The sequence below is a fragment of the Osmerus mordax genome, chromosome 9 (genome assembly GCF_038355195.1).
Source record: "Osmerus mordax isolate fOsmMor3 chromosome 9, fOsmMor3.pri, whole genome shotgun sequence".
NCBI lineage: Eukaryota > Metazoa > Chordata > Actinopteri > Osmeriformes > Osmeridae > Osmerus > Osmerus mordax.
The window spans coordinates 11,471,110-11,615,288 of NC_090058.1; the positions used below are offsets into that span (position 1 = coordinate 11,471,110).

The window sequence follows — 144,179 nt, forward strand, 5'->3', positions numbered from 1 at the left end:
AATTGCTTTCATGAGCTTACTAAATAAATACTTTAAAACTATTTTCTTAATAAGTGGGAAATAAATTAATAAATGGGGAAATGCAAAAAATGTCTGGCTTCAGATAAAAAATAAAGCATATCTTGGAGAGCATGGAGTGTTATTGCAACAGTCAACCTCAACTCCCACTAATCACTAAAGCTGTCATTTGGCTGAACAATTTCCTTTTGGCAGTCTCAAGCATGAGGTTGCAAAGTAATTGAATTTGAAGGGTAATTCAAGTTTTAAAAAGTGCAAGCAGTTGTCATGTGAACAGCCCCCCCCCCACACACACACAACTTCCACCCCATCCCCTTTTCCTTTCATCTTTGTAATTTCATTGCACTCTAGGACAGAGTAACAAGGTTTTCATCACTGAAATGAGACATCAGAGGTTCTAAGTATCACATTTTCATCATATGCCATGTAAAGTAAATCAAAAGCCTTGTTTAATTTGTCTTTGCAATTAAATTTGCCGTTGTGAGAGGAGAACACAATGAAGGATGGTTCATGGTCGGAAGGCATTTGAACTCTGGATGCATAACTCTGTGTGTGTTGTGATAAGCACTGAGTGTACCAGGGTGAACCGCACACAGTTAATGAGATGGAACGCAAACCAGAGGAATTATTTATTTGGCTAAAATAGGCTTAACAGAAACTGAAATTCTTCCTCTATCAAATAAATGTTAAGGGAGTCCTTCACCTGTCCTTCGACCAGCTAGTTCTGCCATTTTGTATTTGTAAAATGTTTTTGTAAGTTTACACATATATATCAGCTCTGGAAAAAAAAAATAAGAGCCCACTTTTTCTTTCCTTTCCAAATAATTAAATAAGGAATGTTTTGAGTGAGGAACAGAAAGGTTCAATTTGCAGTGGCCTCATTGTGAACCCTTCTGCTCCTCACTCAAAATGTTCTTTCTCAATGTTTTTGGAAAGGAAATGAAAAGGTTTATTGGTGTCATCTCAATTGTATCATGACTGCATGATATTGCAACCCAAACCCTCTATAGCGTGTGTGTCTGCATGTCTAGAAAAGTGAAACCCTCCCTCCTGCACAGGTCTGGAAGTTGAGCGAACAACCTAATGGAAATTCAGACATGCAAGCTTACTTTCAAATGTTGGCGTCAAATAATCAAATACAGCAAAATGGTGTGTGAGAAGAACAAGGCAAAAAGTACATTTAATAACATTTACGAGGTGTAGTTGCTGCTGGGTACCGTTATGGTTAAGCTACCAGAAGTGGGCTTGTCTAATTAACTGATATGGATGCTACAAGAAATTTACATTACGTTTAGTCATTTAGCAGACGCTCTTATCCAGAGCGAATTACAGTAGTTACAGAGACATTCTCCCCGAGGCAAGTAGGGTGAGATTTGTCACGGCCAGGAATCAAACCGGCAACCTTCAGATTAGTAGCCCTCTTCCCTAACTGCTCAGCCACCTGACTCCCGAAATGAATGTTCAAGTGTCAATGTTTGTTAGGGAAACGTGTCTTTTTGGATTTCATAAATAACTATATAGACTCTACCACTCTACAACCTGGGCCTGCATATTTTAATCTTTAGATTAGAATTTTGCATCTTCACATATTTTATATGTATTATTATAAAAAATATATATTTCAGCAAGGTAATTACATAGCTAGCTGGCAGTGGTGAATTTCCCTGGTGATCTTCAGCAAATTAATTAAGTACTTTGGAATCTTGTTCAGACGTATTAAATTGTTCTTTTGTTCTTTAAATATTTTTTGGTTTGGCCTTCGGGGTTTCCGTAAACATAATTCAAAAAACCATAATGGAATTGTTGCTACAACATAAGACACAATGTCAGCAGGGAAATAGAGGAATAAACTAACCGTGTCTATCATAGTCCAATCCTCTTTTTTGGGGCTCGGTGATCATTTTACAAATTTATGAAAGAAAATGTATTTAGGAAACTTGGATAAAGTTAGGGCTCAAAACTATAAACTGATGATTTATTTCACTCTATCTCACATTCAAGTTCTCAGTACTATGGCATGGGAATAATGACTGAATGGGACAGGAGACTGGAGATTCCACGTTAATACACAGGTTCAGCGATTACGTGTAAAACCACGGTATAATTGTCGACAATAGCATCAGTCAGACTCACTGTTATTGCGAGGAACAGTATCTGCTACAATATCCCCCTGTTGGTTGTTTTGTCAAATTTCACCCACAAAAATACAATTTGGGAAGCAAAGGAGCTATTACGAAAAACTGTCTTAACGCATTGACCCAAGTCAGTGTTAGGCATCAAATGAATAGACTGCCTATTTGATTTCCTCCTTGCAGACACACACACATATTCAGATTTCTACAGACCACACCACATGCCATTTCCCATTGTGATTACAGTGGTTTTTCATCATCACGAAACCATTATGGGATTAAAAGAGTCTGATTGCAAAATGCTAATCTCTGAATAATACAAAGGGCCGCACGTAAACATGGAAGGGGGGAAATTAGATCAAAACCCGTCAAGGGATAACATGAAGGGGGACAGTGATGGAGAAAACAGTGAGTGAGAAATGGAGAGAACCTGCGGAGAAGAAGAGATCCAGACTGAAATAGAGGGAGATATAAAGAGTAACAGGGTGAGAGGGAGGAGTGAGTGAAAGAATGAAAGGGTAGACAGAGATAACGGGGGGGGGGATGACTGACCGAAAAGGGTGGGTGAGAGAGTAACACAGAAATGAGTGTGGTGAGGGAGTGATGTATTAGGGGAAGAATTGAGTCATAGAGCCATGGACAGACAATGTAGGTTACAGGAACCATTAGCACAGTGATTATCTGGAGTATTGCACTGCCTTTCGATTCAGCCTATACATCACCACAGTTTCACTAACTTCATACAAACCCTTTATTTGTCAAAGCACTGCCGTTTCTGGTTCGAAATATGTCCAGTTATATTGATGACATAGGAAAATGATGTATCTTTTAAGACTATTGAATATTTTGTGGAGCCAAGTGTGTCCTCCCTGTCAATTCTGCTTTTCAATGTCCCTATGTTTTTGGGTTAAGAGAAAGCTGCGCAATGCTTTTCAGCTGTAACTTAGCACATATAATTATGTAATGTGTTTTGTTACATAACGGGTTGCAGACATTTCATTTGGAAATGTGCTTGTGCTACAAAGGAGACAGATGGGGGATAGGGGAAGGGTGTAAAAGTGATGTGCTTCTAATGTAAATATCCTACGTTGATGAAATCTTAGCAAAGTGCAACCCTTTTTGTTCTTCTAGGCATAACACTAAAACTTGTCTCAACCACACACGTGAAATATAAAACCGTAACACTACCAGTACTATAGAATCTATGACTGTAAACATACCAGCAGAATGATTAAGTTTCCCTGGCACTGAAATGTACAATTAGAAAAAAAGGTGCATTTCTATGGAAGTGTAGGGTTAGCGGAAAGTGTTAAAATATTAACATTTTCCAAAGTGCAAAATCGGCCAGTACTAATGAGGAATGATAGTGTTGCTCCTCGAATCAGATTAGCGAGCTTACTAACCCTTAGTACATTCCAATATAGGGGCTTTACATCTGAAACATGTTACTGACATCCAAAGTACACTTTATACCAGCTATGTCACAGCATATCTGTTGATCAGATGTTAGATAATGTAATAATGTGATAATGTAATAAAGTAATTTGATTGTATCCACTAAACAAGTCAGGGGAGATGTGGCTTTCGGAATGTAGTAAGAGTGTTTGGTCAACAGCTGCCAAATAATTGTGTGCATCACAAAGCAAAGAGAAAGCCTGATTGAAAAAGAAAAAAAAGTATTTCAGTGCACTGTAAACACCAATGAATGGAAAAAAACATGGTAAGCACACCCAACCTGAATAAAATGGGAAGAAAAGCTTGAAAATTGGTTCAATTTTGGCTCTGATCATAACACTTATAGTGGAATAGGATGGCAAATGATCGAGGAGAGGAAATAGACATCCGGTAACAAATTGACAATTGTTCCTGTCTATCTGTGCCCTCTTTTAAGACCCTGGATGGCAGTAAAAATAGTTGGAAAGGTTACAGCTTTACCTTTCAGTCCTCCAATATTTTTCCACAACATGCTCATACGCTCATATTTTATGTTTATGTACACATTAGGATTATTATGCAGGTGATTTGGTTAATGTTGAAATGAGTCCTGAATGTCACCCATATTTGCATGTTTACATTGCACATTGGATGCTGTTCAACTGGTCTGATCACTCCAGATCGAAAGCCAGGTTGCTGAAAGGCATGTTACACTGTTCTATTCTGATGCTTAAGATCTGGTGGACCTTCGTCATTGTTACTTCCATGCACTGGGTCAGTGCACTGACAGTGACCAGGTTTCTACACCCAATGACGTGAACTGTTAGGATGATTGATCTGCTGGCTAGATTCCCGGTCATGCCAACTGACGTTGTGTATTGGGCAAGGCACTTCACCCTACTTGCCTCGGGGGAATGTCCCTGTACTTACTGTAAGTCGCTCTGGATAAGAGCGTCTGCTAAATGACTAAATGTAAATGTAGTTCTTTTGTGTGTACAGTATAAAATCAAATAAATCTGGGAAGCGTTGTAGACAAATCGTGTACCTGATTCAAACAAATGGTGTGTGTGTGTAATCCTTCGCATATCAAGCGTGAGCATGTGTTCATTGTGTATTTTTAATGGTGTGACCTATTGTGTTCGACACCTTGTGGACATGCATATCTGAAGGACGGTGTCCATGGAAACCCCGAGACCCTATAAACAACCAGGGTTCCATCTTCACCCCACATCCCATCGCAGACTGGCTGTTTGACGATGGGGTTACTGAACTGTCAAACATTACAGTCATTACAGCTCTAACGTCATTAGTGCTTGCCACTGTAACGCTGGCCAGATTAGCCCAGAGTCGCAGACTCAAGATATCACCACCGTTGTTGCCAGCAAGGCGTCCCGCCGCGTCACCACTGTACCCTGTCAGCTTTCCCTTTCCTTAACATTCGGCAGGTGGCCGCAAATCGCCTGCACAAGGAGCTGATGAATTGTATTCACTTAGGAAGCCCAACTGAATAAGACAGGCACACATAGAAGGACACACCGATAAAGGCACACTGACGACTCCCGCACTAGAGCTCATCCTTTACTTATCTTCCTCTGCAGTGAGACATCCCTGCTTATCTGCAGGGAGACACACTCGGTTCATGACAGCTGACGGTTTATTAGTGTCACCAGTGTTTTAGTTTTTCACATCCGACGGCTCCGTTGTCAATGTATGCAGCCATAGATTCAATTTGCGACAACTTTTTGCATCTTATAGTTATCAACTTAGACATTGCTCAATTTGGAATTCTGGGCATACGCCTTGAGAACTGTTGGTTCGAAACATAATTGTACACATACAGCACAATCACCACCGTTATATTGACATACACATAGACAGCTGACCTATTTCAAAATAGTTTGTAACACAGTAATGGTGCATGAATAAACGGTCATTAATGCTTTAACTAATGCATGAATAATCATAAGTTAATTCATAACTCAGAAGGAACTAAGCCATGCATTGATGTTCAACACATCAACAGAAAAAGAGCCACACGATTTTCTGTTAATTTGTCGTTCAGATTTTGGTGCTCTGATATTTGCATGCACAGTGCAACTTACCCCTCCTTCATCCGCTTTCTCTGAGTTAGTAGTCACTGTAGAACTGTCCCACAGAACTAACATATGAGTGTGAAATGGTGTGTCATAGCTAATCTCGCTTTTGAGGTTTTGTTTTTTAGTTTGAGAGGCTGCGCATGAAGTGCTAAGTTTGTAAAAGGGTTGAGTTGTTAGGGCAAGGAGGTAGCTCACAAGAAGCTAGCTCACAGGAAGTTGAGACCCCTTATCTCACCAGGACTTATCTCTCGCTCTCATTTTCAGCCACAGTTTTTTGACAAAGCTTCACCCCCGTGATTGAAATTGAAAGGTTAAGAGGAACAAGCACATGGGAGAGTGTTTCTCTCTAACACTGCGGTGGAAGTGAAGTTGTAGGGGTAGCTTTTAATGTTTTAAGGGCATGTAAAATTGTCTCACCAACTGGGATTCACTGGTAGCGTAGACTTGTGATGAAAATGAAAGTTGCACACATGTCCTGCTTTGCTTTCTTTTCTCTCTGTCGATTTCTTCTTTCTTTCCCTCATTTCCAGTCTTTCTTTCAGTTAGTTTGATGGTTCTTTGTGGCTCCCTTTCATCTTTTGCCAAATTACACAATGAAATATCCGTGGGGTTATGTTTAGTTTGGTTTCCTCCCTTGTACAGCAATTTGCACGGCACATAAAGGAGGAACACTCTTTTTGTGACTGAAAACATAATTATCCTAAACTTTTGGTCAACACACTTCCTTCACTATTCACAATTTTTGTTTAGAAAATGAAGGTTTACTGTGTGTTTGAAATCAGCCATGTCGATATCTTAATAAACCAAAAGGAAAAAAATCCCAAACCATTGTACAAAATAACTATCAATTGGTCAGTTTTAACATACTAAATTTGGTTTTAACCAAACAGTATTTTGTAACTCTTATTTATTTGCCAAAATCCAGATTGTGTGGGTGTACGGTTATGAAAATGTTAAATGCAGTTGTCTTATCAAGATTTAAGCTGTTTAACCATGCCCTAACTTTGACCCTAACATGATCCCAACAAACACATATCCCTCAGTGTGTTTAAAAAACAGAGATGAGGTGTAGAACAACAGACCCCCCCCCCCCCCACCTCCAACAGATAACATTCAAATGTGCCCCACTTAATTTTGAGGAAGTAGTATTCATTCGGCTGTTCATGTCACATCGGTCGATCTTATCAAACGATTTTTTTCCGCATATCGGGCCCCACTTGTTGTGCAGTGCGCAATTTGACTGTCAAAATCAATGTGGCTTAAATAGATACCCTGATCTCCCTGCAATCTCCAAAGCACCAATCTCTCTCTCACCAAACACACATACCACCATCATCCCCACAGCCTCATTTTCAATCAATTTCATCTCCCCCCGTATAAAAAGAAAGTCCCTTCGATGTTAACCACCTACCAAGTTCCTATGATCGAAGACCGCTTGACTTCTCTAAGGGCAAAAAATTCCATTACCATGTAAAACTGTTTCTCTATACCCGTTGTACCCCTATCTTCTGCTTTATTGATATTCAATTCTACTCATGTGGTGATCTCCTGGTTTGCTTGTAAAGCCTACCCTTAAGTTGATGTTGTTGAGTGAGAGGTTTGCTGTGGTCTTGTTACAGCCATGGGATTTTAAACACGATCTGGACCCAAATACAAATACCGTGACATTGATAAAGCTACCTGCAGTCCATTCAGAAGGGAATGGTATTAAGTGGTAGAAAAGCTTATTGACTTGGAAAAGTTAAGTATGCCTTAAGATAAACAAAGAAGTTTGTATGTATTTTATTTTCGATGTGTGATTAAAAATAACGTCACCAACAATAACTAGATTGACAGTTCATCTGTATCGTTTTAGCCAGTACAGTTTTATTTTATTTTCCCGATGTGTGATAAAAAATAACGTCACCAACAATAACTAGATTGACAGTTCATCTGTATCGTTTTAGCCAGTACAGTTGCAACTAAAATTATACATTAGTCGTTCATATTTGGTTCAGATAACCCTGACAAGACACATTCAGAAAAGGTTTGTGGAACTGTACATTATCTTCTTTTAAATGCTGATACGACTTGGATGGGGAGCAGTGGCGTATGACTGCAAGGGGACAAACCAGGGAAAAGTGAGATTCACTCCCACACATGTAAACACACACACTCCATAAGCACAAGCACACAAGCATACAAACTGAGTGGAAACAGAGAGGAAAAGTGCTCGATGACAGGTCCATCATTATGGTTTGTTGCCTGAATGAAACATGACTATCTTAGTAGGCAGTCGCCAAGAGGGCTCCACAGGCTAAGTCTGTCATGCTACACCATCATGCTGTGTAATTGTGTGTTTGTGTGAAAGTGTATATGTTTATCTGTGAATACATGTGTATGTCTGTACAACCATTCTGTGTGCACACGTTCTCTTGCATGGTCATGGCCCCAGTATCTAGAGCTACGTGCATCTAAGTCGTACATTAAAGGAGGCTCCTAAATGACAATAATAAGGATTAATAATATGGATGACTAATACTATTAATAGATAGACCATACAATAAGTGGTGTACAAACCTCATAGAATGATGAAGACCCAGTATTTGGAAACATTTTAATTACACAAAAACAGCATTATCGAGTTATTTAAGCATTTAACCATCCGATGGATGGGTCATTGGATAATGGAAACCAGAGCCTGCAAAACAAATAAGCCCAGTATGGTTATGACCCCAACAACCAAATAATGACCAGGAATGGGCCTGCATTAGCCAAGACAGAGCGCACATAAGCATCAATTAATAGAATAATGAAAAACTCATGATTAATTGACAGTGACATTATTTTCAGGCTTGCTGTCAGTTTTTGTTTTGTAGCAGTGAGTGTACAGTATACTGTAGATGGGTCTTCATCGCATTAACACCCAGTAATGTTTTTGTGCTGGTCAGTGTTTGACAATCATATAGTTATTTTTACCATTTATAAACTGTGATGTCTTTTATTTTATTATTTCATTATCTGAATATAGTGAGATATTTTAACTGGATCCAGTGCTCTCTTCTTGTTGCTTCCTGTCGTTGTTTTGTTTATCAAATAATGCGATGGTTAAGAAAGACTAAATTGTGGCTCAATTGATTAACTATACCTTTACAGCCAACCAACAACCCATTTATAATTAAGGGCTTATAGGAGAAGTTTTAATGAGAAATATTATCATCCGTGATCTGATTTTTTGTGTATAAAAAAGCTAATTTCACTTGCTCATTTGTATTTTCTTGTGGTTTATTAATGTATATCAAGGGCCTTGCATGACACAATGATAATCAGATTTAATTTGATTCATCTACACCTGCTGTTCTGTTGGCATTAGTTTAAAGAGGACATTCAAATCATTAAATAATTCCTATGGTGCTAGATGAAGATGTAGCTTGTGAATGGACAATGTGCTTAAATTGAATTGGATATTGATTGTGTTCATTGCAAAGGATTACATTGATGTAATATTCAATGAACTTGTGCCTGTGTAAGGCCACACAATACTTTTGATAGTGAACATTTGACACATTTATTTTGACCTTGTCAGACTTTCCTCAAATCCAATGAGTTATTGTGCAAGATAGATGCAATTGTATGGTACTGTACATTACTCACTGTCACACACCACATTCATTACACTGTGCCATTTGGTTGTCTGTTGCTTCAAAAACAAATCAAATTTTGAAGTTTGGAGGGTGAATCAGTGATCAGAGAACAACAAGGAGAAGAAGAATATGCTCTCATTTTCCGGCACTCACTGTATTGGTTAGGAATACCAATGAATGGCAGAATTATATTTGTGTATGCCTCAATAAAAGTACTGTGTAAAAATGTGCTATTGAAAGTTTGTTGAAACAACTAGGGTGGTCTGTACAAATAAGCCTTCCTAAGCTGCAGTAGGGCTGGTTAGAGAAGAGGAGGACAGTGGAGACACTGGGAAGACTCTGGAATGAATAAAAAATATAACCATCAGACCTTTCTGGTTGTGTGTGCCCGTGAGAAGGAAAAGGGGCGTGTCCTGCGCAGGTGTAGAGGGGGGAGGTGTGGGTGTGGTGTGTGTAGGACTTCATCCACACGGTACGTTGTAATACCTACATGGATGCAGCAGATATTGGCATGTGTGCATCCGTCTCTGTCTTTTTTTTTTTTTAACCAATGAGTAACTTTTGACAGTTATCTTGGGGCCACATCCCAGATAACCATCTTGAAGCCACAGCTCCTTTCTTTTTCCTCTTCCTGATCTTTTAATGGTTCATCAGCGCTGCAGAGGGTGCAATAATATCCGTGACGGCACTTTCAAAAGACCCCACTCACCTTTTCCCCCTATCTGATTTACATCAGATGTTCTTTTAGAACTTTATACAAATCACCACGTGAAACTTAAATGGATCATGTCGGCCGTGTTTCCAACCGCGTGCACACACGCATGCGTGACAGCACACGCGCGCACACACACATGCACACGCACACACGCACACACACAAAACATAAAGAAATATGCATTTATAGCATTTGTGAGAACTAAAAGCAATGTCCATAGGATGTTCTTAGAATATATATCAAAAACCATATGGAAAGAATTGAAATAGTTGAAAAACCCTCACAGGACAGGAATGTCTCTGCAAATAGATCTGGTGATATGCTATGGATTACTTTACTGAACTCTACTCATGTTCAAATCTTCTCTCGAGTCTTAAAACTGTGCTTTATGTGAGAGGAAGATTGGCCTTGTTTAAGTAAACATGTTTTCTTCTTTTCATTCAATGAATCATTCTTTTGCCATTATGTATATAATGGATATAATATAGAGCTGGGGATGTTGGGATTTTTTCTTCAAGTTTTATTGCTACGGAAGCAGCTTGGCTACGTTTCTTTAGGTTTAAATCAGTGCACTCATTCAATTGTTCTCAACTCCAACCAACACCCAATGAATATGTTCCCCATCAAACAGCCTTTGCCAACAAATACAAAAGTAACAAGACTATCATCACTAGCATTTGTGACACTGGCTGTTCTTGCACAACTGCAAATCAAGTCACCTACAATATTACAAGGACATGAAATTATGTATATGGAGTGGTTCATTAAAATTGTTAGATTAATTAAAACTCTCTGCATAGGATATATAATGGTGCTACCGCGTACGGCTAGACTTCAGTTGGTTCAACTTCAAAAGTACTTCTTTCGTTAAAAAAATACTGGGATTAAATACAAGTCACATGAGAGATGCACTTCAAAATCAGTATTAGTATATCCATATAAGTTATTTGATTATACAGGTGGTAAAAATAAGCAGAAACACTGCTGTTTGGCTTGGTTTGATTAACATTTGAATAATTTGGTATGATTATCCATAAGAGTGGTTCAAATGTGTTTGAAAAGCAATGTTTTAATTGCTAGAATGTTTTAATTCCAAGAAGTTAATTTGTTGAAAAAGAGTGATCATGTTTTATGCAAACGACAGTCTGGTCTTTTAAAAGTGTTTGTTGCGCAACAGCAGATGGTTATACTGAGAAATAGCTGTGCTGCCTTAATGGGATGCATCTAGTAGAATATTGGGCAAACATTAAAGTAGCTTGTTGTTCCTATCTGATATACTAGGTTGAGAAAAGACCACAAATGTAATATATAATGAAGTAAACATAAATACACAACATTCAGACTTACATGAGTGGATGGGATGAATGGGCAGGGCCAGGAGGGCAAGAGAGGAGGAGGAAGTGAAAGGGAGCGAGACAGTGAGCAAGAGAGAGAGAGAGAGGGAGAGATCATCCATTGGTCGGTTGCCTGGAGCCAAACTGAAATCAGCATGATTTGCTTAATAAAATTAGGGATTATGGTGAACTCCACAAAGGCAGGAGGTGGTCTAGGGGAAGGCATTCGTCTCCGGACTAGCCAGCCAGTCTTTAGTCAGTCACTTCCACATAAGAGCTGGACCTGATGTGTAGAGGGGGTGCTCACACCTTCCTTGACCACACACACACACGTACACTGCTGGCTCAATTTGCACCTCTCACGCTAAGCTTAGAGTACAGTCCACACCACCTGTCGGCTAATTCTGGAGAGACACGGCCTGCGAGACCCTATCACGATCAAGGGAAGAGCAAATACAAGGAGCGGGAATGCAGCACGAGACAAAGCAAGATGTAGGGAACCAATCTAAAATGCAGGAGGAGGACGAGGAGTTGGACAGAGGTCCCCATGAGAGCACTGAGGGACCTCCGCTAGCCTCTCCTTCACAAAGCATGGAGCACCAGGAGGAAGAAGAAGGCCTTCCGGCTCTGACCCCCTATCCGTACAGTGAGGGACTGTGCCACTCTGGGCATCTCATTCTAGCTCTGATCATGCTGCTCCTGTGTCTCCTTGGCAGCTGGGCGGTGGTCCATCTGACCCTGGGGATCCACGGCAGAACGCCGTTCCGAATCTCGGCCAGCTACGACCAGCACAGTGACCAGAATGCAGATGCCACTAGGACCGCTACCATCGAACCAAGCTTTACCACGAACTGCACTGTGGGTAAGTGAGCACTCAATCTGGCGGTTACTCTTGTGTTGTTTGTCTGTGTGTGTGGGTGTGTGTGAGAGAAAGAGAGAGAAAGAGAGAGAAAGAGAGAGAAAGAGAGAGAGAGAGAGTGAGAGAGAGTGAGGGTTCGAAGCTGGGATTGTTGTGAATTTTATGTGACTTGGCCAACTGTGTTGAATTCATGGAAAGTTCCTTTTTATACATTTCAGTCGAGTCACATCTAAAAGGCTGATTTTGGTGAAAGACCCATATATATTTTTCCAAGATTTGATAGTGGAGAAAACTGTATGTTTTTGAATGTCTAACAGTATCATTGGGTCAAGTATGGGAGTCAGGTGGCTGAGCGGTTAAAGAATCGGGCTAGTAATCAGAAGGTCGCTGGTTCAATTCCCGGCCGTGCAAAATGACGTTGTGTCCTTGGGCAAGGCACTTCACCCTACTTGCCTCGGGGGATTGTCCCTGTAATTACTGTAAGTTGCTCTGGATAAGAGCGTCTGCTAAATGACTAAATGTCAGTATGTTGTTCTTCCAACTTCACACATGGAAACATCTGAGGAAAGTTGGTAGCAGCTGTGGAAACACTTTATAAAAAGGTTAGAGGATTTTGTACGCAGAAATGTTACTAAACTGAAAAATGTACAGCAGCATTTTACGATTTAAACTTGATAACCGTCTGTTGAAATGAAATACTTGGATTGCGTGCCACCAAGATAGTATCCGTCTATGTAAAGCTCAAGATCCAAGCAGAAATTGAATTAATACCTCTGATTCAATTTCCTCTCAGTTTGTGGTAGAAACGTAGGGAATCACTTCCAATACATGTTGAGGACATGTATATAAAAAATAATTTATATCAAACATATTTCATGAAGTGATAGACCTAGAGGTTTGATCATTACTTGATAGTCACATCAGAATAATATTTTGTGCGGAAGCATGAGATCCATTATAGTTATCTTGAGAATATGAAAAATTGTTCTACCACTGATTGGAAAATGTACATTAATTTATTCATCATACATTAGTTTCCATAATAAATTTCCAACTTTAAGTACAATGAAACTAAATATCCTACATTAAACCAATGTCTACATTTGTTGACGTCAGTTCAGTCTATGTCAAAAGGTTTGTTACAAGCAACTTAAAAAACAAACAATATAAACAAAAACAAAAAGCAAGAGTAGTTTTTATTTTATATTTATTTTGCCTCTGAAAACTAAAATCTTGAGGCTCTAATTATTCAATTGGATAGCAGAGGTGTTTCTTGTTTTGGGTTCAGATCAGAGAATGGTCAAAGTGCCTTGCAATCAGCTACACTTAACTGAATCCATTGGGTTAGCATAATTGAATGATCAGGCATGCAAACATGTGAACACACTCACTGATGTGAGGGAAAGTCAGAGCGGTATCTTTATTTTGGCTCACAGAATTCCAACTGCAATGGTAGAGTGCCTTTGACCTAACAGTACAGACATGCAACTTCAATCACAGACACAACGGCATACACCAGAAATATAAACCAGAAATATATACCTTTTTCCTCTTGGTCCCTATCTCTCTCTTTCTCTCACTCTCTCACATACATACAATATACACGCCTGAACACAAACACACTCTAACACCGATGTGCCTACAAATTGAGACTAAAGTTATACCACTCACAGTCACCCCCTGCACTTTTATAAATACACGCACACACAAATACACACCCCAACGACTTTATATAACAATACCTATTATAAGGCTAAGAACAGACCTGACTGCTGTTGCTCATGCAAATACAGGATGAGACAGACTCGAATTGTTCTAATGTCATCTGACTAGATGTTCCTGCCCCCAAGGCCAACCAATCACTTGTTGGTTGAGGAAACGGACACACATGTACTGTTCTATTCTGAAGCACCACCTAGTACACTGAGTACCCACCCTCAGACAAACACACAGATTTAATGCCAACCTGTCTCTACAAACCTTCTCGTTCCACACGGTGATTTTCAGAAACGGTAATGGTTCACAGTGTCTTTCCTTCGCGCATGCATATAAAGAAACACACACACGCAGGCACGCACACACACTTCTGTCCCTAGAGCACCTGTCGCAAGGAGGGGCTCACATTACCTGCAGCAGAGCTGTGCTGTTCGATAAGGCAGGGACTCTCAAACTCAATCACTCCGAGAGATTGTTTGTTTGCCTTATTTGTTCCAGTCACTGCTCTGGTAATGAGTTAATTAGTGCCATTAATTATCCTTATTTCCAAACCAATAGAGGTTTAAGCTCATCGTTGTATTTGTGTTTGATTTGGGTCCAATGTCTTTTGATTTCATTGGTTACATCACATTACGTTTATTGACTTGATGAAATATTGATGTTTTAGGCAAGGACGTAGGTTTCATTATACATGGGTGGGACATGTCCCATCCACTGTTTGAAAACGGCAAATCTATCCCATCCCCCAGACACACACACACACACACACACACACATCCTCAGTTATTTTAAGAAATCTGCCCCACCCACATTTGAAAATAAACCTACGCCGCTGATTTTAGAACTTCAACGATGTATGCATGTGATCATTTGTTGTAAGTATTTTGCCTGTTGCATGTATTATAGGGAATTATTTTGGGCGCAGAACAAATCCACTATGACGAGAGAAAACGAGAGGAAGAACATTTCTCATCTGATCTTATCCACCCAATAGTCTTTTAGGTTTTAGCCAAATAACCTGCTGTGTTGAGTGGAACTTAAGGATTTTTGAAGCTCTTCCGGCATGTTAACACGCCAATAGGAAAGCTATCATATTTTATTAGTATTCGATCCAAACGTTTTGATGGCCTCTGGCAAAATTCATTCCTGATCAACTATACTCAAAATGGAAAAAAAAACATGTTCCCCACTGGCAATCTGCCGGGCATGTTTAGGTTTGATACAGTCCATACTTTGCATGCAAAGGTCTTTCTGTTTTTGTGGTGCTTCCTTGCTTTCCAGAACACTTATTACTCAAGCCAGTGAGTTGAATGGAGAGGCATATGGTCCAACTCGGTGACAGCTTGTTGAACAAGGGAGAATGCCCTTGCATTTTATATATTTGACTATACTCTTCCACTAATTTACTTATCTGTCAAGGGGCCAACAAGCAATCTTATTCATTCTCCAAAAAGTTGCAGTGCAGTGTATCTGCCTTCAAATCAATGTGTCTTTGACAACTCTGAATGTTGTGGTTTTCATCTTTCTAATAACCAAAACCAGGTCCTCTTGCCAAAATGTGCCCCAAAAAGTGTTCAAATACTAACAAGAGACCCAAATCTCAATTATCCAACTCAAACACTACTGTAGAAAAACATCACTGGAATATGCAGACCAAGACACAGTATCGCTTAAAAAAAATAAAGGAGGTGTTTGTGTACTTTTTAAGGAAGTATGTTGTACATATATTCCCAATAATACAGGGAGTGATGGGTCTGTCACTAGAGCAATATCAAGCATGCATACTTTGGCTAAGGAATTGTCAGAAAATTCAGTTTTGATGATTCAAAAGGAGTCTGGTTGATTGACAGGTCTTGGGAAATGTTTGGTAAATGGAAGGCAGTCCTTTTGTCTGTATTGTGTGGGGTAGGTGTTATTTTGTTGTTACTGTAATTTTTGGGTTGTTGTCTGTTTCCCTGTGTAAGGAAGATTGTAGAAAGATATCAAACATTTTCCCACTTTATTACCACCCTGTTGTATAGTACCTAACTAGTACCTAACTTGAATGAGCTCTGTGACAAATCGGTCATAATTTCAAGGGGAAATTAATTTTATATAAAATATTTAGACTACAAAGGGTAGGAGCAGAGTATTCCTACGCCTTTAACACAGTAAGCATAAAGACAGCTTTTCCACTGTTAGCATGCTCTAATTTCTAACTTCCTTGGAGTTGTCTTGTGATTCCTCAGAGTTTTCCTCATGTTGCTCTGTACTTTTAGCAGCAAGACTCAGCCAACACTGACGAGGAAGCAGGAGAAGCCTCTGGTGGGAATTGATTCCATGACTTTCGGTTCCCTGGCCCATTTCCCTAACCATTACGCCATGCTAGCATGAGTCCCTAATGGGGCGTTACTGCAAGTCTATAGTCAGTGATTAGGTACACAGTGGCGTGAGGGTGTCGCTGGGCCCATCAATCATTCCACACTCCAGAGTGCCTGGATGTGAAATGAGTTTGGAGAGAGGGCTGGTGGAGTGGACAGAGAAGCAGTTATATTGGGATGGATGGAAGCAACTGCGGTTAAGAAATCCTGACATAAAGTGCATTGTTGACACAGGTAGGGGCATATTTTTGGCCACGAAGGTGTGATTTGCCTTACTTTGTTGCCGACTGTATGTTAGTCTGCCTTGGCTGAACTTGTGGAGGTACAATACATCAGCCACTGGATTAGAATGGACACTCACAGACCTCTCTACACTCACAGACCTCCGTCTACACTCACAGACCTGCGTCTACACTCACAGACCTGCGTCTACACTCACAGACCTCTGTCTACACTCACAGACCTCTGTCTAAACTCACAGACCTCTGTCTACACTCACAGACCTCTGTCTACACTCACAGACCTGCGTCTACACTCACAGACCTCTGTCTACACTCACAGACCTCTGTCTAAACTCACAGACCTCCGTCTACACTCACAGACCTGCGTCTACACTCACAGACCTGCGTCTACACTCACAGACCTCCGTCTACACTCACAGACCTCTGTCTACAATGATTATTTACTACACGGCCACAATTTGTTTTTGTTTATTATTTCACAAGCAGATATTGACTTTCTAAGAGTGTTCATCCGCCAAATAATGGATTGCGACACTTTATGAGATCAAGTGAAGTATAAAATTGTAACTAGGGGTGACAGGCATGGCATTTGTAGAATCTAGTGACTGGAATGTCAGGAATGTATCACTATTCTCCGTCATGGGCCCTGTGAATGCTCCTGTAGGTCCATTGGCTATATCCCCACACTTATAAATCAGTAAAATAGAGATACTGATCATCAGCTTCACTGGGTAATGTTTTTAAACATCTACAAATTTCTGTTGCTTTACAACATTCTTTATTGGTCTCACGTCTAAAGTGTTATGTTCTCTCTGTTTAGTCCAAGGACTAGATTGAGAGAGAAAAACTGAAAAACTGGAAGCACGAATCAGCCCTGGCCATAGTAAGCACAACGATTGTAACCGTAAGTCTGAAACACTCCCCCAGTATATTACGGCTTCCCTTAGCTTCGTTTTCTGATATCTCTTCGATTTTGGCTCTTAGGCGTTCATCCAAACAGCCCAATAAAACAATTGCCTTCTTTTACCAGTACAAACAAGTTTCCCATTTGAAGGGATGCAAGCAGTCGTTTTATTTGATGATACTGAGGAAATCTTAAATGGCCTTGGGCAGAGATGGGGAGAGCACAAGTGAGCATTCATACTAGACGGCGAAGCCAAATAGAGCAGATGTGTAGTTTAACACAGTGTTGGGGAGAGGTGTGATTTATGAATTAAATGGAGCGTCGATAGAGGGAAAACTGACTCCAAGCCTTAACCTTGAGCTCAGTGTTTTTTCAATGAGGTACCACAGGTACTAAGGTACTACATCTGAAACTGTTTCTTTGCATCTACGTTATAATATTGTAGGCTTTACTTATATTCATCACCACTTTTTAGACTAATTGGACACATTACGGTAATAGAAAATGTTGATGTAAGTCTTGCATGTTTGGTTTTTAAGTATACAAGGTATGGTACGGAAATGTCATGATATCTATGCGTTCATTTGTTTATAGTTCCATTTTATATTAATCACAATATGCTGTAAATTCTAAATAAATGCTAAATCAAGGATTTAGTATATTCCCATTCCCACTTAAAATAGTGTTACTGCTCCTAGTGAGGTGTAAGTCCTTTTCTTACCCAATTGTTCATAAAGTTTTATACAGTCAGACACAAGGATACGAGCACATCATGTCAATGTTGTTATCTTAAATTAATATAGAAATCCATTACTTTCCAAATATAATCGTTACAATAATTTGATCCATCCGCGAGTCAGGTGGCTGAGTGGTGAGGGAATCGGGCTAGTAATCCGAAGGTTGCCAGTTCGATGCCTGGTCAAGCCAACTGACGTTTTGTCCTTGGGCAAGGCACTTCACCCTACTTGCCTCAGGGGAATGTCCCTGTACTTACTGTAAGTCGCTCTGGATAAGAGCGTCTGCTAAATGACTAAATGTAAATGTAAATTTTGTAAGGCATGTGCTTCCATCACCTCCAGCACGTGATTTTTATTTATTTTTATAACAACCCATTTTTTTTGTGGGAAATCTTGCTGTGCGTCTGATGATTTCATTTGAAACAAAGCTCCCCCGCAACCCAACCAAAGAAGAAGCTACATCAAGGAAGTGGGTTGGGCAGAGGAATCAAAGCAACTCTTTGTAGCGCAAAGGAATTTACAAAACCACACAGCCCGCCCTTCACACTTCCACCACTCTGGGACCACTTTGATGTTGAGCCATTCCGAACAATTTGGTAGCTACCATCTCCCATCTTTATCCTCTTACTACTGTCATCCACACTCAACATTACAGAACAAGGATTGTGTTCAGCCTCTCAAGTCTGTATATGCACACACACACTTACAAACACGCTTACACACACACACATTATGAAGTAAGTTTGAAATATTTACTGCCCAGTGCCCAGTAGGCAGTCATCAGCTACAGCAGGATGTTTTAGGCAATAACACTTTCTAAGGTGAGAAAAGTCTGGTTGCTCACAGAGCCCCTGCCCTTGGTATGGTCCCATATCGTTAGATGTGCTTTATATTTCTGTCAACGTGTACACTGTCCAGGGTATGAAACCAGTCATGCGTTATGCATGTGAGCATTATGTTTATTTTAGGAACATGACATATGGTGGACACGATGAGAATGAAAAAGTGTGGGCAAAACTGAGATAACGGAAGTCTTTTGAGCATACTAATGATCAATTTACACTGTTGAACCACAAGTTATTCAATGGTGCAAATGACCCTTCTTTACTTGATATATTTTTTTTTTCACACAATTAATTGCTATAATATTCAGCAACGCCTCATTTCATACAATGTAGAACAGTGTTGCAGAAAAGAGAATTTTTTTTTCCATAACACACCAATCTTGCGCCAGCACCGCCCTCTCCAACGGAAGAGCCTGACAGAGACTGATAGTGATTGGGCGCAACTCTGACCAATCGAGCGTGGCTCAGCACAGTTAATTGAATTCTTGAGCGAACGCCTCCTGTCCTGTTGAGTGTCCTGAGGGAACCAAGGCAGCATCCATTTCAGGGATCTTGCTGTCAGTAAATCTCTGTGCATATCTCCCCATTCGGCCGCAACCTTGCTTGCCAGATAGCGCCTCACACCCTTGTGACCCTGTGAGATGACCCCTTTCCACCACCCCCACATTCTCTATGTGGAATAGTCCTGTCCCGTATGATGGAAGCTGAAGACAAACCAGGTGCAAGCAATCAGAATGGAGACACATGCTGTGGGTAACACAAAGATCCATCTTATTGCAGATTCATCTGCAATAAGACGGATGGAGGATGAATGGTTCAGTGGCAAAAAATCTACATACCGTACATGTACAATATATAATCTACATACGTCTCTATATAAGTGATCCTTCAATATTATTACAGTCATAATATAGAATGATGGTTATTTCAGAAAAGATACTTGGTTGATGTGTCCAAACTTTTGACTGGTACTGTAGGTGATAGATATCTCACTGGCGGGTCACTTATTCTTAGGCCAATTCTGAAAAATTTGATGAGAATTAGAGTGATTGGGGAATCTATCAGCAAATACTTCATCCGCTACATTTACAGAGATTTCAGGCTCAGTTCATCTGGAACAAGGTTGACGGAAGTTGATACCTTTATATACAGTTTGGGAATATTATTTATGTACAGTAAACACATCCATTGATTTCCTTAGACTTCAACTCTTACAATCTCATGACACTCAGGTGACTATTGTGCTAGACAACAGAAAACATTACTCATGAGGTTCGGACATGATTTCTATGGCCTCAGACAGTTTGCAGTGTCAACCTGAACTGCAACAAAGAGTGATCGGTTGCTCTGTCTGTATTCAAATCAACGAGTAGGAAGTACAGTTGTATTTAAATTATCTCATGATGTTTAATTAATGGGTTTCTAGTTCTGTTATGAACATCGTTTTATGGTATTATTGTGCAGTGAGGAGGAGCGATAATGGAATCTCCGGAAGGAAAATAAAATAAGACAAGAGGAAAAGGTTCCAGATCATTGGGGTTGAAGCACATTGTGTTCCCACAACAAGTACATCAAGTAATCTGAGCATCTGAACTGAACACACTCATTGTTGTTCTATCGCTGTATTTGTATAAAACCATATTTAGTTTGATGCATTGGTAAGCACACTATAATGATTCCAGTAGCAAGCTTTTAGGCTTATGTTTTGGGGGAAAAGGGATTTGTGTTTAGTCTGAAAGGGAAACAATGTCTGAGTGGAAACAGGAATCACAATTGGCTTGAATTACCACTGTGTAGTATTTTGACTCATCCCAAAGAACAATAACTGCTGTGTGCTCACACTAACGCAATACTAACTGCCTCCGCTGCGTGTCGGACGGTTCACACCTATGCATCGTCTAATGGAAACCTCGTCGGGCATTAACCCTTATTTGAAAGTGTTTTGTATAAAAGTAATAAATAAATGCTGCTTAACCAATACATTTACACACACTCAAGCAATGCATCATGAGGTTAAATCAATGCTACAGCAACCTCTTACCATCCCCTCTTAGCCTGTGTGCCAGCCAAACTTAGCCCGCCCACAAAAAAATTGGGTCGGGAAGTTGGGTCTCGGGTTGCTCGGTTGGGGGAAAACTATGTCCAAACGAGCTGTTCGGACCAATCAAATTGTCAGGACGGGCTTTATACGATGATGGACAGATGATCAACATTAACGTAAAATCAACCACGTCACCAAAGAGCGCTTGGGTTGAATTTGTTTTCAAAAAATAACATACTACGTTGCTCTGATTGGTTGTAGGTCTATCCAATTTTTTTTACGGGTTCGGTTGAAACACGCCCCATACTCACAGCCCAACGGAGCGATATCAGACTCATATTCTGACTAGAATTATGAGTATGACAACGTCAGGCTAATCCCCTCTATCATCCATCACAACAATCCTTTACAATTATGTTGGCCTGTCCTAGAGGCCATTGTAGCTATTACAGTAATTTAGGCAGAATTAGTAACAAGTATACTTGCCAGGGGTGGCCATTTGACCATTTTTCAGGAAGGCTTCTCAGCCACAGCACTCTGGACCTTGTCCCCTCTCTTTCTCCTGACGTAACATACATCATACCCGGTAAAACCAAACTTTGCCTGGCCACCGTGGATAACAAAACTCTACTCCATCCATTAACACTTTTGTTTTCCACACAATAACCAGTCTTAATCTCTGCAAAACAGTACAAAGACAACGCACTTAGCATGACCTGTCACGCAAAATGTTAGAGATGTATTTTGACTCTATTCTATTAAACAAGGCTGGGAAATGGGGAGCATTGATCACCATGGTGATGGTGTCTTGATCTAATGCGTTTTACTCTAGGAAGCTTGTTCTAATCCTGTCAGTCATTTAATGGATCTGGTGACTGTGAATGTATGAAAAATGAATGCATCTACAAAAGATTGATGAAACAATGATGTTAGTACTCAACATGCAGAGAGTCCCTGTTTACATTTTTCACTATATTATGTAAAGTGTGGTGGAAAGATGTGCAGGCCAACTGTGACTATACAAATATAAAAAAATAACATCATAAATGCTTCTGGCACAAGTCACTCATATGCACTGTGCTGACAAATGGCATACAGTAGGCCTTGGCCTACTTGTTGGTGTGAAAATTAAACTCCCTTTAGCGTTAGCATTTCTAGTGGGAAGTATGGGGCCTATTTATACTATTTATACTACATATTTATACTGCAGATGGAACTTTGCAGTGCACATATAGCCCACCATATTTCCTGAATACATCCCATCTAATGAGTGCTGTAAATTTGCTATAGATTTCCATTCACAGTACAATGTTCATCATCTGGGTAGTTTTGAATGCAATGGCTATAATCTCCCATACTTTCCTCTAGCGAATCAGCTAATGATTAGCAGTTTAGCTAAAGTCCAAGAATTATTTGCATCCTACACTCTCACGATGTGGAAAAACAAGCTACATGTTTAAACCCTTGGAGTGTACTGTACATTTATTTATACTTTGTTGTATAGGCTATAATAGATACAAGGATAAAATGATTGATACATTATAGGCTTCATGAAACATTGTGAGTGGGGGTGACCTGATTCAATTCTGGCCAGGGCCTTTTACTGCATCTCTCTCTCTCTCTCTCTCTCTCTCTCTCTCTCTCTCTCTCTCTCTCTCTCTCTCTCTCTCTCTCTGTGCCATTCTTGTCACTCTCTCACTATCTTTGTCAAATAAAGAAAGGCCTAAATAATATATCTTAAATAAAATAAAAACATTATGGATGCTGTTGTTGCTCAACATTAATTCAGTCAGGCAGAAGGTAGTTATTTATGACATAATGTTTTATTGAGCAATGCGATACATATCTTGTTTAGACAGTGATTCTACTCAGGCTGGACTCCAGAAGGAATCGGATGGGCGGGTATTTGGTTTCCACTAGGGGGCATTTTTTACATAGAAACTCTTCTATCTAACGAGCTCAAAACACTACAGAATCAAACTCCCAAAACCAATAACTCAACAGACAAGCCGCCTAATACAAATCAAGTGCAAACAACAGGACACGTACTTCTCAGAGGTAGCATCAACTTTTTCTCTGTTTTTGTCTTAGGAAATTGGAAAAATATGATCTCCATCTGTTTGGACTAGATTTTGTTCTCTTTATCACAATCAGTTTGAATGACAAACTCGCAGCACGTGTAATTCATATATTTTTTATTACATCCCCGGTCTTCTGCGATTTGCATAGATATTCACATTTCCCTTGGTACATCTCAATGCTCCTCCGAGCCGATGATATCAGGTGACATCATGAGTTTTATCACCAATCCGATCCCACTGTGCCACCTGAATCTAGGCCATTGTTTGCCACTTCATGTTCCTTGTACAACTATCATGTTATGTGCCATATGCAAAACCAGGCCAATTATGTCGTCGTGGCTCAGTTGATTTATGATGAGTTGGAGTAGGCGGGACACGATTAGAGATTATTCTTGTGTTATCCTTTGTCAGGGGCTGTTTTGAAAAATATGGACAACTCCTACCATTTATATTGAGATACCAATGTGATACTGTCTATTTAAATACTCTGCTTGGACATCATATTTGGTGCTCTCTTGTGGTAAGCATTTGGTTATCATATGTATAATGAAATGGGATGATTTGATGGCTCTGATTAATATTATTAGTCATGTCTCAAATTTTTTATAACAGGCCATAGTTTTGAATTAGGTTGTAGGCTCGTGATCGAAATTCATTGTTTTTTTAGGTGAATGGATCACCATGAGATTTGTGATTTCAGTCGACGCAGTCCTCTTTAAGTGTCGATCTCTCTTTCTTTTTCTCTCTTTCTCTTTCTTTCTTTCTCTCTCTCTATATCTCTCACCCTCTCCCTCTCTGCAGATTCCTCCCCAACTGCGACCATTGCGCTGCAGGGCCAGTACCAATGCCACCAGGGAAAGGAGATCCCCCTGGGCCGACTGTGCGACTTCAGGACGGACTGCCCACATGGCGATGATGAGGGGGACGCGTGCCGTGAGTACACCTCCCCACTGAATTCCAAACTCAAGCTTGGGGCTGGAGCCCCCCCAAGTGTAGTTCCTCAAAAAAGCAGGCAAACATCAAATAGGTCAACCGTAGTTCCTCCTTAATGAAGCAGTTGTACAGTCGCCCAGTCGTGCATGACATCATGCCGCCTGAACTTTCTTTACAGAGCCACTCTGGAAGCACCACGGAGCACATCCCAAATCCCACGCCACAATGCTTGGCTAACATTTCTCACCCTTGACAAACTCCTGTGGTTGTTATTTTTCTCTCTCTATTGCACTGCTTTCTGTGTTTCTCTCTCTCTCTGTGTCAGTGCACATATATTTTGTAGAGGCTGCAGGAAACAAAAGATGAATTGTATTACACATCTTATTTTGCAACCCTTAGGTCTGTCTGTGTTCCTGTATGTGTGCCTGTCTGTGTGCCTGTCTGTGCCTGTCTGTGTGCCTGTCTCTCCGTCTGTCTGCCTGTCTGTCTGCCTGTCTGTGTTCCTGTCTGTGTGCTTGTCTGTGTGCCTGTCTGTCTGTCATTCTGACATTTCTGTCTGCCAGCTCACATTGCTATTTAAATTCATTCTCGTTATACCTGTAATTCAGTTTCTCCTACTGTGGGATACTTATTAACATTATGGCTGCTCTATTGTGTTTCTACTGTTGGTGTGTTAACCACAGGGTCCAAGCGAGTAGCTAACAAGAGGGTGAAAATCCCAGCATAATTACTTTTTGCGGGAAAAGCTATCAATGCTAATTGGCCCCCCCTGTAACCCAGGAGAATATCCGCCAGTGGTAAATGTAAAGGCGCAGGTACCTAAGAGAAAACAATGACATGGCAGTAATTCTGATCAGGATTTATAACCACTTCAACATGATAGAACACAAATTAAGTATATACAGGATCACCTGGGGTTGCTTGGTCTTTTGTTGCACATACTGTGCAAACTGTAACTTTGATTAAAGTTCTAAAGTTGATCTAAAGCATAGGATAAGAAAGTAATCTTGTTGAAATATGAAATTCCAAAACCCTGTAAAGCTTTTTCCCCCTGATAAAGATAGACTCCATATGAATTGCCTATGATACAGTATCACATCAATATACAAAAAATGTTGGATTATTAACTCTGTTAAATATTGTCGAGTTGGATTCAATGCTTTCACTGTTAGTTATCTGTCACATGACTTGTATTTTCATGACACTTCTGAGGGAAACATTAAAACATGCAATGTCCCTTTCTTCTACTGAACATTCATTTCATCATCGATTGGATGATGATGAGGGGCTCCTCCTCAATCTGTAATCTTAGTTTTAGCAGGAATGGATTACCTTTATCCCTTTCAATCACACGTACCATTAATCCATGTTCCTAACATTCCTCCACACTCTCTTTACCTACCTCTCTCTCTCCTTCTCTCCTTCACCTCATCCCACTGTCACTTTTCAAGTCGCTCCAACCTATGCTTGTTATGCTCGTTCAATAGTGTCCCAGCCACCCCTACCCTGGGGCGTTCAGACCCCCTTCCTCCTCAAACACATCGCTTACCCTCGGTACTACCCCATTCTGTATGATCCCGACACGATTCATCTGTCTCTCAAATCTATTCAGGTACCATGTGAGCCTTGTTAAGCATAAAGGAACACTATGAACTAAACAACTGAATAAACAAGAATCTAGTTCAGCGTGTGTCAATCAAAAGTCTGACACTAAGTGGGGGGATGGGTTTTCCACATCCCTCGATTCCTCGTTTTCCATCACCCTCAATACCCCCAAGTTGAGTGTATTAGTGTAAAGCCTCTGAGATTAATCAACACTCCTTTTATACTCCTTACAGCGGGGCTAATGATTGTCAGGATTGCCCCCCCCCCTTTCAATCTCTACCACACACAAACATATAATACACACATGCACCCACATGTAATCACACACAGTACAGCACTCAATGGTGCCAATTTAAAGTCTAGAAAGGCCACATGGATCAATAGAAAGCCATGGTACACATCAAATACCATTTGAGACCATTTACGCTGATTGTCAGGGAGAGAGAACAAGAAAATATGCATCCTTCTCCGAGCTGCACACAGTCCCGCAGCAGCACAAGGCTACAATAATGTGCCCCTAGTGTTGTTTTGAGCTTTCTTAGTGCCCTTTTTGGGTTGCACTGGACACACAAAGATGTCTTGGTCAAGATGTATAGGTAGGATGCAGCTTTAACTCAGTTAGAGTCCCCATCCACAGCTGTGTACCTCACTCTTTTCTCAATTTCTCGTCTCATGTTCCCTCTTTCTTGCTCTTTAGTCTCCTGACTCTTTCTCAGTCATTTCAGGCCAAGGGTTTCCCTTTTTCTTCATCTCTCTGAAGAATGAAGCCGGACAAAAACATAGCTGCTTCCATATCGCCCTCTCTGCCTCACTCTCTGTCATTCCTTTCTTCATTCACCTGTATCCTATTGGATACAGAATTTCTCTCCCTTTTCCGCTGTCCATTAAATAGTTTGCTTATTCCTCCCGTCATCTGACCGTTCTTTTGCTAATGGCTCTCTGCTCATCATGTCATCTTCTTTCATTGCCCCCCTCTATGTTCAGGGGAGTCAGGTGGCTAAGTGGTTAGGGAATCGGGCTAGTAATCTGAAGGTTGCCAGTTTGATTCCCGGCCGTGCAAAATGACATTGTGTCCTTGGGCAAGGCACTTCACCCTACTTGCCTCGGGGGAATGTCCATGTTCTTACTGTAAGTCGCTCTGGATAAGAGCTTCTGCTAAAATGACTAAATGTAAATGTTTAGGTCCCCTGCTCACTACCCTTGTATCTCTATGCCGCACTCCCTCCCTTCCTCCCTTCCTTCCTCTCTTCCTTTTAGGCTGTCACCTGTTAAGGTTCTGCTAATGTCTGTTTTTCTCCTCTTCTCTTACGCCAAATGCATGCTTTGTACGTTGGCATCAATCTTTGTCTCTAACTTGTCTTCTTTCTCGGCCAATTCTCAGGTCAATTTCTCAATGGCAGCCACTGCTCTTTCGAAGACGGCGAGTGTGGCTGGCAGGCGGTGACAGCCATAGGTCCCTACTGGAGACGGCTCCGAAACCTGCCCAAGGCAGCCAGGCCCAGTTGTACATCATCAGGTGGCCCATTCAGTAGATTGGGACTTTTCTGAGGACTTTTTTACATATGTGATAAATCCATCTTACCATCATATGATGTAAATGTAATCGATATACATTAGAGTTAGCTTCCAAAAGTGTGATTGTGCAAGCCAATGGCAAAAAGGGTAGTACCTCTTGACTTATTGCTCTATTAAGGATTGATGAGATTCCATCCGGCCAAACTAGCATGACCATGGACAGCATTTTCAGTTTACATGTTGTGTAAATCTAAGAATGGACATCATAGAATTTGAGTCTGTAACTGAACAGTGGTATATGGGCTTGTCCTTGAAACAGGTGCTACGTTTAGTGTAGATGGAGGGCAGCAGGGTGTGGCGTTGCTGCGAAGCCCCCTTTTCCCCCCTCCCCTCAGGAACTCCCCATGTAAGGTGAGAGCATTTAAAACCCATGCAGGCATAAGTATGTACCACAAATGTGTGCATCCACTCACAAACATGTATACACATATACACACACACAAACACACGTATCAAAGTCATGCCTGCACAAAGGTAACACACTTTCAAAAGCATGCTAAGAAGTAGATGCGGACACAAACGCTCATATAAGCTCTGACTGTTGTGATCAAGATCCAGGAGTTTGTTTGGAGCAAAGCTTTGAGGATAATAAAGCCCTATTACACAAATAGAACATGTCGTATTTTCAGTAAAGGGAAATAATGATGGTCTAGACACACTGCATTGGAAGAACGAGTATTGTAACATTGGGTGTACTAAAGAGATTAGGTTTACAGTCTTAAAAAAAAAAAAAAAACTTTGAAACCAAATTATTTCACAAACTGCCTTTTGATTTATGATCACACTTCTATAATCTCATCAAATAGATGTATTTATTTGTTTAATTTGCTTACACTCTACACAACTATGAACACAATATAAACTTTAACCTTGCAAGAACTGGTTAAGGTCTCACTCTGGTTTAACTCCAAAATGGAGCAAAGCTTACAAAACAAAGTTTTCAACTCCCCCTCTCACAGATTATATCTCCAGAAGCAAGAGAACATGGTAGGCTGGCGTCTGTCAAACCAATATTGACAATATGACTGACATATTAATTAATAATTCAAGGTTCTCTAGTCGAGTATCTATGTATGTGGGCTTCATGTGAATTTAGTAAAAACTAGGATGTTAGCAGCAATCATTTGATTTGTAAGCTATGGCTAAAGGGCAAGTTTGACAGTGTTGCCTCTACATATCACTTGGCATTGTGCCCTCCGACCAAGCTGTTCAACTGGCACTTCTGAAAGAAAAAAAGCAGGTCTTAGCCAGAGGTGGGGAATGAGAGAAAGAGTGTCAGAGAAAAAGAGAGAGACAAGGAGAGGGGGGAAAGGTGAGGACCGCTGTCACTGACTGACAAGCTGAAATAGGAGTCTAAGCAGAGACCCCTTTTAGGTTTAAACTCCAACTTGAAAAGCTTTGCTCTGGGCACTGCTGTAGTCCAGAAGTCTATACCCGGCGGTGTCCTGGCATGGGTCCAAAGATTAACCATGATTCCAGATTAGCACTCCTCCTAACAGCAACCCTGAGTTGTCCAATCAAGCTAATCTGCCTCAGGACAGAATCACAGAGTGTATTGGCTTGGGTGTTAGCAGCAGGTCCTGCTCTGTTGGATGTTATTCTTAGCATTCACTGTGGAACATTTTAGCTCTGCAAGCTGCCATAATGTGAACATATTTAAAGTCAGTGTTAAATTAGTGTTAATTATAATTTGAAGTTTCACAGTTTTGTTCATGTAAGTAATAACAAGAGGCATCTGCCATTGGGTGTGTATTGCTTACCATACTGTACTTATGGTAATAATCTATTTGCTTGATCAAATCAAGTTGAAATCAAGTTTTATCATTTAAAAAATACTTGTAAATTGTGTGTGATATCCCCAACAGGTGCAGTTCTCAATGTGTTTTGGAGGGCCCCCAAAAGGGGCGCTGTCTCTTTGGCTTGTAGAAAACAGCACAGGTCCAGAGGAGCAGCGCAGGCTGTGGCCATTGTTCAGCGAGCCCAAAATGGAAAGAGGCTGGAGACTCGTCACTGTCCCTCTCTATGGACTTACAGACTGGTAAATGACTCGCCAAATCCCATGTTTACTAACTGACAGGCTGTCAATTACACCCAATCTTGACCTTGTTCTGATAAGATCCTGCAACAAGGGCAGGCTGATGCTTAAGGCCACTTTTCTGTTTTTGTAGGCTGCTTCACAGCAAAATAAAATTGGGAGAGAGCTCATTTGAATTTAAATGTGCTCCTTCAGAAAAACACTTGAATACTCAGGTCCAGAGACTGGTTATGGACATGCAACTTTGTTTGGGCAAAGGGAGTTGCAGATATAAACCATTCAAGTATATTGTATATTCCATTTCAAACTAACTCAGAGCATTCTACACTGCACTCTTAATGAATCCCATAGGGGTTTAGGCCATGTTCTATACTTAAAAAATATATAAAATGGCCTTTTCTTGTTTCTTGAGGAAGGGTAGAAAATCAATCCACTCCTCTTTTACCTAGCAATAAGTCATGGCAGTTGATTTTTCTGTGTTGCCAGATCAAAAAGTAAAGAAAAAATGGAAAAGGATATCTTGTTTCATCTCTGTTTGCCTGATTGAGCTGCCTGCTTTATTGTTGAAGCCTTGATAATCCGGCTCCCCTGAGAGCGATTCCATTTTTATTCCCAGGTTTATGGAGTCGGCCCTTCTCCTCACGCTAATTAAAAAGCCACTTCCTTTATGCCTATGATTGACTTGTAATGAAAAGTCTAACCTCAAAGTCTAACCTTCGTCAGGCCTCGGAAATGTAGGCCAAGTCAGAGGGGAAGGGAGCTTCGTGGATAAAGAGGGAACCCAGAGGTGCATTCCGTTAAAGGATGTTGCTTCTTCTCACTTGTCCTCATTCACTGTACTGAATTGTTGAGATTTGAACTAGGAGGAGCCATGTGTGCTGGTGAGACTAATAACAGCGTTTGTATGGATATACTGTACACGCTGTCTCTTCTATTTAAGTACTCTAAGTCATTTTAGATAATGGATCTTCTTGCGTGACATACGTCTGTATTTACTATACTGTATGTCGGCTAGAGCTTGTTATTCTTAGTGGTCACTATTTGTAAAATGCCTGTACACCCTGTTGTCCACTCTGGAAAACGCAGGTCTTGAACGGTTGAGAAATATGAATAGAGTTAAATAAATTGTAACTGTAAATGTGTCAACTAGGTCTTGACACAGACAGCCTTACAACTACTACTGTTATATATCATGTACAGAATATCTCCTCAGTGACAGTGTCAGTGTGATAACAATACTGGTCCGTAGTTAGATGGAGATGGTCAGATGGTCATGGACATTATGTTCTGTCTATCCACAGGTTTTGGCTCCAGTTAAGCATTGATGGGCCAGGTCAAGGATCATCGATCTCTGTGGACAACATTTCTTTCAGTATGGACTGTTTTCTAGCCTGTAAGTATTGCATCAACACTCCCACCAACAATGCACTCGACCTCACTTGAGGTTGCTATAAATATTGTAAAACGTTTTTGATTATGTATCATTTCTAGGGGCTTTATTTTTCCTTGTAGGCTTTGTGTGTATTTTTCAGTTCACCATGGATTTGTTGCCATGGTATTGAATATCAAACCAAGCAAAATGGTTTTATGCAAGGAAAGTCTACATCATTATCAGAGTTTTCTGTTATAATGATATGTACATGTGTCTTCCCCACAAACACTGTACAGTTTCTTGTTGTAAAACATGAAATTTGAGATGGTAAATGATAAATGGTGGTCTAACATCTGTTGTTGACTAAGACATGATAATGGCAGAGGTGCAGCATTGCTCCCTCTCTGATGTAGCAGCTTGGTCTGTGTGATTGGAATAGCGATGCCTCGAGAGCCCTGTAACCATTGTTTCTCAAGGATGGACAGGAGTTTTAGTCATTAAAGCAAATTGCTGGGATTGAGCAGACTCAAACCATTTACTGGTGGAACCAAAATGCTCTTTGAAAGCCAAGTCCTTAAGTACAACTGATTTTCTTTCCCCATTTTCGTCCCTCATTTGATTCAACACTCTGTGAGATTAGCGGTGGGTGAAATATTAAACTGGTCTCTGATGCAGCAAAGATCAGACTTGGATGATCATTCGATGGTGTAGGATTATTACTTTTGTTTTAATGCAGACATGGACCTACAGTTCATTTCCCACTCACAATAGAGTATGTTAACATGCCTTCATTCAAATTTCATTCATGCATCTTAAGCTAAGATGCATGAATGAAATTCTCTACCAACTTAAACATATTTTACAAGCTGGGATGTTTCAAGTAATGCACCTTCTATAATGTCAGTGGTAGAAATGACTCCACAGGCAGTTTTCTCTCACCGTAAATCGCTATAATATGGTTCCAGCCAACTACAAAATTTATAAAAGCCGCTCATACAGGCTCTGACACAATCATCCTGTGGCAACACAGATATCTTTTTTACAAAATGATGTGATTTTCGGGGAAATATTAGTGCTCCAATTTGTATTTCATGTCCCCCGGAGCACTGCATCAATATAGAAGTGTGGTGCAGTCTATCCTGGACATTCCCTCCAGATAGCATGTCTTTTTAATCTGTCTAGCTATTCATTACAAAACCTATACTTGATGCATTCACATTTGACTGGATATCAATCAGGCAGAGGGTTAGCAGGGGAATGCTAATGGGAGCACTCGGTAACACTTTCAAGAGTGATCAGCATGTGTGATTTGCATGATGGACCCCTCAACATTATGATGCGACCCATAAGATGTTTAGGTGGGGCAACATAGCCTACCCCAAGGACATTACATAGCGTATCATGCCCCCCCACCCCGCTTTATCATCGTAAATGTCTTTCCCCTTGTCCAACTGCTCCATTCTGCTTGTTGTACTGTTCAAAGAGGGGCTGGTCTTTTTGTACTGGGTCCATGACACTCACATCGTCTTCTACTGGAGCTGTGCTCTTTGAGATGACTGGCTGTGTAAATGCTGTCCCTCCTTTTACTCTCAGCCAGTATTGTGAGAGCATGAAATCATGTGGGTGACTTTATAGGATCTTAGTGAGCTTTTTCTCTTCCTGACCAACCTATTCAGGGAACTGCGATGCGAGTGATGCCACAAACAGCCAGGTTTTATGGCAGTACAGCACCAGCTGCCACAGGCCTCTGTAGAGCCCCCCGATAAAACACTCAGATCATAGCTCCACTGTAGCCACTGCATAACATGACTTGATCATCGGTGCAATGTCTCTCGGATGGATAGGTAGTGCCAAAGATGCCATTTGGAGGGGAATAATTGGATTCGGCAGGTTGAAAGGCAATATAAAAGCCGATTGTTCCAAAGAGCACAACCAAAAGTGTTTTATTTGTATTTGTTTTGATACATGCCACCCTTTCACCTCTGTAAAATCCACTGTGTATGTATGTTATGCAGATAATGACTGGAGTTGGGTCATCAAAAGTTTGCTGGTTCGACCCTTATTTTCAACTTGAATGAATTGAGCTCCCAATTCATCAAGTCCCTTGAGACTAAGCCCTCCCTGGTGCATAGTAACTGTGTCAAAGTATTCATGACTGGATGTTAGCTTGCTCACAGCATGATCGGCATCTTCTCATGCAACAGAGTTTAGATTTAACTAAATACAATGGAATCTTTGTGTACCTAACCTGTACACATTCAAGCTTCCAGATACAAAGAAGGACTAGATTGGGACTTACAACTGTTTGAATGCAGACAGATTTTTCACATTTAAATTGCGGGCCATTTGCAGCACGGTACCTTTCGTTACATTGAAGTACGGTATGTTATGGTACGGTACGTAGGTCTGCTGTAATGATTTAAAATATATATTTTCCTTTTACCTGCAATTTGGTTATTGTCTGCGTTGTAACAGTTTGAAACAATGGTAGCCAGTTTGAGAATTCCGATTATTAGATAAGTGTGTGCTCTAAAATCCAAACTGGTCAAACATTTAGCAAGAATCAGTATATTAAATAAAACACTTGATGCGATGTTAGAGTTTTGTACACACACGTGTTTGCATGATGAGTGAGGGGTTGTTAGGCCAAGAGGGTTGTGATAGGGAGTCAGGTGGCTGAGCGGTGAGGGAGTCGGACTAGTAATCCGAAGGTTGCCAGTTCGATTCCCGGTCATGCCAACTGACGTTGTGTCCTTGGGCAAGGCACTTCACCCTACTTGCCTCGGGGGGAATGTCCCTGTACTTACTGTAAGTCGCTCTGGATAAGAGCGTCTGCTAAATGACTAAATGTAAATAGGGACTCAGAGTGTTGGGAAACAAGCCAAAGCCCAAGCAGCCTCTGGTGGGTGTGATCCAGGTCGACCGGCCACTAACTAACACTGACAACAGAGCTGGCCATTGTCCTAGACTTCTGCTCCCTCTACTCCAGAGTAAGCCAACTGAGATCCTCACTTGCTGCTGTGGAATACCAATGTCTCTGTCCAAGTTCACCTTTCCTAATGCCCCTGTGCAAGGATTCAGTGAGTTTGTTTGTGTTGAAAGTCAGTACTTTTTTCTGTGAATGTTGCACTGATTGGCAAAAGTTGCATAGAACTGGATGTACTGGTGTTGGGCCAAGTGAATATAATACTATATGACTGTTAATATTATGCAAATACTATTATATTATAATTTTTACATTGTATATTATATTTTATAAAAGATATAAGATATCTATCCATCTAGCTGTACAAATCTACGATATGATGGTTCAACATCAGGGGCGGAGCTAGACTCTGACCACAGAGTGGGTATTCTCAATGGGCTCTTCTGGTCAGGTCATTTTAAAATCCAAAACTTTTAACTGTGCATAGGCCTACATGAGAATTGTCAGTAAAAACTTTGATTAATTAACATGTAGATGCAATTCATCCATCCATCCATCAACTTCCGCTTATCTGGGACCGGGTTGCGGAGGCAGCAGGCTATGCAGGGTATTCCATACTTTCCCTCTCCCCAGCAGTGCATTCCAGTTCCTCCTGGGGGATCCCAAGGCATTCCCAGGCCAGATGAGATGCTGTATATAATTCCTCCGGCGAGTTCTGGGTCCTCCTCCCAGTTGGATGTGCCCGGAAAACTTCCCGGAGGAAGGCACCCAAGAGGCATCCTCGTCAGATGCCTAAACCACCTCAACCTTTCGATGCGAAGGAGCAGTCTCTTTTCTGAGCTCCCTCCACATGTCTGAGCTCCTCACCCTGTCTCGAAGCCTGAACCCAGCTACCCTACGGAGGAATCTCATTTCGGCTGCTTGTATCCACAACCTCGCTCTTTCGGTCAGTCCCCGAAGCTCTTGACCTTAGGCAAGGGTGGTAACGTAAATCGACTGGTAATCGAAAGCTTCGTCTTTCGGCTCTGCTCCCTCTTCACCACAACGGTCCGGAGTCATCACAATAGTCTGAGTATTTCGCATAAATTATTAAAAGTTGCTCGGGCGGGCCACTACTGAGCATGGGGCCTGGGGCGGTTTGCCCCTGCGGTAGCTCCTCTACTATTCAACTTCAGTATTCACTTGTAGGTACTGATTCATGCAGTACCTGCAAATAAATTATTCCTTTGACACTCTTTTCATACATTACATATAAAAGCACCTACAACAAAATCATATCAATGAATACAAACTTCCTTCTGTAAATCTTAATTTTGGCAGAGACACTATATCAAGGATCTCAAGTTGGGGGGAGGTTTATCATATTTTTGGGAAGAGTTTGAGGCTAGAGGATGATGTATAGATTTTGCCGATATATTCTGTGGCCTGACCTTTGCCTCAGTTAAAAGTTAAAACTTATTATTATTATTATTTTTAAAGGTACAATAGGTAAGAAGGGAGTCAGGTGGCTGAGCGGTTAGGGAAACGGGCTAGTAATCAGAAGGTTGCCAGTTCGATTCCCGGCTGTGACAAATGACGTTGTGTCCTTGGGCAAGGCACTTCACCCTACTTGCCTCTGGGAGAATGTCCCTGTACTTACTGTAAGTCGCTCTGGATAAGAGCGTCTGCTAAATGACTAAATGTAAATGTAAGAAAAAAGAAAGGTTTTGTCCCCAAAAAAGTTTACTCTTGCCCACTCATGCATGCCCACATTTTAAGTAAAACAATAACTCACTCTTGCTTGACTCAGGGTCCAAATCATGCTCCAGCAATTGCTTTTTACAAGTCTTTTCCCAAAAGGCATTGAGAACACTTTCAAAAGTTATCTTTGCACTATTAAGCTGGCAGTAAGTCAGCTAGACAGACAAAATGGATGCCACAACTCGAGGCTTGATTCTTGCCGTGGTACATTTCTCAGGTCTAAAAGAGCTTGAAGCTTTACACCGTTCATAGTCCTAGAAATCCACTGCCATTTTGTAATGGACGGCAACACTTCAGCCTTGGGGATGGGGGAGGGAGAGTGTGTGTTTTTAGGAAGATGATTAAATAGACGAAGATGAAAGGTATCCTTTTTGTCAGCGTCGCCGTCCCACAATCACTTTGGAATGAGGCACGAGGGGGAACTGGATGATCTGTCTCTTCAGAGAGCTGGCAAGCGACACAAGGCAGGCCATCATGTCGCCTGTCATCATAATTAAGAAACATGTAGTCTGCTCACAACTTGATTTTTAGGATACGCAATTCCTGAGAACAGGCTCCATTGCTCTTCGGAATGAATAGTTAAGGTATCTGGAGAAATAGACGTTATATGAAATAGTTCTGTATTGTATTTTCAAAAGACTTTGGATGCATGTAGTGGCACTGTGAATTTTCATTTGGTCTCTCTACTTTAGCCTTCTCAAATATATAGAATGTCTCAAAACAAAACAATTTGTAATCTGTAGTTCACTGTGAAATCATTAAATTGAATTGTTACTTCTTGAGCTATGCTAAATTGTTTCCGTTATCACATTTGATATTATGCACAGTGTGGAATTTGGAGGTTTTGATGACATTAGACGGAATATGATCACATCGTCAATTCATACAGCTGCCTTTATGCATATCTGCTAAATGTTTACAAGATGCAGAGAGGCTGACTATTAGTGACACAATGTTTTAATATTTATTTGAATATGCTTTATTTGAATATGGCGACAGAAAACCTTGTTCTACCATATTTCTATGATGGAATCACTGACAGAGTCATGCCCTATCAACCAATCACTGTGGGCATAGTTAGTAATCTTTTTGACATCATCCATATCAACAAGGTCAACCTTTCTCTTAGCTTAAGATTTCTCCCCATTCTTTAGTAAAAGTTGGTCTCAGCAGCTTTGTGAATTGGCTTTAGGAGAAAACTCTTAGCTAAGAACTTTAACTGCAATTTGGAAGCACTCTTTAGTGGTAAGAAAACGTGTTTTAGCACTAAAACACTTTGTGAAATACTCTTAGAGCACTAGGACTGACATGCCCATTATTTGAACGTTTCTCCTAAATCAGCAAGTTAGGAGCTACTATTAGCCTTACATCGTTTTGTGAATATGGCCTCTGATGCCTTTTGAGTTATTCTAAACCTGAAACCAGTAAAACAGTGTTTTGAAGACCAAATCAGCATTTTGCTTCAATCCAGGGTTTCCAGTGTGACTTTCCAGGTTCTTCCACAAGCCATAATCAGCTGTAGTGATTATGACGGTTTCAACGTTGCTCTGGCCAGACTTATCACTGTTGATTGCCTAACACTGGCCAATCAGAGGGTGTGATTTATTTTTCAACCAAGAAGGAGGACAACCAGTCCTGGACAGCATATACGTTGAACCCATGTTCTACACTTTGTCCTCAAATGTGAACTGTTGTGATGACTGGCATAAGAAATAAAATCAAACTAATAAACCAATTCTTTGAATTAGTAGTAAATACTTTGGGGATGGAAGGTAATGTTTTGGTATGCAGAATATATTTTACTCTATAAAGCTCATGTGAAAACCATCAATTCACTCATGCTCTGAAAATAATTGTGCTGTTGGATGGTGTTTAATGACTTCTTCTTCATCTTCTTTAATTTATTTGTTCCTTCCAGACTTTGTTTCATAAATCAAAGTGTGCTTGCAAATGCTTCTAAAGGGCTCTTAAACAACTGTGTAATAGTTCCTTATCATCATAGACATACTCTTCTAAATCATATTGCACAACCTGTGCCAAGCTTCCTACAATCCAGTTCAGTAATACCCAATCAACCGTCCTTTTACCTGGGAGATTTAATTTGGAGTTGGAAGTTGATAGTGAAAAGATCAAGGGACTTGCAAGCTTATGATCTTAGACCTCGGGGTAGGGTGAGGTGATTTGTCCAAAGGCGTGATTGGGCTGAGCTATGGCCTAAAAGCCCCAGATCCAATGTGCTTACCTACCTAGGGATGGGGAAGTAGTGGAGGTGGTGGATTTTCCTTCATCTAACTCAATCGGTCTTGAGGAAAGAGTGCCCCCAACTGGGCGACTATAATGCTTCATCAGAAGGGGTTGATGCAAACCTTCAATAAGCTCATCCCAGATAACCTTCAACTGGATGAAAGAGCTGAGGGAAAAACTGAATGTCTCTGAATGTCTCTGAATGTCTCCGTTTTCTCTTTTTTTTCCCTCAGCAAATGGTGAATTTCCACCGACTGTAACCAGCAGCACCACATTACAACACAAACCAACCAATCAGAACATCAAGACGACCACCCCATCCAATAGAAATTCACATCTCCCAAAAGACGACTGTAAGTTGAATCCGACCTTGTCTGTGTCAATAATTGATTGCCATTGGTTTGCTAAAAAATGACTTTTGTCTGTGTTCTTCTTGAGTATATCTCTCTTTCCTGCTCTTTCACAGTGTGTACACACTCACTCACACGATCTTACCTATCTCTTACATATTCTCACACATACCGTACACTCAAAGCATACCCACACACACAAACACAGGTCTCTGTCTCTCTTACCCACAAAAATACACATTCACCCCAGTGGATGCTCTCCCATCCATACTTTATAGGCATACACATGCACCCCAAGGCACACTGTACACCGACACATTCATGTTTCACACTTCGTCCACACGCTTTGAGAAACGTGCTAGTGTAGCCTCCACTAACAAAGTCAGTGTGCCCCCTACTGGTGATTTCCATCCACCGAAGGCTGATCTGATTCTGAAGTAAATGAAGCAGCACAGGTAGTTTTGAAGTCTTAAACACTTCAATTTGTCTCGAGAGAATGTCACTGAAGCCAGTTTCACAGAGTTGAAATTTTCCACCTTAGGCTCCCTGATCTTAGAGCTGCGGTGGAAACCGAGGAGGATAGCTCTGAGTCTGTGCTCTGTGATCAAATCACAAGCTTGGACTGTCTAAATATAAAATCACAGTGTCTCTTATTCATGGTTGGGTGTATGCTAGTGTGAATTGGCATACCTTTGTGAAGTAACTATCTTTTTGCCTTAAGAAATACTAACACCCATCACCTTTATTTCAGGGTCCAATTTATCTAAACTCAAATACATCTTTGAATACAAATGTGAAATTTGTGCACAATGTTACAGCTATAAGTGTAGAAAACAACCAAATAGTCATAAACAACATCTGTTTCGTTTTTTAAAAATCTTGAGCGTCCCCCAAAGATAAGCTATAAACCTATGAATGCCAATGAGCCTATTTGATAACGAAGTACTACGGAGGTAGTGGTTATATATATATATATATGTATATATATATATATACTTTACTTTGTGCAAACATAATTTTTGGTGCCGATATTAGGGATTTGAAGGCATTAAAGGACACACCAGGTAGGCGCAAGCAAACACTAAACATAGTTGAAAATGTTTCAATTGCGATGCGCAGATAAATTATATATTTCCAAGACGCATCTTTTCAACCATCAACCAGTGTTCCGGCACTCTGAATTGCTGAGTAATTCCATCAGTATGTTATTTACTCTCCGACCTGCCAGCCAGCGGCATTCATGACACTCGTCCTCTATTATGGCAAAGCAAATCCATTTAGAAAGACGTGGGGTGTGCCTTTCAATTGTGACTTGTTAGCCACAACTCCTTCATTTTGAGATGTAATCTTACCGTTGTTTTCATCCCCACACTGGGCCTGAGTTGTCTTTGTGACAGAGACTGGATTTTTAACTACATTTTTAGATTTTTAGATCAACCCAGGAATTCCAGCGTTTTCCAGAACACCATGACAACTCAAGCGAAATCAAACTCAGTGTAACCCACAAGGGGTCCCTCTTTATTTCAAAAACAGCCACTTTTGTAGATATGGTATAGATGAAAAACAGGTCTAGAAAGAAGTTCCCTTATGGATATTTCTCTCCCAGCTATCTCTTTTCTTTGCCGATTTGTCTCCCCCTGCCATTTTTAAAACCCACAGTTACTTCATAAACAAAGCTTCACTACACACAAAGTGAAATGAAACGGAACCTTCTGAGGAAAAGTCCACAGTAGTTGAAGTTTGCTCTGCGTCGTCCCATCCACCCCCACCACTACCCTCACCCTCACCACTACCCTCACCCCCACCACTACCACCACCCTCACCACTACCCTCACCCCCACCACTACCACCACCCTCACCACTAACCCTCACCCTCACCACTACCCTCACCCCCACCACTACCACCACCCCCACCACTACCCTCACCCCCACCACTACCCTCACCCCCACCACTAACCCTCACCCCCACCACTACCACCACCCTCACCACTAACCCTCACCCCCATCACTACCCTCACCCCCATCACTACCCTCACCCCCACCACTACCCTCACCCCCACCACTAACCCTCACCCCCACCACTACCACCACCCTCACCACTACCCTCACCCTCACCACTACCCTCACCCCCACCACTACCCTCACCCCCACCACTACCCTCACCCCCAACACTACCCTCACCCCCACCACTACCCTCACCCCCACCACTACCACCACCCTCACCCCCACCACTACCCTCACCCCCACCACTACCACCACCCCCACCACTACCACCACCCCCACCACTACCCTCACCCTCACCACTACCCTCACTTCCACCCCCACCACCAGCCTTAACCTCACCCCTAACACTACCACCACCCTCACCACTAACCCTCACCCCCACCACTACCCTCACCCTCACTTCCACCCCCACCACCAGCCTTACCCTCACCACTACCCTCATCACCACCTCACCACTGCACCCCTGGCTCCTGTGTCAAAGTGATGGTTTGACTGCAGGGCCGGGCCGGGCCGGGCCGAGACTTTGATTGGATAAGGGTTTCACTTCAGTGGGTTTGTCACTCTGAGGCCGGTCTTCCTATTTTTCAACATGCTCAATGGTTGGCTTCTCGGAACATCAGCTCTCTTGCCCTTTCCCTATCCTTGTCTTCTCCCCCCAATGACAGAGCTACCTCCCCCACACACACTCACCGCCCCACACAATCTAATTCTCTACTGCCCAAGAATCCGGCAATTCAAGCTTTCGCCTTTCTCTTCTCTTCCACCTGGAATAGTGTCTGTCACACTCGACTCTCTCACCTTTTAATTCTATCACATCCTTCCATTTTTGCCACTTTGCTCTCTCACCCCGATACTGTCACACTTTGTCCACCTCTCTCTTTTTCTGTGTTCTCTTTCTCTTTGCTCTACTTCCCAATCCTTTTCCCCTGTTTCTCCCCCAGATTCGACAGCCCATCTATAATGGGGTTGGTGGAGGGAGTGGGGGGGCATTCTTTCCTCTTGGTGCTAAGTCATCTTTTCTTTGAGGAGGGAATCAGTGGCACTTTGTGGAAAGTCCACTTCACTGTCATGCCATCATTACTTCTCCTAATGGGAAAAGGACTTGTCGCTAAGTTTGTTTGCTTTCTCACACAATTCTCAGCATGTTTTACTCTAACCCAGAGTCATTTGTTTCTTTGATTTTAGTCATCATGAACAATTAGCCACTCTTTGTAAATGCAGCCCCATGTATCCCTGTTTATATGTCGGTCACGCGTTTGTCTAGATGTTTTCGAGGAGAGATTACTCACTACAATAGACGTCCCGCAGATACTGAAAGGGAAATATACATTTTATTACTGTAATAATTGGACGGTGGGAGTTTTTATTAAATATGTAAAATAATAATTAAAAAACGATGTATACCTTGATTTATTGCTATCGGCAATATATTGTAATTGGGACAGCCGTCCCTTGGCAGATATGCAGACTCCCCACAGTAAACAAATTTTATCAACTCAAGTTGTATTTAAATGAAATGTTGATTTCAATGTAGAAATCTCGAAACTACTTAGCCATAACAAAGTAACAGTTCATAATGAAATAATGCATTCTTAATGGCATTGATATGTTGATAGGTTTTCATTCAAATGTGACACATTTCAGAGCTTCCTAAGTATCATCTCAAAGATTTGGGGCTTTATTAGCTGTGTTTTTATAGAAACTATTGAAGTGCCCATGCGCAGCTCATGACCTCCATCAGGAGTCTCTTCAGGAACAGTGTGACTATGAGTCATACTACCATTATAGACCTGTGACTGTCATCAGAACATGATATACTAGGTCACAGTAGGAAAGCATACTATATGTGAATGGATAAAAGATGGAAATACATGAACAGATAATAAGGCAATAATATATCTAGTTATTAACAAAAGAGTTAACGCGTTGAATACATTTACATGTATTTGTTGCAAATGGCATGCAAACAACTTCACAGGCAACATTGCGCATTCCTGGGTCTTGGAATACACATGGTACATTTCAATGCACTGTTCTCAAGACAATAGTGCCACAGACACACACATACACACACACTGATTCCTGCCTTTATAGTTAGATGAGAGAGAAAGAGAGAGGGTTGGTTGTTGTTTATTGTCCAACAAAAGTCCGAACAGATCAATACAGAACTCTCCTCCCTGCGCTACCTTCTAGAGATCAATTTGACTGTTTATTCGCAACAACCTTTACAGGGTCTACCTCCGACAAGTCTGGGCCCAACAGTATATCATTAAAGTTACGTTGGGATTAAACTCATGACTTCACTTTAAGTCCGATTGGTCCACAGAATATTAACAGGTTTGGAACCCGAAATACGACCAGGGAATAGAAAATCATTCCAACGGTGCTTAGAGTTTTATAGATGACAGAAGGATAGAAGCATGTGACACCTTGTCTTCTCTCTGGTTCCCCTGGATCTCGGAATCAAGAGGAGAGTCCCTGTGCTTAACAATGAACATACTTTGAGGAGTGTATTTTAGTGGTTCATGAGACAGAAAATGACATGTATATTTTCATTTTCAACATTTAGATAGTTTTTACAATGTATGTGAAATGAATAGGAATGGGATAAGCATGTTATTTGCTTTGTCAATGTGTCTTGTTTTTTTTGCTTTGTTGTTACAGCCACCAAATGGACATTCCACACTTGCGGCGCAGCAGGACCAGAGGGGCCAACTCCAACCCAGTGCAATAGCTCATATAGAAACAGCAACATCAATGTCAGCGTGGGAACCAGGGGGCCATTCAAAGGCATCCAGGTTTGGAAGGTGCCAGAAACAAGCACATACAGGTAAAAACCACAAGATCAAGAACAATATTACTCTTGTAAAATTCAGGGGTTGAAGGATGGTTGTCCTTCGATAATTTAGAATTTTAGTTTGAACCTCAGTGCTTCGAAATATGGTGCACATGCAGATGCACCTTGCATTTTTAGGGGGGTTGAAATGGATTGTCAATCATAGGATCTTTAATCAAGCCATCTGCTAATTAACTTCATATGGAACTGCACAACACCAGCTGTGTCGTTGCTGGAAATAGTGTTGCCTTGCAAGATTCACATCAAGGATTATTTATATGTATTTATTTCGACCCGTTTGGAATGGGGAAAGAAAGTCATACATATTCATCTGGAAATTGTATATTATACATTCAGATTGTACACAGTGTACACTACATGTACATACACTGTTCGATCCTGTATGTGCATGCGTGTACATACGTTACTTGATCCTGTGTGTGCATGCACATCTCCCTTACTATCCCTTCAACTGAAGTTAAAAGTGCTAACAACACTCTCATACAGCAACACAGTAATTATAGGAGTCTGCCAGTAGATAGTCCACGGACACATGCACAGTGTGGTGTCATAAGTGAGTAAGTGAAATGGCGAGTAAGTGAGTGAATACATTGGTGAGTGAGTGAGTCATTTCAAAGCACAGAGCCCCAGTCCAGCAATCGGTTAATTGATGGACCCAAACAGACAGGAATGAAGGTGCGCCAATACATCCTGACCAGACACACAGTTGAATAAGTTGATAAAGATAAAACAAAGGAAATATCTTATATATTTGTTCCAATAATTTTTATTTCAAATAGAATTAGCATTTTTCTTGGGTATCTATAATCTATAACTAAAACTGATCATGTAAAAACATGACCAATAATGTAATACAAGTGCCTCACTTATGTTGTAATAATATTGTAACCAATAATATAATACCTTATTTTATTGATGACATTTTCAGGTGGGTAATCCTTTGGAAATGTAAATTGTGCCGGTATACAAAATGAATAATACTGTTAGCGTCATGTTAGCCAACTGAAAACAAAAACTTTTGACACAGATTGAATGGGTCATCCATTTAACTTGAGAGGACTCTCATGAGTTTAGCCGCACGGTGTGTGTGTGTGTGTAAATGTAAACTTCTGTATATAAATGTGTATTATTTGTTTCTGTGTGTGTTTGTATGCATTTTTGCATTTACTAATAGGATCACAGCCTATGGTGCCGCAGGCGGGCGCAGTGTGATGGCTGTGACCAGGTCACATGGTGTGTACATCATAGGGGACTTCCTGTTTCAGAAGGGTGAGCTGCTTCATATCCTGGTCGGCCAACACGGGGAAGACGCATGTCCCAACGTGAGTTTATGGCTATTGGTTCTTTTCCCTTTAAAGTGTAAAGATCTGGGTCATTTACTATTTGATAACACTGTCAAATACTTAGGTACACTTGATTTATCTCACCCATTGCAAAAAACCCAATAGATCAATACCAAATGTGCCAACTGTTTGACTCATCAAACACACCTCCGTTACTTTTCAATACATTCGAGTAATTGATGTGTAAATGACCCAGTTCTTTGAATAACATGTTGTTACCTTGTGGTTCAGTGTAGAATTACTAGAATACATGTAGAATTACCCTACTTTTGTACGTGTCACTTTGCCTTATCACATTTCATCTTGTCTTTTCGAGTACTTTTATATAATAAATAGACCACATAGACCATCAGGAATATTGTGCAATATTTACTTTTGGATAACTTTATGGGCCTAAAGGACGCACTTTTGCTTTTTCACTACTTTTTCCTTTGGTATTAGCACAAATCAAAGCTAAGATTCAGTATGGTATGGCAATGCAGGTCTTCACAGTAACAGGTTCATGCTGAGACCATGCACAGATTCCCGTAGCATCTCTGACTCATTCAAAGCATCGGAGGAGACAATGTTTGTTTTAAATATCGGAGCACCCAAAAAATTTATTTTTCAATGGAATGTTTAAATAGCTTTTTGCCCTTTGTCTGAGAAGACCAAAAACATTACACTGTAGCTATCTCAGCTCACATCTTCCGCACAAAAGATGTATGTGTGAATGTCTCATTCTTGTTGTCTCGAACAGACTGACTTGGGCATCGAATCACAACGCGACCTTGAGGGTGTATTATCCGGTAGACAAAATGCAAAAGGTTTTTGCTGGCCTTGGCAGCATTTCAAATCACATCCTGTGATAGAAATCTTGTTTTAAAAGAAAATGTGAGCCATCGAGAGTACACAGTAAGGATGGCAGGGAGAGGAGAGAGAGGAACTGAGGTCATTTAGGGTCTCACCTCATTTCACACCAGCGTGGATAATAGTGGACCACAGACTCTTCAAAGGCTTGGAAAGTGATTTGTTCTGGAGGGGGCTGTGTTTCTCATCTGGTCTTTCGTAATGAGAAATAATAGCTCCTTAAATGTGTGCGGGCAAACACGAGAGTGCATGCCCTTTCACACTGACACACACACCCGCAAAGACATTCAATCTCCCTTTCACTCACCCACACACTTACACAATCTCCTGTGTATCTACTGTGTGTGTGGACTAGAAAATAAATCAAGGATCGCACATGTGCTTATGTCAAAGTCATAAACAGTATATCAGCTACCGCATTATTATTTGGTCATGTATGCTATGCTATTAATCATTCACATATTGTATTCTTACTGTAATTATCTCCTTCTCCGCCTGCCTGTAATAATGAACACCTGTTGGCTGTATGTTATGTTTGTTTATGTCTATTCACTGCATACACCATCCTCTGCATCCACAGCACTTCCAGACTTCACTGTGTACCCGTGAGCGTGTACCCGTGAGCGTGTACCCGTGAGCGTGTACCCGTGAGCGTGTACCCGTGAGCGTGTACCCGTGAGCGTATACCCCAGTGAGATGACAGGGAAAATGGAGGGAGGGAGTGAAGGCCGCGTAATTCTGTGTGAAATTGAGCTCAGGCAATTCAAATTCCCCCCGGGGTCCATGCCAAGGTTAAAGTCCACTGCCCTCTCTTCCCCATCTGTCAATCAAATTACCATAGTGCCTCCCCCCTTCCAGCTGGCTGATGTAGCGCAGGGCCAACTGATTAAAAAAGAGGAGACACTTGAGGTAGCGGACTTGACTCATGACAGCTTACCTGTCATCCTCTGAGTCGTTTCCTCACCTCTTAGTTTCAATATCTCAATGTCAACAATGGTCCCACCGGAGACAGATATAGAGGGTACGGAAATGCACAGTCTGAACGGTTCAGGTCTTTGGGTCTGGTCAGCATGACTCGGTGACTCTCACTGTTCCCATTGGCAGTCTAACGGGATGCTCAACAAGATCTGCATGGAGCAGAGTGGCCCGACGGACAACAAGACTCAAGTGAAAGGGGGCGGGGGAGGAGGGGGCGGAGCCACCTACGTCTTCAAGGTAAGGAAGGGGGAGGGGTTGGCTGGGTCTTCTTTAACTACTCGTTGTGAACCGCTCGTGGTTGGATTTTTTTCATTTGTTGGAATGAAAAAAAAAATGAAATACATGCGTTGATTAGAAATGTATGATGTGATGAGATAAGGAAACTTTGTTATTTGGCGCTGTGGTAGATTCTTTGCCCCAGTCTCATCTTCTATCACACGATCTGGAAAAGCAATGCCACACAAAAATTTGCCTTAAACGAGATATCAGTACCATTCTTTATCAGCTGTGTAATAGCCATTCGTTCATCTCAATGTATGTCTTCCGTTCTGTGTAACAATAGGCTCCAGTAGCAGACGTAGCACTGGTTTTCTCAAAAGGACTCTAATTAAAACTACTTCATGCAGCCAAGTGATTAGCCAAAATGAAGAAAAAAAGTTACATCCCAATTTTAACAGGATAGTAGAATGTTGTTGTTTTTTATTCCTGCTAAGAGAGTTATCGTGGGCAGTCAAAACTGGGCAGTTCTGAGGAGAAGAAATGGCATCAACCCGTGAGACCCAACAATGTATTCAAGGTCACATCTCACTCAAAACAAAACATCACCATTATTACAGGTGGAGAAGGGAGTCCATATCCCTCTGATCATTGCAGCAGGAGGTGGGGGCCGTGGGTACAGTAGCCAATCGGGTAGCCAGGAGGAGCTCATAGACACTGACCCCGCTGTGCAAGGGCGTAATGGAAAGTCCGGTGCATCAGGTGTGTTTGGTTTTCATACTGCATGAATATATACTGTGTACCAGCACCTTTTGCATTAATGGGTATTCGTTTAGTGTGTGCGAGTGAGTATATGTCTTTTGGGCATTGCATGTCTACATACCCACAAATACATGTGTTCCTTGTGCTTTCTGGTTGAAGTTTGAGATCCTTCTGGCTGAAAGGGCGAGCTCTCCCACTCTCTGCTAACACTGCAACGGGAAAGTTATTAATGACTCTCCTCTCAGGGTTGAAACCCTGAACAATCTTGTAATTAGAGACTAGATATGCATTGATGGAGATAACTATGGACAAAATATTCTTTGGTGAAGATACAGTATGTGGTGTAGAAGGTGCTGACACTGCACCCAGTAAGTATGGCATCAACTTTGTACATCAAGAAGGGTACATGCATATCTTGAGGAAGTAGGTGCCCCAATAGACATTTTAATAAGTAAACCCGATAATGGAGTTCCATGCAAATCCAGGCTCTTTCGCATTCAGCTGATGTTCCAAGGGAGACGACTCTTCTTACTTGTAAACATTTCATGTGTCCTTGAGGTTTTGAGTAAGAGCCAGAGCTCGCTATGCATGTGTTTATCCTCCTTTTACCAGCTCAAGATCATTTAGTATCAATATGAACAGATGCACAACTATTTGCACTACATACAGGATATCTGTTTGTCTCTGTTGTCTAAACAAGGCGTTGTCTGATGTGTAGGGTGTGTTGTTATTTATTTCTGCCAGAGAAAAGCATTTATTATTCAATTGTTTGGAGATGATGCAGTCCCTCTGAACATGAGCTAGCTTTAGAGTGCCCTACATTGACTTAGAGGGGAACCTGGCAAGTATGAAAAATGAAGTACTTCTGGTGTGATTGGAACCAGAGTGGATTTCCTTGTTTGTGTGTGTCTGGGGTGTGTGGCTTTGGGAGACAACAAAGGGCATGACTGGAAAGGAAGGTGTGAGTTGGAGTCTCTTTTTAACTGGTGTAAACAGTGAAGCATGGAACAGTTGCGCAACACTGTCTCACTCCGTTTTGTCCTCTTTGGTGATGTGTGACTGCGTCTGTTGTTTTTGTCCTTGTTTTGTTATTGCAGTCAGTAGACTTTCCATTCATTATGGATCACGTATAGTGAAGCATATTCCATCTCCCACGTAAGGATGTCTGCCGTGTGCCCACAATGTGGAATGAGAAGAGCCCGAGTAAGTGTGGGTGTGTGTCTCTCTTAGGTGGAGGTGGAGGCTGGAACGACAGCACCCCTGGGACCCCGGGCGGGAGGCCCCTGGTGCTGGGCGGCCATGGAGGGCAGCCGTGTCAGACTTTCAGCTGGCAGACCAGGGGTGGTTTTGGAGGTGGCGGGGGGGCCTGCATGTCTGGTGGAGGCGGGGGCGGATACAGAGGTGCGTCAAGGATTCATTATGATCCATAACATGATTACTAAGTAATTAGTAGTAATTATCACAATGTGTAGAAGTACTACTAATTACTATTAGCTAATTAGCTTATTAGCTCATTTGTGGATTTATGCTCAATACATGGCCGTAAATATGTGGACTGTTTTGTAGGATGTATCATTCAAAGATTAGGGGTATTAATTTACAGGTCATTCTTTTGCCCTTTTGCTGCTTTATTGTCTTCCACTTTTCTTCAGGGAAGGATGTTGTTACACTCAAGATTTTTTTCTATTCAGTCAAGAGCGTTTGTTATGTCAAGTTATTAAGCCAGACTCACAATGGGTGTCCAAATTCATGAGATTAGGGTTGAAGTTGTTTGAAAGCTCAAAATAATTCGAAATTTATCTCCACAAACCATGTCTGTAGGTAAGGACCTCATTGGGGGAATCATCATGATGAAACAATAAAGAACCGTCTGCAAACTGTTGACTCAAAGTTAGAAGCATAGAACCTTCCAGAATGGCTTTCAGAGGCTGTGCCTTTGAGATGACATATTATTGGGAAAAGTAAACCATACCTGCACAAATAATTACTCTTCTACCAAACTTTGGCATCTGCACAATTTAGTCAGGTACTTAGGGTTCCATTGACATCCGTCAAACCCAGATTTGTTCACGGTGTGATCATCACTCCAAAAGAAATAGTTCTTTCTGCTGCAAAGTCTAACAATGTAAAGCACTACAGCCGACGCCTGGCTTGGGTGTGTCTGCTTGGCCATGGAAACCCGTTCTGCCAAAGAGCATTACATTTTTCTGACCTTGCTTAATAAGCAGGTCTGTGTGCTTGATTTGATCTAATGGCCAGCAGTGGATGTTTAAAAGGTTGTCAACGAGGCCATGTATTTCTTCCATCTCCATTCAGACATACAGAATAAGACGATTTGGCACTTTACATCAATGTTACATATAACTACCAATTTACTATGTTGTAATACCTTTAGTAAAAGCATTGTAGGTACATAGGAATTCATATTCAAACTGTGCAGTGTTAAGCATTATTAGCAATTACAAATAAATTCCAAGACTCAGTATGGGAATTGAAGATTGTGTAATCAAAACAAGATCAACGTTAAAATCCACTTACTCCTGTAAAGCCCAACCTCCCCCATGCCAAGTTTCACTTGTGTAATTTTAATTATGCCAGCAGTTCCTATGTCACTACAGTATAATGTTGTCACCATGGGTATTGCTATGTAGTTACATGGTGGTTAATGTGACCTTATTGTGAAGTCTTGCAGACTACTTCTTTGTATCTCTACTATGTGGCCAATGGTATCAATCATTCTTGGGGAGCTTTTCAAAACAATCGTCTTAATTTAATGACATTTAATCTATTGGTTCTTGTGTCCAGGGGGCAACACCAGTGAAGCCAACAATCCAAAACAGGATGGGGAGGACGGCTCGTCCTTCATCAGCCCAGACGGGGAAATGTTTATGGATCCTCTTAAAGGTAGTTGAGCCACAACGTGGAGATGTTTATGGATCCTCTTAAAGGTAGTTGAGCCACACAGTGGAGAAAGCCAGGGAGTGTTCCTGTTTTGCTGGCATTACCCCAGACACATTTAATAATTTTAATGCTTTACATTAGTAGTTCAGTCTGTACTGTGGAGTTCTGATACAGTCCTCACAGAAAGGCAGAAGGCAGTCATTCCGTCAATAATAATGCAGATGCCTCTTTGCTACTCTCTCTCTCTCTCTCTCTCTCTCTCTCTCTCTCTCTCTCTCTCTCTCTCTCTCTCTCTCTCTCTCTCTCTCTCTCTCTCTCTCTCTCTCTCTCTCTCTCTCTCTCTCTCTCTCTCTCACACTCACACTCACACTCACACTCACACACACACACACACACACACCATCTTTCCCTCATTCATTCATACTCACTTACTCACCCACTCCTAATTGTGTGAGCATGTATGTGTGTGTCGATTTCAGGTATGGAAGGTAATGGTGAAGTGATCATCAGCCAGGTGCAGAACTGCAGCCACTGTGAGATGAACGAGTGCCATCACACAGAGGAGGGGACCGTGTGCTACTGTGACGAGGACCTCGTCTTGGACTCCGACGGAGTATCGTGCATCAACCACACCGGTTAGAGGAACCCTCATACACACATGCACTCACTCATACAAACTTACACACACAGGCAGATGCAGATAGTCGCAAATGGAGACAGACAGGCATGCGCAGAAACACACAAACAATGACAAAGCAAGTAACCGCACAAACATGTAACACGCACAGAAACACACCATTCCACCAATGTTTGCATTTGACCTCAGTCAAATGGAAGCTCAGTTTATAGGCTTTAGCTCATCAGATATGTATATTAATTTGGATGAATTAGCCAGTGCCTGTAATAGATCAAAAATGTTAATTAAGTGGTAATGAATTATTTCTCAAGTAATTAAGCTGTATAGCCGATGTAATATATTGAATTATCTTGTTTCAAAGAGATTGTTAATGAAGTGTAATTATGATCCATCTTCAGGAAAACCGGTAACAATGGGTGACCTGAGCTGAGGGCAAATAATATACGAGCATGTCTTAATAGTTCAGATGGTCTGTTCGTCCCTTTCCTGCAACTACAGTTTTGTCACACATAGGGGGCATTATTGACACTATTTGTCTCAATCATCCAACATCTTTAGATCAGGTGAGAGAAGGGAACAGAAAAAGAAGCCTGCAGAAGTCTATCAAGATGCAACCGCTGTCTCCTTCTCTCTGTTGTCCTGGTTTCAAATCAATCGCATTGATTAAAACAAAGGTCACTGCCACAAGGAATTTCTGGTACTCTGGGTTGCCAGTTGGTGTAATCAACCCCCTCTTTTACAGAGGTGTCTGTCCTGTCACCACAGCCCTCGCTGTCCCACCTGGCTCTGGGGTTGTCCGTCGGTACCTCAGCCCTCATCGCCGCCCTTCTGCTGGCTGTGTCCGGGGTGATGATTAGTGAGTTGCGATACACAGAATGCACACGCAGACACAAACACAAACACTCCTACTACAATGACCTTTATCCACATCCTAGACATCAAACGCAGGCTGACAGGATGCACACAACCATAACACGCTCAAAAACACACTGAAGCAGTACAACTGTGTGTACTGTAATGAAACACTCGGGAGGTTGATGAAACTGTGGGTAAAGACAGACTGATGCTTGATTGCAATTTGCCTGCGGATGTCTGGCTTCTGTGTAAGACAGTGCTGGACTGAGAGCCATCATGCCCAGACATATGCACTTCTAACACACACACACACACACACAAATGTGAACACAGATGGCAGCCTCCATCAGTGGAATGTCTGTGTGCAAAGTACCACAGATTGTGTGACTAAGGGCTACCATACCTCAACACACATCCGTGCATATGCCAATGCATACAAAATCAGCATGCACACGTGCTGTACAACACAGCCTCAGAAGCATTCGCCAGTGGATGTCTGTGATGTGTGTGCGTGCGCGCATGAGAGGGCATGACTGAACGCTATCACCACCAGACGGATGCACTCATTGAGCCATCAAGCCACACGCTCTATCATCACATGATTTACTAGCAATGGAATCTATACCAGTGTCGCCGTGATGAACAAACAGTGCTAATGATGGATTGCTGGTTAAGCTTAGGGTGACAGAGCTCATCAATTAGCTGGCACATTCAGCAATGAATTGCTGCTTATACGCAAACACGCACTGTACACATAAACAGTCCTCTCCATAAGTAATGTGTGTACAGAATGAGCCAGGGCCTCTCTTACGTGCGTGTGTGTGTCCTTATTGCGTTTTGTGTGCATCATGTTTGTGTCATATATGGAGATAAAGAGAGTGTGCTTATGTTTAGTACAGACATGGCAACAAGTCTGAGACATGGACTCAAGTCACACTTAAGTTGCAACCCAACATGAACTCATGACTACTTGACTTCAATCTCTAGATAAAGAGACTTATGAACATTTCAAGTCAGTACTAGTATAATATGTGTTTCTTGGACTATCATTAACTAGTAAGTTTAGAACTTTGGTCGTTAGTTTGGTCAGTTACCTACCAACATAAAAGACAGCTTTGAAATGTATGTGTTCGTTGCTCAATCTGTTTTAATGCAAAGCACTCTTCAGAGCAGCTCTGCAACACAACAGTGGGCCAGCCTTATTATTATAATTATTATTACTACATTATTACTGCACATTAGGTTACATAATATGGCAGTAGCAGCAAATGGTTCTGTATGCTGTTTATAACACTTGCAACCAACAATAAGAAAATTCTGACATTACGTAATCTAACTTCATCCAACAATTTAAAACACACTCTCACCAGTCAGTTACTCTATATAGTTTGCAAACAAATGGTATTAATTAAGAGTTATTCATGTTTGTTTGAAAGATAATACAATCTTAGGTAAGGTTTCAATTCTGCAACTACTGAGCGTCTCTCTGGGTAAAAAAAGAAATAAAGGTATCTCTTTTCCACTCGTCTTTTCAGTGTACAGACGCAAACACACGGAGTTGCAGTCTATTCAGCTGGAGCTGCAAAGCCCAGACTGTAAACTGAGCAAGCTAAGGGCATCAACCATCATGACTGACTACAACCCCAACTACTGCTTTGCTGGCAAGACTGCCTCAGTCAATGACCTGAAGGAGGTGCCACGGCGCAATATCTCTCTCACCAGGTAATGGGAAATGTGTGTGTGTTTGTGTGTGTGTCTGAAAGGGAAAAGTGCGTTGGTGTCTGGCTTCGGTAGTTTGTTTTGAGGTACAAAAGCCTAAAGGAGGTTGAATCCCTGAGTAGATGTGGGCGATAACTAAAGGTGTGATGTATGCTGCAGGCAAGACTACAGCAGAAACACTGAAGAAAGCTCGAAAAATGGAGGTCACATTCCAAAAAAGTGGTTTAATGCTGTTTCCGTGCTGTGTAAAACTGTTAAAAGTGTGTGTGCGCTTACATTGCACAGGGGCCTGGGGCATGGGGCATTTGGAGAGGTATACGAAGGGTTGGCGGTTGGGATTCCTGGAGAGCCCAGTCCCATGCAAGTAGCCGTCAAGGTGAATTGAACAAATATACTGTGTTGTACAGGCCGATTAAGCATCTGTCGGACTGATCAGATGGAAGTCTGTGTACTCTGGATCTCTTACATGTGGCTATGTTCATCCATGTTCTAGACTCTTCCTGAAGTGTGCTCAGAGCAGGATGAACTGGACTTCCTAATGGAGGCTCTCATAATTAGGTAAGAGCCACACAAACTAGCAGAGACGTCCATGGGCAGTGGAAACGTACTCATTTCCACACAAACACACATGATGCACATTCCCCACACACAAAAGCTCATGCATTGAGAGGGAAATGAAAGAGATACATCTTCTCATTTTTCTTTTCCGTTTTGTCTCTTCTCTTCATCCATACTTCATCTAACACTCTCTAGTAAGTTCAGCCACCAGAACATAGTATGCTGTATAGGTGTGAGTCTGCAGGCCCTGCCTCGCTTCATCCTACTGGAGCTCATGGCTGGAGGAGATCTCAAAAGTTTCCTGAGAGAGACCAGGCCCAGGCTGGTAAGCGCCAAAAGAAGCTCTTTCTCGGGGTGGGCAGTCAGAGGAATCTTTAGGTCGTTTGAAGCTAATTGAGTCGAGCTGCCTACAGTTAGGCCAATGTGGAATGTCTTTTTGCAGTACTGCCTTTCTGTGCGTCTGGCTTCCAAGTCAGTCTGTGCTTCACACTGGAGGGCGTCTGTGAGGGTGACGCGGATGTCGGAGCTGATCGCGGATGATTGCGGCCCCTTTAGTCGATGGTGCAGTGCACACCAGACGCACCGTGGCGCTTTTCCAAACTAAAGTCCAAGACTAATGCTAAGATTCTGTATGGTTATTATACCTTTAGTGTATGCACCTGCCCACAACAGTCAATTCCTTGTTGGTGTACACTTACTTGGTAATTCAATTCTGATTCTGATTAAAACACAGAGTGCATTTAAACACCGCGTGCAGACTCCTGGTTGTATTTCCGTGGCAAAAGGCCAGAAATTTAAAGATTTCACATCATGGACGACGAGAGATTCATCCTAGAAGTTGAGCAACACTAGTTGTATGACGCCTAAAATCCACAAATAGCACACACATTAGTATCTCACGAACTTGCCAATACAGCTGCCTCGCAGAGCTCCTCTTCTGAAATGCTGTGAAGACAGCTAAACCTGGTTGCGTCGCAGCCGTAACGCGTCTGGTGTGAAAAGGGTTTTACTGTATCTTCCATTCAACTGCATGCCCCCAAACATGTTGGTTTGTCTTGGTCACTCGTTTTTTCCTCTCTTTCCTTTTTCTGTGTCTGTCTGTCTGTCTGTCTGTCTCTCTCTCTCTCTCTCTCTCTCTCTCTCTCTCTCTCTCTCTCTCTCTCTCTCTCTCTCTCTCTCTCTCAGGAGCACCCATCCAGTCTTTCCATGGTGGACCTTCTCAATGTGGCCAGAGACATAGCTAGGGGCTGCCAGTACCTGGAGGAAAACCAGTTCATACACAGGTAGCCCCCCCCCCCCCCCCCCCCACACACACACACACAGCTCTGTACATTTTCAAACACACACAGGCATGTGCGTAGACAGCATCCAAAATCAACAGATGGGGGTCCAAATCTCTTAACCAGGGGACGGGAACAGCAGATGGAACCGACAGCTTACCTGTTCTGCTCTGCCAGTTACTTTAGCTTTTGCCGTCTTCACTTCACCTGAGCGTTTGTCCATACCTCCCTGATCATGTCTGCCCCAACCTCCAGCCTGAGAATAGTACAGTGACAAACTAGCCCAATTAAAGCATTTACTCAACATCTGCAAAAAAAGTCATCAATCTTCCTAATTGTGTTTAAGTAAAAACACCTGCACTGTCACAGACACACACGCGCACACATCGCACCAAACCTCACAGACTTAGAAGAAGAAGACTTTATTAATCATGTGAGGGAGTGACAACACACACACACACATGCTCAAGTGTCCACCGATTAAATCTTTTCTTTGCATTTTCAATGAAAACATTGAAAAATAAGATTTTCCCCAAAAGATTTGAATTCAAAAGGCAGAGGTAAAATGTCATGGGTGGATCCTGTTGCTCCCCTCCGAGGGGCAGCCAGAAAGCGGTGATCAGCCTAATCAAGGCAGCTGGGGGCCAAGTCCAAGTGCTCACCCCATGCCTGGCCAGGGACATCGGGTCAGGAGGGCTATCTTTTCTGCATATTTTCATATCGGGGTTCATTGTGCAGGAAATCCTTGTGGGCACTGGAAGAACATGCAAACTCCACACCGAAAGGCCAGAGATGGCCCACCTGAGCCCCAAGCAGGAACTCCAACCAGGACCTTCTTGCTGTGAGGTGACAGTGCTAAGCACTGTGCCACCTTTACCAGTGTACTGTATATTCATGCTACTCCCCCACCACCACTTGAGATATTTTCAGGGGGGGCACCATTCTGTTACAGTAATGTAGTTATTCCGCTGTATTTGACAGTGATCGGCAAGTATAATATTGCTGTGACTTTTGGAGTTGAAATCCAGCCAGCACCCCAAACATGCAATTTTCAGCTCACCTTCACATTCTTTTGGAGTGTAAGGATGCATACAGCATACATTTTTATGGCACACCGCAGTGAACATACATTTACATTTACATTTACATTTAGTCATTTAGCAGACGCTCTTATCCAGAGCGACTTACAGTAAGTACAGGGACATTCCCCCGAGGCAAGTAGGGTGAAGTGCCTTGCCCAAGGACACAACGTCAGTTGGCATGACCGGGAATCGCAACCTTCGGATTGGCAACCTTCGGATTACTAGTCCGACTCCCTCACCGCTCAGCCACCTGACTCCATATACCATTAGAGGCATTGTTGGTTTTCTTATATTTTCATAAGAAGTGATTAAGACGCTGGAGAGACCATTTATTGTTTGCCTGCGCTTATAACAGTAAGCCTTTAATCCTTAGCGGTGTGCTCAATTTATTAGAAGCGGGTGACAAATGCACTCATACTGGGATATGTAGAAGCTATCAGCTGTTTGTTTTTCTCTGTTGAGATACTTAGTGACTTTTCAGCTTTTCTGTTGACAACAATTGTTGAACCTTTCAGAAAATAGCAATACCCATACATATATCATGATATACAGTATGATTAAGGGAATATGGCCTCTGTGCCACCTCATATTTATACCCCTGTGAAACAGGAAGTCAAGGATTACTGCTTGAAAGTTCCTAAACACTCTGATCAACTTTGAAAAAGTTGAATATAAATGTAAAACATGCTTCAGATACGTTTTGTTCATAATAATTTGTTAGGGTGCCAATAATTCTTGATGAGCGATAATTTATTTACTTCAATTAAAGATAGGATTGTTCTCATGAACAATGAACATGAAATTAAGCTACTTCCCTAAAAGGTGAATTATTTTACAACTCTTTTTACTCATCTTTTCAGTGGAGATCTTCATTAAGTTGTTCTCACACTTTAGGACTAGGCTTAATCCATGTCTGGGAAACTGGGCCAAAGGACACTGTACAGTATAAAGAAAACTGTGGCCCGATTTATTGATTACTAGCCAGAGTCTAATTTATTTTTGGTGTATGTGAAATATTTACTGTATGCTCAGGGATGTGAATAATGCACTCTACTACTACTGAATCAACTGCATAATGGCTCTGCTTTTCTCCAGGGACATTGCGGCTCGAAACTGCCTCTTGACCTGCAAAGGACCTGGGAGAGTGGCCAAGATTGGAGACTTTGGGATGGCCAGGGACATTTACAGGTAAGGTCTCACCAAAAACTAAAATCTACTAGTGCATAACTTGTAGTACTTACAGTACTAGTCTACAGTCAGGCTCACTTTGTGTCAGTTAACCACCCAACCTGTTTCCATTCTAAATGTCTCCTAACCCAAGTTAGTTGTATGCACCATACAGTTAAGGATGAGGCAAGGATCCATCATGCCAAGCTGCAAGTTATCCATGTGTGCACGAAACAGTGGTTTGGACCAATCAGCACACTATGAGGAACTATTGGCAGCTACATGTGTGGTTGAAGTTAGACCTTGATAGACAGATGGTTCATCCAATCACCCCCCAATATCTTTTAAAAGACCCTGCCTTTTTTCATACAGTTTCTATGGACGATTTCCCAGATGGTCATGTGTAACAAACCATCTGGCGAGTCAGGTTACCATACAATATCAGCTATTCTTTCTTGTATGTTTTGAGACGCACACTCCTTTTTAAATCATCTCCTGTTGCGCATAATGCTTTTTTTCGAATCTACAGAACATTATTCAAATGCACAGGCAGTGAAATGAAACAGCGACTGAAAATGAAATGAAAAACAAGACTGTTTCAACAGTCTCAGACAACTTTCAGCCATATTAACATGATGGAAGATTATCCTTGCAAGATAGTTTTAATCACTGGTGAGAGGAAAGGAAGTTGGCTGCCATGCAACTCCTTAGGGATGACTGTTAGGATAGCTGGCTCTAATTGCAGCTGAAGATTTATCAGGTACCATGCTGAGTGTTCTTGGTGCCTAGAATTTGTTTATTAGGGGGATCTTGTAATCTGACGTGCACTAGCCAGAATGTCAGTTCCTTTTTGCCTGGGAGATGTCGGTTTGAGTTTGGTCACTGGGGAGTTGAGTGACAAGGTAGGGAGACGACAAGCTTACTGTGTAAATCTTACCCCTAGAAGCAAGGGACTACACACACAATAAAGTATGCTGGAAAACATGCAGGTGTATGTATGATAAACATACACTTTGTCATTCAGACACACTAGTACGCAAGCCCAATAGCCGGGGCGGCTGTGGCTCAGGGGGTAGAGAGGGTCGTTGGAGGTTCGATCCCTGACTCCTCACAGGCCGTGTGCCGGAGTATCCTTGAGCTCGACTCTGAACCCCAAGTTGCTCCCGATGGGCAGGCCGGCGCCTTGTGAGTGTGTGTTTTTAAACGTTTTAGACATTTCGCTGTTTCATTACACTGCCTGTGCATTTGAATAATGTTCTGTAGATTCGAAGTTTGAATGGGTGAATGAGAGGCAAAATTGTAAAGCGCTTTGAGCGCCGCTAAAGTACAAAACGCGCTATGTAAATGCAGTCCATTTACCATTTACAAGCAGTGTATTCTTGACTGTAAGCAAGCCCTGACACCCTTGGAGGTCACAGACAAGTGAGCGACAACACACACAGGACTTTACTCACGACCTTTCTGTCTTCATGGGTTCTTTTACGTCACCTTCAAACTCTTTATTTCCATCTCCTGTTTTTGGCCTCTTATTCATCCTCCTATCTCTTTCCTTTCTGTCCTCGTCACCCATGCTTCTCTAACTCACTCCCTCAAACTCCGACTTCCTCTCACCCACACACTTTCACACATCAGAATGAATGATTTGGCATTCCTGTACCCACGTTAAACCAACTTCATCTCTTTGACATGAGCAACTGCAAGTTAGCATACCAAGGTGTGTTACCTTAAAAAACCTTGCGAAGTGTACGAGTGGCTGTAGTAACGGCCCCCGGTACTTCATTCTCCTGCAGTGTCCCGTGGGATACGATCATAAGCCTTCTCCAAGTACATAACATTTGCCATCGCCGCTGTAGCCCTTCTGGCCTGACGGTACATGTCTGCTGCTTCAGGAGACCCCTGGGCCATCCAAGTCCGGAAGGCCTCCTTCAGCTTGACAGCTTGCTTCACCGCCACTATCCACCTGTGGGTCCTTAGGTTACCGCGGCGACAGGCATCGATAACCGTCTGACCACAGCTCCTGCCAGCTGCCATTACCACAAAATGAGTTCTTATATTATGAAGACATGAACTGTTAGGACAATATTACCACTTGCTTCAGTATATAAGCAGAGGCTCCTAAGGTCGTATCTCGGAATACCTCACAGACACGTTGAATCAAGCGTCGTAAAAATTCTGGTCTCGCCAGTGAAAGCTGTAATGTAAAATGTGTCCTTTTTATAGGCCTCTCCTGCCTTTCGTCTTCAAACAGATCTCATCACACAGTCTGTTAAACAGTTTATGTGTGCTGTGTGATTGTCTGATTATGTGTGTGCCAATCCAGAGGCTCACCTTTGTGTCCTCAGAGTGGCTCATAGAGGGGTGTGTGTGTGTGTATTGTAGGTGCATGTCTTGCTGATCCACGGGGCTCATCAGTTCAGTTCAATCACCTTTATTGTCATTCAATTTCACTTTACAGTAAGATAAGAACGAAATTTCATTTCAGTAGGCTCAGGATAGTGCTGGGATGTGCTTACATAAATAGGTATATACACTATGTATCAAAACTATGTCTAAAATCTATATTACATATATTACAGCCAGTTATATGTATTAAGCTATGTATACAAATGCTCGTAAAAGTATTTAAAAAAATGCTAACGAATTATTTATATTACACAGTCCAGTGAAGCAGTCCTGTAAGAGTGTGTGAGGGGGGATTATTATTTTAAGTTCAGCAGTCGCATGGCTTGTGGGATAAAGCTGTTGAAGAACCTGGTTGTTCTGCATCGAAGGCTGCGGAACCTCTTTCCAGAGTTCAGCAGTGAGAACAGTCCATGGTGCGGGTGTTGATATTGTGAGCCCCGTCAAACAGCGTTTCTTTGCAATATCCTGGATGGGAGGAAGTCAGGACCGAATGATTTTCTCCGCTGTCCTCACCACCCTCTGCAGGGACTTCAGCCAGTTACATAGGGGGGTGCTGAAACCAAGGGGGGCCAGTTTGCTCACCAGATGCTGCGGGATGATGGTATTGAACGCTGAGTTGAAGTCCAGGAACAACATTCGCACATGTGACTTCTTCCCTTCCAGGTGTTCTAAGCTCAGGTGGAGGGCAGAGGCAATGGCATCCTCTGTAGAGCGGTTAGGAAACTGGTACGGGTCAAATGTGGGGGGGAGTCTGGAGACAATGTGGTCCTTTACCAGCCTCTCGAAGCACTTCATGATAATGGGGGTGAATGCTACTGCTCATTCCGTGCTTTGAGCGTTACACGTACCTCCCTGGTCATCCAGGCTTGTCTGTCTCCATGGTTGTCTCCTTGGTGTGGGTTGACCAGTGGAAAGATGATGAATCAGGCAGAGGCAGTTATCAGCAGGCTGTTTTACAGCACGTCGCACATCAGATTACAAGCCTAGCATGAGAGTATAACTAGTTTAAACCAACTCTGTCCAGAGAGGAATCAATTTATTTTCTCTTCAAGATAAGGATACTTTTTTAAATACTTTTTTCGGAAAGCCGCTTGTTTTGGTCTACTTTGACAGGATCAGCATTCTAATCGTCCAATAACAGTTTTAGATCGACCAGCAGTTTAAATGGGTAAATAGGACTGATGGAGCCATAGGTTTGAAGGCTGTTTCCATGGCAATGCTGCTGTGAACTCTGGCCTTTCATCCATTCATATTTTTATGTATGTGCGTGTGTGGAGGGCTTGAGGTGGTGGGAGAGTATCCTCATCTATTTGTGCTGTCTCTCTCCTCATTTCATTCTCTTTGCCATTTTATCAACTCATCGCCTCGCCTCTGCTCGCTGTATCTCTTAATCTTCCATTCTCTTTCTCTCACGGTGCCTGATAAAAAGCAATATACACTGCAGTAGCAATCAGCCATGATATCAGTATACTGTTTTCAAGTGTTAACTTGCAACCTGTGAGAGCTTTGCACTGAGCTAATACTGTATACTGGGGAGAGAGTATGGTCTACACACTATGCAAACCTGATCCATTTGAAGAATGCCAAATAGCACCAAACTCCTAATGTGTGTGTCTGCAGAGCCAGCTACTACAGGAAGGGTGGGCGTGCCATGCTTCCCGTGAAGTGGATGCCACCTGAAGCCTTCATGGAAGGCATCTTCACATCCAAAACGGACACGTGGTGAGTGGTCTGCTGCGTCGTTAGCTCCCCCTCCCTCTCTCTCCTCCCTCGTACATCTCTGGAAATAAGAACTAAAGTCCTTCTCTTTCTCCCAGGTCATTTGGTGTTCTGCTGTGGGAGATCTTCTCGCTGGGTTATATGCCCTACCCCAGTCGCAGTAACCAGGAAGTGTTGGAGTTTGTCACCAACGGTGGTAGGATGGATCCTCCCAAAAACTGCCCTGGACCTGTGTAAGTCAAATATATATATAACATTTGCTTATAGCCAAATGTGTCTAGACATTAGACTGTATAATGCATTCTATATTCTACATTCTTCAGACGCATTTGTCTGTTTAATAATGTATTAAATTATGTATAATGTATTAATTCATTAAGCTTTTTGACCTTTGTGTCTTTTAGCTTAAAAAAGACTGGCACAGTATGACATAGCCACTGTCTGTCTTTAAGTGAATGAAATTCCTGTACAGTGCTATGTGCTCCTTCAAAGAGGAAAACCCATGCATTGCCCCTATAGATAAATAGGTCAATATGTTGTTTGTATGCAGAAAAAAAGAATTGAAGCATATAGGATGCTATCATGCATACACAAACACACTCATACCCATATAGCTTCATTCATGAATAACACACACATTTAACTCTGTGCTCTAATAATCCACTAGTCCCTATGTCTTCAAAAGCAGCCAGGTTATTCTTAAATATCGCCCCCTCAAATCCCAGGTCAGTTTTCCTTTTTGTGATCAAACAATTTTTGGGGGAAAGGAATAAAAAAAACGAATACAGCCCCCATGCAGTTCCATCAGGCTGAACAACAGCTTCGCAACAGGAGTGTTGTATTAGCCAAGCAAATAGCATGAAAGCAACAAGCCCAACAATTCAGCCAAGCAATTAAGAACAAGCTTGATTTGATAACGTCTCAATGGGTTGTCTCCAGATTTAATACTATATCAAAGCAATCTCTCAAAGGTAATCACTCAAACTGGCGGTTCATGTGGCATTTAAATCAGTCACCGATGTATGTATGTAGAAGAAATATTAAAAGACGTAGACAGCTTTTTGATGAAGTGCTTGAGTGGGTCTGTGTCTGGCAAGGCCTTACGAGAAATATCCTTTTGATTGGCTGTTTGTATTTGTGCAAGGGGGAAAGGGAGGGATATTTTCATTAGTTGTCCTTGTATGTTTGTCTCCCAGATACCGAATAATGACTCAGAGTTGGCAGCATCAACCTGAAGACAGGCCCAACTTCTCCACCATCTTGGAGAGGATTGACTACTGCTTACAGGTAGAGAAACACTGTGTCTATATTCACTCACTGGGTGCAATTGCCATTGTCAGTATACACATGATATAGAAACATATAATTTATACTTGCTATATGGGTCAAATATTAAATAAAAACTAATTTCAAGAAAAACATATTCTTATTATATTATACATTCATTTATATAAGGAATACATATTCATATTTAAGGCATTTTTACCAAAATACTTTAATAGTGTTAAGCCTATCTTGGACATTTCAAGTTGAAATGACCGGAGATATATGACGTTCTGAACAGGATCCTGATGTGGTAAATGTCCCATTGCCTGTGGAGTATGGACCTGTACCTGAGGAGGAGGAGCGTGTGCCAATGCGGCCTGAGGACCCCACAGCCCCCTCACTTTTAGTGTCTGCGCAGATGCCCGATAAGGATGGACCCACGCCTCTCCCTTCCTACCCCTCAGAGGACACCCGGAGACCTGGCGACCCTCTCCTCCAACCCAGCCAGCCCGCAGAACCCAAGCCCCCAGCCCTGGCCCAACCCCAGTCCTACCCTCACCCACACCCACAAACATCCACCACTGCCACAGTAACCTCCACGGCAGCTTCAAAGATCCCCAGCCAGCCCGGCCCAGAGGGAGGCCACGTCAACCTGGCCTTCAGTGCACAGGGTCAACCCCCAGAAAAGGAGAGCCACAACGGGAAGCCCACCAACCTGTGGAACCCCACCTACGGCTCCTGGTTCCTCCAGCAGCAGCAGAGGAAGCAGCAGCAGCAGAGGCAGAGCGGGGTTGGTGGAGGAGGAGCACCAGCGGTGGGAGGGCTCAGCGGTGGCAGGGTTCCCGGAGAGGGGCAGGAGTACGTGGGGAGGACGGTGGCAGAGGCAGCGGGGGCCTTGGGGCTCCAGCACCAGCACAAGCAGTTCCAGCACCAATTCCAGCAGCAGCACCATCAGCTTCAGCAGCAGTTGCTCCACCACCAGCAGCAGCAGCAGCAGGGTCTCTGCCGTCCGCTCTTACCTCCGCCCCCGCCCCCTTCAGTCGCCTCCAACGCTGACCCCTCCCCGCTGCTCCTCGATTCAGCCGCCCTACCACCGGTCCCTCTCTACAGACTACGCCGATTCCCATGTGGGAACATAGGCTATGGATACCAGGAGCAAGGCTTGCCCCTGGAGCCTTCCCACGGTGGCCCCAACCCCCCTCCTCCCCCTCCCCCGCCAGCCCCTGCCACCTCCTCCTCCTTAGGCTCTGCCCAGAGAGGGGTGCTGCCCACCTCTGTTTCTTTAAGCCGATCGGTTGTTTCTGAGGACAGCCGCCCGCTGCTGGTTACCATGGGAACGGTGCAGGATTCCAGGCTACCGAGAATGGAAGGGCACAACGCCACTGTGCTTTAGCCGTTCCCGATCCATAGGTATCCACTCTGAGACTGTGTTGAGAAACAATTGAGGAAAAATATGTTAAACACTGTGTCAGGAGAGTTCTAAACATTTGGACTCCCCTACTATCTACAGTACCAAGTTCCATGGTTTCTTCCACAGATTGAAGCAAACCATTTGTTACCTGGCCAAAGGGATATTGTAAGTCCTGTAGAACCCAATGAAAAGCTTGGCAAAAAAACTGGAATCTACTAATGGATACTGGGAGCAAAGTTTATAATCCATCGGCTGGCTAATTGTTGTTTAACGGAAGATATGTATTTTTTTCTATGCTCGATGTAACCAAGTGACTGAAATATGGGGCTTGGGAATTTCCTTAAGTAGTTCAGAACGACTGGTTGAAAACATTCCATTTAGTAGCAGCAGTGTTTATTTGCGGATTAGCTATTGTGTGGCTTTACAGTCATTTATTTGGGAGGCACGTGTGGAACATAGGTGATTTCTGCCAAAACAGCAGTTTTCAGACATTCTTTGGACAGCAGTATGACTATAGCTTTGCTAACGTTTTACTGACTTTGTTTACATATTTTGCATCACACAATGCTTCTGTTCTTTTTTTGTGAATCAAAGCCTTGGTAAAGGACTATCAGAAACAATTTTGTAAGTAAACTTTTGAATCTGAAATGTGATTCAAGAAAAAAAAAAGTGTTTATTGATGTTTGCTTGCCTGCTTGTTTATTTATTTATTCATTTGTTTATTTATTATTTGAAAGAGGCTTTGTAAATTAATAATATATGTGCTTTTGAAACCAACCAAATGTTCATTTTGCTAATATGTGAGCATTTTTGGGCTCTGAAACTGTTCCCCCCGTTTTGTCAACCTAAATTAAACTTGATGAACAATCAACAACAGGCTAGACTGGGTGGTAAACATGATGGCTGAAAAAGTTTAAATAGTTTATGCTTAAGTTGAGTGGTTAGGGAATTGGGCTATTAATCAGAAGGTTGCCGGTTCGATTCTGGCCCGTAAAAATGAAGTTGTGTTCTTGGGCAAGGCACTTCAGCCTACTTACCTCGGGGGGAGTCCCTGTACTTACTGTAAGTCGCTCTGGATAAGAGTGTCTGCTAAATGACTTCATGTAAATGTAAGTTTGGCAATGTATTTGTCATTATGGTTGGGCACAGTCTGTGCAGATCAGTCACACAGAAACATGCCTATTCACATCCATGTTATTGTGACAAAATAACTCAAACTTAAAAAAAAGAATATATATATATATATGATTATGATATATATAAATAGCAAATAGCAACACTGCACTTCAGTCAAGAAGCACCGCCCTGTCGATACATGAAACATCCACTGTTAACCGTCATGATAATGAACTGTACAAATGGGAAACCTACGGGCTTGGGGGTTGAGATTTGTACCTTCTGCAAGAGGTACAGTAGCCAGTAGTGTTAGAAGGAGGCGCTACTGTGTGTTTTTCATGAATGGGTAGATGGTGGGGAGTTACTGTGTGGCACATTTGGAGAATACTGCAAACTAAACATATACTGCAATTCAATGCCCTTTTTAGAAACGATTAGTTCATGGACTCTTAGACAATTGAAAGCGCTCTTTTACATTAAGAAGTTTGGGCATTTCGGCTGTGGGGCTTTTTTCAGTAACTCTTTCTTAATTCCTTATGTGTAAAATTTGTATCCAATTTCATCTCCCTCCCCCTGATCCATCCCCTTTATTGGACATCGGTGAATAGGTCTTTATCCCAAACTGCTATTTTAAAATACTCAATGTTAATACATTTGAAAATTTTATCTTTTCTATTTGAGAGAGACTGTTGTAGAATATTAAGTATTCTTGAGTGAAACATTTGAATACAAATTGCTTGTGGTCCACAAATGAAACAAAGAACTATTTTGTGAGGTTCTTAATCCAGCTGTCATGAACCATTTTCACACATTTATGTGCACGGCATCTATACATGTTAGTGGTCAATGTCTGCTTTTATTTAAGGACATTTGTGGTTTTGAGTAAATTAAGTTGCAAACTTAAAAATTTGTTCACAATGGCCTAAAACTGACCAGACAGAAGTGTTTCTAGTAAATGTATTTCTCCATTTTCTCTACTCAACTTGAACCTAAAGCAGTAATAGGCCATAAGTTTTGAAGTAACATTTAATTCTTAAGATCTGATGTGAGATTCTAGTTTCAGTATCACGCCTGATGCAATAGAAAGATATATACTCTCACTTCAACTGTGGGTTCCAGAGAGTGACATGCTACTGTCCTTGCCTGCATCGCTGTGTTGGCATATTCTGTGTTTTTTTTAGCTCACTGTCCTTGAGTAAAAAAATTAAAAGAAATACCTGCACCTGTAAAATGTTGTAATTATGAAGTATTGTACTATGACTCTGGTAAAAGCTGTAAATTTGCCCTTCAGATGACATTTGCCAAAATGAATAAATTGCTATATAATAATGTTTGCGTGTTTATCACACAGGAAGGCATTGGGCTACATATGGCCCTCCTTTGGAATGAACGTGTTGCATCGGACAGGCTGGGACATTTTGATACTTTACTCTGAAATCTGGGCTTCCAGTTTCCGTTCAAAACAAGACATTAGTGGCGCAAACAAAGCTATAGCATCAACATTGCTAATACCCCTTAGATTGAATTTGGCCCCAAGGCGTCATTTGTAATTGAACAATGAAATGCAACAATTTCAAACAACTTCAAGAAATCTCCCTCTGAACAATTATAATACTGAACGATAGTAGAGGGATGTTGATCACCCACACAAATGAAGAGAAAAACAGTAAAGAAATTAGAATAGACTCTTTATTCATTATGTATTTTATAAATAGTATTTTGAAACTACCTGTAAGTGGTCCATACTGACCCTCTCATTTTACACACAATTCCAAATGAACATATCGAAAATCAACACTGAAATGTATACAGGGTTCTTGCAGGTTTCAGTAAGTCATAAGGGCAAATACACCGTCTTGTAGAAAGTAACGTTGCAGGAAACCTCTGTGGCTCAGTGGGTAAGCATGTGTACCATCAAGTATACTGCCAAACCCGTGGTGTAGTGGGTTGAGAACAAGGGACTACACAACAATGATCTGGGTTCAAAACTAGCACAGAGCATAGTGCCAAACACATCCGTGGGCCCAGATCCCTTTAACCGCAGCGCACTCCCCGACTGTCCAGATCCCCTCTCCCAACTGTCTTTCCAGGTACCCAACTGTCCCACCAGGAAAGGCTCAACCAAGAGTCCAAAAATACATTTACTTTTTATCAGTTTTATTTATAAGTCCAAGAGCAAAAATTGAGCTGTAAGAAGATCCCTCATCCAGATTTGAACACATGACCCCTCCCACAGTAGCCCACATCCTTAACCACTGAACTATCAGGGATCATAACAATCTCCACTCAACATTTAAATTTGACATTGAACTATCTAGTAACAACCTGCAGAGTTGGGGTGTCAGAAAAACTAAAGGAAGCAGGGCTCCCCTGTCAGCTCACTGGGTTAGTGTGCATGCTCTTTCAGACATGCTGGGGCAGTACGGCAACAGCCTGGGTTCAAAACCAAATTTTAAATTGTTTATTTTAACTTAAAAGTTACATTGTGGTCATGTGAGATGTGGGACTTCACCTTCACATAGTTTCATAAATATTGTCTCTCTCCTCTCCACCAAACGCTTGTTAATGTCAGGAAGATTCTCTTTAGTTTAGTTTGGTTAAAAACAGAGTGCGAATTATACAACGATAATCGGGGGGTTCAGAATCGGGGGTAAAGTTCAGAATTTTAGACTTTTTAAGTCCCCGCAGGAACCCTGGTACAGTACCAGGGGCAAACAACTTTTCCTACCCAGCTTGCCAGTGCAACTTGGGATCACTTTTACTGCACAAGAGATCAGCTTGTATGTGTATCATATCGAATATGGAGACTGCTCATGATGACATCACCGGTATGGCCATCTTAGAAATACCTGTCACAGGAGTGACCATAAATAATGTCATGGCACTGACTGCTACAGAAATTGGTTTCTGAGATGCTCCACATTTAGAGATAGTGATCGATTTTACGTTTAGAACCTTCGGTTTTTCATCTCAACACCTCTGGGCGGATAATTCAAACAACCTTGGGCCTGGCTTCCTGCATTTCAATTGCAGTCTTAAGACAATTGATCAACATTGCATTGGCTATTCAGCTTGAGTTTCTGGACGACTGTTGCGGTCTGTCCCCTCTAATCGGCTGGCATATGCAGCTTTTGTTGAATAGGTTACACATACCCCCCCGCCACCACATATCTGATCAATTCCTTTTTTTTCAGTGACTTTCCCAGACAGAAGTTAAAAGAAAACTTGTGGTGTTTAGGCGGGCTGCCATACGCTATCTTAAGTAAACACACTTTCATAAAGTTTTTAATAGACCATTGTAAATAATAGTAAATAGACAATGTGATTAGCCAGTATTGCTAGCAGATTTTAATGATAATTGATGTTTTGATATAATTAATCGCTGTCATGTTGTATCACATCTCGGGTACCATGGTACAACAGGCATTACTCAATCTACCTACACCCCTGTAAAGAGTTCTGACAAACATGCATCAGGGCACGATGTTACAGTATAGCACCAGCATGTTTATTTATTTATTTTTGGAAGTCACTAAATGTACAAGTATGACGAGCCAAAGCATGTATTTTTGCTGAGGCACCAAAGTGCTTCATCAGTGACCAAGAACTCGCCTCATAAAAGCAAATGGAAGTAATCTTGGTTCAGTGAGAAAGTGAGACCTAATAAGCTCAGGGAACTGTGAGAATAGCAGATGTGTATCCGTTTATCTTCATCATCTCCTCCACTTCTACCCATCTCTAAGAAAATACAGTGCATCGGACCGAAATCAGAGCACACTTTGTACAGTAGTGCAGTTTATTTAGTGTCTTACAAAGATTTGATAAAAAAAGTTTGGTTCCTGCCCTGCCAAAACAAGATATATTTGTCAGCGAACCATCAAAGTGCTTCTTCTGCTTCCAAACTATGGTCGATGCCAAATCTAGAGGCCTAAACGATTCATTCAAGTGCACACGTCAATGAGAACAGTTAAAACTAGAAAAGAGGAGTGAAAAAAAAGAGTTGATGTGTAGTTAGTGTAGGCTGTAAGCACATCAACTTAACTGATTGACCGTATTGTCAAGTCACAACTCTCAAGTCTATCAAGTCTCTAGATGGGAAAGTATCTATTAGGACATTACAGAAATGCAAAAAAAAACTACAAAAAAAACCTGCTTTCCAACAACCTTCCATCCACCCTGTATCCGATCTGCCTGAAGTGCCATGGCTCTCAGCTGTTCTGGTCCACCAGACGCGCCCCGTTGATGCCGCGGTAGGTCACCCGGCTGGGCCGCACGAGGACCCCGTGCCCAGGCCGGCAGCTGAAGTAGCGTCGCCCTCCCACCGAGCCGTCGTTCTTCCCCTTGGAGCCCCGCAGCTCCAGGCCCAGCCACAGGCCCGGGGCGAAGTCGGCAGCTCCCAGGTAACGGATGAGTGCCATCTCGTTGGCGCTGGTCAGCAGGACCTGCATCCCGAGGTGGAGGCGGACGCCGCTAACGGAGCCCGTGGAGGAGCCGGTGGTGGAGAAGGCGGCACTGGCAGAGCCCTTGATGCTCCCCACAGCACCCCAGCCGCTACCACTCAGGGTGCTCCAACGCCGACGGTGGGGTTTGGACAATGTCCTAGGAGGGGAACACACAGTGAGCTAGAGAATGAGAGAGACAAGGAAAGTCTGTGTACAAGATACAAACGGAAAAGTACAATTGAAGCCGAGTAGAAATGTGAAAAAAATGGCGGTGGGCAGGAGAAGACATGAAGAAAAAAAGTCACAAGAATGTATGTGGGGTATGTGGCAAGAGAGAACGAGGACCGAGAGATTGGGTGGCAGAAAATGTTTTGAACGAGAGAGAAAATGAGACTGAACAAGCACAGGAAAAGAGTGGGGGGTGGGTCTTGGGGAAGGGGGTATCCATATTGGACTCCTTTCATCCTCATTATAACCACTATCATGTGTTGGCAACTCTCCAAAATGGTTATTTTGCTGACTAATACCGCTGGTTCTTATCAGTATTGATTTTACCCCCAGCCTAGGGATTAGGACAAAGCTGAAAAGTATTGGGTAGGAGATGTGTGAGGAGGGATGTGAAGAATAATAATGAGGGGGGAAAAGTGAAAGGAGGGGAGGGGTGGGCACCTGTTTACAGGGTTCTTCCTGTGTGGCTCCTTCTGTGTGGCAATAGCTGACGACGTGCTGAAACTGCGACGGATATCTGAGTGACAGGAAGACAAATGTTGAGGTAAAATCCAAAATAAACCCACAAATGAGGGGTGTTGACACGCCAGAAACACATAACAGACACCCAGAACTGAGCGCTTTCACACAGTTTCAGACGACAACTTATACCCTGTCCCATGTTTTTTTCTACTTCAACTCACCAGTGAAGGGCTTGTTGAGCCGAGAAGAAGACAGCTCAGACAGGCAGTCAACAGAACCATGGATTCTGTGTGTGAGACATGAGAAAAGATAACGTTACAGCGCATCAAAGTCTTTTAGCCAACAAGACATGGTGTCTGCAGCAACACTCCCTCACAAAAATATGAAAACGGCCCGTGGAAAAGCCCAGAGACATGGTCAAGAGTCAAAAGTTGGGGTTAATCCAATTTCACCTGCAGATTGTTCATCATTCCGAATGAATAAAAATGTCGCTTTTGAAATAGAGAGGAGGTTCTCATTTAAGAAGGCATTTTCTCCTCCAATTAACTGACTGATTGGCAACGTATTTCCAGAACTTCTCAAGCTAAGTGAATTGAAATGGAGTTGAACCTGACCCAGAACTGAAAGGCACTCCTTCCTTTCCCGTGAACTTACTGTGGGTGAAAAAGGGTATTAAATTAATAAATAAATAAATAATTAATAAATAAAAAAGGTAAAGAGTGAAATCAAATAAAACTGCAACGTCCCTTCTTAAAGTACCTGTCCAACATGGATGTTTGTCTAAGCTGCTGTGTGCCTGTGATAATGGTTTGAGCTTCGAAAGCCATTACGATGGAGGTAGGCGAGTTTAGAGAAATGAGGACCAAAAACCCATATCTTGTTTGCAAGAAGGGGGTGGCAGCTAGAGGAGGCAGCAGAGGGAGAAAACCCCCAAAACAGAAAATGATAATACAATTTCCCAGGCTGTTTGTTTTCTTGATGGATCCTGATAGCTGTTGACAACTGCAGAAAAGAGGGAGAATAGATGGCCGGAAAAAGCCTCTCCGCTTCGTAGAAAGTGGTGTGTGTGTGTGTGAGAGAGAGATAGAGAGAGAGCATTCATTCATTAGGGAGAGGATTGCTTGGCACAGCCTACTTCTTGGCCCCTGGGTTAATTAGAAAAAAGCAAGAGGGATGGGAGAGAGAAAAATGAAGGCCAGTCCTTCATCTGTCTCCTCTTATCACAGAGCAAAGGGGGGGTGGGGGGGGGGGTGGGGGAGACAAGATGGAAGGACAGGGCAGTTTGGTGAGCCTACATTGTTCTTGGATGTTCGACATTATCATAAATAAATATGCTACTGGCTTGTCACTGGCCCTAACTCTTAACCAGGAGGCAAGCATGCTTATGAAGTTCCTCAGGTGGAGGGTTGTGTTATAGACCCTCGCTGCTCCTAGTACTCCCAGCCTCTGTCTGCTTGTTGTAAATGGGGAATGACATCACAACAACAAAGCACTCTACCCCGTCCGTCTTGACTCCTGTTCTTCCTCGTTAGCTACTGAATATGAATGCTTCCATCTACTTTCCCATATCTCAAGGATTAAGAGATATCTACTAATAATCGTTTCCGCAGCTTTGCACCGCTGTCGAGTCAACACTTTGTTCACGTGATGCCGTGCGGAATGAACCCCTCTGATCTATCGGAATTATAAAATAGGTTTTGTAGAATAGAGAAATAACAGCACGTGGCAGGCTGGAAACGCATCCAACCATTGCATATTGTCAGTTTAAAAGACACTGTTTATGATGCACAGGTGCACCACAAAACCAACTGCCTTTTGTGAAACGAGGAAAGTGACGTATTGCAACACGTGAATGGGTGCACATTTTTATCAGAGGGTAATGGAACTCCCCATAAGGATCAACAGATCATTTTTCTGGGGAGAGGGAGACAGGAGGTTGGAAGATTGGAGGGCAGAGGTTGTTGAAAAGGAGGAAACCCTGACCCCCCTAAAGAGAAAGCCAGAGAAAGCCAGCCTCCAGAACGAAGGAGGTACTGGAGCACACAGACCTTGTTTAATCCCCTCTCCGTCTGTCTGTCTGTCTGTCTGTCTCCCCTCTCTCTCCCCCCTACCACCACCCCCTCAGACCGGGAAAGCTATTTTCTTGATTACCTTTTTTTTTTTTTTTTATAAAAGGTTTTGTTACGTTTTGTGTCCCCGCAAGCCTGCCTTTCCGGTGGTCTGTTCCATCTGCCACTCCTTCCCCCTCCTACCCCAGGCGTGACACAGGCCAAAGTGGTGGAAACCGCCATGTGCACTTCATTTCCAAACACGGCACCATCCTGTCTGCATATTCTCTCTCCATTGGCAAGTGACATACTATGCACTTTTCTTTATTTTTTTATTTGATATTGCCAGTTCAAAAGAAAAGTCTGCATGATTGCTAGCTCCCCTTGGGAAGCCTACCCACCTCTGTACACGTGAGGGAGGAGCGAAGACGCCGTGCTTGGGTGGGCAGCTGAAGTAGCGCACACCTCCAACCGAGCCGTCATTCTTCCCGCTGGGCTTGTCCAGCTCGACCCCCAGCCAGAACCCTGAGGGATGGGAGGATGGACAGGTGGGAGGATGGACAGGTGGGAGGATGGACAGGTGGGAGGATGGACAGGTGGGAGGATGGACAGGCGGGAGGATGGACAGGTGGGAGGATGGACAGGTGGGAGGATGGACAGGTGGGAGGATGGACAGGTGGGAGGATGGACAGGCGGGAGGATGGACAGGTGGGAGGATGGACAGGCGGGAGGATGGACAGGTGGGAGGATGGACAGGTGGGAGGATGGACAGACAGTCAAAAGCTGGCCTGAGCCAGAACATGTGCTGCGGGAGTGCAGTGTGGATGGGAGGGATGGGACGGCATGGCCCGCCTCAAATCTGCTAAATCTGTTTTCAGTTGCTCTTCTACATTTCTACGGAAGCCCCGAAGGGTATATTGAATTTTGAAGAGCGCAGACAAAAGTAAGCTGTAATTCGTTCAAACGGGTCGTTCTGATGATGCATCACATTTGGACCGAGGGTTTGAACGTTCCGTTTGAACGAGATAAGAAGTTGTCCTAGCGACTTCGTTAATTATTGAAAAAAAAAATGAAGAAATGTACCCATGCAAGCTAGTTTTTAATTGTAAGTGTCAAATGATCAAAACAAGCTGTTCAATACATTTCAAGTTTGCCTCACCCCGTCCAATTAATTTCAGCATTGTGGTTTACAAGTGCAAGCGTGTGAACAGAGCGAGCCAAGACATTCATAATGTCAGCGGAGAGCATTTTAGGACATGGAAACACTACTGCCTCATTTTTCTCCAGCCTACTTCAATGTGCTCACATGAAACCCAGTCTCTCCCGTGTAGACAGATGTAACTGTCACTGAGTTGTATTCAGTGTGGACTACATGACTAATTGACATGCTCAACTCCATGGCTTGTCCTGCCACCGGCTGAAGAGACAGGTAGAGTAGGGAGGAGCTGTCCCAGCACCCGCCCAGAGGGAGGAGGACTAATGGTGTAGGCGAGCGCCCCAGTGACTCCTCCCTGGTCGCTGTGAGAGGGAGTGGCAGGCCTCCGTAGGCTCCCTGATTGGCCCCTCGTATTTTATTCATGTAGACTTACATTTCCCATATGGCTGTCATTTTGGCGTATTATTTGACCACAAATACATGTGAGCATGCCCATTACTGATGTGCATTTGAAAAGTAGCTTGTACGAGGGAATTTCTTTGGGTTATTTTCAACAAATTAACTAAGTAATTAAAACTGCTTTCAACACGTTGAAGCAAAATAAGTGCTTGTTCAAATGATGTATTAAGTCTCCCGAACAGGATGATGTGTTGTCCAAACGCAATACTAACATAACTTACAAGTCACTTTATATTTTTTGTTCTTAAAAAAATTCACAAACTAAATCCGCTTGCCAAATAAGACTAACAACATTGCATGGAACACGCTACAGTGTACACCATCTCCTAGGCGCTTTGGAACTCACTTGGTCATTGTACAATAACTCCATTCAGTTACACTCCATAGACCATCTTACCATCCCATCTGTATGGAACTGTATGGCTGCTATACAACTACAGCCAGTTACTGTATAAAACATAAAAAATAAGAAATCCATGCCTTCCCCCTGAATATAAGATGTGAGATTGTCATAGACACAGTTACGGGAAAGACGGAACGTTTACAATGCAAGAGATTCTTTTCTACTATGGTTTTCACCTTGAAAATGAAAACATGTTTGAGATTTTTCCCCCCTGCGGTTATTCAATGGCTTTTCAGAGGACTGCTGGGCTTGAGGATCCTAACAGAAGAGCCACAATGTGAAGCTGAAGCAAGCTTAGCTCCGAAGACGGCTGTGAAATGCAGGGTGTCGCTCTCTCTCTCCCATGGGCAGCAACGTGCACGCACTGGATATTAGGAATGATGTATTATTTTAGCAGATGCTTCCATCCAAAGTGACATACACCACAGGGAACATTTGACCCTGCGACCTCTTGACCTGCAGTCAAATGCTCTGACCACACGTGCAATACCCTCCCCCCCTGACTGGAAGGCACACACGACTCAAAGGGCACACAAGATACAGTGTCCAGAATGCATTAGTACTCAAATCACTCGAGGCCTGCTTTGACTGGGATTACTCATCAATAGTGCACAGACTATAACAAGGGGACAAAGCTCATTGTAAGCACAGGAAAAAGTGGTGAATGATTCCCAATGGATTGCTCATTTATGAACACTAATACTAGACACACGTTCATGGGTCATTGAGATGAAGGAGCATATTGAGCATGCACATCGAACCGAATGTCTCTGGGTCAACACTCTTGAGCATTCAAGTCCAACCTTTAATCTCTCAAACCCTGCTGCAAAATGTGCTTAACCTCAAGTGGCCATAATGTACTTGTGTTGGACCTTTGTTCAGTTAAACACATTGAATGTGACTCGTGAACCAATAGTGCCCCTTGCCTTTTAAGTGCAACATCATTGGGTAAAGCCTTTAACTTCAATGACGTGTTTGGTGTTTAGATGTGAACTGTTTGATTTTGACTATACATGAAAGTGTGCAAGCTCCGTCTAACCGCCGAACGTTTATACGTCACACTTGATAACGGTTGTTAGTGTTTTGCGTCTATATAAAGAACAACTTAATAACACACATAAAAAGAAACATTGTACCTTTCGTAACATTGCACCATTAGTACCTACACTCAGTACTAACAATTACACACTGAACACAGCATGTTATGGTGGGGGAGTCAGGTGGCAGAGCGGTTAGGGAAGCGGGCTTGTAATCAGAAGGTTGCTGGTTCGATCCCCGGCTCTGCCAGATGACGTTGTGTCCTTGGGTAAGGCACTTCACCCTACTTGCCTCGGGGGAATGTCCCTGTACTTACTGTAAGTCGCTCTGGATAAGAGCATCTGCTAAATGACTAAATGTAAATGTAAATAAGAGCGTCTGCTAAATGACAAAATGTAAAATGTAAATGTAATGTTATGATAAATGAGGCCTTGGACATGTCGTAAGAAGGGTTAGGGTTCATGTTTTTTCGTGCCAGGGGCTTCACTCACCTGGAGCGAAGCTGGTCTTGCCGTAGAATCGGACCACGCCGGTCCTCTGGCCCACCACCAGCACACGCTCCCCCAGACGCACCTCGGGACCCTCGCACACCGAGCTGCCGACCGAGGGGGTCCGGCTCCGCGACACTGGGACAGGGAAGAGGCAAGCAGGGGTTTTACTCTTTTAAGCTCCATAAAACTTTTATAGAACCGCACGTGCCATTCAATCAGATTACCTTTTCCACCTACACATATTCCTTATTATTTACAGTGTATCATTTAGAACGTAAATATCACTGGTGGATATTGCTGCAGTTTAATGTGGCTTGTTGAAGTTAATTACTTTCTTTTCCAACGCTCTTAGCAACTGCAGACTACGTAGGTGGTCTGCCTTCAGATTGTGACAGTTGGCGTGGAGCGTAGACAGAAGAGAAACCGGAATAGATGAGCCGATTGGCGACTAATTTGAGATTCTTACCATTAAGCACACGTGTGACTGAAAACTGGTAAGTGATCGGGGACGCAGCCGACGTACCTAGGAAGGTGGTGCCAGGGACCAGGTGAGGCGGAGGAGGGGTGACCCTGGAGCTGGGCGGGAGCCGTTCCCTCCGCTGCCTTGCGGGGGGTCTTTGCCGCGGCGCCGGACAAGGTCGCGTGCCGTGGCCGTGCCGCGAGTCAAGCGAGGAGGAGGAGGAGGACAGGGAGCGGGAGAGAGCACCTGGGGGGAAAAACGTTTTGTTGGGGGGGGGGGGGGGGGGGGGGGGAGTCACAAACATCAGCCAATACCTGAGGGAAAAAATATCAATAAAATCTCTAACTACGGATCAAGACCTCGAGGGGTTGTGTCTGAAATCCGTCAGACACAAACTATCGATCACACACTGCGGCGACCTATGGAAGTACAGACGGAGGGGGGGCATTTACAGTTTTCCACAGCAGTGGATCTCTCAGGCCCAGACACAGGAGCAGACCGCAGCATGCGCTCGCCATTGTGACACTCCTCCAAACACCCCCGTGAGCTCACTCCTCCAGCAGACTCGCACTGACACTCGTGGTGGCTGGTGCACACTCAGGAGAGGGAGTGGACTGCTACAGCACACTGCTGTCCCCAACGTGGTTCGTCTGAACCCCTTCTCCTTGTTTTACTGACTTGAAGGAAAGGGGGACGTGCTGTGTTATCGGTTTGGATCTCAAGAGTCTATTCGAAGACGAGACCTCATTAGGCTTCGACTTTCAGACCTTCAAAGTCCAGAAGCTCCATAATTGCTTGACTAAGAGAGGGTAATTTATTAAAATTCGAGCCAAAATGATTTGATGAGTGGAGGGTTTTGAGTTAAACACACATACAGTATATGGATCTAGACTCATCCTTAATAAGTATCATAATTATAATGGGAGACCAGCAGATGTTTTGGGTGTATTGGGTGGCAGCTGTTGATTCTGATTCTAAATTAAGTGAAATGGATCCGGTCTTATTAAAGTGCTAACTGAAATGCTGCGGTGACACTTACAGTAGTGACATTAGGAAGTTACTTTGCTAGCTTGCCTCTCAAAACTCAGGTAACCGACATAGGCAAACCAGTACACCAAATCCCATTGTCCAAACATGCCTTTAAATGGAACATATCAACATTATAAGATGCAGGTAGCTCAGACAAGCTTAGTCCAGACATTGGTTCCTGGAGCACCACATCCCATCACCACTGTCAGCATCAAATCGGATCGAAACCTAGTTAGCTATAACTGCAGTTCCTGTCACGGCCTCAGGGGGGTTGTGAGTTCCCTCCTCCAAACCTGCACAGGAATTATTCTTGTTAATGGAAATGGCCAAATATATAACAGTGAAAGAAAGGAGGTCAATGCAGACAAGAGAAAATCCTAAACCAAAGAAAGAAAGAATGAAAGAAACGGCAAAATGTGGGAGGCGATAGGGGAGAATGACGTGGAAGAAAACCATTCAGAGATGAAGAGGAGGTCAAAAGAAAGGATGCCGTGACATCGCAGCACAATGAGGGGTGAGGTGGGGAGGGAGTAAGAGCAGTGTAATGGGGGGGGGGGGGGGAGGCAGTAAGAGCAGTGTAATGGGGGGGGGGGGGGGGGGGGAGTAAGAGCAGTGGACTGTCTGGACTGTCTGTGTGAGTCTGCTCTGTTGAGTCACAATGCCCTTGTGGAGGTCCAATCAAAGTGCAGAGAAAAAAGTTGCTCCCACGCTGGAACCCCAGAGCTTCCCGGGGCTGATGGCGGCGGCGGATGGTTATTAACTGACGCACAGAAACAAATAAACCGCATAGCCTCGCTGGTCTCAACTGGCTTCACAGGCCTAGCAATCAAAGGGAGGCAGAAAAGTTTTTTCTGGAATACTAATTGATTAAATTAATTAATCAGTCTTGGTCCGCAATTCTCTTGCCTGCAAGAGGCCTCTGTGACCGGGTAACTATTCATGCAGAACTTTTGTCATTATTCTGGCACATGGGCAATCGCTAAATCAATACCTTTCAAAGTAAATTACTGAATCATACAACGTACTGGCCCCGATAATATTTGACAAATAATGCACCATTTATTTCATTGCATTTTAAACTTTGTTTATGCAACTTAATCAAACGTTTATAATCATGATTGTGTCACTTTATTTGACGAACACATTTTGAGTTTATGACGCTGAAATAAAGCATTACGACCCCCAATCTTATGTCACTTTCTTTGAATGACCAACATTTAGTTAATGACTTTGTGTCATTACATTATGGCACATTGCAAGACAGAAAATATTTTGGTCATAACCATGTCATGACACCTGCCATTGACACTTTTGTCTTAACATGTACTGACCCTTTTTGTCATGGACAAAGTGTTTATAATGTGCTTATAACGTGTTATTGAAGACCCTTTTCAACTAAAGTGTTACCAGCATTTTTTTGGTAAAGGATATTCAAATGTTATACAATATTAACATTACCATATATATTTAAAATATATAATTGACTTTTTATCACAAAAAGGTGGAATGTAAACAAGAAAACACTGTCCAATTTGTTTTTTATTATCCCCCAGAATTTCTCAAATATTCAAGGGACAACAGATTAATACAGCATTGGGTTCTACCAAGATATCTGTTTTATGAGCAATGTGGCAGAACTTACTGTGTCTGCCGAAAGCTCAGACAGTCAGACAATAAACTCAAAACAGCAATAAAACTAATTTCCAGACAAGCAGCAAGAATATTACAGTAGCCTCATTTATATGCCATTAAGAACATTATAATATAACACTCCAAAGAAGAGCTGACCCATCTAAAATCCTGAAGTCAAATTGGGTTGATTATTGATTGCCGTTTTATTTCACATTCTCAGGGGTAAGTACTTTTCCTGAGAGTTGTTCTCCTTGCTTTTGAACTCAGAGGAAAAAAAAGAACACCAGCTTTGGAGAACCCTGAATGCCAACTGTTTCTTGTTGCCTGACCTTTCGCTTTTCGTTGGACCTCCCGGCCCTATCTACCTGCTGCACCGGCTGACGGGGACTCAAAGTGACAGGCTCCGGTAAAGACCGCGGCCTTCGGGATCGAGTGCCGTCGCTTTGTGACTGCCTTCACTGCGACCACCTGCCCTTTGAGGCCTGAGCTGGGGGTGACATGACTCTAATAGGGGCCAGCCTTTGCGGTCTCTGGAATCTGTCTTTCCTGGTTAGAGAGACAGGTGATTTTTTTGCAGCAACAAAAAACAAAAGCCAGCACAACTTGCAGATGAACCTGAGGTAGGGCTGTGTCCAAATCAGGGAAGACCAAAGGAGACGGCGCTGGAAAGCTGAGGTCTGTGGTCGTCTCGATTCCACCTCCGCCCAAAATGGCTTGCTCATGAATTGCTCCTAGCAGACACGCAACATGCACGGATGCCACATGTGCAGAGACGCATGCACGCGCTGTGATGAATGGCTGCCGAGCTATGCAGGTCGTCCACGGGACGGTTATTAAACCTGTTTAATTGGACGATCAATCAAGGTGGCTGACGGAATTCTACGGGGCACTCCGGGGGTCAACTATTCTTGTCACGTCTGAATCAAGTGGCCTCCCAAGGGCACAGAATAATAACCCTACTTCTAGACTTAAAAGGAAAGCTTTTTCCCTGGTAGCGGGAAGTACATTTCACTTCCTTCACCAAACAATGAGCCCAGCAGGTGGGGTGTTAATTCCTCTAATTACCTCTGTGTTTATCTCGTGATATTTGTGCTTAGTCACCCGAACCACAAACACCACTTGATCCCGGTCACGTCTGGGTTGGCATTAGTGTGTCGAGGACTCATATTACAAGTCGGCGGACTTGAAAAGTTTCAAAGTAGTCCTTGTGTGTTGGGATTTTCCCTAGGATATTACGGCTGACGAAAAGGAATTGGAACAACAGTGTGTGTGTGTGTGTGGTGGGGGCTGCAGACACCTGCAGCAGAGTCATCGCTCTGTGGAGCCTCATCACCCTCATCGTCATCAGCTGCTCTCACTAACCACATCTCAGCATTAGGAAATGTGCGCCGTCTCCCATTTGGATAACCCACGGTTAAATCATTTCCTGGCAGTTCCCTCAGGAGTCCAAACAGAAGGGGAACACAGTGGGCCTTACGAGGTGCGTGTGACGTGCGGGGTGGGGTATTAATACGGCTGGCGCCCTCTTACCTGCCGTTCGCCCGCCCTAGCAGGCCTAGAGCGGTGGGGAGATGGAGAAGCAGGGATTCGTCATTAAGGACACCGTCGGCTCCGCCGTTCGTGTCCCCCGGACACCTCTGAGTGAACACATAACGCTACTGTGTCTCCCCTGGCAGAGGCACATTAGGGAGTTTCAGACATAGGATCAAAACCTAATGTCATTACTACTGTGTGTTTGCGCAAGGATGGGGGGGGCGAGTTTATATGCTGTTGTTCTACTCTTCCGAAGTGATATGTGGTCTCTAATAAGGCATTAATGTGCGCTGGTCTCCGGAAAACAGGTCCTAGAGGGGTGCGTAATGAGATAAGCTATGACATGTGGAAAATGGGTCCCTCCTGTTCCTTCTCTCCCTCAAAGCCGCTCTCAATCTTTCTTTTTTCGGCACTAACTCACTTCCTCCCTCGACCTTCTAGGCCCCGAGGGCTGAGGGTCTACTTCGTGAACTCATAAAGACTGAGGTTTCTCATCCCTACCAGATATGTAACAGGGACAGGTTCATTCTTTTCTGTTCCCTTGAGGGGGGAGGGGGGCTTGTGAAAATCCATTACCCCAATAAGCTAGCCATACATATTAATGCTCTATCCACACAAATGAATGCAAAGCCATTTTGCTCATTGCCACCGCAACGCATTTGTTTGGTCTTTTGTTGCGGGGGTGAAGTCTTACCTGTGTTAATCTTGGAGGGGACACGCGACAGGTCGATGCGGCGAGGGGCCGGCACGGGGTTCTTCGGGGGGTTGGTTTTGCGTCGCTCCAGGGGTTTGCTGATCTTGGACAGGGGAGCAAAAATCCCTGCGGAAGCAAAACAACATGTGCGAGGAGAAAAAGAGGGAATCGAGGAGGTCAAAAGAGGGAGCGAGCCAGCAACAAAGAAGGAGAGATGGATACAAGAGGTACGATTAAAGTGAGAGAAACAGGTAAGAGTGTGGGAGAGACAGATAAAGAAAAAAAGGATGAAAATAGAGAATGTAGGGCCATAGAGGGAGAAGACTGCTTTCAGTCATTTAGGCTCAAAAGGCCGGGGAGCTTAGGGGTCAATGAGGGACAAGCACTAGATTTGGCCGCCATTAGAAACGTCGAACCCACTCACAACTCTCGCAAGGTGAACAGAGGTTGCCAGCAGCTGGTCATACACCACTGAGCACCTCGCCTTATTCGATAATGTCCTAAACAAGTTGGATGGGAGAGACGGGGAGGGGGTAGGGTGGATCGAGTCTGTGGTGGTTGGAGTGTTTGGATTGAATTAAGTTAAGTGGGACTGATTTTGGATGGTGGTGGTTCTGCTGGTGGAGGAGGAGGGGGGGTGATTCTGGGACATACCATTCTTGAGGGAGGGGGTGATTCTGGGACATACCATTCTTGAGGGAGGGGGTGATTCTGGGACATACCATGCTTGAGGGAGGGGGTGATTCTGGGACATACCATGCTTGAGGCGGCAGGTAAAGTACTGGACTCCCGCCACAGAGCCGTCGTTCTTCCCGTCTGCCTGGTCGAGTTCCACGCCGGCCCAGAGGCCGCCGGAGAACTCGGTGCTGCCGCAGAACCGTAACGTGCCCACCTGGGATGCACACAAAAGCCGTTACGCACGTCGTTGATTAGCAGGGGAACTGAGTTGCAACAGCACATACTGAAGCCTGAGAGTGAAACAGAAGCAAAACAAGACAGTAGAAAGCAGCCCAGGAAGTCGAGGATAGACTCATCGTCCTGCGGCTCTCCAAAGGAGATAGCACGCCCTCGATACGCACGCCTCATCGTTTCCTTATCTCCCCGTTCACTGCCAAAGTGATTATGCCTTCATTAGCGATAACATGTGCGGTGTTTCCCATTTACGACAACAAACACCATTCCCCCACCCGGCCATCAGAACCTCGACCAAAAAACTCTGTTAAAATCAATTCACAAACAAGTGAAAAAGGAAGAAGCAAGTAACCAATATAAAATATTGCAATTTAAAAGGAAAATTACGAGATTAAGGCTCAGACCTGAGCCAGAACCCTGGAGGAGATTATAGGGGTTTTGATAGTTTGTCTACAGCATTCCACAGTTCGGTTATTTCAGGCCCAGCAAGGAGCAAGAATTCATTTAAGACCTATTTCGGCCGCCCCTGTCCCCGTGCATGTGTGTGTGCGCATGTAGGCTGGTGTTATCAACATTAGTATGTGTGAAGGTAACTGGTAAACTGGGAGGCTTTACAGAGCACAAATGCCACATTTTCACACATCTGTTCCTGACTCTGTACCCTCCCTGATATCTGAGCACCAGACATCTTAGTCAGCCGAAGACTGGACAGAAAATCACAATTATGAGAGCAATGCTGCGGCTTTATCCTCAGGGGACATTTGTCGAAGAATGTCAACCTCTAATTATACTTCCTAGGATATGATCTATTTGCAACTTAATATCTGCCCTTTCGACTACACACTCATAAAACAGAAGCCCAATTGAATGGTTATGTCAAAGCATCATGTTCCACTTGACTCTGTGCACTTCAACCAGTATGCGATCCACGAAAGAAAGATCAGTTAGTTGAGCTCATTCACAATATAATGTAATGGGGTGAGCATCAACAATATATTTTTGGCCTCAACTAGCCCAACCTAAAACACACTCTCCAAAACCAATTCTTTATGTTTATACTGTATTTACTTTCTCGAAAAAGAGTGGAATGCTACTGAGCCAGTATTTATTTTGTAAAATAAATACAAACACAGAAGTTAAGAGAGGAGTAGAGTGGGAAGGATAAACCTTTTGAAAATGTATCTGTGGGGCTGTACTTAAACCTGACAGGGGAGCCTGCTGTGGACATGCAACCAAAGTGCACATATTCTGCACCCGGTTAAATCCCGGAACAAATATTCTGCCTATACAAAGCGCGTTGTTCCCGTTTCCCCAAAACATCCAGTACCTTCTGGCCAGCGATGACCACGCGGTCCCCCAGCCGGAGGCCCATCGTGGCGAGCTGGGCCTTTGCCTTGTCCGAGATACCGCCGGGGCCTGGCGCCGGCAGGGTGAGGGGCAGGGGGGCACAGGGCCTGGGCAGCGCTTCTCTCAGCAGGGTGCGGAGCTCCTTGGCGAGGGCGGCGGCGTCGGCCATCTCCAGGGGCATATCGAGGGGCTCGGGGACGGCGTCGGCCGGGCACTGCCCCCTCTCATTCTGGAAAGGAACGAGGAAAACGGTTCGGAAGTCGAGATAAACTGCCAAGCGTCTCCACTCGCTCTTTACAATATGCCGTACCCCCCCCCCCAAAAACGGGATTGCCGTTGCTTTAGAGGAAGGCCGTTGTTTCTCGGCCCGCTGAGCTGGTGTGACGCTCTCCTCCCCCCCCCCCCCCCTCGAGACAAAACCCCATCAATGTTATTCCGAGCAGGCACACTGGGAGTGTGGTGGAGGAGCTCACAGTCGATGCTGTCTGGGAGGGACGAGAGCAGTCAGAGGGATGGAGGTGTCAGGGGAGGGGGGGGAGAGAGAGAGAGAAGGAGAGAAAGTGGAAGTGAGAGAGGGAAAGAGAGACAAGAGGGGGAGACGGCTGCGGAGGCGTGATGGACGAATGGAACTCATTTAGGAGGGGCGCTGGGAGTAATTGGGGCCCACTCCCGGCTGCAGGGGGGCGATCGAGCGGCTCTCGATGAATTGTCAAAAGGGCCGTCTTGCCAGACTGGCTCTGCCCTAGTGCACACGTATTGCAGCACTAATGGACACACTGCCATTCTGCTGACATGAGGCAGTGTGACTTTGCTTCAGAGACTGCACCTGTGTGTGTGCGCGCGTGTGAGCATTTGTCAATAGAACGGCAATACATGTGCTATCCCTCCTCATAGTGATAGACCCCTTCCAGATGATACCAGAACATGAGTGTGTGTGATAATACTGATCATTTCTAGGAGCAGGTTATTAGCGCCATGGCAATCCAAGCTATGTGAAAGCAACCCTCTTCCGAGGCCAACGTTTATTGGCTCTAGGAGGAACACCTGGGTGACCAGAAATCTATTCCAGACGTTGATTTATCACCCTTAAAATGTCAACGGAACCACTTTTAAAGTTCGAGCGTTTTCCCAGGCTTTGAGACACCTAGTAGCAATACTGTTACTCACAGCCGACAGGTGTTTTTTGGAGCAGTCCTTGAGGCAAGATTTGGTTTCAGCCACATAAACAGCCCCTAATCACTGCCAGGCACCGTATACTGGGAAAGAGACCTCATTAGAGCATGTTTATATCACCCACAGAGGGACAGACAAAGGTGCGGCGTCGGCTGTGCGAGCAGCAACCTCCGCCAAACGCTGAGAGGATGCCCGACGACCGGCGTGTGCAAGTGTCTTCGACCAGCGGAATAATCAAGAGCCGCGTCGAGGGGCAGGGGAGGTGATGTAGTCAGTTGCCGGAGAACTTCCATTTGAAAGCACAGGGGTGATTTCACATCATACGATTCGCGGAAGGCTCAAGGCTGCAGTGTAGGTGGGCAGCAGATTGCTGGGGCTGGGACGCAAACCTTTCATAGCAGGAACTTGCCAATGGCAGGCAACCTCATGTCAACAGCAAATAGTGATGAGTCATGGTATTGCAATTATGTTGTCTCCATCTATCCTACTGTGTTAAGAGCTAACTTGGCCCTGTTTTGTTCAAACACTGACTGCTTGGCAAATACCACAGTAGCTTCTGTACTTGATTGGAAATAGAAGTTTTGAATGTTATTGCCCTGCTAAAGCGAGCCGACGTCGACTTTGAATTGCCACCTATGCAAAAGAGACCCGTCTGTCGCTAAACAGACCTTCAGGCACATGCATCTATGCCCAATGTGTTGACATTTAGAAAACTTAGAAAAGCATATCAACCCAAAAATAATAATAGAAGAAATATGTCAATTGAAAATACAATTTTCTTTTTCCCATCACAGCATTTGACTTTGTAAACGTATCTTTATGAGCTGAGTAGCTAGCGACCGCCTGCATGAAGCTGTTAATCCATCTCATCACGAGCCACACTAAAAGAGTAAACCTACACCGTAAATAAAAGCGTCACAAGTGAGACCGTGGAGCCAAATGAATCAGGAGGAAAGAGGAGAGAACTGCTCTGGAGCGAGCCTCGTCGAGAGGGGCTTGAGAGATATCTCATCATTTTTCACGGCGTGGATGATGTCGACGGAGGACGGAGAGGGACGCCGCGGTCGGCCTAAAGAAGCTTTCGGATGATGGAAGGCCCTGGCCCCACGATGACAGACGGAAGTGCTGACCAAGGATGCTGATGTGGATGCCCATGGACGCAGAGTCCCTCAACAACACTGTAAAAACGGTGAGGCGGCAGCACTGTCAAAAGAGTTGCCAAAAGCCCCCTGTTGGACACGTTCCTGAAGCATCGTTGAAAAAATATATATTTGTGTGCAATTCTTTTATAGCTTTTTTTTTTTCCCCCTTCTTCAAACACCTTCCATCCATTTGATGGAAAGTGCAAACTGATATTTGCGTGCAGGCACGCACGCACGCAGACACACACACAGAGGTTACCTTACAGGTCCTCATCCTGTGAGCCAGCAAAACCCTCCATGGCTCCTGCGTTGCTGGATTATGGTCGGAGCCTAGAGGGATCTTTTGAGAAAAAGGTTCTCTCAATGTGATTACTGACAGTGCAAAACGGTAGCAATTACCCCGCAAAACAACACTACAGAAGCTGCGGGAACAGGACGATTGTAGCATTGTTTGCTCAGAAAGAAGAGGAAAATAATTCCCATGTATTGCATGTGCTTTCCGAATCTTGGTCTCAAATCACAGCCTTGGCGATTCATAGGCCATCTACTACAGAGTCACATTCGAGGTCCTTGAATACAGGGGTCTCTAAAGAGGCTGCAAAATAACATCTCTGTTGTCTTGGAGATTAGGTGTGACAGTTGCTCGGTCCATACAGTGATAGCGCAATGCTGCCCTCAAGTGGTTGGTTAATTAAAGAACTTACACAGAGGAGAGAGGAGTTGTTACACCGATGCAGATATTGTATAAGAAAAGAGAGCTCGGGCACGTTCACCAAGTGAAAAGGACTCGTTTCCAAGGTAAAAATCAAGAAAGGGAATAAGGGAGTGGTTTTGCATTGGGTGTGACGTTTATGTGGGTGGAAGAAAACTGCCAAGGCCACGGTGTGAAAGCGAGGATTCCAGCTGACACCGGAAGGCCATTCAACTCACGTCGGGGATATTGGTATTCCAGACAAATGCCCGTTTATGGTGTTCTGTGCCAACTGAGTCGGAAAATACACAAATGGGAAATGTGATGTGGAGGAGAAAAAAAAGAGAGAAAAAGTGACTCTAAAAAGACTTCCGACGAGTCTAAAATGCTTGAACGATGCCATTTATTTTCGTTTCAAGTGCTGCGGTTTACAAAGGTCTCAGCCAAATCAATGTAATGTCATCTCATTCGATTTCTTTATGTTATTGCATCAAGTAAAGAACTTCATGACAGGGTTAGTCTGAGGTTATTCAAACCGCCTAGGAATAACAAAACCACTGAAATTGGGTAACCTTGGTTGGGCTGCAGTTGAGAATCAGTTCTTAATTCGCTTCTACGGAAAATAATATTTCAATTTTTAAAAACGACAAAACCCACAAACAATCCCCTAAAATGAGTTGTGCAAAGACTGTCCTACATGGTGCTGCTGACGTTCTTAGAGGCTATGGGCTGTAACATCAAGATATCCTCCAACATCAAGGACAGCTGTCAATCATTAAGGAGTCACCGCAGTATCATAACATTGCTCAGCCAACCCAAGGCTTATGATGATCCCCATCAACGTTCACTTAGAGTGTTCTAGAGAAAAGCCCACATTACTACCATGTACCTCATAAGAAATAGAAAAAACATTTTAGGTACATAGAAACTGCAATACACTTAAATGGTACCATATTAAGTGTTAGTGGTAAAGGTTATTTTAAAAGTATAAGAAAGCACAGTATGGGGGAGGGGTGTAATAGGTAGGTTGTGTTAGCAAAACAAGATAAATGTTAACATCCACTCAAGCCCAACCTCCTCCAAATCAAGTTTGATTTGTGTAATAACTTGTATCTCTAAACTGTAACAAGGTGTACAACTACATAGTGGTTCTCGACTATAGGTACTGCAATGTAGTTACATGGTAGCTAATGTAACCGTAATGTAGTGTTGCTGAATAGTCATTCGTGAAGGTCTATACTATATCAAGCACATTCATTGAAATATGATGTGCTAAATCTTGATAGCTAAGCTGTGAACATCCAGGGGTCATTGTGGTTTCCCGTAGCAAGCCTGCAACACGTAAACGGCTGTCAACATCGTGGGCAATACCCAACCGACTTAAGAGGGCTAACAACGTCAATAAGCCCAGCACTCAGCACCATCTGCCCGCTTGCTCATTTTACAACCTCTAGGCATCCCATTCTTCTTTGTGCGCTCTGTGGGGGTGTGAAATGAGTTTAGAGAGATAAATGAGCATGGTTCATTTGCTGAGAGGAGGAGAAGAGAAGAGAAAGAGAGAAAGAGAGAAAGAGAGAAAGAGAGAAAGAGAGAAAGAGAGAAGAGAGAGAGAGAGAGAGAGAGAGAGAGAGAGAGAGAGAGAGAGAAGAGAGAGAGAGAGAGAAAGAGAGGGGAGAGAGAGGTCCATGGGGAGGAGGGAATACAAAGCATGGCAGTTGTGTTAGGGGCGTGCGAGTCCATCGCTGAAGAACGAGCTTTGGCTTGACGGAGGGTCCCTTCACATCATACTTGTCGTACCAAACCCTGGGGCGTAGGTCTAGTGAGATGCATGTGCATGATGGGGGGAAAGATCCTTCAGAGGGGAGAGGCGGTGTGAAGGTGTGCACAAATGAGTGTCGCGTCGTGTCTGACTGCATCTGCAAGTGTGAACGGAGAGAAAGTAAAGGGGGACGTGTGTGTGTGTGTGGTCAGTACAATCCTATGTAAGGATTGTACTGATTGTGCGTGCATGCATCTGTGCATGAGTGCGCGATCCCCGAGAAGTAAATCCGGCGGAGGAGCGTGTGGGTTGTGTTGAGCATGCTCAACAGGACGCAACTATAAATCAGATTGCGGCGGCACGTTTTTGGCCGGCCTACTTTGTCACTGTCCTGCTTTCTCCTCCCCTTGCCCTCGCGGTGTTTCATTCGGTACGACCGGGCGATGACAGACCACCTCACAGGCGGCACATTCCGGACAATTCCGGGACGCTCGAGTGTTTTACGGCTTCATGTCCATCAAAGTACGACAGGTTCTAGACACGTCGCACGTCACAGTGAAGACTTCTAGGAAAAGGATGGCTGTACACTTGCAGGGGAGGGGGGGGATAAGTTAACAGGATTTATTTCAGGGTATAGCTGCGCTGTGTAATACTACTACTGTGTGGTACACTCTTTGCTCCTAGATATGCAATGAGGATAATAACTTGGCTATGGTCTGACAATGACAATGCTTCTGCAGCATGTTTCTACAAGGTTTTTGGTTTGAGCGATTTGCTTTGCAGCTTTGCAGAAGAGTGAGGGTCGTGGGAGGAGGGTGTCGGAGGCATGCAGGGACACCTACCCTGAAAGCAGGGTTGGCCCCTGACTCTAGGAGACACTTGACGGCGGAGACGCAGAGGTTGGACGCGGCGATATGCAGGGCGGTGCCAAAGTCAAAGTCACTGCAGGTTGCATCCACCTCTGAAAAGATTCCAGGCAACAAAAAAAAGAGAGAAAGTTGGACAAAGATAGTTGGACAATTCCATGGGTATTATATATAGTTGGTTTACAGTCCAGGTAACAGGCTAAAATTAAGGGGGGGGGGGGGGGTTTCTGTTCCCTTATCTCAGTCCTTGTCTACTCCCAATGTCACTACTTTCCCTGGGGTCCTATCTACCCATCGTTGCTCCCATATCTGCCTTCCCCAGAATGCATTTCTCTTCCCACACAGATCACTTCAACCTGCTCTCTCTCAATCTTGACCCCTCCCCCCCCCCCCATCTCTTCACCTTCCCCCTCCTCCCCTTTCTTAAAAAAAAAAAAAGCTTGCAGCTCTCCCTGAATCCCCCGTCTCCTCCCTCCGGCTCCCCCACTCCCCTCTCCTCACCACCTGGTTGTGAGGCCAGCAGCACCACCCGGATGAGCTGGGGGACGTCAAAATAGGCGGCGTAGTGCAGAGCGCTCATGTTGGTCCAGCGCGACCGCAGCCCTGGCTCAGCGCCCCGGGACAGCAGCTGGCGAGCGAAGGAGGCCGCCGTGTCCGCGTCGCCTGCAACAGAGGCAGCCTGACTGATTTCAATTATTAAAAGACGTGCAAAATGTGTCTCAGATGTGTACATTCTCTCTCCCTCTGTGTACGCACACACACACACACAAACACACACACACACACACAAACACAGCCCTCTACTCACCAATCCCAGGTGCCCCAGCCTTGCAGCAGTAGTGCAGCAGGCTCATGTCTGTCAGGCCATCGCGGTCGTTCACGCCACAACCTCTCTTCAAAATCTACACGGGGGAACAATTATATTAGAAAAGTTCACAAGAGGAAAGGTACAACTGTAATTTACAAATCAGTTGTTAATTAGTGTTTCAAAGTGTTTCAAAGTTCAAAACAATCACTCATTATTAAAGTGTATCCGATAATCAGCTAAATCAATTGCAATCAGGGGACCAGATAGAGATATGCTATTATATTGAATGAATCTCCATGAGAAAATAGCTCAAGCCCAATTGCATTCAGTAATGCAACTGTATTAGTGCAAATAATTGGAAGTGCAGGTTACAGCATATGCCAAAAGGATATGCTAACAGATACTCTCTTTGGAAGTTCTAAACCAGTCTGTCTGTTGAGTGTTCCTTTGAGGAACTTAAAGCTGTTTTACAAAGTTTGGGGGATTACCCAGTTGTCTCTAATGACATGAATTGTTGTTTTGTGTTGACAGCATGAGAGCAGTTAAAACCTGGGATTAAAAGCCCCCACAAATGTGTTTGCGTGTGTGTTAAATGTAGGCCTTAAACACAGTCTGTTCCAAAAGGTTCCATCAGCTGTTTTGTGAGTTTCATACAAACAACTTTAATGGGGAAAAACATGTTACATGTTTGTTTTAAACCTTAGAGCTAGAGAGCCAACTCAAACATATTTGGAGATGGAGGGGTCACCTCATTTCCGATGAGGTCGATGTTCTTCTGGACCTGAGGCACCCACTGCCTGAGCACAGCAAACAGCTCCGGCACAGAGGTGCCCGGATCCAACAGAACCTCTCTGCACTGGGGTTCGCTGGGGTCAAAGAATGAGAACTCTGAAACAAGGACCATAACCTTAGTCGTGCAGAATCTCAAACAATTTCCATACAGCGTGTTGCTAATATCCACATTTATTTATCATGACAAATACAGTATTAAACACTCAATGTAGTCGCCTGTTCAAAATGTGGCACGTCATGAGGGTTTGTTGGAGTATAATTCTGGATTTTAATCACAATAGTAGTCAGTCATGTCAAACCCTCAATTTTCTTTTGGCCCAAAAAAGAATGCATTTTTCTGATCCCGCTCTGATCAACCTGAATCGAGATCAATTTATGTCCAGCAACATAACTTTTTGGGGAAATTAGGCGAAACTGAAGCACGAAGGTGTCTGGAGCTAATATTAGGACAAATCGAAGCAGAGAAAATGAGCTCAGAATTTTCAACAGAGCGTGTCTTCCATAGCTCACTTTAATGACTATTTTTTTTTTTTGCTATCCAATTACAGCACAACAGGACACTATGTTTGCACATGGCTTCTTTCTTGACTTAGATGAGTGCCATTCTTCACAAGGGTTACAATGACAACTTAAGGTCAGCTTGTGGGAAGAGTGTCGTTTTCACAGAAGTTATAGTTAGCTGTATGAAGGCGCAAACAAGGTCTGAGAGTGTGTGTGTGAGACGGAGAGAGCATTAGAATGACATGTCGTGTGAGCCGTGCGGTGTTGATCTATCATTCCCCATACGCTTCTGTGAATTAACCTCCCTGCTACGCTTCTGTGAATCAACTGCCTTGCTAATCCAGTGTGTGTGTGTGTGTGTGTCTTTACTGTAAACATGTGTGGAAGGACGTGATGGGCATCTGTGCTGTCTAACAATTGCAGTGTGTGTGTGTGTGTGTGTGTGTGTGTGTGTGTGTGTGTGTGTGTGTGTCTTTCCTGTGTGGATAAGTACGTTTTACACTTCCAGTGGCCACGTTGGCCGGATCTCTTGTCCTTTGGTCTGCACGAGGAGAGCAGGCCAGTGGGGACTGCGGAAAGGAACAATAGTGGGCGATTCCTACTGGCCACCAGGACATGCTATATTTACATCACCATGGAGGCAGGCTGGGCCGCCGCAGGGCTACGCGCAGAGATGCAGACCTCCGAGTGTAATAACGCGGGGGATGCGTGGCGACCGCGCACACGCTCCACCCGATGAGCCACCGGGGGCGCCCCGAGTTCGACAAATATTTTGGAAAACAGAGCTACGAAGGAGAGAATAAAAAGGGCGGCGCATTCTGTCGGAGAGCGAATCAAACCACCACACACTCTGCGATCGGTATAAACTGGGCTTTAGGCTCGGAGGTGGCGCACCTGCCCCTTTTTCTTTTAGGAGTCCCCAACGGCAGGAGAGAAGGTGAGGAAGCCAGGTGCTGCTCTGACCTCAACCCCGATCTAACCTGCTTCTGCGTATCCAACAGCTGATCAGGCTATCACAATCAGGTGTGCTGAATCAGGGCCAGAGCGAAAAGAACCTACAGTCCTGCTTAAGACTGTGGAGACGGCCCCCTTTGATGTGTTTATCCTTACCACAGTCGGAGGGCATAGGGGCCGATGCCACCTGGTGGACGACAGGACGTTCTACACCATGCGAGAGCCCATGGAGCCTGGTCAGGTGCGTGTGGCCCTCCGAATACTCTGGGACATCCTCTTTGGTCATCTCCCTGACCGGGCCTGCACACAGCAACATAATAGGAAACGATGTCACAGTTAGACGAAACATAGTAGGTACTTTATTAGGCATGACAAGGGGGACAAAACCAAAATGCAGGGCAACAGAAATGCGATGTGAAATTAGAATGATAAACAACGAAGAAGTAAACTGCTAGGTGAAAGGCGGCCATCTTACTTCAAGGAGAGGGAAACAGCTCAACAATCGCCCCCGCCCCCGCCTTCACCCCTCAAGCTTGTAAAGTCTACAGTAAAATGTCTGATGCTGTAGCTGGACATGTTTACTCTGGAGCTTTGAGAGATTGTGTAAAAAAACATACTGAAAATGTACTTCAAACCCTGACAAGAGTTACAAGGAAATGGGCCACACAAAAACTGCTTAAAATTCAAGTTTGACCTTTTCAACAACACACTACTCCCCTTTCAGTCTTATTTTTGATAATTGCTCTGGAACCACATGGTGAACTAATTAAAAACTAGCTAAGTCACATGAAATCTCATACTTGGGTTTCTTCTCAGAAGGTTTCAGCAAGCTATGGACTTAGGCTAATGCCTATGAATTCTACATTTGCAGTTGGCCAAATCTAATCTCAGAAACTCTTAACCACAACACAAATTGATACACATGCCATTGGCAAAACAAATGTAAGAGATATCTTTAGTATAAAAGACTGAAAGCTGAGGGTAAAGAAGAGAAGGCAAAAGAAAAATATGTTGAGAGAGAGAGAAGGTTAAAGGATAAAAACAACTAAGTTATTCCAACGACTGAACACATCACACTCCTAAACAGACTTACACAGCTCTCTACTTTAAACACTTACTCTCATCTTTTCCCTTCTGATCTTCCCGGTTGCAATACATGAAAATACAAACATGAACTTAAGTCCAAGCAAAGCTGAAGGACAGAATGCTGGGTCCACCGTCTCTCCACAGTTGAGTGTTGACCACAGTCTATGGTGTTGACTTACAAACTAAACAGGTCAATGGTACCCCACCCTTCCACCCTGTTGATCTTTTAACTGTTGCTATTTATAATTGGTATGAAATTCCTTCCTGACCACCCCATCCTCAGCCCACTGCTAGCTCTGGTATCATTTCAAACATGTCAATCATCTTGGGGGGCCACTGGCCCCTCTCACCCGGCAACTATACAGCATTAAGCTTGGAAATGTTATGTAGCTATCGAGTGGCAATACTCAGTGTGTAAGGCAACAGTGGCACTGATGCAAGTGCAATTTCAGCAAGGCTGAAAGCCTTAGGGTTTGTCAACAGATATAGTTGGTCCAACATTTGCAAGAGATTCAAGAGAGGCTGGTTAGCTTATGTGTAGTTTAGTATTCTTTATTAGTCCAGCTAAAGTACAAGGTGCTACTACGGTAAAGCTGGCTACATTCTGCATCTATTAAACCCTTAGGCCTACACTTGAGCATCAAACACGAAACCTGAGCTCATAGACATTCCATATGGTATTTTGTGTGGAAAAGAAACCTACAAATACACAAGTTTGTCAGTAGGTTAATCTGATCCTTCATGCTGTAGGCATACAGAATATGGTACTAATTCAAAAATGACAAGCCAATAACAAGTTACTGATCAAGCATTACATGTTGGTGTCAAAAGTATGTTGACTTGGGAATGCAGTCAGAAATGAAAACTGTGAGGGAGCTAGCAAAAGGCTTACTGTACCTAACTATGAACATCTATGAATGGAAAATATGTTTATCGTGTATATTTGCTAATTAAAACATGTTCTCATCAATAGTTGCTCGACTGTGTCAGTGAGCTGTTCTACAAATATAACAGCCAGATATATAATTGTATAGACACTTGCAAACTGTGTACAGACAGTATTGCGAACGAAGGATGAGGCCAAGTTGTATCACAAAGCTAACGTTAGTTGACGTTTGGTCTGAAATTAGAAAAAATATTAACTACTTTATTGGAAAGTGTGATCTTAATTACCTGCTCTGCCTATGGAAAATGTATCCTTGCCCGTATCAGCAATATGTGATACATGATTGGAAAAATGAAAATGCTTGTTCCGAGGACAATCCGGTTCCGCAGATTACGTCACTCGTAAACGCGTACACGGCTTGACGTCCACGAATTGGGTAGGATTGATATTGCGTACTACTGCGCAGTTTTGTGCATGCATTCCACTACCACAGCCATGCAATCGTATTTCTTACGTACAGAAAAAAACAACGCCACGTAATGTCCCTTTCCTCCGCCGTCGTTTGTTGTACCTACATAACATTGTGTACATAATTAAGGCACTATAGACTTTGGTCAAGCAGTGGTCAAGTGTATGATTTAAATGACATGGACATAATCATCCCAAAAAAAAATATATGAAAATATAAATAAAAAAAAGCCCATTTCAGTTATGCTTTTTAAAATGCATCTCCTTACTTGGTACAGTAGTCCCAAAATAATTATTTAGTGAGTCTACCTTATACAGTACAAGAGTCTCAGAACCTGACTATGATCAATGGCTATGATACAGTTTTAATTCCAAGGAATTCCATTCTTCTTCCTACCATGCCATCTTTTTTCGATAAACAGAAATACATTATACACATACTTTGAAATCTAGTGTATTAAATGACAATCACACATGCAGAATAGAAATATCTTCTCAGGCATATTTGAAATATCAAAGTTGCAAGCATGCCAACTCCCCATTGGGGGCATGGCTGTTTCTATAAAAGCCGTGACTGTACCTGGAAAGCTCAGAATTTCTTTCACTATTGTGTTTACAGGAACAATACACACATCCTACTAAACTCACTATGTTTCTCTGCATGTCATGGATTCCCCTGGTGCTGTGTGTTATCCTGGGTCTAGTAAGTTGCTGTGACTACTTTGATTTCCAGTGTGGAGCTCTGGCTCCAGGCGATGTCCTTATTGGGGTGCTAAAACCCTGTCATGAAAAAGTGGAGGACCTGGAAAAAAGACTTGGGCCTCAGAGGTACAACTGCACAGAGTAAGTTTTTTTTTTAAATTTACATATTTTTGATGGCTTCGGGAAGAATATACAGTAGAATGTATCATATTAATGTAGCATTTAATATGTATTCATTTATTACAGTAGGCTGCTTTTCTGATATGTGTATAGTACCATATTTTTTTATAAGGACACAAAATACCAAAGAAAAAATAGAAAAGAAAAAAAAAGAAAGGAATGTGAAATTCTGATGGCATATAGCTTAGAAAATGTGCTAACATTGTGCTAAAAACTATTGTATTATTCTATACAGTTTTCATTTGCTCTCCTTTGTTGAAACCTTGGCCATCATCAACACCATTGAAACAATCAACAACTCTGGCTTTTTGCCGGGAATTCGTCTTGGCTATGTTATCTGTGACTCTTGTGCATATTCCAGTACTGCCTTAAAGAAGGTGCAGGAAATGCTGACTATTAATGACACCCTTTCAGTCCAATGTGACATTGTTAATCAACCACTGGTAAAGATCATCATCGGGGAACGCTATTCTGAGGTTTCCATCTCTGTAGCCAGGCTTTTGAGTATAAACATGATACCTCAAGTGAGTACAAGCTTTATATTGCACCTTGTGTTGAAATTAGGTTTGTGAAATAGTTTAAAATATACATAAACATCACACATATTGAAAACTGAAAAAGGCAAATGTAGAAAATATATTGAAATTTAACTATTTCGTACCATGTATATTTACAGTCTATGTTCCAAAAAAGTATATTTCCATTACAGATCAGTACCACTTCATCTTCAGCAACTCTGGATGACAAACTACGTTTCCCATCCTTTTTGCGTACAATCCCTAGTGACACACACCAGACCCAGGCCATGGCCCAGCTCATGGCCCACTACAGCTGGAACTGGGTGGGTGTTGTGTCAGGGGATGATGACTATGGCCAAGCCGCTCTGCGAAGTTTCCTGAAAGATGCAGATGACTTGAAGGTTTGCCTCGAATTTGAGGAGGTTCTCCCCCAATACCTTAACAATGCCAATTTCCAGAGCAGAATTCTCGAAGTAGCGAACAAAATTCAATCCTCCAAAACCAAAGTTGTTTTGCTAATCCTCAAAGAACAGGTTGTGGAGCAGCTGTTTAAAGAGATAATCAGGAGGGGGATCACTCGCATCTGGATTGCCAGTGATGGCTGGTCAATGTCACAGCATTTGACCAACATAAAAGGCATCAACAAGGTAGGGGGTATTCTGGGGTTTAGCTTCATCACATCAAGTCCGACCCCAGGGTTCAAGGACTACCTGAAAAATCTCACATCAGGCCCAGGAGTTGTCAACCGCTTAATTGAGGAATACAAGGATTTAAGGTTTAAATGTACTCCTGAGGTTCAAGAGCAGAAGGATTGTCTGGCTAAGGTACCTCCATCCACATGTCCCATACCAAAATCCTTAGAGTTCAAGTCTGATTTGGCTTGCACACTACCCAACGCACAAGAGGCCAATGATGATTACTTGGTAGATCATGTTAATTTGAACTTGACTTATCGTGAGACACTGGCCACATGGTCTATCGCTCATGCTTTACGGTCCCTCCTCAAATGCAATCAGTCTGACTGTCCAGGAGATACACATTTCCCACCTTGGAAGGTAAGGCTAAAATTACAACAAAGTCCCTTTGTCTTTGTCCCTTTGTGTACTTGTGCAAAACCTAATTTTCAATGTTACCTCATCAGTGAATTTTCTTTTAGCTTCTCCAGGAACTGAAGAGGATTAATTTCACTAAAGATGGGCGTACTTTTTTTTTTGACAAGTCAGGGAACTTTGTAAATGGCTATGACTTGATCAACTGGGTGAGAGATAAAAATGGGAGAAAATTAGAAATTGTTGGCGGGTACAATGTGATGAAAAGAATTGTGGAAGTCAAACACAACAACATAGACTGGGGAGCGTCAAATAAGACGGTAAGTTACCTCAATCACAAAAAATAGGAAAGACAATTGGTTATAGCTGTTGCACAAGGAACGATACTTTCTTTTGAGTCTTTAACACCCTTTACCTGGGATGCAGTGCTTGAGCCGTAAGGCTATGGCCACCAGTTGGAGACACCATCATTCTATTGATCATGGCTTTCTTCTTGAACATTATGCCAGTTCTTGTGTAATAGATTGCTACTGTACCCCTGGTTTTCTACTGTTGTATGGACCTTTAAACATCTTTCTTACCTGATCCTGTCACACCCCCAGCCATGCCCCAGCCTTCGTTTGTCTGCCCTAGTGTTTACCTGTGTTCTGTGTTTAATAGTTCCACCTGTGTCTTGTTGATTGTCTTTCAGTGGTGTCGTTAGTGTTGTTGCGTTCACCTGTGTCTTGTTCGGTTCGATGTATTAAGTCCCTGTCATTTGTTATTGATTTCATGGAGCGTGTTTCCTGTTGTCTATCCCGGCTGGGTCTGTGTTCTTCATGAAAAGCCCTTTTATGTGATAAAAATGAATCCTGCATTGTTGGTCTCCTTGCACCTGGGTCTTACCTGCACACCCATTACAGATCCCTTAGAAGTTTACCTGCTTTTGCTTCATCAAACATGTTTTCTAAATGAACCATCCGTTAGTTGAGATCGTAATTTTTTTTTAAGACATAGTATCATCATGTCGCCATAGTTTATTAGCAGAAGCCTAAAGGAAGTTATCATTTTTTGCAGACCCCTGAATCCATATGTTCAAAGCCGTGCCCCCCTGGAACAGCAAAGAAAATTGTTCAGATACACTGTTGTTACGACTGCACAGATTGTGAACCAGGAACTTATTCTAATATTACGAGTGAGTATACACAGACATCCTCATTTCTGGCCTTGTTTTTGTGTGTGATTTTATGCTTTAACTCTTTAATGTGTGAAGGTACATAGATTTTAGAATAATCTCTTTATTCAAAATGTACATACTACATTATGTTGTATCAAATTTCCTTTACAGACCAGGAAAACTGCCAGCCATGTCCAAACAACACCTGGTCGATGAAGGGATGGGACCATTGTGAAAATAGGACTGAAGACTATTTTAAATGGAATGATCCTTCTGCTGTTGCACTGCTCACTATTTCAGGGATAGGCTTTTTGCTACTTTTTTCAGTTCTTATTATTCTAGTTGTTGGTCGACACAGTACTGTTTTCAAAGTGGCCGGTGGGAACCTCTGCTTTGTCATGATTGCTGGACTCGCAGTTAGCTTTGGAGCTGTGATATTGTTTGTTGGCAGGCCTACCAATGACATCTGCAAATCTCGTCAGACAATGTACGGCCTTGGCTTCACATTGTCTGTCTCTTGTATCTTGGTAAAGGCTTTGCGTACCTTTCTTGCTTTTCTTACTGACCCGGTACAACATCATAAGATGAAAAAACTGTACAAGCCCCCTATTATCATCATCTGTGGAACAGCCATTCAAGGATTAATATGTGTCTTTTGGCTGATTTTTGACTCACCTAAAGTTGTTCAACGTATCTCGGATCAGACCATGTACATTGAACTACAGTGCATTGAAGGATCCAATTGGGGCTTTGGAATCATGCTAAGCTACATCTCTTTGCTAGCCTTCATATGTTTTATCCTGGCCCTCAAAGGCAGGAAGGTTCCTCAGCGCTACAATGAAACTGGCTACATCATCTTCAGCATGGTCATTTACTTGTTTGTCTGGATATGTTTCATCCCAATATATGTCACTAAGAACCAACAACGTTCTGCCATCCAAGCATTCGCCATTATTGTCTCCAATTCAGGCATCATATTCTGCCACTTCCTGCCCAAGTGCTACATGATTCTCTGCAAGAATAAAGAACACATATCCAAACAGACTTACCTTGAACGAGTACGGATCTTCTCCATAACCTCAACTGACTCCACGTTTGAGAATTTTTCAATGGATTCAGGAGCAGGCTCCATGGAGCTAGTACCTGTAGCAAGACTAAGCGATTCTACCATCACTGCCAATTCAACGGAAACAGGGGCAAACTCTGTCAAGAAGGTGTTTTCCACAATTAACACAATCCAAAAATGGGATGTTTTAAAGACAATAGACTCATCTTGCAACACAAGAAGAAGGTTACGGACAAAATCTATTTAATAAATGTTCTCACCAAGTGTAAATATCTATTTATTATCATTATTATATGCACACATGGCAATAATTTGAGGACAGGGGCAAGACCAAGGCCTAATGGCATGACACAGGGTTACTCAACAATGAGTATTTGGGTCTAAGGGAATGTTAAGTTCATAATGGAATATCATAGTGGTGTTTGTTGTGTAACTGTAGCCATGACCTGGGTTTATTCATTACAGTTTTTTTCTATTCACATACATGCTGGGTTTTCTTGGTCATACATAATAGTGAAATTAGTCCATGTTTAAAAAAACCTGAAAGGACATGTGCTGGTAAAAGCAAAACAGATGAGCAAGGCAATTCCATTGTTAGTAAATACAATGAATCCCTTAACATTACATGTACATTTTAAAAAGCTTTAGGCTTGCAAGAATATTGGACAGAATGTTGCGAATGCTGAAGGATTTTTTTAATGCTCAGCAATGGGGAAATGTTTTAGATCCCTAAATGAATATCCTTTTACTATTTTATTTTTTTAAATCACTTGCAGAAATAGCTACTGATAAATTAGTCGTTTCATAGTACAAATCAAAACATTATACTATAGGAGAGATGATGCCTGCTCTTTATTACTTTATTACATTTTAATTAACATCCAGGTTGGAGGTTATAGGAGTGTCTCCTAATGTCTATTTAAAAAGAACAGTATGTGTACTCTTTAGCCTTACAATCATGTACCATAAGCTAAAGGGTACACATATAGTGTGTGTATATATATTATATATATGAGTGTATATGTAGTGTATTGTGATGTCAGAGCACTGGGACTGCTAATGTTACTTCTTAAAGGAGGTATATAAAATGACTGGGATGTACAGTTGATTAAATCCCTTTTGGATAAAATCATCTGCTAAATAACTAAATTGTACATGTACTGAAATTGTTGTTATTTATTTAAAGGAAAATAAATCATAATCCAGTCAACTACATGGCATTACTATTGAAAAATGCTGATCTATTTCTTTCTTTTTTAATGTACCAAAATCAGTAAATTGCCACATTTCTAACCTCAAGGGCCTCGGCCCCATTTCCATAGTTGTACCTATGGTTAAGTATCATATATCAATTTCAAGCTTTTGAATTTAAGCTATTTGTCCAAATCAGGCTTCAAAAAGACTCGAGACACACATCAGAATAGTGTGCTCTATTTGGCCCCACTAATATTAGAAATCTCTTGAGTCTAAAAAGAGGGCAGATATATTAAATCCATGATTATACTTTTGTAACAACAGTTATTCAAAGCATTATCTAAAAAAAAAAGAATACTTTGGAGGTTCGATAGTATGTGTATGACATACATATTTGAGTATTCAAGTTTACTCTTGACATACCCAACCGGAAAAATAATACACTTAAATGTAATAAATGAGAGTTTGATACATTTTCATTATAATTTATTTACCTTAAAATGTACTGAGTTTGTACATGCACATACTTATTGACAACTTAATATACTGTATATATTCTAAAAGCATGTGTGTAACTGAGTATACTTTAAGTATATAATTTTGCTTGGGTTGCTACATATGATTAAAGCATTTGATGAGAATATGTAATATTTGTGACAAAAATGTTTTTTTTACATAGATGTTCATGAGATCCTCAAATCCAAGGAAAGTGCAAGTGATGTGTGAGCAACACTGATTGAGCAACAGTGACGCTGTGAACTGCAACCCTAACCCAAACTTTATTAATCTTTTACTTTTCATATTAGACTTGCATTCTACAGGACCTTGATAGTTTGCTTGGTCAATATACATAGTATGTATACTTACACTTAATAAGATTTTGAACAATACTAAAGTGTTATTCAAAAACCTAGCACTGGAGTACTTCAAGTAGGAGTTTTTCAAGAATAGGCAAAGGTCTCTCTATTCCCCTGCCCTGTCATAATTTTGCTAAATAAGCAAGCTTGTTTTCCTGCATGTTTATCATGGCCCATGCACAAGATGAAAGTTACAGCTACATGAATTTAGTAAACATAATACTGAAATTTGATTACATATTATTATTTATTCTCTACAAAATCCCATCATATAATACTGTATGTTTAGCTTTGTAGTCGTACGGAATATTAACTGCGAACCTCACTACAGTAACTTATCGCAGCACTGGCCTTAATTATTGAAGTTGCATTAATTTAGTTGGTTTTATAAGTAAGTCGCTCTGGATAAGAGCGTCTGCTAAATGACTAAATTTAAATGTATGAAGCTGTGTTAATGCAAATAATTGGACACATTTACGGGTAATAAAACCCCGCCTTTGCTACTAAAGTGTGAAATTAATATATTCTCCCAAGACTAAAAGCTTGGTAGTTGACTAAAAGTTGGACAACACTCCGGATGCCTCCGAGTACTTCTCCCATAACCTGCTCCACCTCCTCTGTCAAGCTTAGAGGCTAAGCAAAACAGATGGCACTGAGATGCCATGAAAGTGATCAAATGACAGGCGCGGATGTATAGAGCGCCAGCAACCGAAGCACCAAACATTAGGATTGTGTATTGTTTTGAGACACTGTGCTGAAACAATTAAGTTGGAAAATAATTAAATATTGTAATTTTTATTTTACCCTTACGTAAATGTGTAATATTACTGTTGAACATCAAATTGAATGTGCATTGCAGGCTACATATTTTATATTAAAGTATTTATTTATTACAGTATTGTGTATAGTTGAGGAAAAATGATTTTAATGATTTGTAATTCTGAGATTATGTTATCTACTTTTGAGAAAGCATTTAGATATAAACTATGAATAATAGTTTCTCTTATCATTTGTTTTCCCCCGTCTGGCACTGAAGTGTGCAGCTGGGCTCACAGAGCAATATTGTTGTGCATGCTATTAAAAGACATCTTAAAGTAGCCCTCATTACCTTAATGAGCTTAAGGTCTTACGTGTGTGAGTTTTATTTGCTGTAACATGACATATGTGCACACTGAAGGGGTCACCCAAAGCCTTTGTAATCCTTTCAGCTCTTGTCCTCTACACGGTACAGTGGGATGTTTCTCTAATCATGAAAGGGACAAGAGAATTGACAGGGAAACATGAAAACTGTTTTTTTAACCTATCATGGAGAGGTAAGAAAAAAGGAAGCATTTGAAATGACTTTATTTTTGACAAGGACGTTTTTATATGGATAAATGTTTGCCAGACTCAACCACGACGGCCATCTGAAAATGACAGACACAGCAGGTGGCTAAGGACCTTGGCTATTCTTTGCAACAACTTCCTACCAGTAAGTCTTTGCTAGAACTACAGAGTTTGGTCAGATTTGTGCTACTGAGGATACAAAGATCTTTTGAAGAGCTAAAATGGGTTGCTCCCCATCAAAAGGAAATAATTTTGGTACTCAAGGCCCCTTTAAGAGGGGTAGAACCTTATTGCCCGGGCACCAAGAAATCCCAGGTGAGTCCCAGTCTGATGATGGAAGTTGTGGAGGCTCTTCAGGAACAGGAGACACAGATGGTGAAACATTGGAAAGAAGTAGCAGTGAATGGAAACGAGTCGGACAGACCGACTCTACTCAGAAGGAAACAACTTTGACCCTACAGAAAAAGACAGACTCCCTTTCTGAGGTGGTCCCAGAGTGCGTGCTTTTGGATAAACTCGGTGCTCAAGAAATTGAGACCAACAAACTGTTGCAGGGAAAAGCAAAACACGGAGACAAGCAGGACATGGCTGACAAAAAGTCTGGAAGAAAGCCAAAGAAAAATAGCAAAGCCGTCAAGCTAATCAAAAAAAAAGAAAAAGAACAGAAAGCTTCTATTGTAGACCAGAAAGTAGACTTTCCTGAACCGTTAGTGAAAGCCCACCAGGCTGCGTATGGCTTTTTAAACCCTAGTATTAGTAAATATGAGATTTTGTTGAGCCTTCTTGACCAGGCAACCCAAACACAGGTCTCTGTGCAGCCTATGGTAGCCTTTATGGCTATGCGCTATGAGGAAATCAACCAGGGACTCAGAGAAATGGCAGAGGAAGGGGAGATGCTTTTGAAGGAGAATGGGGAACATCTCGCCTGGCCAAGTTTAATGAAAAACCTGTCCTCTAACCTTTCCAAGTCTGGCTCCATCAATGCTGAGCCTCCACCAGATCTCCTGCAGCAGCTTCTCCAGTACACCACTCAGAGGATGCAGAATGTGGGCCAATCTGTTGGCGGAATTGGGGATTCTGCTCTTGAAGAAGCAGCTGAGTACTTTGCGTCGGTCTCTGTGCTTCTGGAAGAGAAACTGAAAGCTAAGCATGCAATAGAGGCTAGGCTAATGCAGCTGCTGACTCGCATTGAAGCCGCCTCAATACGTAAGCCCGGGCCAGATGACTCTGCACTGTTCAGTGAGGACAGTGGTATAGGGGTTGAAAGTGAGTCACTAACAGGATCTGAGCGACGGCTCAGACGAGAAAGTTGTGAGTCAACTGGGACCATTAGAACCTGTCCTTGTAGTCCAACTGTTGTCAATAGCAATCTTACAAGAGGTCAAGCAGCACGTTGGAGGACGTTTACCAACCAAAGCCCCAAAGTAGCTCTGGGGGGGATAGATTCAAGCTGTTCCGTCAAGGAAAAATTCCAGAAAGACACAGAATCCCTGCTTGGATCAGCCTCTTTAGATGATGGGGAAGATGATGAGGATGATGGAGGTGAGGAAGATGCTGATGATGTTCAGGGTGGTTGTAGGAAACGATCAAATTCCTCACCCCCCGACCCTGAACATGTACCTCGCCGTCTTCCACCCAAACGCATTGAGAATCCTCAAAATGTAGAGATGACCCTGAAAATGAAAGATGCTTTGAGTGGTCGCATACGTTTTGCTCCATCACAACATGCCACGAGCAAAGCTAAACCTATAGAAAGCCCGAAGACCAGTCGACGTCAGTGGACAGAGGATGAGGGAAAATCCCCCAAAAGACCACAGACTGCAGCCCCGGTCCGAAAGGCACTGAAGAAGACCCCTGTTGCTAAAGAGCGTCGATCTCAGTCCGAAGAATCCCTCCGAAGCAAAGCAGAAGATCCTACTCTCCTTGAACTAGAGAGGACCCAGAGGGATTTGAATCAAAGGCTTGCCAGGATGAACAAAGGGAAATCTACAGGGAACAACAAGACAAATCTCACTAAACAAAACCAAGGAAATACTCCAACATCTAATCGTCTTCGTCCCTCAGTGGAGAAAAACAGCAACAATCTTCCAAAACAGAACAAGTCAGGGCTTATGAAATGCAATACTGGAGAACAGGAGTTCAGCAAGGACACCGAAGACAAGACAAAGAACAAGAAAACAGCTAAGGGTCCCTTGAAAGCAACCCCACCTCCCAGCCCTCCGCCAAGTCGGCCACCTTCAGGACTGTACAGGGGCAGGAATTCTGTCAAAAAGCTGATTGATACCTTCAGCCAAGGCATGGAAGAGCCCAAACCAGAGTCTTCTAAAGTGCTGGGGCCTTTGAAAGGGGTGCGGAAGTGTGGGGTTCCCATATTGCCTGGCTTGGGAAATGTAGAGGCTGCACTTAGTGCTGGATTTACCAGCTGTAGGGTAGAATGTTCAGATAAAAATGAAGACTTGGATTTGGACAATCTTCCACCTCCTCCACTGGAGGTTTTAATGGACAATTCCTTTGAAGGCGCCCAAAGTCTCTTGGTTAATGACTTAGATGATGGTGTATTGAGCAGAGGTCGATCACCTGTGGCCAAGAGGGCAACTGTATCGCAGCGGCTACGGGCCTCCATGCAGTCTGCTACAGTGCTGCCAAGTAGAGGCAATATCCCCAGAGGGTCCAGGAGCATGTCCCCTGCCAGAACTATATGGAAGCCACACATTTTTACTAATATTAGTCAAATGGAAGGGATTCAGACAAGTGAAGACCTTGAGACAGAGGAGGCTGCTTCACTATACAGGCAGTCCCGAAAGGTCATCCACCTACGTCACTCCTTTGACTCTGCTGAGAAGAAAGCTTTGTCACTTTCTCTGCCTGCAAAGCCACCTCTCCATCAATCCGAATCCGGAGACAAACAGGATGAAGGTGGACCGGATAGCAGCAGCCAATCTGAAATAGTGCCTACATTTACAGTCGTCAATAGCCGAACACCTGCAACACCACCTGTGTTGAGAGCTCGGGTGTTGCCCACTACCCCTTCGGTCACTGGTAGCTTGCACCGCAGGCTTCCCAGTCCCTCTGTGTTCAAAAGGCAGCCTACTCCTCCATCGTCAACCAGCCCTCCTGTCGTCCGCGACCTCCCCACCCCACCACCCGTTCAGAGGAGACTACCGAGCCCACCTGCAGTGAGGCGTGAGATGACCCCAAACTCACACTCTGTGTCTGCATTCCCTTTCAAGGCACCGTCTCCCCCGGCATCTCCTAGATTCCACAGATTCTCCCGAGGTAACAGCAGTGAGGACCCAGGCGCGTCCTCGGCCTCCCGACTGATCAGCAACGCTCGCTCTGTTTTCTGCCCTGCGTCTTCATCGCTGTTTGAGGCCCATTCTTGTCCTGTGCCACAGCCCCCCCAAGCTTGGACAGCCACAGGAGTCAGTGTTCTTACACGTGCTTGGGGGGAACGTGGCAGGTTCCCCATGTCAGCACAAGGGCCAAAACCTTTTGTGAAACGAAGCCATTCGGACCGGAGGCCCAGTCTAAGCATGCCACCCCGGGCACCAACCATTTCCGTGGCACAGACCTGTGGAAGCGAACCGGCTCTAAGTTCGCAAGGGTGAGTTTTGATTGTTGTTTCTCCGAGCTTTTCCCTTTAACAGTATAGTTCTTACTAAGCAATCAATGTAAAATCTAAAGATGACTTGACTGTCATCTAACATGAATTGACACCATTGCAAATTAATTTTGTTATGCTGGTAAACTGTGTCTAAAAGGATTACTTTATTCATTTGCAAAACATTTACGTTTCAAAATTCTTCAATACCTGTATGTAAGGTGTTGAAAACTCTTGTTCAAGATGTTATTTTAGACCATTAAATGTAGCAATACAATGCATGAAAGATACGTTTAAATATGTTTTTTATGGGAAATTGATTTGGATATTTGTTGTTAAAAATGATTCAAAGAACAACAGGCCATATGCTTAATTGAAATTAATAGTCTTACAAGATTCCATTAAACTACAGGATCATCAAAAGGAAAGTTTGTTTAACAGCAGTACAATCAATCAAACAATTGTGTGATAAGAGTGCTTTGGCATGTAAGGTCAGTGTTCTCTAAAATTGATATAAAAACTGAAGAAAAAAGGGAATACTGACTGATTACCTGAGACCTTCAGTGAAAACACAAAGCTACAGTATGAAGCTGGACAAATCCCTAGCAACATCTAATTGGATGTCTGTAGATCCTCAGAAACATCTTGGGAGTTGTCTTGGGAGTAAAGTGGTGAGGGACAATGGGGAATGAAATTCGGAGGGAGAAGAGATATACAACAATGAAGCTTTGTATTGGATAGGGACAGTACCATAAAGTGAATACCTGATTATAACATACGAGACTGAACAATGGACAATGTTTTAAAACTGATATCGTTCTTATTTAGATTTTTAAATGTACTTAGTACTTAGATTTTGAAAAATGTTATAACATCAATAAGTTTGAAAAATGATGTGTGTAACATTCGTGGAATTAATTTTAATTGTTACATACTTATTGCTTTGGTTTTGCAATTATGACAGCATACATGCAGAAAACATTAGGAACACAACATAATAACAAAATTAATTGTGTTCTGTAAATGTTCTGACTACTGTCACACCGCACATATGAGACACTATGATTCTTAATACTTAATAATTAGAATAAATGATTGAAATGCATCACCAGTTTTAGTCTTTTACTGATCTAATCTGGACAGCATTGACAAACTTAACATGAGCTTGGCCAACTCTAATCCTCATGCACAAACTGTACAATCTCTATGACTCACACCTTCTTATGTAGCTATCTAGTGCACCTGGCCCACTTCTCTAATCCAATGTAACCACCTCTCCCACTCATTCCCATAGGCTGGACGATGATCCAACCAGAGATTCTGAACTGTGGCACAGCCAATCAGATCTGAGGGGAACCACACGCTCTGACTCTCACCCTGACCTGTGCATTGTAGGTCAGGCCTTACACCGTGAATGGCAGGGCCGATGAAGACTAGGCGGGGTTGTGGATTAGCAGGCCTCCCAAAGGATTTAACACCATTTTCCACTGGGAAAAGAGAAGGTGCTTATAAGAAAGCTTCTTTGCGTGTGGTAACCGAACCTACTCCAATGTGATCTTGTGCGTGCATACAGTACATATCGATAACAACACAGAGTTCACATGTTTACAAAAAAAAGTTTACATAATCACACATTGCTGACTTTTTAAAATTGTGAAATGTTTATGTAGAAAACAAAGCATTGAAAAACTATTTGCCTTTCATCATAATACTGCATGAAATAACTATGTGACAGACATCATTTTACAAAAATACGTTTTTTTTAATTTTCTGTAATAAAAAGGTTCACACGCCACATATGATGCAGTGTACTCAAAGTATGAATTACTTTTTTGTATATACAGAATAATTATGTATAAAAAACACTATTTCCTCTTTTTGTACTTTTGTTTCCCAATAAAGTTGTTTATGATTTTAGCATGCACTTCAATTCTGTTTAGTCCAACCTCTGTACTTAGTGTGTTTCCCTGTTTCTCAATGGACAAAGCTGTGACATTTTCTGCAGTTTTTTGTCCTATAATATGCCAAGATGGCCTGTAATTTGTCAGGTTCCACTGGTCTCAGGGCCTGTCTGAGTAGCATGCCGCAGATTCTGAGCAGTATCCTAAATTCACTTTCGCTGAACAATCAGCTTTCAGAGAACAGGGAAGGTTTGGATTTCCACAACCGCCAGTGATTTGGTGAGAGCATAAAGTGAGTCAGAGAGAGGCAGAAAGAAAGTTACTTTTTGCACGTTTTTGTAAATACAAATACACTTTATAATATCAGAAGCGTTCTGATTCATTATTCTATAGTAAGTTTCAGCACACTAATATATAAGATTACATTTACCTAACAGAGTCCTGGTGACAAAATGCATGGTTTTGCCGATGGTACAAGGAACCCTTGTTGAGAAGGTCTGCAACAAACAGGGTCTGGAAGTTTCTGTGAAATTTCTGTGGCATTTCCCTAAAATAATCATTTGAAACATTGCTGAGCATGAACAGAACAGAACACGAAGCACCGGTGTGATCATAGTGACTTTGCAGTGAAGCAAAGATTATCTTGACAAAAGCTTGATTGCCATTCAGAACGTAGAGGCCTATAACTGAAGCACTGATTCACTTTGCTTCTTAGTGACATTATGAAGAGCTGGTCATGAGAGCTCAAATACATCTGTGCATTCAATGGAATGGCATTCCATTGAATCTCCTTAGAAGATAGACACCCTTAAAAGGGGCTATGAGCCAGTCAGGAATACTTTACGAGAACCCCACAACCATTTCTCGACAGGGTATTAAGGAGCATGAGAAGTAATGGAAATAGCGTGAGAAGCTGTAATTAAGATCAAGCAGGCAGGATAACAAAAAACAGTCCACTTCCCGGGTGACACCTGAGTGCAAACAAAGGACCAGAGGGAGAGGCGTTGAGGGACATGGAGAGAATAGGTAACAAAATAAGTACACAGGCATATGAGAAAAGTGATCATTGGAAGGACAGACTGTACTACCGCCTTCTGAGTGACCATCTCAGTGGCTTGGTATAGGTGTGTTAGAATGACATTGGGGTAATGCCCTGAACTGGTGTGCCCAAAGGAATGAGTAGGAATGAAAAGTGTCTATTTTGATCTCTTGATAGACTTCATATTAATATATATAGTAATGAGTAATAAATAATAGTTTAGAGGAATATATTGTGGCACAAGATATTTTGAACAATACATTGCCATATTTCCTATGAAAATTAAAACAAAATGGCCAACATTGCCTGATCATACCTCAACCTGATCAACATCACAACTTTTGGACCTGTCATGTTTTGAGCATTCTGTGTTGTACTCTGACCCACACTTTTTAAATTTCTTCTTTTTCTTCCTCCTTCTCGTCTTTTCGATCCTTTGTTTAATTCCATGCTAATTATACCCCTCAGTTTCTCTCTTGCAGAGCATGACAAAGCAAGTGAGTCCGAAAGAAAGCACAAATGGATTACTTACTGGAAAAATGTCATTTGATCAGATGTAATGTACCTGGCCTAGTGTACCACAAAGTAGCCTTGTCATGTGAAAAATAGTGTAATTGAGAATTTAATTCCACCAGAATGTTTTGAGATGTTGAGCCCTCACCTCAAGGGCCATCCACTTCACCCACATCCACGTACATGGACTAATGCACACACTCACTCACACTGACATGAATCCAAATAATATTATCACCTCAAGTTGTTCTAGATGCTTAGAGAATTGGCATATTTGTCTCAGTATGATCTGTTGCAACACTCCCCTCTAGGGGTGAATAATGTGTATTGTACGCTGCACTCAGCAGCCTCACATATTCCAAAGGCTGCTGACAGAAAATAATGGCCTTCAAAGGATCGCCTCAAAGCCCAAAATGACAGAATTGGTCATTTGTCTTGTCATGGACAATGTTGAAGCACAACATTTTACATAAAGTGAGGAGGTATTGGTTGACAAAGGTTGGAAGAAGCAGGCGATATTCTGACCACTAGAGGGGTGTCTTTTTCCATATCCATCTCTCCTCACAGCTCAAGAATTGAATGATTGAGAGAAACAAGTTCTATGGTCATTTTGTATTTGCCAACATGGTTGTGTCCCCATTTCTTCTACATTGATGGTTCCTAGTGAGTATGTTGAGGAACCAGCTCATTGGGAAATCATTTTATCACTACAAACTCTAATGGTATGACATGAGGCTGACCCTCGAGTGGGGAGAAAGTGTTTCAACTGTTGAAATAATGCAACTTAACATTTTGGCAGCAATCAGAGTAAAGCAGTTGTTCAGCGTGCTCCCTTAAATTGTTTTCCTTAATTAAACACTCCTCGAGTCCCGGCCAAAAATGACTTTGGATCAAGCCAGAGACAAAATATGAAACTGTTCAGTCGAAACAATTCAATACAAAAGCAATTTTTTTTGTCTGCTAAAGTGCAATGCTAAGTGGTATTGTCTTTATATTTTACAATAAGTTCATGCAAACAGGAAATACAATAAACAACATAATGTCGTTGACTTTCTATCCTTTTGAAAAGATCTTTCTGAATGAATCGAAGCCAATTTAGGCTCAATGTTTAAAGAGTTTTTAGTATTTTACAGCAATGTGTCAGACGTTGAATTCATTCAACACTTTGTGCTGGAGAAGGGCAATAGGTTCACACAAACATTAATGCCAACAGCCACACAAACATGGATATCCATAAATTAATGTACAAAAGTTATATATATATATATCCAAATATGTTTGAGCATTGTCCGAATCTTCAAATTGTTCCCCATCTTCTCCTTGAATGCAAGTAGATTTGAATATTCAAAATAACATCTTAATGATTGAGAGAGGCCATGTATCCTGCAGAATAGCTACCTCAGAGCATGTGTGGATTGTGTGTGTGTGTTCCACTCATGCCTCACACCACTTCCCTAGGTTGGGTTATACTGTAGTCTACTGAGCTCTTTAGTCCGTGTGGGGACTGATGACATGACATCGCTAACCTCCAGTCTGTGCCTTATCAGGACCTATGTGTACCCAGAGCAAGTCTGGACATGACAGCAGGCTGATACTATCATATGCCCTTATGGCTGTGACCTGCGAGTACCAGGTGAGTCTAGATAAGATGGAGGATATCACCGTTGTGGAAGAAATGGGATATCCCATGTGCATGTTCATCACAATCAGAAGATCAGCTAATGCCTTTTCACCTGACATGAATATTTATCATCAGACTTATTATATGTGCTCCCATTGTAACCTACTGTGTCCTGATGACAGTCACAGGTTTATAATGTCGTATCCTGCCTATAATAATAGCCTGGTGATGCCTGGTGATGCCTGGTGATGAAGAAAGTGTTGTGTCTGCCTCTTCATAACCGGAGTGACTAAGTTCAGTTGAGTTCTGGATTTTAATAAGTATTATCAATCTGCAGATTGGGAGAGAAACCAGACCTCTGACAATAAATGACAACACAACACCAGGCTTAGGTCTTGATCATGTCTCTCTCCCCTCTGAAGGTCAGAGGACCATCTTTTATAGGGCACAATAATGTAAACATAGATAGTGACAGTCAGGCAGTAATGATGTTTCAACAGTCTCAGAGAAAGAGATTCACAGCTCCCAACACATGACCACTCTCAGACTAGAGAGATCATAGTTGGAGCTCTCCTTGTAGTCATGACAAGGGACGTGTACCCAGTACTTTCTCCTGACCCCGAACATCTATTAACCCTGACACACAGACACAATCTACTCTTATTAATAGCAAGCTTACATGAGAACATACTAAGTAGTATCCAATGAATAGTTCTATTGATTATTGAATAATGTAAGCACACAGGAAATCCCAATTTCTTCCACACTGTAGGTACTCTTTGTGTTTCTCTATTCATTATAAACACTATCCTCTGACTTTCATGCTTCAGAGAGACTTTGCTGGAACCATTGTCTGAACTGATCATTCTTATGTCAAGTTGGTTGTTAAACTTTCTTCAATCTGCAGATTTCTTAATATTTCTAAACCCAGAAGCCAACAGAATAGTCTAACTATCCCTGAAGAGACAGACAGACCTTTTCTTCCCCACCGTCTACAGACAGGTCACCTAGTTATATCTGCTTTATATATTTTTTCATATTCATGTATGAAGTGATTCATTTATCAAATAGTCTGTTTACAATTTTGTGTACTGTGCCTCTGTCTGCCCATGCAACTTACAAATATATTTCTGAGACTCATAAAGGTGACAAAAAAAGGTACAAAAAAACAAAACTCTGTTACAAAAAGTAACATCAATATCCAGACAATCTAATGCAGGACTGAAAAAGACTGCTATTTAAATCCTGAGCAAGTTTGAAAAAACTTGGTCTCGCTCTCGATTAAATAAACAGTTGGACATTGCAAATGGGTCTCTCAGCCTCCCTCTCCCCCAGCGTCCTCCAAGAGTAATGGTGTGTTTATCTAGTCTACAGAAACCCATTAGTTCTGAGCATGAATGGGTTCTCCAGGTTTTGAAATCACTGGAGATTTTGGGGAGGAGTTGGAAAGCAATTTTTGTTTTGTCTCAATATTGAGTCTTTACATCCAATAATCCCTACTATACAGGGATTTCAAGATCTTCATTCCAAGCATTATGTCAAGATTACCATCAGTGTGAATATCTGAAACACACTAGAGGAAAGAATAGGCCTAGAGGTTGTTGATTGGATATTACGGATAGCTTGCTGATTTTGATGCAGTTGTCAACCCAGAGCAATAGAGAAAATCCAGGGACTAACCTTCACCCTACCCCATTTCTCTCTATGGCTCTGTGTCAACCAAACTTACTTTCGATATATATAGCCTAATGCTCTGTTTTGCAAGTGTTATAATTCAAAAACTAAAATGTTGTGATGTCCTGAATTATCATACTACAACTACAGTTTTCGCTCTGCAGTTTTAATATGGACAATTCATGTTTCCGTGGCTTTGGTAGAAACGTCCCTGTGGTCCCTACTAAATTCTACGCCCTTGAGTCTAATTCAAATGGTTGAAGCTGTAGATGTCATTAGATGAGGAAGTGCAATAAAAATCCAACTTTAGTTTGTGCCATACTCATCTGTCAGGGTGTGATGGTTTGAGCCTGCACTAGGTGGCTGTGTTTCCAAAGGAATTTCTGAACCATAGGATTACCCAATTTCTGGTGCATAGTGATTTCTGTCTTGCGTAGGGGGTATTGGCTATATCAGCATATCCTCATCTGTAACTCATAGGGCTATTTGGAATTACATATTTAAAAGAACATTAACAAACCTAATGAATGATGAGTCACAAAATGGTGTCCACTCTGAGGCTACTGCCTGTGCTTATATTCAGCAGGCGTTCAATATTCTTTTGCCATCCCTACAGACCTACAGTACGCGTACTTGAGGAGTCCATACATAACAATAGGCTGTAGTCATAGAAATGAATCTGACAAGAACTTAACACAGCTGACCAATACGCCATAAAAGCAACAGGCAACTGCTCAACGGCTCAACTGAGCTACCTTTTGCTCGAAAGCACAGCGTGGGTTTGTTTGGTCGACCGCGGCCACGGCGACAACCAGTTTCAGAGGATGATGACAGTGTTGCGCAAACTTCTGCTTAAAGGTCAAATAAGTGATGGTGACACCATTCCACTGCCTGAATGTCATGGTATCCCAAGGGTCAGCGTGAGTGACAGGAGACCTTATCTGGTGGGATGACACCACCGGCTGAAGGAGGTGGTCTGCTGCCGTTGAAGAGCGCTGCCTCTTCAACCCCCCCTGTTTTCCCTTGTTGCACCTCCTCTCCTTCACCCACCTGCCCCCATTTTTCATGCCTACCTGCTGCAATGGCTTAGGGGTAAGACAGCTAGTTCTCCTGCGCTATCATGACACTGATGTAGTAGCCTTAGAAACAGCGTCGAGCCGCAGCTGTGTGGCCTCTCTCGTATTCTCTATCATTTTATTGCTTGCAGCTCTGAATATTTGCCTAGGTTATTAAACTCTGGTCAGACATGGGCCAATGGCTGCCAAAATACTTGAGTGCACTTGATTTGTTTTACTGTACCAGTGCAATTAAACCGGTGAATCAGTACCTGAAGAACAAGGCCCGAACCACAAAAAATGAAATTTATCTGTAATTATCCACTGTAGGCTATTTTTAAAGATAGCATCAGTAAATGTAGCTTTAGTATGTGCATATACACATGGACATACTAAAGTGCACACTGCATGCACACTGTGCACGTACAACGACTTAAGTGTCCAGTAGGCTAAGTTTGGGAATTACTGTTCTAATATTAACAGTTATATTATAATTTTTACAAATCTGTTTGCTACTTTAAGTAGCAAATTCACCAGTGATTGCCTATAACGCTTCTTTCCATTGCCCAGGCATATCAGAAATTGAAGTGAGACCTTTGCTCAGGCGCCTGGTTTAAATCATCAGTGGCATGTCGAGTGCTTTAGGAGTTTAGTTTGGTGTGCCACTTCACAACTCAAGAAAAAGGTGTGTTGTCCAATTTGAATTTCTGCAGTGAATGAGATATGAAGCAACATGATCTACAGTGGCAGGTAGACAATGTAAGAGGTGAAACTTGTTATTCTAGTCAGCAGTAAATGGAGCATGACGGGCTCTGTAGATTTTGACATGACACCCTGACATGTATGGCCTCATTAACTGTCCTCAATCTGGAGATTGGAGGGAAACTAAATGGACGATGTAGACATGTCATTCTCTATGTAAATACGCAGCGCTAATATGAACTAATTATTCCAGCTGCAGCAGATGACTTAATACCCCCATGGGTATTCAATTAAAGCCCAGCTGTTGGGAGAGCCACAACACTTTTGTATCTATGGGCCCTCTGTTTGCCATTAAGAGGGATGCCAGGGAGTTGATTTCATTTAAGTTTGTGGGTGTAATCCCACAGTAATGTGTACGTTAGTTTGTATTATATACTGGGTATTTTAAGTATAGAACTCAGTATTATTGTTAGGGGCAGCAATGGATGAAAGCACAGCATGTAATTCCAGTCATGAGGCTTCTGCATGATACTGTTGACACGCTGGAAGTCTGTGGATAAGCAATTCAATGACATCTGCTGTAGTATGCAGACAATTCCTCATAGAGAAGATTAGGGTATGGGTAATATTGGGGAAATTGCACTGTTACAGCTGTGCCAAAAGGCAAAATAATATATCCCACTGACTACAAGACACTCACAATACTATAATGCGCGGTAGTGCTAATATGTGAATAACATTTTGTCAATAGTCTAAACAAATTGATCAAAATAACAGGATGCATAATAGGCTGTTATTCACCTTGTTTTCACCTTGCTAATAAATCAGCTGTTTTTTATTTCTTCAGGACTTCCAGCTTGGAGGGATTCCAACCCAAATCAAGCAGTAACTCTAATCATTTTCTGATTGATGCTCCGCAGGAGCTAGATAACAAGACACCATGGGTCACCAGAATTATAATTTAAAATCAAGGCGTTAAATTTCCTCTTCGATTCCCAAGACCACTCAACAATAAATTAATGCCAGTTAGTCCCTACCCTTGCTGTATCAACTTGGAGTCTGGGGAACTGACTGCTCTCTGTCAGTGCTTTTCTTACAAGTCCTTGCGAATGCCTAGGAGCAGAGTACGCAGACTTCAATAAAGTTGAGAGCTCTTGAAGCACAATTTGACTTAACATGCACATGCTCTGTCGGAATAAAACAAGAGAGGCCCATTCATTCACGTTACAGTCAAACATGATCCTTGTCTGTAGGGCTGTGTCCATTTTATCAAGACAGTCTCCCATATATTTGGCTTCCCTTTTTACTCTGTTAAAGTGATTAAAAGTGTTCAAAAACAGGGATACAAAAACATTGCACTTCAAGTTGCTTAGCAGAAGAGTACCTTCCACAATGTGTTTGACAAAAAAGTCATTAAATGTTCAAAGTAAAACGTGCCTACTCCCACAAGGTTTGAACAAGGGAAGGTTGAGGATTAAATACACAAGATAGCTGCTCTCAGTAAATTTGTGATCGAAGTGTGTGTGTGCAAGTGTGTGTGTGTGCAAGTGTGTGTGTGTGTGCAAGTGTGTGTGTGTGCAAGTGTGTGCATGCATGAGAGTACACATGGGGGTCCCTTTCTGGCTGGGGGGTTGCTTGTCTTTCTGTATGTGGACTTGTCCTTGGGGGCCAATGCATGTGTGCAATTTCAAGATACTTACCTCCTCAAATGAATGAATTGCTTCATGGCTCTAGTTTGTCGAAGTGGCCCGCAAAATGTAAACTTACAGATGCACAATACAAAATTTTGGAGGCTTTTTGACAACTGCTATTGAGTGGCAACTTCTGACTTTTCATCCAGCCCTTGGTTGCCTGTTTTTAGTATGCAGAGAGAGATGTGACCCTGCTGAGAGTACAATTCAAGTGTGGATTGTATTGTGAGCTACCATCAAGCCATGTGTTAGAGCACTATAATTGTCCAGTGAGATGTCAGTGCTTTTATGAAGGGCTGGACCACTGTCATTTTGATTTTTTTACAGTAGACCTACTGTACTTATCTTACTTATCATAACCTTTTGTTCCAAGCCTTTCTTAAAAATGATTAATTGCATTACAATGTCCTGAATGTTTAGTTGCAATTCAATCCAATTGTTAGTTACAAAGTTGTTGCTACAATGACCATTAGTCCTTCTCACTGTCTCAGTATAAACCTTAGCACTGACCTCTAAATCTCAACAAAAATATTACCATATACATCCTATTATGTTAATTTAGGCTTATTTGAACTGAAGTAGCAATAGACTTTATTTGAGTTACTCTCAAAAGTGCTTTTTGGTGCTTATGGTTAAGAGGTTTTATGTTGTCACTTTTAGACAACAAAATATTGCCACTCAATACCAAGCTTTCTGTCAAAAAATTAAAACATAAACTGGAGATGTTGACATGAGACTTGGTGACAGGAAATCTTCAGCAATCTTCCATGAAAGTACTCAAAAATCAATAGTTGAACTTCAGGTATGCAGATGAGCAAAATCAAACAAAGGAGTGTCTATGACACTGTGTCATTCTTTAATGTACATCTCTGTTGCTTATATTCCTCTAGTATTATCTCTGCAGCAAGAACCATGGCACAACTACAGGTACACTTTCTAGTTTCATGCAGTACAACATTAGCTGTCAGATAGGCCTAGACCCAAATAACATAAGATTTGATGGTTTATACTTTGAAATAATAATGAAATAATCAAGGTTGCCTTTGCACCAGGAATGTTGTTCTCCCTTCAGTTTTGAGAACACTGAGTCACACACTCAAACTACTGAGAGGCGCATGTTTGCTTAACTACTAAAAGCTTGTGTTTTAATCCCTAAAGTAAAGAGATGCACATGCACGTTTTGCATGCGCATTCAGGCATGCGCACGCTTTTCTACACACACAAACAGAGACCAAGTACATTGGTGCAGGTACATTGTTACCACAAAGCAAATTGTTGTTCTGTTTGCAGGACAGGACAGCTTTTGACAGCATTCTTTGAGTTTGCCTGCTACTGTTGCATAGCAGTGAAAGTGTCAAGCACCACAACGGTTATCTTTATTCACCACTTGTGTATACTTGTTGTCATAAGCTGTCATACATGGGTGTTATTTGAATTGAAACTGACATCTAGTCTACACTGGCTTCAAACCTAGCTCCTTGTTGGCTGTGGAACACAGAGAAACCATCGCCAAGCAAGCAAATGTATCAAATTATGACTACAAGAATAGCTGGCTCACTGATCTTTCAGTCCTGTCACAGTACCATTCAAATATGTTGGCTTGCTTGAGTAAAAAAAAAAAAAGTTCTTCTCTCAGTAAGTATCCATGTCTTAGTCCAAAAGAAAAAGCTGTTCTTTCATCCTAAGATGTTGTAGTGTCTGTTTTGTAACTCTCTACACTCCCAGCGAGTCTCCCTGCTCATGACTGTCGCCGCTGCTGTGGCGAAGCTGCTGGAGGTTTTAAAATAGACCCTTCATTTCTCCCCCCATCCCTGCTTCCCCACCCCCCCCCCCCCACCACACACACACACATGTAACACAGCCATGTGTCTTCTTCTCTGGTGGCAAGACATTCCCTTTTTTTGATGTTGACAAAATGTTTTGTGTCTCTCTCCCTTGCTCGTTTATTGTCATTGGGACACGTGGGCTGATAATGACCTACTTTTGCACAAACTTCGGGTCGCTTCTGTGACTGTCTTGTTCCAGGCAGCTTGTGTGTGCTAAAATTGAACGTGTGTGGGAATCACATGTAGATGAAGAGACTTTGTTTCTTTTACATATTTTACACATGGCACGGAAAACCTATTTGCTCTAAATTCCCAATTAATATATTGCTACTTAAAGCAGACTAGCTTATTCAACCAAAAAACTCTTAAAATCGACAGAGATCTAGCAATAACGGGATTCTGAATCAAGTGCGCGACAAAAGCCAAGACAATTAGCTCGAGATTCAGGGGGGTATTTAATGAGAGGGCAAGGTGAGGGAACAGGTAGAGGAACCAGACAGGCAGGACAACCAGACAGGCAGGTGAGTAGACGTGAATCGAAGGCTCTGCCCAACAGTTGCAGTGTTAACACCTGTGTTAATATAATAAGTAGTAGACCCCAAAATACATGCATTCAGGGGAGAGGGGCATAAATATTTTGATTAATGTAGCAAAATACAGTTAAAAAAAATTGGCAATGATAATTTAGAATACTGTGGGTTACATATTTTGTTTATATCATAAGTATCTTTATCAATGATATGTTGTCCAATATATATTGGACAACATGTTTAAATGCATACAGTAGACATCAGAATAGTATGTGGTAATTGTGTTTACTCAAAAGCTTCAACAATAAATCTATTATATATATATATATATATATATATAGAGAGAGAGAGAGAGAGAGAGAGAGAGAGAGAGAGAGAGAGAGAGAGAGAGAGAGAGAGAGAGAGAGAGAGAGAGAGAGAGAGAGAGAGAGAGAGAGAGAGAGAGAGAGAGAGAGAGAGAGAGAGAGAGAGAGAGAGAGAGAGTGTTTCCCCTCTGGACCCCATATAGCCAGTAACCACCTGTAAGCTAATCACCTAGCGGCAGGTTCATTTGTTTGATTACGCCAGCCTAAATTGGATTTGAACCTCAGTTCCCCTGGAGACTCGAAAACTAACAGGCAAACCAATTACCATATCACACCACCAAAGCCCTCCACGTAATTTAATTTAATTAGTTCACTTCGACTGAACTGTACACTCTGTAGCACTGTCTCTGCCACCTCTGTGTGGTCTGGATGCCGCAGAGGGCCAGTCAGAAAGCTGATTGTTTACTCCCATTAAAGTGGATGGCTGGGAGAAAGGCCTCCCACTGACGTCCCCTAATGTTCTTTTAAATATACATTGGCAATAAGTGGTTGAGAATAATGATCAAGAGAAACGTATGCGAGGGGAAGATGCCAGAAGTAAGAAATCAAAAGATGACAAGGTTGAGCTGAATCATTGAAGGCATACACAAGGACAGAGGTTTTCCACAGGCGGAAAGGTTTACCCACTCAGCCATGCAGCCACTGCTGAGGTGAGATGAACTGCTGGAGCTCCCAATGCACAGTGATGTGACCGTAATTCATTTTGTGATAGCACAGTATAAATGACATGTTGTTGCGTGGTGCTCTCTTGATTGTTTGGGAAATTGCTTCATTTGTGTGTGGAATTTGATTTGCCACAGCTCTTTGTTGCTCTTTGTTTGTCCATCTCATTTAGACTGTACGTCAGTAGAAATTAGTCACATAAGCATGAGGTTGTTTTGACAAATAGGCGTACGTGGAAAACTGTTTTTCAGTGTTTGCTGAAAGCAAAAACACAATTGTTATTCTGCACACTTATTATTATCTTCAGTAGGTATTACCATAGCTTGTACAGAGCCCATATGAAGGTGAGTCTCTCCTTCTCAATCGTGAAGTACTGTAGGCCCTTTCATGCTGCAGATATAAGTGCATCATGGTCATACATTTATAATAATACAGATCATGAAAGTGCAGTTTGTAAGCTTGATGTGTTATACATTGAAATCTGAAAATAGGTTGAAGATGTGTTTATTTGAATATTGGCTCCCCTTAAATCAACTAGCAGAGATAAACCCCTCAAATTATTTTGCCCACTTCCCACAGGCTGGTGGGAACAATAGATGGTTAACTCCCCCCCCCCCCCCCACACTTATCTAGTATGAACAGCACCGTTGCAACTGAGCTAACTAGCTAATGTTGCTAACAACTGGCATACAAACACATGGCTGTCAAACGGCAACAAAAGAAACATGGACACGTTTGCCTACTGTATCTAGATAGTTGTACAGTCCCCAAACAGGGCAGGTTGATAGATATGAAACGTACCCAAGTTCAAAACATAACAGGCACAGACAGGAATACATACACGGGTGTCGAGGGACAGTAGATCAATTGAGATTAAATGTGACTGTGAAGGAAGAGGGATAGAACCTCTGATGGGACTGTTGAGTCCTCACATCCTAAGGTGTTGATACAGCAGGATACATTAGACCAGGTGCCACATGAGACACATATCACACACACAAACACACACACACACACACACACACACACACACACACACACACACACACACACACACACACACACACACACACACACACTGCATCTGAAACCTTGTTGCCCACCCCTTCCTTCTCCTCCTAGCGTCCCTCCAGACAGTGGGATTAACTAACACTTCTGTGACCCCGGCGCCGTCGTTGGGAGAGGAAGTCGCCAGAGGAGAACCATGAGGCGGGCACCCAATTTACTCTTTGTCTCCACACAACTGTCACATGGAGCCTGTGAAGAGACTGAGGCAAGCCTCCTGGGCTCACAAAGGGAAGCTCCCTGTCTCTCTCACCCTCTCATACACGTGAGCTAACAAATATACCGTACACACGCACACACACACACACACACACACTCATACACACGCACACACCAGTACAATACAATATATAAGGGATGCACATTCCTTCAGTACACATCCAACGTGTATGTATTTGTGCCTATTCTGTGTATCTGTCAAGGTGACACACATGTTTCTGAACATGCATGGTACTCTCAACTTCTTTTTCTCTTTATTTCTCCATCTCCATCTAACACATATAACACATTTTTCTCTTTTGTCCACTGTTTCAGTGGGAACAGGAGTCAGGTGGCTGAGCGGTTAGAGAATCGACGCATTGACGTTGTGTCCTTGGGCGAGGCACTTCATCCTACTTGCTTCAGGGGGAATGTCCCTGTACTTACTGTAAGTCGCTCTGGATAAGAGCGTCTGCTAAATGACTAAATGTAAATGTAAACAGAGCACAGATGTGGTGTTAGCTTAGCAACAAAAGGTGGAGTAAATACCTTGGGCTCTCTGGACTGTTACTGTAGCTCCACAGATTCTGCAGCTGGTTAGCCACTGAGGGGGCTAGGAGATTGATAGATACACAGGTGTGAAACAGATGTCTCTGGGCTTAGGGGAAAGTAAATGCTCTCTAAAACCCCTTGAAGCCTAAAGCTGTTGTTTTCCTGCTTTGGTTGAGGCTGAAGCTCCCCAGTATGGTAGATATCCAGGTTTTTGCATCTTAAATGTGGGGAGTTGGGAGTTCACTGCTGCCCAAAACATTTAGAAGGAAGGAAGACAATGTTGCTGTACTGCTAAAGGAGCCTTTGTGTTCTCTGTTGATATCGAATATTGACCACCAATGGGAAATTGCAACAATACAGCAGCCATGAAAACCAATTCAATGGATATTTCAATAACAAAATAAGATATATAGTATGCAAAGAATAAAATATTACATAAAAGTATCCAGTTCCTTGATAATATCAAAAATAGTAAGTAAATAGAGTGGTGAAACAGGTAGTATTGTATTGTAACAAAAAAAAAGTTGGCATCTGGCAGGAAGGACTGAAAGTGCTTTTCTGCCTGATCTGGGATTGTGGAGGTGAGCTACATTGTCCATCATGGCCAGTAGTTTAGACAATATATGTCTCTCTACCATCACCTTCACAAAATCCAGGTTAACCTCCAGGACAGAGCCTGTCTTCCTGACCAGCTCCTCTAGCCTGGTGCACCCACTGTCATGATTCTGCTGCACCATAAAATAAGTCTGCACTCTCCTACACAGACCAATAGACAACATTGTCCTAGACCTAGAGAAAACAAAGGACCTGTGCCTCCTTATGGAATAAAGTCAGCTTTGGTCCCTTTGTGGCATGACCATATACATAATACTGTGTCTGAGTCCATGTTCCTAAACTATAAATGATGACAAACTGTCAAAAACTGAGTAAAGTCTGACATAAGTGCAATTATACATGCATGCTATTAAAAGGGAAAAGTAGGGGCAAACCAATCAGAATGTGCTATACTTTTTTTTCTAACACATTGTGAGCAAATTAAGTTGAAATGTCATTGTCTGTCATACTTGGTGTTAGAACAAATTGTCAAAATTATATCCCTCACTTAGTTACCATGGCGACGAGGATAAAAAATGTACAAGAATTGGCCTCCACCTAACCAAGGGCAATACCCCTGGAATGATTGTTTAAAAAAAAATAGAGAAGATGATAGTAAGTTTAGTGTCGCAACGTGTCTATTAGGAGAGTGACCTTTTAAAACATCCCTGGGTCAAAGCACTGTTACAAAGCTTCCTTCAAGGACTAAATTGGTCTATTATATGCAATTGAACAGATATTTCACTGCAACAAAGGTCTTGTTTTTTTACTTCAGTTTTCCTCTCAATCCTGTTAGCTGGTTTAACCCGGGATAAAGATGTCGGGTATTAAAGACAGGAATAGACTACAAAGGTGAAGTAGACCAGTACTCAGAGGCCACGACTCACATTTTGGTAAGTGCATATTGACATGAGACGAGGTCAACATGTCATGTTCGGTACTAAAAGGAAGGGGAAAATATAACCTCCTTTCACAGTCATACAGATAGAAACTGGCAAAGAGCTGTGAGCAAGTGTGTTAGTGTGTGTGCTTGCATGTACAGTAAGGGTGTGCAGAGATGCCCAGTATCTGTTGTATCTGTTATAGCAGCAAAAGTATCTGAATCTGTGTCTGGAAGTGGTTTGGGCCTTGCCAGAATCTTTTCTGGATGGTGGATATGCATAGGACACTGGGCTCTCCTTGTACAGTCGGATGGACGGATCCACTGTGGCTCGCCTAAAGGAGTCAAGGAGGCCCTAGCAGCTTGTGCCAACACGAAGCCTTCCACCCCCAGAATCATCCCGCCTGGCAGACATTTCACAGATGTTCCGTTCTGAGTGGAGCCCAGATCATACTGGCACTACCGAGACCAAGCTTCTGCGTGGAAGAGTAATGCATGGCACTCTGGGTGTTCACAGTCAGCGTTGCCAGCTCTCACCCACATAGCACGGGGAGCGTCTTGGAGTAAATTATTCTTCCCTATTATGATCATGACAATCATATCATATCTTACCACTTCCTTTATGCAAGTGTGCATAAATGTTTATGTAATGAAATAGGAACATATGTCGCAACACCATAGTACAGTAGACACAAAATTGATGATCTTGGTGTTTCGTGGTAAGAGGGATAGACGCAATATAAAAAACTTGTACGAGGTGTGTTCTCTTTAATTGTAGTGTAAGTACGTAGTTACTCACACTCAGAATGCTGTGCATCAGATGTCAAATAATTAATATCTACAACATTGCAGAGGTTACAGTATCATACACATATTGAACTGCATGATCTGTTATTCAAAAGGATGAATACTCAATACAATGGAATCAGTATGATTCTATAGCCACTAAAGATAATCCTATTCATCCTGTGAGAATAAATTATATTGTTTTTACATAAACATTCCTCACAACAAATGTGTTTGGAATGGATTTCTCTAGCTACCCTATGAATCAAGCGGTCAACAAGCTAGCCCTAGAGGTAAAACAGTTGTGTGAACAGGGCCATCACCAGGTTCAGTAGAGGAAGCTGACAGCATCAAGAACGATGCCCTACCAAATCCTATTATCATTGTAATAGGATGGGGAGTGTGCTGATGTGTGTGCATGAATGTGTGTGTGGAGGGAGTGAAGGAGACGGGTGTGGGAGGACAGAGAGCAGTGAGGCGGGCACACAGGGAGGTGTGAAAGTGGGGAGGCAAAAGAGAGCATTCGATTCTTCTTTGTCACACTGCAACTTGCACGCGCACACATCGCTCTTTCACAACACGCAATGTGTTCTGAAAGAGAAAAGTCCATGACTGACAGGTTTGACCCAGGAAAGAAAAAAAACAAAATAGTTTTGAATTCAGGTGATGCTAACTTTTGATTTAGGTGCAACCTCAGTGCCCAAACTGAGTATATTTATCCCAAAGTCAAAGAGAAGTCCTTCATTGTAGTTATTCATAGATGTGCTAGATGAGTTGGGGGCTAGGTGAGGCTAGTGGATGTACAGAATCATTAATTTAGCAGGGGGAAAATGGGGGGCATTGAGTCTTGACAGACACATACATTCATGCTATTGATTGATTCCTCAATTCCAATGGGAGCAATCCAATCCCTTTCCACCACTTTACCTTACAATTAATTTATGTAGAACAAGGCCTCCTTTAAAGCCTGTACATTATGGAGTCAAAATACTTTATGTTGTTTGCAACATGATCTCCCAAACCTGCTTAGTAAATAATGCACAACTGAGATTTCTTAGGAATTGATATTAACCGTCTGAGAATGTAATTGTAGTTTTCTAGTAGGTTATTTGCAGTTTAGAGGAAAGCTAGATCCATGGCGCGACCTCAATGATGTTTGACAGCTGTTTTACAGATCTACCTTGTGAGCAGTGTGCAGGAACAAAAAACACAGGCACAAAAGAAGCATCTATGAATGCTACTCTGATCTGTGCACTGCATAGTCCTCATTAAAGTGTACATGTATTTTCCTGTGATATAATCATGCGTGCCTATGACGCTCACACACGCACATGAACACATCTTTGCTGGAACGCCGAGCAGCTGGGCTCTCTTCCCAGTGATGAATGAAATCATTTGTACATAGCCATTCTGTTGTTGTCTCTCCGCTAACAACATCTAGCTAAGCATCAGTCTGGGTCCCCAAAACATCTTGTCAGGGCATTTCAGGAGCAACAAGACATAAGATGGGAACATTCATCGGCTGGGAATGAGAGACCATGGGTGTCAAGAACAAGGACAAGATCAACAGTGCATAAAATTGCAGTCTACACGTAGATGGAAGCGAAAGATGATGGCATGCCTTTCGAGGCTTCAGGCCACCCTTTTGAATTCAAGTCACCATTCACATGTTACACAATGTTATTGATGTTGGCTTGAATGGCTAGACCCTGACGACTAGTATTGCATAATAGATGTGTCCAGTAAATGGAATGGAAACGTCATTAATAAAAGAAATGATGTTCTGTGTTTGATTACCAAAGCAAATCAAAGAGAGTTTGTCACCTACGGCACACCATGAGTACATCCTTTTCTCAAGCGATCATATTTTCCACCGCTGGAAAAACTCCTTCAAGAATGCCCAAGCTTAAAGTTAATTATGAGATTGTTTACTTAGTGCTGCTTGGAATCTACAATCTCATGCCTGTCCATGTTGAGAAGCTACCTATTGATTACTAAATCCTTTGTGATGTGTGGAGTTGTGGTGCCGATGCAATCAGCACTGATTTAATGGGCCCGTGCATTAAAATGAGCTTCCCCCCTTAGCTTTTCTGACTGCTATCGATCAACATCTCTCCACTAAGCCCCTAATCAAGCCACAGGATCAGTCACTCCATACCCCCCTGTCACTGTTATGATGCCTTTTCCTTTGAGGACTTGTCAGGTTGAAGAGGGAAGGGGGCGATGATTTGTTACCGGCACTTGTTGTGCAGTTTCAGGATCACAATGGCAACTGAATGTCGATGTACTCAGTGTCCATGTATTTCAGTGTCCATGAGCAATGATTCTGATGTTTTGTAGGTGCCGGTTGCACATGGAAATGTGTATGTGTCTGACAGATGGAGAGATCCTGTTATTTTTCAATGAATGATCCCAGAATAAGATATTTTTCCAATCTACTTTTCTAGGTCGTTTGTGGCAGTGATTTGGCTTTGGGTCTAATGACCTATAGCTACTCACTACTAACTGTAACAAGATGTTTACTCAGGAGATTCAATGGCTTTAGGTTCAAAATAAGCATTAATTAATTAAATCAATTAAATGTTCACATTCTATTCATTAGGTCTTTACATGATTCATGTACCGCCAAGGAACCAATATTTCAGATCCAGGATGATTGTGTGAGGGGTAGAATGGAGGTAAACACTGTATTTGCTAATTATATCCTTAAATGATAATGTGTATTTAAGCGTAGGGGCAAATGGTGGGTGGTTATATTGAGCTAGGAACAGTAACTGTTTTGCAGTTTACCATCTGGAAAAATCCATTCAATATTTTATTTCTAGGATTATAGTGGCCAAGGGGTTTGATGTGTCATCTACCTTCATTTGGAAAAAGATTCCTTCTTAACACTTTACAAGCCTTCCAGTAAGAGTGTAAAGGTCTACAAGTACACAGGCGAATAGTGCTTCAAAGAAAATGTGTGTGTTTGGCAACAGTTGAGTTCACACTCAGCCAACTCAACACAGTTGAGTTCACACTCAACTGTTGTATGAAACTTTTGTAATGAAAGTTAACTGTGCTAATGGTAAATTAAAGGCAACTGAACTTACATTTTTGGACAAGAGAAAACATTAAAATACCAACACCGACAATGCTTGTTTTAGATGTTGACTGAAGTCTTAATTATTTATCAAAACAGTGAAATTAATTGGTGTCATGTTCATTATTCATGAAAGGATCCACTTCTGCTAGTTTGTCTGCTAATGTTTTTATTGGAAATGTTTGTGAAGTTTTCTTCAACAACACAGTGACCAGGAAATCAATACCGTTTTTTTTTATTGATACAGAACACTATCACTACTAGACATATAAACTATGAGTAGTTATAGTTATATAGAACTGTATCCATGTTTTTTTTATTGATACAGAACACTATCACTACTAGACATATAAACTATGAGTAGTTATAGTTATATAGAACTGTATCCATGCATGGGTAACACTTTATAATAAGTCAACGCTTTTTGGCATTTACAAAGTGTTAACTAATAGTTAGTTAATCCTTTATAAAACATTTTGAAACATTAACAATACATTATTAAATAGTTAATAAGCTTATTATTAAACACTATGTGGATCATTAATAAACACTGTTAAAAATTATGTATTTTATTCATAATACAATTCATAAGGTGTTTGATAACTGCATTATCATACTTTATAGACAGCTTGTTAATATAGTTGCAAACCAGTAGTTTAAAAGGTGTTAATGGTACATGAGCTGGTATAGAAAGCATTAGCAAATGGTGAACAAACCATTTACATTACCTTTATAAAGTATGAGTAAATAACTAACAACATATTTATTTATGTCTTTAATTAATGTATGCCAAGTCGAATACAGGATGTACACTATGCTTTGCAGATATCTTAACAACTATTTTATAAAGACTTACTAATGATGCAGCTTCTGATTAGTAATGCAAGTTATAAAGCATTTACTAACTGTTAGTTAAGGCTTTTGCGTGACCTAATCTAAAGTGTGAACTATTTATGCCTTATTAAGCATTTATAGAAAGACTATAGGCCTATAGATGTTGTGTTTTTGTTTTTTAGAAGAAATAGCTGTTAATTTATTTACCTGGGTAATAAAATAGTATTTTATTTCCATTAAGAAGCAATACAGTAGAATTGGTATAAAAGTTGGTTACCCAAAGCTGTATTTTATTTTCAAAAAATGGCTGTAATAAACTGCAAATGTTTAGCTACAGTACTCCTCGACAGGTCTGCAAACGCCTGTGAAAGCAGAGATTTGTTCAAACGTTTGTTAACCGAGACCGTATGTCGAGGGTTACAAACAAACAAATTGTTTTAACAAATTGAGGCGACAAAGCGTTTGCTGACCTGTCGAAGAGTAAACATTTGGTTTCTTATATACTACAACAATACGTGGGAAGATCCCAAATCAAACACGGCGAATCTGGAGCAGACGCCATCTTGTCAGAGCAATCAGCTGCATTTGTACTGGTGAAGTCACTACATCTCCAAGGCAACATATCAACAACTCTTTTGAGAACGTCTTCTGAACCAATAAGAACAGCATATTGGTTCAATTGCAACAACAGTACGAGCGTTCTGATTGGCTAATGGGTAGTCATGCCAGCCGCGTATTAAATCTTTATATTCAATGCGCGTATTGACCTGCGGTCTGATACGTATTCTTATTGCCCTCCGCTGATGTCATCTTCAAAATGAGTTTTACTATCCAGATGACAATGAAGACATCAACAGCGACGAGGAAATTCTTAACTTTCTAAAAGAGCAGAAAAGTGTGAACACAGAGAGATAAACGACAAGCGCTAGGCAGATTGCTAGGTTTGGTTGCTCAGATTTCAGATTGGTTGCTAGGTACTGTAGGTGCTAACACCTGAAACACACCGTCTGAAGACTTGAGTAGAGCTGAACAAAACGACATGTTTTAAATGAAAAGAGCTAAAAATGCCATATAATAAACAACTTACTAACCTCGACCGTTCGGTCATGCCGGGAAATATAAAACTGAGGTTATAACGTATCGACCGCTGTCACTCTCGGCTAGTAGAGCTAAGTACTGTAGTTAGTAAGACACATGCCTGTCATTACTTCAATAAAATAGTTATTTTGTGTATCACATTGTGTTGTGTCTGTTTCCTTTTGAGAAAGGTATGTTCAGCCTTTGTGAACGTGAGGTTCGAGAATGGACAAGAATACCTTAATAAATAACTTATGTTTAATAAGGCATAGATAGTTCACAGTTTAGATTAGGTCACGCAAAAGCCTTAACTAACAGTTAGTAAATGCTTTATAACTTGCATTACTAATCACAAGTTGCATCATTAGTAAGTGTTTATAAAATAGTTGTTAAGACATCTGCTAAGTATTAGTGTACATCATGTATTCGACTTGGCGTACATTAATTAAAGACATAAGTAAATATGTTGTTAGTTATTTACTCATGCTTTGTAAAGGTAATGTAAATGGTTTGTTCACCATTTGCTAATGCTTTCTATACCAGCTCATGTACCATTAACAGATTATAAACTACTGGTTTGCAACTATATTAACAAGCTGTCTATAAAGTATGGTAATGCAGTTATCAAACACCTTATGAATTGTATTATGAATCAACTCCATAATGTTTAACAGTGTTTATTAATGATTAACATAGCATTTAATAATAAGATTATTAACTATTTAATAATGTATTGTTAATGTTTCAAAATGTTTTATAAAGGATTAACTAACTATTAGTTTATTAGTAGTTGGCATTACTTTGTAAATGCCAAAAAGCGTTGACTTATTATAAAGTGTTACCAAATTTTTCTTTAACAAGAAACCCATTACTTATTGTTTTGGTCTTCATTGAATATTTCATTTTCCAAGGACGCTTCTGTATTAGAAAAATCATGGTTTGCGCAGCCACAGTACATTGTGTCTATTTCTATGAGATTGTTCTTTCATCTCTTACCCCACAAATAACCCCATCAAAAACATGAATAAGAAAATCAATAGGTAGTATGTTACCCAGCTCCATGGCTGTGGTTAATATTATGCTAAAACTAGTAGTAGTTTTCTGAGAACCTCCGGGGCTCTGGCATGGTTCCATTTTGAAGGTAATTGCCTGCAGCAATTGAGGCAGTAAAATTGTCTGGTGGGTAAGAGGAAAGTACATTTAACATACACTTTTATGTATTGCAATAATGTTCTCTTCCTCCCATCTAACACCATATCAATACGATGACGACTGAACTTCCTTGAATTCCATCCATCAATGCCTTTCTGTATATATTGTGCATTGACTGGCACGATCAACTTGAAGTCCATTGATTTTTGTTGGGCAAAGGGAACTGATGTAATCTTCCTTTGAGTGTAGTAAGAAAGCTTTCTGCTTCTTCTGATAACCTTATCTGCTCTTGGTCTCTTAGAAAGCATTTCCTTCAGAGGGAAAGAGGAGGTAGATGGGGTCACACTGAGCGCAAGACTTTTAATTGGCATTCAGTAGCGGTACGTTCCCAAGACACAGCCCCCAAACTGAGATGCCTCTCTGCGACAGAGGTAAACGTGGACATCCAGCACAGCAGGTATCCAAGCGGTCAGCACTGCAGTTTTCCCTGTACCTCTGTGTCGTCCGTGAGCCACCTACTGAAGAAGACATTTATTCATTTAGCAGACGCAAACACAAAGTAGACCACGGGGGTCTCCAGAGGAGGATTTCCACTGGCTCAAAAACAATGTTTTGAGCAGCTTGACTTGGAATGACCTCCATAACCTCTTTTTATCTCTGTCATCATTGTCATTGCGTCCTAGAAAGCCTCGGCAGGAAACTGACCAGCAGTACCAATGGGCTATCTTTCTTTTTTTTTGTGGGGTCTGCTTTTCAAGTGTATAGAAACACTTCACTTGAGGCGGCGATAGTAAATCATCTGTGTAACTTATACGTTAAACGTACAGGTACATTTGGTCTGTGCTTTCAAAGTTTAAAATACTGTTAAATTATAAATACATTTACATTTAGTCATTTAGCAGACGCTCTTATCCAGACAGAGCGACTTACAGTAACTTACAGCGACTTACAGTAAGTACAATAATCAGAGGAAACCTAAAAACGGACCTCTTCTAATGCTTTACTCCCAAATGACCATGTCCTCACCCTGATACTGCTGAGGATAAAGGATAATAAAGCCACTGGTGTCCTAATTCCACATATTCCCCCTCAAATAGATGAATATGAAGGAGAAACTAAAAGCGTGTGACTTGATCAGAGGAGACAGGTTAATTGTCACTGGCCCGCGGAATAGCTAATAGCTACACCTATATTGGGATCCATTCAATGACTGCTTTTCATGGCCATTAGGTTTCGACATTTCATTAATACCCCTCCATTTGGAAATGAGCGGCAAGAGGTATTGAAAATATACAGTTTTTCAACTGTGTAACGATCTATCACTTCATGCCATAGGAATGTAAACCATGCAGTTACCATGTCAGGTGGCTTGGTAAACAACACTGCCAAAGATTAAAAATAAAAAGGAGACAGAAATAAATAATTCAATGATACTACTTCTCATCCTACCCCACCCTCAGTTTCAACGAAATAGTGGATGCCTAAATACATTTAGTTCATACTCAGTCATCAAAGCAAACATCTGGCGAGCTAAATGTGTTGTATCTGTGCCAACAACAAGCCTAGATTATCAATTTCACACTTAACATATCAAGAGCTAGATTGCCCCATTTTTTAGAGAGCTTGGAGGACAATTTGAATACTTTTTATTATGGTACCTGTATTCATTCATTCATACAGAGCAATGTTGGTCACCAGCTGTATGGGTTACTACGCAATTGGCATTGCAGAGAAACTTTCCATCGCCTCTAAGTAGAGTCGGTGGAAGCCTTAGGGAGTAAGTCTCTCATTCCTTTGTCACGTGACTGCAAGGCTTAGTATAGAAGGCCTGAATGATTTGTTTACAAGTGATAATTACTGGTTTTTGGCTTTGGGTCTTTTTGAAGGGTTTTCACTTTACTTCTTAAAGTTCAGTGCTTGAAATTGTAAACACACTTGCAACTGTTAGTATTTTGGGTAACACTTTAGGTCCAGGTGCTTGCAATAAGTGTAAGTTAATTGGTAACAAGGCCCTTATAAGATGCTTATCAACATGAATATGTCTTAATAAGACTTACGGACTTACTAAGGGTTTCTTACATAATTAACTAAGGCTTATAACAAGTACCTGGATGTAAGGTGTTACAGTATTTTGATATATTAGTGCTATGCGAGATACATGGCTCCACTGCTTAAGGCAGCTCATCATGCTGGCAAACACATTTATATATTTAAAGGGCAATTTTTTTTTGTAAACATGAACTGCTCATCCAAACATCTTCACGTGAAACTGCACTTTTGACGCAAACACACACACACACACATATTAATTCTCTCACTACAGTATATGTCAAGCCTTTTCTTAGTTCAACGCAGTCAAGAGAATTCTTCCAGGGCTGCAGCACAAGTCAATGAAGCAGAGTTTTAAAGTGGGCCTCAAACTTAATCAAAGACCTCAGCCTCAAGGGTGCACTTCAGAGACTGTAAAATGACTGGTGAAAATTGCCATGTTCTAAGAAATATCCTCGTCCTAGGCATAGTACCTAGCAAGTGGAATTGCATATAAATTGCAGCTCCCTATACTAGACCTTCATTGCTTTTACCTGGCAATGTCATAGTATACTTGTTTCAGAAATATGTCTAGACACGTACCTGTTCAAAATTCAACTTTGAAGGGTTGAAATAGTGTCACTGATATTCATAAACACCAGAAATGTGCACAAAAGTAAAATAAAACATGCTTTTTAGGCATTCAGGCAAAACCTTTGGTAATTCCCCCAAAAAGCCAGTGTACAGAAAATAATAGGAGTTTAGTTAGATAGGGGTGCACAGATTGTATAGGAAGGGAAACCATGAAGTGTAATATATTTGTCAAGTGTCTCTTATTTGAATTCAAGGCTCATGCTTTCGTTTTTCAAAATCCTGTAGCTCCAACCTACTATTATTGAAACATAATATTTGTATGGTATACATAAAAATATTAAAATGCTTGTACTGGTGGTAGAAGTCACTGCATTACATTCTCTGTAAAGTAATCCAAATTTTTGTGAAATATTGACAAAATTACATTTTGCTTAAATATTCATGGAAATGCAGTTGAGTTCGGTGTGATACTTTTGTAGTTAGGGTTTAGCCTTTTCAGATAAGTGTTAATGCTGCATAAGTCATTCTATCCATTCTGTCTACAACAACTATGTAGCAGAAATCTTGATGTCTGGTTTTTCAAGTCCACATGGGGAAGTTCATTTTGGTCATATACATTTTCCTAGAAAGATGATGACTTTCTAGAGGCTCTTAGCTCGTTCCTTTACTCATTGTATACCTCCATCGCCATTCCCCTGCTCTTTCTCTTTAGTTCACAAGACACATCCCCCATGGGAAGCAATTAGATATTGTAAGATTTCACCAGACTCACTTTTAATTGGTTCCCTTGAGTCTTTGCTGCATTAGGCAATCAAAATAGAAACTGCAGACACTGTTCACACCAATAGTCACTCATTGCATTGTACAAGTCCCGCCAAAGTGTTCAATAAAACTGAGTGAAAGCCAACCTGGGACACAGCCTCTCCATGTCTATACCATGTCTCTGTGCGTGTGTGTGTCTGTGCAAGTTTTCTGGTGGGAATTCAGTGGGAGTTCAGTGAAACACTTAGCTTGAGAACCAGGCATTGTGCCAAGTTGTAATTTTGTGTCCATAAAATGTCCAATAGTGTCCAATAGTGTCCAATAGTGTCCATCTCAAGACCCAAGGATGTGCCGTGCCATGGTTGACATTGTTTGGATGCATTGGAATCTGTAATCATTAAATAAATGTGTGCCACTGACATCTTACTCAACAACTGCATTGAGAGCACTGTGCAGCAGCACTGGTCAAAATAAGGGAGTCAGGTGGCTGAGCGGTTAGAGAATCGGGCTAGTAATCAGAAGGTTGCTGGTTCGATTCCGGGCCGTGTCAAATGACGTTGTGTCCTTGGGCAAGGCACTTCACCCTACTTGCCTCGGGGGGAATCCCCCTGTACTTACTGTAAGTCGCTCTGGATAAGAGCGTCTGCTAAATGACTAAATGTAAATGTAAATAAAGATGGCAATATCTCCATATAGAAATCTTAATTGATCTATTGCTGTGGAGCTGCTAAAGGATAGCATTGCACAATTGGTTGATTTCAGCGGTCGAATCAAGGTCTCAAAGATCCTGACGTCATTGACTAAGTTTAGTTTTCAATGGAAAACCTTATAATGAACCAATAATTGTGTTAAATGGAAGCCTCCTCACAAAAGACAGAGCAGAACAATTGGTCCCGATCCTGAAAGTCCCGATTAAAGCTTTGCAGGCTAAAGCTCACTCTCATCCTTGATTGATAAGATGCTGTCACTGTTTCAAACATTTCGACAGTGTTTTGTACGCTTCAGTTGTCGCTGATGAACAATACAATGTGCACTAAATCAATCTAGCTCTCTTCATCTGCCTCCCCCGTTATGTTAATCATCATGCTCATGCTGCCGTCTTCCTTCCTTGCCATTCTAGCATCTAATGTGTGTATACAAGTGTGTGTGTGTGTGCATGTGAATCCAAGTCTATTTTTGTCTTGGAATCCAATAGAGCGTAGTCGGCAGTTTGATTGAGACGGATGAGTTGAAAGATGGAGAATTAATAACTTTGCCGGGATTACATATAGCCTTTTTCTGCTCTCCCCTTTAAAACCTCTCTTGAAATATTTTTTTTCTTAGTATTAAAGAGACAAAAGTGAGATATCTTGCACAGGTGAGTAGTAATCATTTGAAGAATATGCAGTATTTTATATATATATATATATATTATAATGCTGTTAATCATGTTCACATATTAATGAATACCCACTTTTTAAACTATTAAATTACAGAAAAGAATGTAATTCAAGTCTAAACACCAAAACAATGCTTATCAAACTGAACATCCTTCCATGTATTCATGAAATTAGTGGAAAAGCTCAAAGATGTATATCTAACAATGCATGCTGAAAAGTAGCTCGTCTCAGACCCAAATCATGTTACACAATCAGTCAAGTGTCAGTTCCAATCAGCATCCCTCAATGTCTGGCTCCCTCCTCACACAATATGGATTCTGTCTTCTTGAAACCTTCATGCCTCGCCTGGTGGCAGGAGACTGCATTTTGTGTGTTTTCAAATAGAAAACGAATACAGAGAGCCCTTTTTTACTAGTGATGACATACCCTGCAGTCGATCAATAATAGGGTCTGTGTATGATAATTATATTACCAACTAAAACCAAATGAGGGAGTCCAGAGATTCCTAATTAACTGTTGGAGCCTACACCTTCCAATCACTGCAATACACAAGCCTACAGTCTATTACAGGCTAAATTAATTGGTTTGCAGTCATCCCCAAGGCATTCACTTCAAATAGAACTCCTGGATTGTTGAAGTGCACAAAAGGCTGTGGCACAAAATGTCTGATTTGAGCAACAGCAGCACCTGTTGTTGTCCTTAACAGAAGGTCTTTACATCTACGTTTTTTCATTGAAAATTCAGTTGACAAGCTCATCGAGAGCCATCGAGGTCATTCTTTTTAAGTTCTGTGAAAATATGGAAATTCCTTTAGCTTTCAAGTACTCTACACCTACAAGAAAGACTCAATTTCTGGGTAAAACAGTCCTAGAACCACATGTTATGTTGCTACGTCTGGGTAGGTAACTGCAAGTTTTACTCATTCCTTCCATTTCTAATATTTCCATTAACATTGGAGTAAACAATCATCACAGTGTAGCTTGTCAACACGCCGCACCTTGTATTTCTCACGCTGAGAAGTAAGGGATAACTTGTCCCGCTATATACAATTAAGGGACGAGGCGCAGGAATACGGAGGGACGTTTTCTGCCGAGTTGAGAGCTGTCTAGAGTTATACAGAGTTACATGCCAGTGCCACCTACCAGCCAATCAGAAACACCAGCAACCCCCCAAAAATGTGATTGGAAACGATGAAATATACAAGACAAAGCACATATACAAGACTAACCCACACTGTCTAACTAGAGGAAATAGAAACCAGTCACAGTCTGACTCCACTGGCACTGCACTTGTTCAAATATTGTACGAAGTAACAACATTGTTCTGTTGAATACTCCATCTCAACTAGTTTTTCGCTTTCCATGTAATTCATCCATCACAGTTTTGTAGCTGACTGCAAGCCTTCCACTGCTGACTGGATTTGCTTTTGCAAATAACTTGCCACAAGCTCAGGACCAAAAGCATGAAGCACAAATCTAATAGAGGTGAATAAGACTTCAAACCGTACACCACTTAATTTAATAAAGCTTGATGACGGGGGATAACCACAACCAGTCATATATACCACCTATCAAACACAAAACAATGTTTCACAAGTTCAGTAACACACAAGCGATTGAATAATTATATGCTTTTATTGAAGCAGGGCTGGTAGCAGAACCAAGCCTGATGCGGTTGGTGGAGGCTGGTAGCAGAGTCAGGCCTGGGTTCCTGAAGGGACAAGAGTGTGATTACTAGGATGCACAGGAACAAATGATGTGAAGGGCGCATGCATATGCGCATGCACACTCTCGTCCCTTCAGTGCATATTTACCAGGCATTGAACTCGGGGTGTGGCGGAGAGTCCTAGTGGGTCACGGCCAAGCAGCAGTTCAAGCAGATCGCGGGGAAGCCTGGATATATGACAGGGAGAAACAGAGAAGAAGGGGAAGGGTGGGAAGGTGACGATAACATGCTAGCACAAGGACCAGAATAACGGAAGAGACTTTATAGAGAACTCGTAATTGAAAACGGGGAGTTTGGTCGCATTCCTCTGTGCTTTAACTGGCCTGATGCGTATGAGTTGATTGGAGCGAAGGAGGAGTCTTGGTGCGCAATCTTGCTCCCGAACTTCAGTTAATCTAACTCCATATCTTACTTTGAGTGCTATTATTTCAACTAGCCTTTCTTCCTTCCTATTTCCTTCTTTTAGGTAGAATCTACTAATCTACTATCTACTTTTACATTCTACTGTATCAGTTTAGCTGAAATTTAGGTTTGCAACTCAGGGAATGGTAGCTTACTCAGAGAGCTGTTGAGGGAGATGAAAATGTGATTCCCATTGACATGTTTGGTATCTCTTCTCTGCTGCCCAAAGTTACATGGGCTAGGAGAGGAGAAAGCTAATTTCCCCCCAAGAAGGTGATTCCCTTTCTCAAGGAGGATGTAGGAACAAGAGAGAGGGGGAAAGAGAGTAAGAGAAATACAGATGGAGGCAACAGAAAAGAGCAGGTTCTTGGTGACAAAGACTGTTAAAGACTGAAAGGTTAACTAATGGCATCTTTAACATTGTAAGATCACAGAGATTGATCACCCGTAAGGAAACCAATTATTCTAGCTTCTTCAAAGTGCTTTTGAAATCATCAATCCTGCTTAAGCCATTGCCGGGGATAAAGGTATGTGGCTTCAAAAGATGAAATTATGTCACTATATTGTCAACCTTTTAGTGTGTGCTTACTCAAAATCTAAGCGAAAGCATTAAATAAAAGAACACACACTTAACTGCCGTTTATTTCATGTCAAAATAAGATTCTCTTGTTTGTCTTGTTTTAACTGTTTATAGTTGATGGTCAGTAAAGATTAATAGTTTTACTGCAAGATTGTCATTTGACTCTCACCATTGTAAACAAAACTACAGCATTAAGATTAAAGCTACCGAATGTATGTACATTCATTTGTTTTTAGTTTAACACAAAAGCTACAGCTTTTTATTTTAAGTTTTAAATGTTCTTAAAATATATTTGAGCTTTTGCAGAAATAGGATCATCAAAATTCTACTCTATAACCAGTTTATTGGGAATAACATTTAAGAGTGCAGTGACTGCAGAAAAAAACATAGTTTGCCATACATGCAAGGAATTGTATTATGAGGATGTGAAAGACAGATATAAATGTGGTCTGCATGGAAAAAAGAAGACACATTATTTATGTTATTGACGTAAAGACAGAACTCTTATGGAAGGTTGCATTATCACCACAGGAACTAGGTATGTTTCATGGGACTGTTTAAATTAAAATACAATCTTTTGTCCATTACCTCCTCTATTTATAATACTCAATACTGGATATGTAATTTGTTCATGTTTGGAAGAACTCTTTCTGAAACACCATAATTGCTCTTTGAGACAATTTGCACAAACAACAACCAAATTAAACTTTGTGACAATCCAAGGTGTTTTTTGTTTATTCTTTTAAGTTGAGCTGTTATTTGTTTTTTCAAGTTAACCTCACAGTTTGCAGTTCTAGTCAAAGCCCTTTCCCGATAGACCACCTATGGTTTGCTTTTAAAGGTGTCCACTGACTACTGACTCAGTAACCTACAGTAGGACAGATGGCCTGGGGGATTGTTGGACACTTTAACTTCCTCGTTCCTTCCTTCTCAGTGTGTGATCCACACTATCAGACAAAATAACGAAACCTTAGGGATGGTCGGGGGACCAAGCAGAGGGTTAGGCTCGAAGTCAGTCAGAACAGGAATGAGTGTGTCTGGAGGTTTAGCATATCTACAGTATTAGTAGAATGAAACTGCACCAGAATGTATTTTGAAGGAGCATGTGTGGGTATTAATGTTGTGGTTATACTTCAGCATGTGTGGGTATTAATGTTGTGGTTATACTTCAGTTGAGATAGTACATTTGTTCATTGAGGCTGTGCATGTTTGGATTTTGTCAGTGGCAACATTTGCAACCTCTTCGCTGTTTACAATATAAATGATGAGCAATGAACTGGGCAGCATCAAACTGTCCAGTTCTCTGCACGTTACTGAACACTGTCAAGATGCTCACAACTGCTCCAAACCCATCTCTGATGTGTTGAAGCAAAAGTTGAAATTATGGGAGGGTGTCATGTCCCTAAAGACTTAATTATCTACTTTGGTCTCCTTCTAAAGCCTTGAGTCTGAGATACTGAATGACTCACATGAGAACTGCAGTGCTGAGCTACTGTACACGGCTTGCAGTGATATTATTGAGTGTAGAGGCTTCAACTCCCACCAGTAGTTAATCGCTATTAGTGAAGCCAGGTTTACTCATGTTCATCCAAGTGAACTTGAACATCTCGCAGCACCTGAAGAGTATTTCACATCTTTGATCACAAATAAAGAGTGAGAGATTGAAATCCTCCGCAGGCCTATAGCGCATATCTCAGCCATCGCAAAAGTTTTACAAGAACTTCAATTTCTTTACATAGTTTTTGTGGATCTTGTTACTTTAACTCCCACTAGATAGCAATTCACAGCATTACACAACCAATAGGACTATGATGAACTATCTACAATGTTGGAAATAAAAAATCTGTTCACTGTGAAAACCTGAGTCAATTGTCTACAGAGCTATCTGTTTCAACCTCAAATAAAATTGCTTTTTTCAGTGCTTTTTTTTCTTATTTTTTTGAACGCATTATATCCTTGTAAATGGCAACCAACTCAATATAACAGAAAGTAAATAGAAAATATTAAAAACGAAGTTTCTGTGCATTAGCTAAAAACGGTCAGATCATAAGGTCCTCTGTACAATTTCATCTGTAAATGTTCCTAAATGGAAAGAATTCTCTTTCAGTATTTACATGTATCAGTATTTTAACATGCTTCATTCAGTACATGTGCCAAGGCAACATCTCTATCACATGCTAGTAATTGCAGTTGTTTTTGTCTCATTAAAACGAGTATTCATCCAATGGCTTAGTATTGCTCTCAAGGGTAAATGTTCTCCCACAAAGACACCCAGTGAATATCATTCCCAAATGCCTTGGGTAAAATTAAGATGTAACAGAGAAGTAAAATAAAGTTGGATTGATGATTAATTGATTAAGTCAAAATTGATCTCCTGTGGTGCCCATCACCATTATGGGGTTTTCATACACTGAAAGTGTGATTAGCAGTTAGTTTACAGGACTGACTCTCAGGCTAAATGAATACATGGAAAACGAATACATTTATTCGAAAAGTAATAAATACATTTTGTACATACAAAAGCATGCTGTCTGACAAAAGCATTTACACATGGTTTATGTTGAAACCCAATCAGACAAACATTGGTAGTTGGTTAGCTGAGTGGCTATTCAACAGTCCTCTACTGGTGAGTACAACCATTTTTCAACATGCAGATTCATACTAACTAAGTCATAATAACTGATGCTGCACATGCTAAAGGGATTTAACATGATCCTCTTTTATCCCTAAAGCTGCATTACCTGGTCGATTCTCCATCATTATGATAGCTATGAACTGTAACGTTGTTAGTAGGATTATGCACTATGTGCATTAGTATGGGGCATGTAGAATATTGTGTCTATTTACTCTGTGTACAAGAATTGAGTTCAGGAGTATAAACTTTTTTTCAAAATACACAAGGTAAATAATGGAAAAATATATTACCTGAAGTGCAAAGTCATTAAAGCTGGTGTCAGGCCAGCTTTTGTAAATACTGTGCATATTGGATACATTTTGGTTCAAGACTTTTACAATATGTAACGTATTTCTCCAAGGTATTCCATACATCACATCAACAAGGTTGTTGATGAAGAAATAAATCCCTGTCCTGATTCCGCAGGCTTGATATTGCAGCTGGGATGTGAGAGCAAGGCCGCAAGTCTCTATCTTCACCGCCAGAGATTTTAACGCCGAGGGATAGAACTGGCTGTGACAGAATTTCCCCAAAGACTCTTTATGGAGTCTTCCTGAAAACAAAGTCAATAAGAGTTGGGATGCCGAGCCACGGATATCGATTAGGTGTCTCAGACGATGAGCTTAGAAGTTTGATGGGGCGAGAAAGAGAGAAACAGAGAAGAAGGGAGATAAAAAAGGGAGGAAGAAAGAGAAATATGGACGAAGCTGGAGGGTTGCAAGACAGATACCCAGAAGAAGAGATTTATGAAAATGAGTGTGGTAGAGAAAAGAAAGAAAAAACGAGAAAAGAAAACGTAAAATATGAAATGCTTTGCTGTTGATGAAATACCCGCAACATATCTGAAAATCCTATGAAAGCTGTTGCTTGAGGCTAGCACACGCGCTATGTTGCTGTGAAGTCAGTTCTGGCCATTGGGGAAATGGTTAGAGAGAGCGTGCCATAATCTGGAGCAGTATGCTGTGTAAGGGCTGGCTTCATCACATGCCCATGGCTCATATATAGTTTATAATGGTGCAGCTTGCACACTTCATTGTTCATGTCCCTTTCTGACGATCTTGTATTCCCACTTTCACACACCAGCTGTTTCTCTGGGGATTGAGAAAAAGGTGGGATCCGCACATCCAACAATACGACCCACTTGTACGGTTTTGGGATTGCATTGCACAGATACACCCTACGTTTGGGGATTGATTTGAGTCCATTGTCTTTCCATTGCGATGATGTGCTGTAATATTTGACCTGGAGCAAAGTGCCTGGAGTCAGACGAAGAAATCAGCATCAGACATCTTAAGTCAGAGACTTGACCTTGGGAGAGCACAGAGAGACGATTGTGATTGGAAAATACTTTGCCCTCGCCTTGACCTCGAAGATCAGAGTGTGTGTGGAAACGACCACTAGCTGTGAAGTGTGAAATAAGAGTCAGAGGAGATCAAAGTGTTAGGCTGGCACTGAATGAGAGCAGGGGGGTGTCAAGGTGGGAAACAGGGTGGAGTAAGGAGCGAGGCGAGATGAAGGTTTATCTCCCCGATCCTCCCCTCCCCATCCCCTTCTGCCCCCAAGAGGATTCATCAGTGGAGTTCAGTCGTGACCTGCCTCGCCTGAGTTAATGTGAGGCTCAGTACAACTTGAGATGTGTCACAGGTATAACGTCACAAACTCCTCTGTCAACTCTACTGACATGAGGAAAGATGAACACTGGAACAAAGCCATTGATTCTTATTTGCTATTACCTTTTTGGCAAAGCTTACACACAGACATAAACCAGAAACATACGGGAAATGTTTTTGTTCTGCATGTAACTACCATTGGTTTAAAGGCACGGCATAATCAAAAAGTGCTTTTAACACAGATGTAAAAATGGTTGGATTGGATTATAGTGAACAAATGATCAGGGAAATATGATTTGCATTAGGGTTAAGATCATAGCTTATACACTATAAAGAAATCGACATGAAAAGCATGTTTAGTAATAGGAGAGTGACGAATGTGTCAGTAAACTAATGATGAGACAAAAACGTTTTTTTCTTAATATTCACTGAACCTTACATGCACCACTCATTATTTACATGTTTCTGGAAATGTAATTAGCTCATAGCAATTATAAACTTTAATATATCAGGTTTATTAACAATTAATACGCATTAATAATTATAATCAAGTACAGTGTGATTGATTTAGATTAAAATAATAATAATTTTGTTCCATGTTGTAGATATGTATTATTGCAATTGATGCTAAAATATATTTTATCTGCCCTTCTACCACCACCATTTTTGGTTGAAAATGCACTGTTCTTATGTACCATATGCAATATGGTACACTTGCACTTATAGCTGTTCATGTTGTTTGGTTGTGACTTGTTTAACTACATGCTCTTATGGTTCTTCCCTTTGGCACTTACTTTGGTTGTTCACAATGTGTGCTTCATGTTTTGGCTACTCGCGATGTTTTTTTGGCTATCTTGTTGTTATGATCAGTGACCTATGCACTTTGTAAAGCTCTCTCTTGGAAGTCGCTTTGGATAAAAGCGTCTGCTAAATGAATAAATGTAAATGTAAATGTAATATGGTAAAAGTTGTCAATTCAATTTTCTTCTAATACCATATTTTTACAGCATTGCTGTTGTTTGCTGTGGTAAGCTCTTTTCCCATGATTGTTTGTGCTACCTATATTGGAAGACCTCATTCTTCGCAGTTCTTGCAACTCCTGTTCCAATGAGATTTGACCTTTTGGTGGCAAGTTAAGTAAAACACCAGGGGATCTCACTGTATGGAAAAAGCAATATTCCATCCCATATTCCCATTAGTTTCTCAGGCATACAAGGGAACACACTGTTGGCTTACAGTTCAATATTTTTGTTATATAAAGTGCAGCCAGCTATATCTGAGAGCCTTTTCAGTATGAAAGTACATTGCACATCTATGTTCAAGATTTATTTAAAATATAGTAGCGGACCAATTGAGTTGAGTTGTACTGTTGGAATATTTTGAAATGAATGATTGCCAATTGATGTTCCAATGTCACGGAGCTGTGTAAGGTTGGTGGTTTGGTAGGTTTGGATTGCTGAAGCCACAGTGAAACCAGCAGCCCGTAATTGGTACAACAGATTCAGGACTATGCAAAAAACTGTATATATATATATATATATATAATATATATATTTTTTTTACTTCCATCCACGTTGCACTTATCACTTGATTCTGATTTTTGAGACCTATCAGGCGACACTTACTACAGAGTGCAATATTGATAGTTGTCATCAATAGCACTGAATACATTCTAAGTTGACATGGCTTGTCTAAGTATAGCTAGATTTCTGAAATTCATATCCTTCTGGGTCATCTCAAGGTCGTTTAGGGCGTGCTCTTGTTGCTGATGCATGGTTTATGCAATGCCTCAGCCAAGTCACTGGGGGGTACACAAGGTTCCCCACAGTTCCAACCCAATGCAGTCCTTTTCAGTGTTCCCTATTACTACCCAGTGGGTGTCCTACAGTACATCTGCTATTCCCACTGGAAAAATATGCAAAGAGAGAGAGTGAGATGCTGCGCAATCCAATGTGAACCATAAGCACAATAATTCAGCTGCTCAGGATTGGACAAGGTCACTTTATTCAAGGTTTTATTCAAGGTGTGTTGAAAAAATCTACAGAGGTTTAGTCTTGCAGTTGTGTTTTTTTCTCTGTAATGCATTCTGTTGTTTCATCAATTGCAAATTAATCAAGTAAGTGAGTATCGTGAGTATTTAAACCAAACTATCTCTAACTAATAATCCAACTCTAGCAAGCATTTTCCAATATGCACTTTTGAAATTGGAAGTGGTGAGATGTACCGAGCTCCATCTCAAAGTGTAAAGTGAGGGCCCCTTGAAGCTCATATACACACCTAGAGGCCAATCCTCCGACTGACAGAGTAAAGCTTTGCCCAAAATAGCACTGCACTGTGCTAGTGCAACACCTCTACTTTACCCTTCTATCTTGTCTCAACAGGCTGTCTATGGGGGGATCCTAACCAGCCGTCTTCCCTGATGCATCCCGGCAGGAGTATTGATGACAGGAGCATGCTCTGCCAGCTAGCGCAAGAA

At 42.0% G+C, this 144,179-nt stretch overlaps 4 protein-coding genes across 7 annotated transcripts; 3 read left to right on the plus strand and 1 right to left on the minus strand.

Annotated features, from left to right (window-relative positions):
* The first annotated feature begins 11,820 nt into the window (after positions 1-11,820).
* alk (ALK receptor tyrosine kinase) lies at positions 11,821-63,923 on the plus strand. The gene is made up of 25 exons (XM_067243378.1): positions 11,821-12,214; positions 23,939-24,070; positions 27,057-27,191; positions 27,510-27,601; positions 29,116-29,288; positions 30,587-30,678; positions 37,801-37,920; positions 42,586-42,751; positions 43,953-44,100; positions 46,075-46,185; positions 46,785-46,926; positions 48,157-48,327; positions 49,732-49,830; positions 50,307-50,462; positions 51,207-51,320; positions 52,855-53,041; positions 53,324-53,414; positions 53,532-53,596; positions 53,792-53,921; positions 54,782-54,879; positions 57,054-57,146; positions 61,149-61,250; positions 61,346-61,480; positions 62,444-62,534; positions 62,812-63,923. The coding sequence occupies exons 1-25, from the start codon at positions 11,821-11,823 to the stop codon at positions 63,904-63,906; spliced, it is 4,332 nt and encodes a 1,443-aa protein (XP_067099479.1). The 3' UTR covers positions 63,907-63,923.
* A 2,788-nt stretch (positions 63,924-66,711) lies between these two features.
* On the minus strand, positions 66,712-94,408 carry LOC136948995 (CAP-Gly domain-containing linker protein 4-like). Of its 4 annotated transcripts, none has more exons than XM_067243177.1 (15): positions 94,320-94,408; positions 92,217-92,360; positions 90,562-90,701; positions 89,814-89,907; positions 89,507-89,668; positions 88,982-89,100; positions 83,355-83,603; positions 81,872-82,007; positions 81,116-81,241; positions 76,291-76,473; positions 75,768-75,902; positions 72,622-72,745; positions 70,394-70,458; positions 70,152-70,227; positions 66,712-69,639 (listed from the first exon to the last, which is right to left on the minus strand). In XM_067243177.1, the coding sequence occupies exons 2-15, from the start codon at positions 92,344-92,346 to the stop codon at positions 69,249-69,251; spliced, it is 2,130 nt and encodes a 709-aa protein (XP_067099278.1). In that variant the 5' UTR covers positions 92,347-92,360; positions 94,320-94,408; the 3' UTR covers positions 66,712-69,248. The 4 variants fall into 4 exon arrangements, with proteins under 4 accessions (XP_067099278.1, XP_067099279.1, XP_067099277.1 ...); XM_067243178.1 differs by lacking the exon at positions 94,320-94,408 and adding an exon at positions 93,962-93,966; XM_067243176.1 differs by lacking the exon at positions 94,320-94,408 and adding an exon at positions 93,179-93,264 and having other exon boundaries at positions 89,510-89,668.
* A 741-nt stretch (positions 94,409-95,149) lies between these two features.
* On the plus strand, positions 95,150-99,616 carry olfcb1 (olfactory receptor C family, b1). The gene is made up of 7 exons (XM_067243323.1): positions 95,150-95,343; positions 95,618-95,906; positions 96,092-96,955; positions 97,057-97,269; positions 98,030-98,123; positions 98,277-99,163; positions 99,611-99,616. Exons 1-7 carry the CDS (start codon positions 95,150-95,152, stop codon positions 99,614-99,616), a joined length of 2,547 nt encoding a protein of 848 aa, XP_067099424.1.
* Positions 99,617-102,769: 3,153 nt separating this feature from the next.
* pcare1 (photoreceptor cilium actin regulator 1) lies at positions 102,770-107,579 on the plus strand. Its single transcript, XM_067243325.1, has 2 exons — positions 102,770-106,152; positions 107,444-107,579. The coding sequence occupies exons 1-2, from the start codon at positions 102,770-102,772 to the stop codon at positions 107,577-107,579; spliced, it is 3,519 nt and encodes a 1,172-aa protein (XP_067099426.1).
* Positions 107,580-144,179: the final 36,600 nt, after the last annotated feature.

Bases quoted from the DNA above. Each gene is read 5' to 3' on its own strand.
- alk (XM_067243378.1), top strand. From the start codon at position 11,821: ATGCAGCACGAGACAAAGCAAGATGTAGGGAACCAATCTAAAATGCAG. The intron at 30,679-37,800 runs GTAAGTATTGCA...TTTTTCCCTCAG, and splicing joins TATGGACTGTTTTCTAGCCT to CAAATGGTGAATTTCCACCG. The intron at 46,186-46,784 runs GTAAGGAAGGGG...CCATTATTACAG, and splicing joins GAGCCACCTACGTCTTCAAG to GTGGAGAAGGGAGTCCATAT.
- LOC136948995 (XM_067243175.1), bottom strand. From the start codon at position 93,218: ATGTATTGCAACCGGGAAGATCAGAAGGGAAAAGATGAGA. The intron at 90,702-92,216 runs GTAAGGATAAAC...TCCTTGTTTCAG, and splicing joins CCCTATGCCCTCCGACTGTG to AGTTCTCATTCTTTGACCCC. The intron at 81,242-81,871 runs GTATGTCCCAGA...TTGCTTCCGCAG, and splicing joins TACCTGCCGCCTCAAGCATG to GGATTTTTGCTCCCCTGTCC.
- olfcb1 (XM_067243323.1), top strand. From the start codon at position 95,150: ATGTTTCTCTGCATGTCATGGATTCCCCTGGTGCTGTGTGTTATCCTG. The intron at 96,956-97,056 runs GTAAGGCTAAAA...ATTTTCTTTTAG, and splicing joins CACATTTCCCACCTTGGAAG to CTTCTCCAGGAACTGAAGAG. The intron at 97,270-98,029 runs GTAAGTTACCTC...ATATGTTCAAAG, and splicing joins GGGGAGCGTCAAATAAGACG to CCGTGCCCCCCTGGAACAGC.
- pcare1 (XM_067243325.1), top strand. From the start codon at position 102,770: ATGGGTTGCTCCCCATCAAAAGGAAATAATTTTGGTACTCAAGGCCCC. The intron at 106,153-107,443 runs GTGAGTTTTGAT...TCATTCCCATAG, and splicing joins CCGGCTCTAAGTTCGCAAGG to GCTGGACGATGATCCAACCA.